Source organism: Mobula birostris, chromosome 1 (genome assembly GCF_030028105.1).
Source record: "Mobula birostris isolate sMobBir1 chromosome 1, sMobBir1.hap1, whole genome shotgun sequence".
NCBI classification, from domain to species: Eukaryota; Metazoa; Chordata; class Chondrichthyes; order Myliobatiformes; family Myliobatidae; genus Mobula; species Mobula birostris.
Genome location: NC_092370.1, coordinates 196,027,941 through 196,149,836, shown reverse-complemented (window position 1 = coordinate 196,149,836; position 121,896 = coordinate 196,027,941). Strand labels below are relative to the sequence as shown.

Sequence of the window (121,896 nt, the reverse complement as noted above, 5' to 3'; positions counted from 1 at the left end):
GCCGTATATCCATCTGATCCTGGTGACTTGCTTAATTTAAGCCTACTAATTGCAGTTTTTAGTTCAGCTTCAGTTATGTCAGCAGTCATCGTTCTATTTTGTTCTTTGCTTAAAGTGGGTAATTCTAAAGAATTCAGGAAGGTGTCAATTTGGGTTATGGTTCCCCCTGGAACATTGGAATATAGAGTTTTGTAAAACATTTCAAAAGCTGCTTGAATTTCACTTAGCTTATTTTTTATCACTTTTGTTCTTGGATTCCTAATTCTATTGTATTTTCTGCTATCTTTTTTCTTCCAGTTTCCACGCCAGGATTTTCATAGATTTAGATCCACTTTCATAGTGTCTCTGTTTCAGAAACATTAATTTTTTTTTCCAATTTCTTGCATAGCCAAACTATTAATTTCATTCCTAATTTTTTAATTTCCTCTAGGGTATCCTGTGCCAAGCTCAATTTGTCTTTTTTTTTCTAGTTCCTTCAGCTTATTTTGTAATTCCTCTAATGTTTTATTCCTTATTTTTTTCTTATATGAACATATTGCTATAATTTTCCCTCTTAAGACAGCCTTCAGAGTATCCCATAGAATGGGAGGTGAAACCTCTCCATTATCATTGAATTCTAAGTAAAGACCAATTTCTTTTTTAATTTATTCCTTAAAATAGGGATCATTGAGTAGACTTGAATTTAGTTTCCAAATAGTATTCTTTGGCTGTAGGTCAAAATCAACAGGTGCATGATCACTTACATCTATTGTCCCAATTCCACAGGTGATTATTTTGTCTCTATCTTTTGCAAATGTTATGAAGTAGTCTATTCTTGTATATACGGAATGGGGGGCAGAATAATGAGTGTAATCCCTTCTGTCGGGGAAAAGGTCCCTCCATATATCAATTAGACTAACATCCTCAAAAAGAGTGTTAACTTTCTTATGTAAGGACTTTGTTTTGTAAGTTTTTCTATTTGGAAGGGTCTAACTTTGGTTGTAATTGTAAATTTAAGTCTCCACCACATATCGAGAGACTTTCTGTTTCCGTTACCATAATATTAGTAATTTTCTGGAAGAAACTAAAATCACTTCCTGGGGGTGTGTATATATTCAATAAAGAAACTGGATTTCCATCTATATTCCCCCTTATCAGAATATATCATTGCAGACCTTCTAACCCCTTATTCTACTTTCAGGTTCCTCCGATCGGCTGACTTAGGGCTCCTGGCTGTCCCAAGATCTAAATTTAAGTTCATCTCAGGGATGACTGCTCCTTTGCTGTTGTAGCCCCTAGACTGTGGAACAGCATTCCCTCCCTATCAGATCTGCCCCCTCCACTGACCTTTCTAAGTCCAGGCTCAAAACTTACCTTTATTCACTTGCGTTTGAATCTTCCTGATGTGGCTGATTTTTGGCTTGTGCTTAGGCTCATGTGTAGTTTATTTTGTGCCCAAAACATAGAACATAGAATAGTACAGCACATTACAGGCCCTTTGGCCCACAATGTTGTGCCAACCCTCAAATCCTGCCTCCCAAATAACCCCCCATAAAAGCTGTGTGCCTTGTTGTTTATACCTGTGTTTCTTGTATTTGTGATTTTACCTACCTGTTATGGATTGTACAGCACTTTGGTCAACATGAGTTGTTCTTAAATGTGTTTTATAAATAAATTTGACTTGACTTGTAGGGAGCTTTCCCCTTTTAGAATGCTTGAGCTATTGGGAGGGTTTTAACAAATTTTGCATGAAGATGGGACACAATAAATGTACAACCAGGGTAAGAGGGAAAGTTCATTCAAATATGTAAGAAAATCAAGGTCAGTATAGTAGGTAGAGCATGCATAAGACGCAGGAGGATAGGGAGACCAAATTGCATCAGCAGGAGACAGAAACTGGTATGTAAACAAATTGCAGGGAGGTTCCAGAGAAGAGTAGTGGGGGATTTCAACTTACAACTTGCATAGTATTAACTGGAATTGTCTAATATAAAAGGATTAGACAGGGTGGAGTTTTTAAAGTGCACCCAAGAGAACTGCTTGTGCCAGCATACAGGTAGTCTAACTAGATCTTGGGTAGTGCTAGACTGAATGAAGTTGTGCACGTAGCTAAGTGTCAGTGGGTGAGTGTTTTGGGGATAGTAATCATAACCCAGGAAGTCTCAAAGTAATTCTGAAAAGATGACAGTCCAGAAATTACATGTTTTGAACTGGGAGATGATTGATCTTAATCTCAGGACCTAGCAAATGAAGACTGGGAACTGCAACTTGCCAGTAAACCTACATTCAGAAAGTGTGAGCAACACACATCAAATTTGATGTGTGATGCTTGAATTTCCAGCATCTGCAGAATTCCTCGTGTTTACGTTCAGAAAGTGTGAATCTTTTGAAAGCAAAATACTGAGAGTTCAAGGCCAATGTGTTCTTTTAAGGGTTAAGGATTACAGCATAAGACCATAAGACATAGGAGCAGAATTAGGCCATCTGGCCCATTGAGTCTGCACCGCCTTTCAATCATGGCTGATCCATTTTTACTACCACCTCCTCAACCCGTTCCCCCTGTAACCTTTGATGCCATGTTCAATCAAGAACCTATCAATCTCTGTCTTAAATACACCCGACAACCTGGCCTCCACAGCTGCATGTATCATGTCCTGGAATATTGGAGGTTTGATAAAGGGAACACGTACAGCACACTTAAAAATGAGGACGGCCCTTCAGAGAGTGTAGAGGTGCCTTTAAAGATAAATTAGAGGTTAAAGAGGGGCCACAAAATATCACTGAAAGATAGGATTAAAGAAAATCCCAAGGTATTTTGTGAATTAGTATGAATAACAGTGTGACCAGAGGAAGAGTGGGCAAGATCTGAAAGTAATACTTTTTAACTGTATTCACTAAGGAGGGAAAATATGGTACTTTGAGATTTCCATTGGGAAGGGAAGGTTTTAGAGCATGTGAAGATTAAAAATGTGACGTATTAGAAGGCATAAAGTAGATAAATTCCCAGAGCCTGATGAGATGCATCCCAGACTGCTATAGGAGGCAAGGGAAGATGTTGTTGGAGACTCGATGGAAATATTTAAATCTTCACTGACTACAAGTGAAGTTCCAGAGGACTAGCAAATAGCAAATGTGGTACTTAATTCAAATAAGCACCAGGGATAGGCCAGTCAGTAAGTCAACATGATTGGGAAATTAGTGGAAAAAAATGGAGGGACATGATTAATCTACCTCTGAAATGGCATGGATTGATCAGCAATAGTCATCACAGATTTTTTAAAGTCAGAGATTCTAAATTATTTATTAAATTCCAGGTTTTTGAAGAGGTTACTAATTATATTGAAGCGTGCAGTGTGGACGTGGTTTATAGATGTAAGGCCTTTTAGTTCCCATGCGGAAGGCTGGTCCAAAAGATGACAGCCCATGGGATGCAAAAAGACTTAGCCAATTGGATCCAAAATTGCCTTGGTAATGAGTGGCAGAGAATGGTGGTGGCGGAGGAGAGTTGATTTAATGACTAGAAACCTGTGAACAGCAAGAACCCCATGCCACTGGACCCTTACTGTTTGATGTGATTGGCAGCAGGCATTAAAATCAGTGGCTTTGATAGTGAGGAGGATAGTCTTAGGCTATGGAATGATCTTGATCAGCAGGTAAAATGGTAAGAACAACTATTTAATCTTGATGCACTTTGGAGGGTCTTGAAAGAGTAGGACATGTACCACGTTGGTAGGTCCTTGGGGTTGTTTTGGAAGACTGAAAATGGATGATTTATTGTGCTTTATGCAATTGTCAAGTTTTAAATAATTGCAAACTGATAAATTTTTGACCTCTGCAATTAATAATTTGAATGTTCTTTGGTGCTAAAAGACCAGCAATGTTTGTGGGTCACAAGGATTTCAACAGTTGCACTGTTAAAACTTTGGAATGTGGCCTTTGTGGCTATTTGTAATTCTTCTTAATAAATAAAGCTCACAAAATGAATACTATTTCAAAAATATCTACAAAGCAACCATTTTATTTCTGACTTCCATTTAAGACAATTGAAGTGGTTATATTTTAATCGTGCTCACGTGGTCACAAATAATTTAATGTAGAGTGTCTAAATAAAATATATAGACTAAAATGTATGTTTTTGTAATGACACAGTATACTGGTAATACTGCTGCTGACATTAAATATTTCTTGAATTAATCTTAATTATAGACTAGAGTATATTGATAAATACAACACTATTCAGTAGTTTGGCACCAGATGGTAAATTAAACTGCCATCTGTTTGGACAAAAACTCTTGCATCATTCCCTTAGAAACTAAAGAAAATATTAAAAATAGACAAAATACAGAATTTACAAAATAAGCTCCACAAACATTGACAAATTCTCAAAGTTACATATTATCATGCTAAACTCTGAATGGCTTCATTGCACCATTTCATCCCAAAGGACCATCAAAGAATGAAATTGATTGCAGCAATCTTTTGACATTTAAGGCTTTATAACAGACAATAAGTTCTGGACCAATAAACTGCAAAGTATTGGTATTAAAATATATTGTATATATATCATATGTTTTAATGAATTTTAATTAGAGTTATTTTAATATGTACCATAAAACAGTGAAAAACAATCAGATTCATATCCCAGTGAAATTGAGTGATTAGTTGTGATTTGGCTTTTCTATCAATTGTAAATAGGCAAACAGCAATTCATAAAGTACATGTATTTTTAATATCAATACTAGTTATTTTTATATTGAGTTTCATCTAATTTTGGCACATTATTGATGACTGTAGAGAAGAAACACTTATTAATCTTACAGAATGCTGGTATTAATTGAATACTTTTTTTTGGTGTTAACAGTTGTTCAGAAAAGCTTCATGCAATTGAGCTAAAGTCAACTTGGTCTTATGAAAAGGAAATCATGTTTGAATAATTTTGAGTTGTATATGATAAGCAGATCAAAAGGAGAAAGCTTAAAGATGGATTTGGATTTCTGGAAAGTAATTAAAAGTATCCCACATAAAAATCTGGTGTACAAGAACTGCCTTGGGTTAATATTTCAGGGCCAAAACAACAACATAGAAGAAAGGGCAGTTGAAAAAAATGGGTGTTTCTTAAACAGGAAAGATATAACTGTTGAGTGCCCAAGAAATGGTCTTTAAGCTTCAATTTGTACTCTCAACCCTCAAAACCCTATACAACTTGTATTATTGATTTTAGGAGGCACCAAAGTATTTAATTTTGAGGGGATTGAGGAGAATATTTGGATTCTATAAACAGCAGAATATTTGAATAAATGGACTAAAACTTGGCAAGTGGACTCTTATGGAGGAAAGTGAGTGTATTTTGGTTAGAACAATTCAAAAGCAGATTTCTCTAGAGTCTGCAAATGAGTGAAACGGGGAGATTTACATGTTCTTATGCATGAAAAATAATGTTAGCATGCAAGTATAGGTAATTACGAATGCAAACGATGCATTAGTCTTCATTGTTATGCAGCTGGAATTTATAGATATTCCAATTGTATAGGGTGTTGCTGAGGCTGGACCTGCAGTACTATGTACAATTTAGGTCCCCTTATTAAAGGGCTGTACCACCAATGTAGATAATCTGGAAGTAGTTCATTACGACGAATTCCTAGGATAAGAGGATATATCCAACAAAAAAAAACCTTTAAAAACATTATATATTTTGGAATTTGAAATTGTATGATCTTGTACATTTCAATAAGATCCTAACGTGGCACAGCAAAGTAGATGTTGAACTTCTAGTGGGAGACTCAAACAAGAGGGTAATCATTTAAAACAAAAATGCACAGGAATTTCTTACCACAGTGTAGTGAATTTCTGGAATTTTTTTCCAGAGATGTGGATAGAGAGGAGGTAGATGAATTTTTGAAGAAACAAGTAATTGAGGGCTGTGTGGAACAAGCATAGAGAATGATTGAGGCCTGGGGCAGATTGACCAGTCATGAATGGCAGGCTTCAAAGGGCACATGGCCTTTTCCTGTTTCGCTGTGTTCTTGCCATCCATCTAATGGGATATTAATGATTATCCACTGTGATGTTATGCTGATATTTATAGTTAAAAATTACAAATGTTATTGTGGTGGTGGTTGGGAAGAGAACCGAGAAATGATTTGCAGTATGTGATTTCTGTATCTATCAAGCCAGTTATCACCAGGGACTCCACAACCATTTCCTCCCAGTGGCTCCTTGAATTGCAGCATGGATTCTACCCTGGTCGAGATACTAGGTGTCAACTGTAAAAGAAACGCAGGCAGCAGTAGCATCAAGGACTGAAATGCAGGTACAGAAAACAATGAATAAACTTTTATTGCACGTGGATTTAGGTACAAGAGTCAAGATGACTTGCTCCAATCATTCAGCTGTGGTATCATGTACATTTTAGTTTCTGTGCCCAAGGATAGAGAGTACAGCAAAGATTCATCATATCGATTTCTAGGATGGAGTGTTTGTCATACTAGGTCTTAACTCCTGAGAAGTTAACTCCTGACCTTACTGGAAAGTGTAGAATTCATTTGGAGCTTGGCAGGCTAAATGCAGGGATGTTTTCCCTGGCTGAGGTGACTTGAGCTAGATGTCAGAAATTCTAAGGGCGTGAGATTCTGAATGCTGTGTAAAATCATCTTCACACAGATTACTCCCAAGGTGCTAAGAAGTCTTTGTTGCCAAGTATATTCAAGATACTGATTTTTAAATATTATGAGTTGAGGAATACAGGTTAAAGTGACACTGATATACAAGATTGCGTGATTTTTGTAAAGTGGCTGACTTATAGTTTTGAACACAGCCATTTTTGACCCAAATAAACTCTCCTTCTCAAACCCGACTACCTGCAGAAATTCAACTTTCTTTGGTACATGAAGATGTGCAAACTGTGAATCTAACCCATCCACACCAGACATTTCAGTGCAGATTAGCGTCAAGCAAAGCTTTTTTTTTAATCAAGATGAAATTATTTTTTTCTAGATTCATTAAAACAATGAAGAAACTCTATAGTTACAAGTGTCAGATGATTTGTACTTCACATAGGTGGAAGCACCCTCTTTAAGTTGTAATGAAGAGCCAGCCGGTGTATTCTGCTTGCAATTTTAATCAAATCAAAATTGATGTCCGTATTCTGTTTGCAAACAACTACAGCAGTTTTGATGAAGTGGTACAAAATTTCTGGAAGGGCAGGAGCTAAGCCATTGTACATCAGGATCCTTTGTTCCCAGTAACAAAAGGTACCTCAGCAGCATCATGGAGTCCTTCATCCACCAACCCTTTGTTCAATCTTACTCAATGCTGCAGCTTACAATTAATACAAATGAGAAACTGCTCAACCTACGTCACGTCCTCTCCCCTGTATGATTATTCCATCGCAAACACTGAGTTGCAATAACAATAGTCACATCCTGGAACTGAGCTCCAAGTCATCATTTCCTGAATTGTGTGAGAAAATGAGCATTGTACTCAACATCTACAAAACATAATCCTTTACCAAGCTTCTGCCGCATCACATCCTATGATTTGGGAGCCACCTCTCATTGAATAAGACTGACGAAACTTACCATTATCTTCAGTGTGTCATCAAAGCTTTTGGGTGACTGTAGAAAAAATGGCTTTTGAGGATTGACTTCCAATTCAAGCTGCTGAGCTGGGAAATCCACCCAGATATACTAGATATAACAAAGCTGTCTCCATAAAATCCTCTTAATTCCCCATAACATCAGCACCTTTTTACTGACAAATACACTGAGCATTGAGAGCCCAGTTATAGTCGGGTGTTGACAATGTAGCAGACTGGGTAGCCAGGCATAACTTAAAGCATTACTGAAAAATAGAACAAATTTTCCAGCTATGAACACTGATGAAACATAGACTAAGTTTCTATAAAATAAAATGAGATTTAAATAAGTTTGAGATATTCACAAACAAGACTAATTCAAGGACATAATTTACTTAACTGCTTTCTCCAAAGATCTTTTGTGAGATGATATAACTGTCTATTGAACTTAAGTAGCAGATGACTGATCACTGGAACAAGAATATCATGACAAGATAGGCCCAAGCCAGCATGGTTTCATGAAGTGAAGATCCTGCCTCACCAACCCATTGGAATTTTTTTTGAGGTAATCTCAAATGAGATCGATAAGGGAGAGGCTGTGGTTGTTGTGTATTTGGATTTTCAAAAGGCCTTCGATAAGGTGCTGCATAATAAGATAAGAGCCCATGGAATTACAGGAAAGATATTGGAATGGGTGGAGCATTGGCTGATGGGCAGAAAGCAAAGAGTGGGAGTAAAGGGATTCTATTCTGATTGGTTGCTGGTTACTAGTGGTGTTCTGCAGGGGTTGGTGTTGGGGCCGCTTCTTTTTACAATGTATATCGATGATTTAGATTATGGATTAAATGGTTTTGTGGCTAAATTTGCGGATGACACCAAGACAGGTGGAGGAGCAGGAAGTGTTGAAGAATTGGAAAAGTTGCAGAGAGACTTGGTCAGTTTAGGAGAGTGGGCAAAAAAATGGTAGATTAGATACAATGTTGAGAAATGTACGGTTGTACATCTTGGAAGAAGAAAGAATCAGGCAGATTATTATTTAGATGGGGAGAAAATTAAAAAATCGGAAGTGCAAAGGGACCTGGGGGTCCTCGTGCAGGATACCCTAAAGGTTAACCACCAGGCTGGATTGGCAGTAAGGAAAGCGAATGCTATGTTGGCATTCATTTCAAGAGGAATAGTGTATAAGAGTAAGGAGGTGTTGATGAGGCTCTATGGGGCATTAGTGAGACCTCATTTGGAATAGTGTGTGCAGTTTTGGGCCCCCTATCTTAAAAGGGATGTTCTGATGTTGGAGAGAATTCAGAGAAGATTTAGGAGGATGATTCCTGGAATGCAGGGGCTAACATACGAGAAGTGTTTTTCGGCTCTTGGACTGTATTCATTAGAGTACAGAAGAATGAGAGGGGGTTTCATAGAAACATTTCGAATGTTGAAAGGATTGGACAGAGTAGGTGTGGAAAGGCTGTTTCCCTTGGTGGGTGAGTCCAGGACAAGAGGCCACAGTCTTAGAATTAGAGGGTACCCATTTAAAACAGAGATGAGGAGAAATTTTTTTAGCCAGAGGATCATGGATTTATGGAATTCGTTGCCACATACAGCAGTGGAGGTCCGATCATTGAGGGTGTTTAAGGAGGAGATTGATAGGTATCTAATTAATCAGGGTATCAAGGGATACGGGGAAAAAGTGGGCAACTAGAACTAGATGGGAGAATAGTTTAGCTCATAGTGGAGTGGCAGAGCAGACTCGATGGGCTGAATGGCCTACTTCTGCTCCTTTGTCTTGTGTGATCTGTGCTTGTCAAGCTTGCATTGCTCTTCATCAAAACAAATCTTGTGAAAATTGATAAGGAATAGACCAGAAACATAAAACAATCAAAAGGGCAGCAATTACATAAATCAATTGTCATTTGGAGGGAAAGCTTGTTTGGAGGGAAAACTGAACAAAACTCATTACCTGTATAAAGAAGCAGGTCCCTTCAAGTGACCAACCAGGTGAGTTGTATTCAGAATCATTTAAAAGGATTAATGTGAATTGAAATTATTACAGTTAAGACTTAAACCATATAATTTTAACTTATAGTATTTCCATCATAAATTCAATTTGTTTCTAATTTTATTTAGTATTTATTTGGCTATAGTAAACTTTTAGAAAGATCTCTTGGTTGTGCTTCAAGTCTTCATCAACTTTGGCATGTTCAGATTGTATAGTTATAGGGGAGAACTACCAGAAACAACCTATATAGATACTCTATACCTAGCTCTAACAGCAAGGTGCATAGAGTGTATGATTCAAGGATGCTCTCAAAGCCTCCTAGAAAAAGTGCTATATTCCTACCCTTGAACTATTTAAAACAGAGGGGCATTCCAGATGGCATTGAGTCTCAAGTCCATATCTTGGAAGTGCACAGTAGTTCACTGCAAACAATGGGAAAAATACCACCACCCAAACTACTCATTCTCCCCACCCCTCCACTGCATCCGATCAGGCAGAGTTCCATAATGGCCCAATCAACCACCTCAGGAACCAAAGAACATGGTTGGAAGCAAGTTAACCTTAACCCTTGACTTGCTTAAGACATAGGATGAGTTTTTAAAGTGAACACACAAGCCTAGTAATTTAATTAGTATCTGTTTTTAATGCACTAATTGTGCAAAAAAAAAAAATTCAACTGGAGTAGATTGTGCTAGCCATCATTTTCAGATGAAATTGTGACTTGTGAAATTAGCCCAGGGAATGCTAGTCACGTTCCACCTCAGCATGCATAACCTTTAAGCAATATTTGACATAAATTAAATATCAATTTTAACATTCTTCGAACTGAAATTCTAGTTCTGACATGGCAAGAATAGTTGTGCTATGACAATTATTATTTTTAAAACACACAAACCAAGTCTCCATTCTCAATTGTTTTCATTATAACTTTCAAGACATATTTCGAAGGTTGAAACACTTTTACATTTCCTTGCTCCATCATTGATTAGAGCCTTTTTTTATCTTATGAAATTTATAGCAGCACATTGCCATGCCTGATTACCTGTAAGTGATGTGGTTCTACTTGAGAAGTAGCCCTCTGAGCAGAGCAAAGGATCGTTTGAGGGTTGGATACTCACGTTGTTCTCCCTTTTACCCCCACCTCACCTGAATTTTTCTCCACCTCCATCATAGCGAAAAGGATGCAATGAGAATGGTCCTTTTAAGATCAGAGACCCTGCCTGCACACAGCATCACAATTGTCCTCAGCAACTCCTGGAAGTGTGGATGTCCCTGTGTGCAAATTGTAGTGCTATTTCAAATGATTTGCTGGTCAATTTGATGATTTCTTGCAGTCTGATTCTGATCAAATTCAGTGTTAAACACAGCTTATTACACCAAAAAATAAACAATATCCAATTTCTTATTGATCAAGTTCATAAAGCCGGGTTTCATTTGAAAAGGGAGACCATTTTTATATTATTACACTGTTGCAACTATGCATGTTCAAGGTAATAAAAACAATGCAAAGCAACTGAAAATAATATTTGTCCCTGGTTTAGGGAATGGCTTTGTTATTTCTGTTCAATTCATGCACTCAACATTTTAGAACATTGTCAAATTTTTCTAAAGTAAGGGCTCAATATTGTATTTTACAGGGATTAAACATATCATGGTGATTTTCTCTTTGAGATGGTTCCATTCCAAATTAATTACAATTTAAGTTATAGTAGATTTATATATGCTATGCTTGATTCACAAACAAGTTTCACAGTAGAAACTATTTGCTACAATACTGCACTTTCAAGAAACAATGAAGCGTATCTCCATTAAGTGTATCTAATGGAATAGTATCAATCCTATTTAAAGGCTGGTGTCTGCAGTCTCTGATTTGGCCATGGTAGGCTCAGGCATTCTGTTGGGTGGTCCATCCCTGCAGAAAAGCACAGCTGGATTTTTACAGGCCCACATCACGACATCTCCATTTGCAGGGCTAGAAGAAGACATCCTGCTACCAGCCCCTTGCCGACTTACATAGCGGTCCCTTAACCTGTCAGCCTGACTCCTAATCTCATGGTCCTGGTTCTGCCTAGACAAGTAGGCAGCTATATTTCTAGTCCTGTAACCATCTTCCCTTTTTCTTCCCAAAAGCAGAGAGATGTTGGGGTTCCTGGTAGCATAGATTAAGGGATTGAGGGCACCATTAGCCCAGGCCAGCCAGATAGCCACAGTGTCCATGATGGGGGTGAAATGAAAGTTTCCAGTGGCTGTGATGATTCCCATGACACAATAAGGACCCCAGCAGCAGATGATAAAGACGATCATTATCAGTACTGTGGTGGCTGTCCTCATTTCACTGTAGAAGCGCAGCAGATGGGCATATGTAGTGACTGGGCGGACTCGGATCTCTGACAGCCTCACTGTCTTACAGATGTTGTAGTGACAGAAGCACATCAGTGAGAAGGGCAACAGGTAGCAGGTGACAATCAAGGCGATGCTGTACGCAGTGCCCATACGGGAAGTGCCCGAGTGGAAGATGTACATGCAGTGGTAGAAGCCCTTCTTATGAATAACCTGCTGTCCTGGGGCTTGTAACAAGAGATACCAGGGGAAAGAGAAAATGAAGGCCGTCAGCCAGACGGCGGCCAAGAGCTGCGCGGCCAGACGCCTGCCCATTTTTTCTTGCGGCTGTCTGACGATCGCGTAGTAGCGGTCGAAGGAGATGAGGGTCATGGTGAGGGTAGAGATGATCCCGAAGCACGAATTGAAGAAACCGTTGGCCACGCAGAAGCGGTCCCCAAAGATCCAGACACCGTCTTGGCTGAAGAGCATGATGAAGGAGAAGGGCACACAGAGCAGGGCAGTGAGCAGGTCGGACAATGACAGGGACATGATGAAGGCGTTAGTCACAGTCCGCAGCTGCCGGTGTTTGACGATCACCGCAATCACCGCCGCGTTGCCCAGGCTCGACAACAGAAAGATGAACAAAAGGAGCAGAGCCTTGGAAGCTACGGCCACACCGTGGAGTAGAGACCCGACGTCGGTCTGGCCGCCCGCTCGCTCCGGCAGCGCTGCTCCGCTGTAGTTGCCGAGCGCCGTGCCGTTGCTCAGCACCGCAGCCCCGGTAGGCAGATCCATGGACCCGAATGGCGCGTCCACCCAAAGCTCCGCACATCACCGGGGCCGCCACTGCGGCGAGCGGTCCCTGCGGCCGCTTGGTTGGGCCACGGACCTCTCGCCCCCGGTTCCCGCGCTGCCTTACCGACGCCCTTTCAGCTGTCCATTTTCTGTGCAACATCTCCCCGCGGCAGCGCTGTTACCTCGCTCGGAAGCCGGCGCAACCGCCTGCGGTTACAAGCGCTAGCCTTTCAGCACATATCACCACCAGCGCACTCAGTGTCATCCTCCGGCTCCCGATCCGCACGTGTCCCACTCCGCCTCACTTCCGCTCACGATCTCCAAGCACCGTGACGCGTACCGCCGTTGTCAGGGTATCAGCGGCTGCACTCAGTAACACCGACCTCTTCATTTCCATTTCCTGTAGCTGGAGCCCTTGAAGCAAACAAAACTGCAGGGGCACAAGTCTCTGTGAATTCCTTTTCACAAATGATGGCAAATCTCTGGAAGAGATGACCCTCATCTCCTTCGATCCTGTAGAAACTGCATCATTAGAGCTATTTAGAGAGAAAATATTTGACACATATAGGGGATCATATGAAAGGCATAGCAGGACTGAGGGAGGGGCCAGGGGATCTACTCCTATAATTGTTTGTGTTCCTGAGATACAACCATTTGAAGCTTGAAAGTCCACTGGCCACACCAGAAGTTAAAAGTCCACACCAGGAGTTAAAAGTAAACGGTTGCAATGCGTTGAGACAGATGGATGTTCATTGACAAGCTGTCCAAAGCTCCCAAATTCCCCGGTAAATATCACTTCAAACTATACTCAGGTCTTACATTCCTGAGGATGAAGACGCCAAGATGATATTTCTGAGATCTAAAATGAAGATAAGTCTTAAAAGTAGAAACAGACCATTCAGGATAGATTTAATAAGATTATATTACAAACACAAGATTATATACAGTATATAATTTAAAAAATGGGCAAACTGGATCTCTTTCCCTTTGCAAAAAGGGCAAGTGCAGACGAGTTTTGATGGACCGGATACAGAGACAAATTTCCATAGCATAACTTGAGACCTTCATGACATAACAAGACACCAAATATGAAATGAAGAGCTTGGTGTTACTGGGTGCAGCCGCTGATACCCTGAAATTTGAAAGAAACCTCTTTACTCAAGTGGTGGTGAAACTACAGAACTTGCTACAGGGATTGTGGTTGAAGTGAAAAAGTCAATTCATACACAAGAGCAGTAAGTGCATTGCAATGGTGTAGAGGGTAGGCAGTGGTTTAGAAGATGAAAGACAGGAAAAGATTTGAGTGGGGCATGGACTTCCTATGTAATATAAGCTATTATAAAAATGGACTATCCTGCATGTGACACTGAGCTTTCAAGGCTGAGAGCTGTTTCTGAATACACAGACAAGTATAGCCAGATAGTAAACTATCAACTTTGTAAGCCATCTTACCTGAGACAACCACGTATTTGTTTCTGCAGTTTGTGCAGGAGTTGTTATATAATCAGGACTAACAGCTATCATTTATATAACATATTATCAGACAAAAATGTTGATTGAACCAGTTAAATACTAGGCCAGTTGAAGCCTATTCGAGGAGGTAAATTTTAGAAAGTAACCTAACAGAAGAAATTGGAGGGATTAGGAAAAGAATTCCGGATTTACACTTCTGAAAGCACTTATCACAAAATAATGCAAAATATTTTCCCTTTATTACCTATGTATTTATGAAGAGCCAGCTTGAGCTGGGCAGCAAACCTGGAAACATTTTGGTTTATAGAGCTCTGAAATAGAGTCATATCTGGGAATAAATAGATACCGCTGTATTTTATTGCAAAGTCTTTGAATAATATATCGACTCATTCTAAAAATATATTTAACTTTAAAATATTTTACTTCACATATTAATTTTCAGAAAGGAGCCCAAGGCATTCTGAGCAAATAACCCAGCTATTATCCTTGTTATGCTTTACACAATCAAACCACATTACTTGTTGCAAAGCAGATATAAAGAACATGTGCTGCAACAATAATGTTTTTCTGTTATTTTAAAATTGGCCATTATCTACCCTTATCATTATCACTTAAATTGGTCAGATATATCACTACTAATTTGATTGTGCAAACAAGGTTAGTAACAAGAAAAAATGTCACTAATTTAAAATGGTGCAGTGTGATTTAAAAGAGTAGAGATCTTCAAAGCTACAACTTTTCTCTGCTTACACTGCGAGCTTACAATTAATATTATAGTGATTATTTTATTTTATTAAAAATTAAAACTATTACATACAGTGTAGATTGAAATATCAGAGTTTAGGACTTACCCACAAAGAAATGTAGAATCATAAACAACAGGAATTCTGCAGATGCTGGAAATTCAAGCAACACACATCAAAGTTGCTGGCGAACGCAGCAGGCCAGGCAGCATCTCTAGGAAGAGGTACAGTCGACGTTTCAGGCTGAGACCCTTCGTCACGAAGGGTCTCGGCCTGAAACGTCGTCGACTGTACCTCTTCCAAGAGATGCTGCCTGGCCTGCTGCATTCGCCAGCAACTTTGATATGTGTTGTAGAATCATAACACTTGTTTCTATTTCATAAATAATTAAACATGATCCATCAGTCTACTAAGCAGATATATGTTACAAACTTAATTATACATGAATAATACATAGTTCAGTGTCTTTAAAGACTGAAATTCAAATGTAGCAGTGTCTTTAAAGACTGAAATTCAAATGTAGAATTAATACATTAAAAAACTAAATTATACTTAATAAAAGTTAGGACTTTAAAATGATACCAAGATTTTAATGTTAAGTACACATGATAACTTCTGTTTTAAATTATCGAAGAAGAAACCCATCTTTGAGAACGTCATCATCTTCGGTATAGAAGTTTGCTGTTCCTGTGTAATGTGCTTGTCCTGATATTTCCACTATAACAGCTTTGAAATCGCCACATTTTGCTTCCTGAAAAAAAAATCATTTTTTAATCAGCATCCCCATCTTTTTGCTCGCATTTATTTTGGATCAAAACTTACTGCCTTGTAGGGTGCTTAAACGTAATATTTATAAGTTGTTCTTCACCTCAACAGCTTTTCCTGTGAATAATGAGCCTGTTGGACCACTTTGAAATGTCCTAGTCTGATTCAGTAGAACAAATCCTTTATGATACTGCAATGCAACACGAGCAGTCACACCTGATCCACAAGGACTTCTGTCGACCTATTCAAGATAAATTAAGCAAAAATGTCTCTGAACTTCTTAATATACTGTATATAATTCAGTCATTCAATGTGAAATCAACTCCCAGTTGAACATCAAGGATTTAGATGAACCAAACCCAGGGAAAGGCCAATGTCATTTCATTTCAACAAGTTGCTTCTGTGTAATGTTTTTAAGTTCTATCGGGAGAACTTTGCTCGTCTTTAATTATACAATTCAGTAAGAATGTGATGTACATCTTATTCAATAGTTTACATAAATGAGTACCCAATAAAAATTCTGTACAAGCAGTTCCAGTTTAGAGTTTAAATGAGAAAGGTTATTTTGTTGTTTTAATTGTACAGTTGGATTGTTGAAATGCCTGTATTGATACTTATTGCAATAAAGTTACAAATAATGGTTTAACTTGTCTACCTGAGCATCTGCAAAAACACAGATGTTTGCCGTTGGTTCTTCAGAAAATGCATCTTTGCCATCAGTTATTATAGTGCCATAGAGGAAAGCAAGATCCTCACTATCAGGGTGGTGCAGCTTGACCTGTAAAAAGAATACAAGTCAGATGTGATATTAACTAACTTGATGAGTAGCAGCAGTTACATCTTGTAAGTGTCCACAAAAAAAGTGTTTTAATTGTTATGTATCATCATTCTTTAGTGTTTTTCAGAAGCCCAGAATGTTAACTGACAACCATTGGTAGTACTTGTACTTCATAAATTATTTAGCATATGGTTACTTATTAACATTAAAACAAAAAGTAACTTTTAGTCTCCATTAATCAGTATGAATACCAACTACATCACTTAATGGGCCAGATCGCCTTGTGGCTCATACTCATTGGTATTGGTGGAACCAATCCATCAAATTTCAATCAAATCACCAGAAACAAATTAAAACAGTCCTGGAGACTGATAAGGAGGAAGGCAGCTACCACCCTTATGATCAGCTCTTGTAATGACTACCAGTCCAAACTTGTTACTGTCAAGGACTCTGCTTGCCCAATTATCCTAATCCCAAACCAGGTCACAAAATATTGAGTTTATATATTTCACCAAAGGTCTGAACAGTCACAAAAATCACCATACTTAAGTTCCACAGCCATATAATCTGGGCTGAACACGTATTGTTTGCCCTGTTTTCCTTAAAATTATTTACTTTGCCTTTCAGCTAAGACTGTTAGGTCTGCAAGGTAAAGACAAATTACTTGGAGCTTGGAGCAGAATACAAAGAAGCATAGTGTTTAATTCACTACACACAACTCTGTAGAGAGGGGATCCACCTCTAACGAAAAAGACAAAGTGGCCACCTCACAACTGAAGTCTGCATATTTTTTCCATCCTCTGAGGAAGATTCTTTATGGAGGAGGGGGTTGGATGTTTGCTACATGGAGCACATAAACACCGTCACTAATTTGCATTTAAACCGTGGCAGCTGGGAGATTTGCTTGCTGAATAAGAAAAAATACTTTATTTCTTTACGCACCTGTGCTTTCACAGCATTAGTTACAGTTACTGCTGCATCTACAAGGTCTCGTGTCCTGGAGGAACAAACATCCAAACCAAAACAATCTGCACTCACGAACGCATAAAAAGCACCTCCATATGCAACATCCACCACAACCTTGCCATGTCCTGGTAGATCAATAGGAATATCTGAAAAAGACCAGTAAGGTACGACTGTACATTGTATGCACTCATCTATGTCACAGCCCTAAATATGAATAGAGTTCTGCCCTACTTTCAAGGGACTTAAAACTGATCCAAGAGTGAATGACCTTTTCCAGTAGTATTTTTGCTTAACCAACAGAGTAAATTCATGCATTACTGTTTGGAACCTGAATCCTCTCCTTTTAACAGTTTGCTAGTGAATCTAGGCACAGACTGTCACGCATTGTAAATCAACGCCAAAAATGTTGTGCAGATATGCCTATCTCCTACAATAAGAAAGCAGTATGCCGTAAGTAGGAAAGCAGCCGACAAAGGTGGTGTAATGGTGATTTAAATATCGATTGTTCTTTTTATTATTACATTATACCATTTGGCATGATTTACTTTCTACATGGAACCCTCTTTTATTTCCACCATGGTCCTGACGAAGGGTCTCGGCCTGAAACGTCGACTGTACCTCTTCCTAGAGATGCTGCCTGGCCTGCTGCGTTCACTAGCAACTTTGATGTGTGTTGCTTGAATTTCCAGCATCTGCAGAATTCCTCGTGTTTTTATTTCACTTTCAAAGTTTTCATCAGGGCTGCTAGCAGAACTACTACCTCACAATTCCAATGACTCACATTCAATCCTGATCTCTGGTGCAGTCTGTGTGGGGTTTGCATATTCTCCCTATGGACAATGTGGGTTTCCCCCAGGTCTCCAGTAAAAACTGGCTACATGCAAAATTGCTCCATAAAAACAAATTAACAGGAAAATAGCAAGAGACTCCATTACAGAACCAGAAGAGAACAATTACTACCCCTCAACCATCATGCTTTGAACAAAAGATAACTACACTCATTTATTGAGATGTTCCCACAACCAATGATCTCACTTTAAGAACTCTTGTTATTTCCTGCTCTCCTTATTTATTGCTATTTACTGATATGCATTTCCATTTGGCCAGTTTGTTGTCTTCTATGCTTTTATTCCTTCAGTGATCCTGTTTAGTTACTGTTCTATAGATATGTTTGTAAGAAAAAGAACCTGAAGGTTGCATGTATGTATTCTGATAATAAATTTTACTTTGAATCTAGAACATTTAGTCTGCAGTCAGAGCACAGCCCAAAGGCAAGAAATATTGACAAGTACCAAGAGCAAAAATTGTCAAGCTAGAATTTATAGATTTGGAGACACAACCCACATTTTGATTAAAGACAAAAGACGTACAACTTGGAAACTTTCTATTTGCAACTGGTTCACTCTGACTGAATATATACTGTATAAGGCTATACACACTTTGTTGGTTTGCTAGGATTGAACACGCTGTTACTGAATAAATAGGAAGCCTCACCTACAAAAATCTGAGCTCAAATATTCACTAGAACTGAATGTACAGAAAACAAAGTGCAACCTCCGAGGCTGCATGATCCACTGGGATCAAATATACGGGATATATGTAAACTATACAGATGTATTGATTCACTGGGATAAAACATACAGAATACTGTATGTGCAAACTCTGTGTCTGTTTTGATTCACCGGGTCTGAATACATCAAAATAATTTAGTGCAAGCGCCGAGTAAACAGGAAACATGTAAATGACAAGATCGAAGCAGTGATGTTGTGTCCATGCAGCAGCCATTCAGCCTCTACCTGTGGCGAAGACGAAGGCCGGGACGCTGTGGAAGCGGACACGTCCGCTCTTGCCCTGGTCGTACTGAACGTAAGCTCGGACGAGGCCGCACGGACAGTGGATGTTGACTTGTGTTTCAGGGGAGTTGGGTTCGGCGATCAAGCCGTAATCCAGGGCGTAGCGGCCGAGAGCCAGGACGGCGTGCCCGCACATGGTGCTGTAGCCCTGGTTGTGCATGAAGAGGACGCCGAGGTGGGCGTCGGGCTTCTCCGAGCCAACTAGCAGCGCGCCATACATGTCGCGGTGGCCCCGGGGCTCGAAGAGCAAGAGCCGCCTCAGCCCGTCCAGCTGGTCGCGCACGTAGCGCCGCTTGCTTAGGATGTCGTGGCCGAGGACGGGCGGGAAGCCCCCGGTGACGATGCGCAGTGGCTCGCCGCCCGTGTGCATGTCCAGCACCGAGATCCCAGCACCCGCGCCCATCGGCGCCCGGTCGAGCGCCATTGATTCCCCGCACCCAAGAGACGACAGGAGACAAAGGTCAGCCGGAAATGGGAGTCTGTCTTCCGGGTCGGGACCGCGGCCCGTTTCGAGCGGCGTTTTGCTTGGGAGTCGAGTGGTTTGCTGGGCTCCACCATGGGTAAGCCCGCGATATACGGTTCGGCTCTGTTCTGTGGGACCGCCAGGCCCGATTATCCCGGCGGTGGTTGGTGCGTATGTAATGATGATTAGGCCATACTTGGAGTATTGCATTCAGTTGTGATCGCCCCCATTATAGGAACGATGTGAAGACGGGTGAGGATGCAGGTTCTCTAGACCCGCTGTTTTAAAATTTATTTCCAGTTCCCTCCGATGGAAGTGGGGTGGGCGGTTACGTTGATTGGGGCTGGAGTTAATGACTGAGCCTGCTGTTGGCAATTTTCTCAGGGAGGAAGGGAGGTAGAGATGGCAGGAAGCGACGAACGTAACGAACGAGAGGGGGTATTGGATGATGGGTCTGGAGGAAGGCGAATGGCAGGTTTCTGGGAAACGGAAAAATAAGCGGCCGATTAAGGATTGTAGTGGTTTATTGTCCAGTGGTGAAGGCAGTAGACAGGATTTAAATAAGAGAAGGAAGGTATCGTTACATTTTGAATGTAGACCTGTTTCTGATATCAATCCAAATAGACTAACTAAAGATTTGTGTATTGTATTTAATACTTCAATAATATTGTAAATATATTCTTCGATTAAGTATTCTTTGTTTACATAATACATTAAGGTTATTTGTAAGAGGTACGTTATTAGCATATGTCATTACACCACCACGTTATATATGAGCACATTACATAGAACATAGAAATCTACACATTACAGGCCCTTCGGCCCACAGTGTTGTACCTACTCTAGAAACTGCCTAGAGTTTCCCTAGCATATAGCCCTCTATTTTTCTAAGCTCCAAGTACCTATCTAAGAGGCTCTTAAAAGACCCTATTGTATCCGCTTCCACCACCACCTCCGGCAGTGCATTCCACTCACCCACCACTCTCCGTGTGAAGAACTTACCCCTGACACCCCCCCCCCGTACATATTTCCAAGCACCTTAAAACTATGCCTCCTCATGTTAGCCGATTCAGTCCTAGGATAGTGCCTCTGGTTATCCACCTGATCAATACCCCTCATCATTTTATACACCACTATCAGGTCACCTGTCATCCTCCATCTCTCCAAGGAGAAAAGGCCAAGTTCACTGAACCTATTCTCATAAGGTATGCCCTCCAATCCAGACAACAACTTTGTAAATCTCCTCTGCATTCTCTTTATAATATCCACATCCTTCCTGTAGTGAGGTGACCAGAAATGAACACAGTACTCCAAGTGGGGTCTGACCAAGATCTTATATAGCTGGTTTTATATATATAAAAGGCGGGGGGGGGGGGGGGAAGCTAAGTAGACAAATAACACACACAAAATGCTGGAGGAACTCAGCAGGCTAGGCAACATTGGGCCAAAATATCGACTGTACTTTTTTCCATAGATGCTGCCTGGTCTGCTGAGTTCCTCCAGCATTTTGTGTGTGTTGCTTGGATTTCCAGCACCTGCAGATTTTCTCTTCTAAGTGGACAAAATCCCGACTCGTGTTTTTCTTTCAATTAGTTTCTGGAGTTGCAAAACATAATAGTGGCAATGAGGAAGTTTTAAAATGAACCTGAGATGACTACCTACCCATTGAAACACAACACGTTTTTCTTCAGAAGTGGAGAGAGAGATGTAAATAAAAGGCAGAAAATGGACAAAATTAACAAGCAGAATATGGTCATGGATTCATAAACAGTGAATACCAGGTGATAAGAATGAATAAATAAAACAGAAATTGGTGGCTGTATTGGAAAGAGACACCTTTGATTGCACAACAGATAATTGGGTGATGTATACTGAACAAATCGAGCAGTATTTTGAAGATATGAAATAGCAATGAAAAACTAGTGCCAGTGTTGCAGAATGCAGTAGGTGGGAAAAGAATACTGCTAGCTTAGAAGTTTAACTGCTCCAACCAAACCGGCTGAAATGTGCTGAGCTGGCATAGTAAGCATAATGCAGGAACATTTAGAGCTTAAACCACTGTTGATTGTGGAATGCTATAGGTTTCATAAACAAAATCAATAGGAAGGGGAGTCCATTTTGGCTTTCATGGTTGAATTGAATAAATTGAGCATTATCAGTTCAATGACAGGCTTAATGAAGTACTGAGAGATTGTTTAGCTTGCGGAATCTTACGATAAAGCTTTCAAAAATGGCCCCTAAGTGAAGCACAGCTCACATTTAAAAGAGCAGTTGAAATCTTTGTATCAGTGGAACCAGGAGCTGGAGATGCAATTGAGGTGCAGTCAGGAATGAAAGTGAGCGTGAACAAAATTTCAAAGTCTATAAAGAAAGCTGCCTGGCCAAACAAATTTTATTACATAGTGGCAGGGGCTCACATACACCACACCAATACAGGTTTAAAGTCAATAGTTGTAGAAAATGCAACAAAATACAACATATACAAAGAGCACGTCAGGCAGACAAAAATAAATGGACTGCAAAGGGTAGAGAAAAAGTTTAACAGTCAAGTTGCATTTTCAGAAGAGCATTAAGCTGCAAGTTGATGAAAAATCTGATAATGATGAGAGTGTCGCAGAAATTGGTAACCTTGAGATTTACAATGTGAAAACTAACAAGAGACAAGCAATATGGCTTATATTAGAAGTGGACAGCAAATTTATTAAAATGTAATTGGACACTGATTTGGCTGATTCAGTCATTCCACAAAATGAGTTTGAATGGCATTTCAAAAGTATTGAACTGAAGCCTGCAGATATCCAACTAAGAACTTAAACTGCAGAAAAGATGACTCCTGTGGGAATGACATCTGTAACAGTGAAATAACAACAACCAACAAGCCACATTTTGCATGTAATAAAAACACGAAGGCCAGCATTGTGGGCACGTGAGTGACTGAGATAACTATAACTTGATTGGAGATCAGTCTATCATTTACATGCCACATCCTTTTCAATTTAATCAACTGAAAGCAAGTTAAGGAGGTTGCTGGATGATATCACAGCAGAGTTCAAGGATGAGGTTTGAAAACTTAAACATATTAAGGGTAAAATAGTGTTAAATGAAAATGGCCTACCCGAGTTTTACAAAGCCTATCCAGTTCCTTATACCAGCGGTCCCCAACCACCGGGCCGCAGAGCATGCGCTACCGGGCCGCGAGGAAGCGATATGATTTGGTCAGCTGCACCTTTCCTCATTCCCTGTCACGGCCACTGATCAGCCATTACGCATGCGAAGTCATGACCCGCGCGTCATCCGTGTCAGGGCGGGAAGGCGATCAACTCCTCGAGCTTGCAAATGACGACGGGCTGAAAAGTATGTTTAACATAACATCTCTGTTGGCATTTTGGATCAAAGTCAAGGCTAAGTATCCTGAGATAGCCACGAAAGCATTGAAAACGTTGCTTTCATTTCCAACATTTTTCTGCGAAGCGGGGTTTTCTGCAATAAATGCAACGAAAACTAAAATGCGGAATAGACTAGACATCAGGAACCCCCTTCGAGTATCGCTGTCTCCCCTCACCCCTCGATAGGACCGTCTTGTTGCAGGGAAACAAGCCCAGGGCTCCCACTGATTCAGCGATATTGGTGTGTTGCAATGATTTTATATATTCATACGGGGAAAATATGTGCTGGGCGTTTAATATCCAAATATTGCTTAAAATGTTATGATGCTATTGACTTATAAGTGACCTATATAACCATATAACAATTACAGCACGGAAACAGGCTATCTTGGCACTTCTAGTCCGTGCCGAACGCTACTCTCACCTAGTCCCACCGACCTACACTCAGCCCATAACCCTCCATTCCTTTCCTGTCCATATACCTATCTAATTTTTCCTTAGATCATATCAAACCTGCTTCTGCCACTTCTACTGGAAGTTCGTTCAACACTTCAAGCTCCTCTGACAATAGATTTATCATGATATCCATGCGAGGAAAATATGTGCTGTGTGTTTATATTAAATTCGTTAGATAAACCCTTTTAGAAACAAATTTGATTGTATTACCCACTTATCACCTATATTCCAGTAGTGATTAACACCCACCCCCACGAACAGAATCGCCAAAAAGGATTTGCTTGGTGCGGGGGAGTGGAATCGGCAGGTCACGACGCGCATGCGCATTGGTGCCCGCGCAAGGCTTCATGGTTATTGTAGTCTTTTGGGTAAACAATGCATTTGACTGCTACTCTTGTTCGTTGGCAACCCTACCTCCCCTCCGTTCGGCCGGTCCGCAAGAATATTGTCAATATTAAACTGGTCCGCAGTGCAAAAAAGGTTGGGGACCCCTGCCTTATATCATCCGCAAAAAAGTAGCCAGAGAGCTAGATTGCATAGAGGCTAAGTGAATTCTTTCCAACGTTGAGTGGAGCCCATGGGCGGCACCAGTGGTTCCTATAGCCAAGAGGGATGGGTCTATCAGGATTTGGTGATTTTAAGGTCACTATCAACCCAGTACTGAAAGTAGATCAGCACTGTCTGCCGAGGATAGAGGATTTCCTTGCAAACCTTTCTGGAGAGAAACACTTAGCAAAGTGGACTCAGCTGAGACCTACCTACAGATGGAGGCGGAACAAGAGTCCTAAGTGTTTCTCACCATAAACACCCACAAAGGGCTGTATTGCGATAATAGGCTTATTTTTGGATTAGCATCTGCGCCCGCACCCTGGCAGAGAGCTAAGGACCAGGTACTGCAAGGCTATCCAGACACTCAGTGTTACGTGGGTGATGTCATTGTGACTGGTAAGAATGACAACATTTCAAGAGTGCTAAAAAGAGTAGAAAATTGTGGGTTCAGAGCACAATGCAACAACTGTGAATTCTTTAAACCAATCATTACTTACGAGGATTACACAAGTGTGCTAAGAAAATTCAAGCAATGGCAGATGCTGCAAGGCCAAAGGACATGTCACATTTGTGGTCCTTTTTATGATTTATCAATTACTATAACAGGTTCCTGGAAACTTGGCTGCTGTGCTCTGCCCCTTTAACTCATTACAGATCGGTAAGAAATGGCAATGGACAAAGCAGTGTGAGGTGGCTTTCCAAAAGGCAAGGGAGATGGTGATGGCAGACACTGCACTCACACATTATGATCCACGTCCTCCTGTGAAGCTTGCTGGTAATGCCTCGCCTTGTTGTCATGTCACATGTTATGAGCCATGAAAGTGAACACTCCATAACATTTGCGTCATGTACCCATACTGCTGCAGAGAAAAATTACACATAGGTTGACAGAGAGGTCTTGAGTCTGGTTTGGGATGTAAAACCTTTCAACAAGTACCTGTGTAGTAGAGAGTTTACCCTCATTACTCATCATCAACCCCTTCCATCCATTTTCAATCCATAGAAAAGTGTTCCATCAGTGACAAGAGGACATCAAATGATGGAAATGTTGATGGATTGCCCTATTTACCCTGAATTGGAAATAGCTGAAAAATTTACAAAACACGTCACTCCTCTTGAAGTATTCTTGCTAATGCAACTGGAAAGTCTCCTCATTATGGCAGAGATGATCCAAAGGGAAACCAAAGAAGACCCCACACTGTCTCAGGTCTACAAGACAACTCAAAATAGCTGGAATATGTAGCAGAGATTCCAGTTCCCTCATTTTCACCAGCATTGGGATGAACCTGCCCTTGATGGGGGTTGCCTTATGTGGGGATTGTGAATTGTACCATCCAACCTGAGAGTTAAGGTGTTGGAGAAGCTACATGCCGGTCATCTGGGCATGGTCAAAATGAAAACATTGGCTCAAAGTTTTGTCTGGTGGCCTGGGATAGATCAGATCGAGCAGCTTGCCATGCACTGATCAGGATGCCAACACATCCAGAAGGTGCCAAGAGCGGCTCCTTTCCATCCTTTGAATACTGGCAGAGTATTCAAGCGGAATTTCCCAGACCATTCATGGACACAAATTTCGTGGTAGTAGAGGATGTAGCTACAAAGTGGCTGTAAGTGTTCCCAACAACCTCCACTACAACCTCACACACTGATGTGTTGAGAAGCCTTTTCTCAAGGACTGGTGTTCCAGAACACTTAGTCAGTGATAAGGGACCACAGTTAGTTGTGCATCAGTTTCAGTCATTCCTGAAAATTAATGGAGTAAGACATGTTACATATGCACTGTACCACCTAGCTACAAATGGTTTGCTGGAAAGGTTTGTCCAGAGTTTAAGGAACACACTGAGAGCAATGCCAGCAGAACACACTACACTGATTGAATCAGAAGCTCACAAATTTTTTCTTTGTATATCGCAATGCAGTACACTCCGCAACCAACAGCTCACCAGCTATGCTGTTCCTGGGTCATCCCTTATGCTCACGCTTGGATCTCCTCAAATCCAATCTGAGAATGAGTATTCAGGACAAATAGCTGAGACAAATTGAGGGGTCCTCAAATGAGGTTTAATGCTTTACCCCTGGTCAAGTAGTCCTGGTGAGGGACTACACAGATGATCAAAAATGGGTACTTGGAAAGGTTAAGGACAGACGTGGATCACTCTCCTGCACAGATGAGATTGTGTCTGATGTCATCTGGAGGCGACACATCGATCAGTTGGGCAGAGTCAATTGTTAGAGAAGAAAGCTGTCCAAAGCTGCAGAGCCACTTCCTGTAGTCTCAGACTCAGCTCCTACAATCACCATGAAGGAGGCCCCAGAACCTGAGATTGTTTCACAGCCACAAGTCTCTCCTACCAAGCAGAGAGACAACCACCTCCCCCCCCCCCCCACCCCCACCCCCAGTCAGGAAAGATGTTTAAAATTTCATATGCTGTGATGTGTATAAATTAGTTGTATTATATAGTATACTATGTGCTTGTGTGTGTATACTGTTGTAGGAAAAAGTTTGCGAACCCTTTTCAATTACCTGGTTTTCTTCACTAATAACTAATAAAATGTGGTGGATCTTCACCTAAGTCATAATAATAGAGAAATACAATCTGCCTAGACTAATAACACACAAACAATTGTACTTTTCATGTCTTTATTGAACACATTCTTTAATCATTCACAGTCCAGGCTGGAAAAAGTATGTGAACTCTCGTATTTAAAAACTAGTAGAACCTCCTTTGGCAGCAATAACCTCTACTAAACATTTCCTGTCGCTGCTGATCAGACATGCACAACGGCAAGGATGAATATTAGACTAATCCTCCATACAAAACTCTTTCAGGTCATCAATATTTCTGGGATACCTTGCATGAGCAGCCCTCTTCAGGTCATGCCACAGTAACTCATTTGGGTTAATGTCTGGATTTTGGCTTGACCATTCCAACGCTTGAATTTTCTTCTTTTTAAACCATACTGTTGTTGATTTACTCTTGTGTTTCGGGTCATTGTCTTGTTGCATCATCCAACTTCTATTAAGGTTCAGGTGACAGACCGCTACCCTGATAGTCTCCTATAAAATGTCTTGCTATCATTTTGAATTCATTGTTCCCTCAACGATTGCAAGTTGTCCAGGCCTTGAGGCAGCAAAGCAGCCCCAAACCATGATGCTCCTAAATTGGGATGAGGTTGTAGTGTTGGTGTGCAGTGCCCCCTTACCTCCAAACGTAACGGTGTGCATTTCTGCTAAAAAGTTCAACTTTTGTCTCATCTGTTCACAGAACATTGTCCCAGAAGGGTTGAGGAACATCCAGGTGGTCTGCTGCAAACTTGAGACGTGCAACAATTTTTTTTGGAGAGCAGTTGTTTCCTTCCATAAACAACATTCTTAAGTGTCTTTCTTATAGTGGACACATGAACAGAGACTTTAGAAAGTTCTAGAGATTTCTACAGGTCTTTTGCTATTACCCTTGGTTTTCTCACCTCCTTCAGCATTGCATGTTGTGCTCTTGGTGTGATCTTTGCAGGACATGCACTCCTCGGGAGAATAGCAACAGGACTGAATTTCCTTCATTTGTGGACAATTTCTCTTAATGTGGACTGATGAACATTCAGGTCTTTAGAAATGCTCTTATAGCCTTTTCCAGCTTCATGCATCTCTACAATTCTTCTTCTAAGATGCTCAAAGTTGTTTTGATCGAGTTATGGTGCATGTAAACAGATCTTCCTTGAGAAGAGCAGGCTGTGTAACTGGATTTTGTTTAAGAGATGGGGTAGTCTTAGTATTTTGTAAAGATATAATCAATATGAAAATAGTTTTGGAGTTAAAAGGCATGTGAGGAAGGAAAGTAATACTAAGGAATTATATTGAATAACAGTGGCTTTGGGGAGTAATCCCTGGAGTGCCTCTAGATACGAAGTTAAAAATAATTTAGTTGTGGGAAAAGTTGTAGATGCTAAATGTTTGAAAGGGTTCTGTGGTGGAGTTAGAACAGATAGCTTATCAGTTTTGATTAAATTTGATGGAAATAAGTTGCCAGATAGGGTTAATTTAGGTTATATGAATTATACGGTTTCAGTCTATGTGTCACCCCCCCCCCCCCCCCGAGATGTTTTTAATACCAGAGGGTTTGGTCATGTGTGCAAGGATAAAAAACAGGTGTGGTAGATTTGGTGGAGAACATGTGGCAATTGTGGCAGAAGCATTAGGGTAAATTGAAGCATGTGGGTTTGTTTATAAAGGGTGTCCTATATATAAGAAAGCTGTGGAGGTGCAGCATGTTCAGGTGGAAATGGGCAACCTATATCAGAAACTCTACAAAACAGTGTCTGTGGGACCTATTAATACCCAGGATACTGATAGTACTCTATGTAAAGTGCCTGATTGTAAAAGGATTTGCTGATTATTGATAAACTAAAATTTGTCAGTTTCATGGCAGATGTGGTAAATTGTACAGCACAAACTAAAAGTAGGGCAGAAAAAAATAAAATTATATTAAAAGCTGCAGAAAAACATCTAAAGCAGGATTTCCTAACCTGGGGTCCACAGAAACTCGGTTAATGGTAAGGCTCCATGGCGTAAAAAAAAGTTGGGAATCCCTGATCTAGAGATAGAAGACTTAACTCTGCAAGTTATTAATGATGCCTTATAAGGAGGATTTTATAACGTTCAGACTTCAAAGAAGGGTTCTTAATGGTTTTTTTTAATCTTACAATGGAATGCTTGAAGCCTGTAGCTAATGGTCAAGAATTTAAGAAATTTATTGATGATTTACCAAATAAACTTCATGTTATATGTGTACAGGAAACCTGGTTGAGATCTTGTCTAAGTTTTAAGATACATGGTTGTGGGTAATGGAGGAAGAGTGGCAACCTTTGTCAAAAATGGGATAGCACATAGAGTTATGGAGATTGTGGTTGTTTATGAGTCAATTGTGGTTGAAATTCGAGGAAAAATAGTAAAGAACAGATTTTTTATAAACCTTGGGAAAGGTATAACACCTGATAAATTGGAAAGAATGGGTGGAAATGGGAAAAATAAGGTTATGTGGTGTGGGGATTTTAATTCTCATAGTGCTACGTGGGGTTGTAGTGACACAAATGTGAATGGGACGGTGGTGGAAGACTTTTTGAAAGAAAAGTGATGTGCTTAAATGATGGTAGGAGTACAAGGATAAATCTATTTAAGACTTTCTGCTTTTGATCTTATACTGGTATCTGAGGATATTGCAAGTGTGCGTAACTGGGAAGTGTATACTGATACAACAGTGAGGAGTGATCATTTCCCCATTTACAATGGAAATAGATGTGTATCAGAAGAAAGGTTCTCATATCCCCAGGCAGAATTTTAAAAACAGAAATTATGATGTATTCGATAAACACTGGACAGCAATTTTTTTTTAAAAGTGTTGCTCCCTCAGAATCTTTTTGTTGTTATGATGGAACGCTTGCAGCTGAACACGAATATAATTTCAGACTACTTGTATCATGTAAAAATTTGAATAAACAAGAAATTAACTTCTTTTGAATATCATATTTTGACTTGCATCGCAGTGTTGATGCTTTGCGATAGTTCAACTAAGCGAAGCATGATTTATTGATAATTTTTGTTTGTACTCAGTGTCTGAGGTTTCTCATTGAAGTGGCCAATAATAATCAGCCAGCATTGATGGATTCCAGTTGCCCTGATACCATTTCTCTATGATCGTAATGTCCTGGTGAAACCTTTCACCGTGCTCATCACTGACAGTGCCAAGATTTAAGGGAAGAAGTCTAAATGGGAATGCAGAAAATGAGTCTTTAGGGTCATATTGCACTCCATGGTTTTGTATGCTTGAAGCATGTTGTCAATCAGCTGCACATAGTTTGGTGCTCTGTAGTTGCCAAAAAAAAATTTCAGTTATGTCCTTGAATGTTTTCCATGCGATATTCGTCAGTCCCACCAGGAGTTCTTTGAATTGCCTGTCATTGGTGACCTGTTGATTTGTGCACCAACAAAAATGCCCTCTTTAATCTTAGCATCAGTTATTCTGGGAAACATCTGTCTCAAATACCGAAATCCGTCATGAAAATGTTTGTACCTGGTGATAGCAGATTCCATCCTTGCAGTTTTGAACCTGGTAATTGTGCTTTTGCCTTTGACAAACCCGAGTCTCTGACCAGGTTATGTAAATCAGATTGAGTTATCAGATGAGGCTCAGTGGACATAAAGGGTTCAAAATCTGTATCAGTATCAGTGTTGTTTTCCATTCCTGGCTCGTGCATTGTGCCATCTTTGTCTGCCTCCTCTAGACTCCATGTCTCTGGTGTCTGCAGTACTGGAAGATTGTCATCATGCAGCACACGTCTCGTGGCTTAAGAGGCATTGGGGTATTCAATGGATTTCTTTTTTTTTTTAGCAGAGAAACCAGACACATTGGTCAGACAGAAGTAGTAGTCTGTCACATGATCCTTCTGTTCTCGCTATATCATCAGGACAGCAAATGGGATTGACTTCTAAGTCAAGCTCTAGGATCAACAGCCCATGTTGTGCAACAAATGTGAGGAGCCTAGGCTCTGTCTTGGTGGCCAATTCAAAGTAGAGCTCATAGACTTTCTTAATAAGAGGAGTCATAAGAGGAGATTTAAGTGTATACTTGCCACAAATATAACAAAAAGTATTGTGGCTGTTGCAACATTGGTGAGACATTTTGCTATCATAAAAACTCCTTAAAATATAATTTCTTCATTATAATGAGTATAATATGCTATGTGCAGAGCATGCTCTTCATCAATGTGATTGCAAACTGATATATGTCTAAACATAATGCATAGAACAGTGTGTGTGTGATGCTTTTACAGACTTTCTAAAACCTGCCCTGCCATGCAGCATCCACCCTGCTAAAGTATGTCCAAGCATGCCTGGACAAGATAGAAAACTTTGCAGCTTACGTTGTGGGCAACATTTTAATTGACTTGAATTATGAATTGAAATAACAAATGCAGATGATTTTCTTTTTTTAAAATGTTGTGTGATAGGGAAATTTCATGGTGATTTTCATGATCAGCAGCCCAAAACCCATTAAGATACACTCAAAAGTATTCAGGAAGCAAATTTTTTATTGTCCAGTGTAATTAATGTGAAAGAAGATTTCCTGATCATTTGGTTTTCGAAGATGTCAAGTTGAGTAATAATATCTTGTACTTTGTATTCAATTTGGTAGCAAAGGAATCAATCCCAGATCATTAGGGTATAATGAAAGGAAAACTGTTCCTTGGTGAATGGATGAATGTAAAAGAGCTGTGTAGGGGTGGAATAAAACTTTTAAGAAAGTTAGGCAGTGTTACTCCTATTCATCTTTCATAAAACATAAAAGAACTTGAGCTATAGATAGAAAAGTTGTGAGAAGGCTGAAAAAAATGTATAGGAGACCATACAATTCAGGTTGAGGAAGTGTGGGATGATACAGAAAATGGGGGATTTAGAAAACCTAATGCATTACTGGCTTTGTATGATGGGGAGAAGGTTGCAGTTACTAACTGAAAAAGCAGAATTATTAGTAAAACATATGTCAGGGTACATAATTTGGCCAATTTAAGTAAAGAAGAGAGATTTTATAGAGAAACAGTTTTGCAAGCAATCCTCAGACTGCTGAGAAAACAAAATGTTCCAGTTCCTGCAACACACATCAAAGTTGCTGGTGAAAGCAGCAGGCCAGGCAGCATCTCTAGGAAGAGGTACAGTCGACGTTTCAGGCCGAGACCCTTCATCAGGACTAACTGAAGGAAGAGCTAGTAAGAGATTTGAAAGTGGGAGGGGGAGATCCAAAATGATAGAAGACAGGAGGGGGAGGGATGGAGCCAAGAGCTGGACAGGTGATTAGCAAAAGGGATATGAGAGGATCGTGGGACAGGAGGCCCAGGGAGAAGGAAAAGGGGGAGGTGGGGGGAAACCCAGAGGATGGGCAAGGGGTATAGTCAGAGGGGCAGAGGGAGAAAAGGGAGAGAGAGAGAGAGAAAGAATGCGTGTATATAAATAAATAACGGATGGGGTACAAGGGGGAGGTGGGGCATTAGCGGAAGTTAGAGAAGTCAATGTTCATGCCATCAGGTTGGAGGCTACCCAGATGGAATATAAGGTGTTGTTCCTCCAACCTGAGTGTGGCTTCATCTTTACAGTAAAGGAGGCCGTGGATAGACATATCAGAATGGGAATGGGATGTGGAATTAAAATGTGTGGCCACTGGGAGATCCTGCTTTCTCTGGCAGACAGAGCATAGGTGTTCAGCAAAACGATCTCCCAGCCTGTGTCGGGTCTCGCCAATATATAGAAGGCCATGTCGGGAGCACCGGACGCAGTATATCACCCCAGCCGACTCACAGGTGAAGTGTCGCCTCACCTGGAAGGACTGTCTGGGGCCCTGAATGGTGGTAAGGGAGGAAGTGTAAGGGCATGTGTAGCACTTGTTCAGCTTACAAGGATAAGTGCCAGGAGGGAGATCCGTGGGGAGGGATGGGGGGGATGAATGGGCAGGGGAGTCGCGTAGGGAGCGATCCCTGCGGAAAGCAGACAGAGGGGAGAAGGGAAAGATGTGCTTAGTGGTGGGATCCCGTTGGAGGTGGCGGAAGTTACGGAGAATAATATGTTGGACCCGGAGGCTAGTGGGGTGGTAGGTGAGGACCAGGGGAACCCTATTCCTAGTGGGGTGACGAGAGGATGGAGTGAGAGCAGATGTGTGTGAAATGGGGGAAATGCGTTTGAGAGCAGAGTTGATAGTGGAGGAAGGGAAGCCCCTTTGTTTAAAAAAGGACGACATCTCCCTCGTCCTGGAATGAAAAGCCTCATCCTGAGAGTAGATGCGGTGAAGACGGAGACAGGTTGGAGGAACAACACCTTATATTCTGTCTAGGTAGCCTCCAACCAGATGGCATGAACATCAACTTCTCTAGCTTCTGCTAATGCCCCACCTCCCCCTAGTACCCCATCCGCTATTTATTTATATACACACATTCTTTCTCTCTCTCTCTCTCCTTTTTCTCCCTCTGTCCCTCTGACTATACCCCTTGCCCATCCTCTGGGTTTTCCCCCCCTCCCCCTTTTCCTTCTCCCTGGGCCTCCTGTCCCATGATCCTCTCATATCCCTTTTGCCAATCACCTGTCCAGCTCTTGGCTCCATCCCTCCCCCTCCTGTCTTCTCCTATCATTTTGGATCTCTCCCTCCCCCTCCCACTTTCAAATCTCTTACTAGCTCTTCCTTCAGTTAGTCCTGACGAAGGGTCTCGGCCCTAAACGTCGACTGTACCTCTTCCTAGAGATGCTGCCTGGCCTGCTGCGTTCACCAGCAACTTTGATGTGTGTTGCGTGAATTTTCAGAATTCCTCCTGTTTATGTTCCAGTTCTCACTTGGATGTCGAATTTATAACGTCTGAACTTAAAAGGGCTATTCATGGTGCTGGGTTAGACATCATCTGAGAAGGATATCTGTTGTGATATGTTTACACAGTTATCAGATTCAAACCATACTGGTTTTGAAATTCTTTAATACAATATAAGTTGAAGGGTGACTTCCTGCTTCCTTCATGTCTCGGATACATGCAGTAAATCGATTCTGCAGGGTCACGTAGTCCTAAAATGCTACAGCATAGCAACAGACCCTTTGGGCTATCTAATCTGTGCCAAACAATTATTTTGCCTAGTTCCATTGGCCTGCACCCAGACCATAGCCCTCTATGATCCTCCCATCCATGTGCCTTTTCAAATTACTCTTGTTAATGTTGAAATCAAACCCACATCCACCATTTCCGCTGGCAGCTCTTTCCACACTCTCACCACCCTCTGAGTGAAGAAGTTCCCCGTCATGTTCCGCTTAAACATTTTGTTTTTTGCATTTAACCCATGATCTCTAGCTCTTGTCTCACTCGACTTCAGTGGAAAAAGCCTACTTGCATTTACCCTATTTATACCTTTCATAATGTAATATACTTCTATCAAATATCCCCTCATTCTCCAATGCTCCAGGGAATAAAGTTCTAACCTTTCAACCGTTCCCTCTACTGCAACGAAGTGCTTTAATAAAGTCATGGCTAGATTCAATTCCTGCCAGTTCTTTGGAATCATTTCCAATTAATGACCTAGGCCTGCTGCACAACAGGTCTACAGCAGAGCAGACATGATCTGACTGGCTCTTCATATTGGCTTTGGAGCAACTAGACAATAGTAGATCATATATCAGGCTGTTGTTTATTGATTACAGCTTGGCATTCAACACTATCATTCTCCCAGTACTAATCAACAAGCTTCAAAACCTTGGCTTCTGTACCTCCATTTGCAACTGGATACTCATCTTCTTTATGGGAGGACCACACATCTCCTCACTGATATTCAACATAGGTGCACCTCAAGGATGAGTGCTTAGCCCTACTGTCTCTACAATCATAAGTGTGTGGATAAGCACAGAGACACCATTTATAAATTCACTAAAGACACCACTGTTAGCAGAATCTCAAGTAGCATCAAGGAGGACTGTAGAAGTGAGGATTTAATTGTGGACTTTAGGAAGGGGAAGTTACAAGAACACACAGCAGTTGTGTTCCTGGATGTCAACGTGTTAGAGATCTGTAAAGTTCTATTTTGAGCCTAACACATTGACACAGACACAAAGAAGGCGTGCTGGCAATCCTTTAGGAGTTGGGGAGACTTGGTATGTCACCAAAGGCTTACAAGTTTCTTTAGATGTACAATAGAGAGCAGTGTTAACTGGCTGCCCCACAGCCTGGTACAGAGGCTCCATTGCAGAGGATCACAAGAGACTGCAGAGGGTTGTAGACTCAGCCAGCTCCATCACAGGCAGAACCCACCTCGCCATCGAGAACATCTTCAGAACCCACCTCGCCATCGAGAACATCTTCAGAACCCACCTCGCCATCGAGAACATCTTCAGAACCCACCTCGACATCGAGAGCATCTTCAAAAGACAGAGCCTCAAGAAGGCAGCACCCATCATTAAGTGCCATCACCATAACTACCACATCCAATGATTCAAGAAGAGCTTCTTCCCCTCCACCAACAGATTTCTGAACAGTCCATGAACACATCATTCCTCTGTTGCACTATTTATTTATTTTGTAACTTGTCGTAGTTTTTATGTCTTCTGCTGTACTACAGCTTCAGACCAACACATTTCACAACATGTTAGTAATAAATTCTGAATGGGCATAAGTTCTGTATCACAGAGTATGAATTTATCCCACGTAACTAGGTGGAACTGGGAGAATTAAACCAGATTTTTAAGTTCACTGATGATAATTAGGAGAATGCATATAAAAATATCTTAGACCCATTAAGCCTACCCTGCCATTCAATATGATCATAGCTGATCAGCCTCAGATGACAACTTCTCTTCCCCATTACTCTCAATCCCAATCTTAAAAAAAATTATCTACACTTTTAATTTTCTAATAATCTTTCCTGTATAATCTCTGGGGTAGAGAATTCCAGAGATTTGTCACCCTCCATGAGAGGTGGGTCCATCTCGTTGTTACAAGATTTAGGCTATCTTCAACTCTCGTAACAATGTTTCCTCACTTGAGTGCTTCCCACTTTGGATATACCTTAATAGTTTTTGTATCATCTTATGATTTTATATGATTTGGTAAGATCACCTCATCATCCTTCTAAAATCCAGAGAATATAAATTTCAGTATTGGATAACCAAGAATTAATCTCATGAATCTCTTCCAATTGCTTCCATCCTGTGAATAAGGGAACCTAAGTTGGATCTTGAGTTTCAAGTCTGTAGTGCACTGCAAGTACCAACACAGGTAGATGTGGTAAAGAAGGCATATAGCATGCTTGCCTTCATAGATCAAGGCATGAAATATAAAAATCCCTACATTATATTACCGTTTAATAAAATACAGTCGGACTGTAGTTTGAATATTGTGTACAGCTCTGCTCACCTCACTACAGGAAGAATGTGATTGGGAAGAAGGGCGAGCAGAGGAGTCTCACCAGCATGTTGCCTAGATTGAAGGAATTTAGTTATGGGGAGAGATTGGAATAGACTCAGCTTTTTTCCTTGGAACCAACTAAGCTGAAGAGTGACCTGATAGAGATTTCTAAAATTCATAAAAAGCATATATAGATTTTTTTCCCCCACGGTGGGGGTATCATTAAAAAAAAGTCATGGGTTTAAGGTGGAATGGAGTATTAAAGGGGTTTTGTAATTGATATCTGGAATTCACTGCCAGAGGGGGAGGCATTGTCATATACATTTGTAACATTTAAGAGACAGTTGTACATGTAATTAAATAGGCAAGTCATAGAAGGTTTTAAATCTAATGCGGGGAAGTGGGACTAGAGTAAATGAGCAATTTGGTTGCAATGGACATGGTGGACTTAAAGGTCTGTTTCTGTATTGTATGTCTCTATGACTGTACACAGTAGTCCGGGTGCAGCCTCACCAATACGCTGTACAACTGTGAAAATTGCTTCCAATTAATAAACTACAGCCCTGTAATGGGCTAGGTTGATCAGACCCAAAAGACCCAAACCAATTCAAGTGTTCAGGAGATGTAATAAGTGTACAAGCACAACAAAGTAGCTGAAGCCTAATTTATTATCATAGAATAGAAAGTATAAATAAATCACACAAAATACTACGTTGTAAGTTACAAAGATTTCTGGGCTCACGATTCTTAGCCGCCATTTTATTGCCGCTGTTGTCGGGGAACTTCAAATTCTGACTCGTGAAATCATCCTGGGCCTGTCCTAGGCACCTGCTGATCACGATTCAGTCTGGGTGAAGTCCCAGGAACTGAGGGGAAGGTGCCTTAATAAATAGGGGTTCGATCCACAAGCATTGAGAAACATTTGGTCTTTTGTTCTCATGCCACTAAGCATGGTTTTTTTAAAGACAACTTGAGTTCATCATTAGACATCCCCTTGCCACTTGTGCCGTGAGGTCAAGGAAGGCTCCAGCAGCTATCAGCAAACATTAGGTACTAATAATGTTTAACAGTGTTTAACTTGTACAGACACCTTGACAACTTACATGCTGTGAGCTCACAGAATTAAAGTGTCACTTGGAGCTGTTCAGACTTTCATTAATATTTCACAACATTTTAATACACCACAACAAACCCTCTTGTAAGAAAGATCAATATGCTATTTACATTCTAAATTGTACTGTTTTCTAAATTAACTTGTATGGCACTTGAGTGGCCACCCAAAAGTGACAGAGAAGCAAGATTTAAATAGGTTGAAGAAACACTAACTAGTATATTACATAAAATACCCTCCCATCCATAGGAATTGGTCCAGAGTATAAAGAGTGTTGAAAATGACCACCAATGCATCCATTGTTTCTATTGCCACTTCCTTAAGTGCTCTTGGGTTGCAGAACGTTGGGTCTGGGAATTCCTTGGCCTTCAGTCAAAGTTGAGTTCATTATCATGCACAAGCACATATATACTCAGGTGTAAAGAGAAGCTTATTTGTGGCAGCATCAAAGGCTCACGGCAACCTATCAATTTCTGTAACTACTGATACTAATCATCTTCAGTTTCTTTGTCACTTAAAAAACTCTAGGTTTCCTACATTTCTGGAATGTTATTTCTGTCCTGATTTCTAATGAAGGACCCAAAGTAGTTATTGAATTGGTTTATCATTTGAAACACACAGATTGCTGAAGGAACTCAGTAAATCAGGCAGCATCTATGGAGGGGAATAAGCAGTTGACATTTCGGGTCATCAGATCTGGAGAGGATGAGGGAAGAAGCCAGAATAAGAAGGTGGCAGGTGGAAGAAGTACAAGCTGGCACATAGGTGAGACCAGCTGGACAGGAAGGTAGGTGTATGTGGGGTTGAGGGGAGTAGGTGAAGTATGAAGCTGGAAGAGTTGAAGGGCTGAAGAAGGAGGAATTTGATAGAGGACATTGGAACCATGGAAGAAAGGAGTGGAGGGACACCAGACAGAGGTGATAGGCAAGTAAGTAGAAGAGAAGGGGTGAGAAGGGAACCAGAATGAGGAATAGGAAGGGAGGAGGGAGAAATATTACTGGATATTAAATAAATCAATGTTCATGCCATTGGGTTGGAGGTTACCCAGAGAGAATATGAGGAGTTGCTCCTCCTACCTGAAAGTGGCCTCATGAGTAGAGGAGGCCACGGACCGACGTATCGGAATGAGAATGGGAAGTAAAATTGAAATGGGTGGTCACTAGAAATCCCGCCTTTTGTGGCAAAGGTGCTCGATCAGGCAGGCCCCAAATCTATAGTTGCAAGAAAAGGTTTGTGAACCCTTTGCAATTACCTGGTTTTCTGTATTAATTACACCAAGACTATTAAACATTTCTTTGTTTCTAAGGAGCCTTTAGTTATCTCTACAAATTTTGTTTGTTTACATATCTATAAAAGCTTTCATAGTCAACTTATGTTTCCTGTAAGTACACTCTCATATTCTGTTTTCTTGCTGTTAACTTGGTTCTCTTTTATTTTGCATTTTGCATTTGTTTCTGCATTTGGCATTCTAAACTAATCATGCTTCTCAGCTTCATTGCTTTTATTCATCAATTTGTCTTTTCCATGGATCTGAAACAATTTGTAATTTTCCTTGTTAGCTTGAGCTCTCCTGTTTTATTTTTGTCCCAGACTGAGAGAGAATGTAATGAAAATTTAAAAAGTTATTTAGTAGTCTTTTTAGGATACGGAGAGGAGATTTGGCCTTCAAAGCGAATTTTTAAAAAGTGATCATGCATTTAAGACAGATGAGACATTTTTTTTAATCTCTCCGAAGTACATAAGTCTTTCTCAAAGGGCACTAGAAGAGTTTTCGAAGTTCTTGAAGGCAATATGGAAATGGAAATTTTTCATTTTGTTCCTCCAACCAATCAATAAGAAAGATTGCGAATGACTGGAATCCAAGCATTGATCCCATTGGTACCTCACCGGTTGAAGTTGGTCATATTGAGAAAGATCCATTTACTCCTGCTGTTGTTTATTAACAAGTTCTTACTCAGGGCCTGTATATTGCCACAATTCTATATGCTGTATTATCACTGACTATCTCTCTGTGTGGAACCTGACAAAAGTCTTAAAAATCTAAATAAACCTCAACCTCTGTTTTCTCGAATTACTTATATCCTCAGAGGTCTCAAATAGATTTATCAAACACAATTTTCCTTTCATAAATTTATGCTGAATCCATTCTATTAATCTCCTTTGTGTTTTTTTTCATTAGATGCTTCAATGTAGATTCCAACATTTTCCCCACTACTGCTGATAGACTTAGGAATTGCTAATTTCCTCTTCTTTTTCCCCTCCCTTTTTAAATGGTCAGGTTACAGTATTGGCAGCTACTTATGTGGTCACTTGTTTGGTGAAAAATTTGGAAGCCCCAGTATGAAAATACAAATTGTTTTTAAGAACATTGTCATTGTAAAAGTAAAAATTATAATTTAACAAAAGAGCATTTTTAGAGAAGTGTAGATATTATTTACTTGGTTTTTAATTTGCACTTTTATGTGATTGTTGCAAATGCTACATGATAAAAATGTTAGTTGTGAGAGCTGGTGGAACCAAACCAGTACCATTTAGACAGGTGACGTTTTCAGATTTTCTGCTCCTTCGAATGTAATACCTCCTCAATACACTTTAATGTCACATTTTTTTCATGTTATACAGTAGAGTCTTGTGGATTGTAGTTGTAGATATAGGCCATAAAGTCAAGTTCTGTTTTAATAATCAATTTTATTTAAATGTGAATTAGAACAAATTATAATTTTATCAGAATTAACTTAATCATTAATGCAATTTGTTTTTAAATGTTACTGTATTTCAGATGTTGATTTGATATGCCCTGGATTATATTGTGGAAAGCAAATAAAAGAAATTGCAAATGATAGTCAACTGCAATATGGAGATTGTGGGGTGAGCTTTGTTCATTTTTGCATTTCTTACATTGTAAACTTGTAATGTTTCAGGTCAACTGTATTGATGAAAGAAGATTAAGAGATAGCTTTATTTGTCACGTGTACATCAAAGTATACAGTGAAATGTGTTTTTTGTGTCAATGACCAACACAGTCTGAGGATGTGCTGGGTGCAGCCTGCAAGTGTTGCCATGTTCCTGGTGCCAACGTAGCAGGCCTACAACTTACTAACTCTAATCTGTATGTCTTTGGAATGTGGAAGGGACCGGATCACCTGGAGGAAATCCATATGGTCATGGGGAGAATGTACAAACTCTTTCTAGACAGTGGTGCAATTGAATTTGGGTCGCTGGTGCTGTAATAGCTTTTCACTAACTGCTACAATACCATATTGGCAGTCATCCATCTGGAAATATTTGAATTCATTTTTTTAACCACAAATGCTGCCTGACCTCCTTAGTATTTCCAGCATTTTGCATTTGTTACAGGATTTAAACTTCTGCAGTATTTTTTTGTAGATGTAAATCATATGTTTTTTATATAGTGTACAAAATCATCACACTATTCAAAAATGTTCAGAAGATCATTCATATTCACATGGTACAAGTGACATAAAATCTAATTTAGTTGTACCTGTTTGTAAGTTATCTTTGATTGCACCTAAATTCAAGCCTAAATGCACTCAAAGTAATATTAACTGCATTTTGTAATAAAGGGAATTGTAGTTTGAATAAAGTCAATAGCAGGCTCCATTATCATCTCTAATTTAATTCCAAACAATTTTTGGCTTTTTTTAAAAACAAAATTATTGAAGGTATCTAGTAGATGTAGTCTCCTCTATCAGTCTGGCATGTGGCATATGTTTGTACTCCGGTACAGAAAGTTGAAAAGATTTTTCATTTGCCCTAAAAATTCTCAACAGGTATGCCCAAGAGGAGAAAGATCAGATGCTCTGAAAATTTGTCGTAAATGTGAAGAATCACCAGAGTTGTATGACTGGCTGTATCTTGGTTTCATGGCAGTTCTGCCTTTGGTTTTGCACTGGTTCTTTATTGAATGGTACTCGGGCAAAAAAAGGTTTGTGATATTTGAGAATTTGGAATGTGAATCAGGGTGTTATAATTGAAGAATAAGTGCCTTAATAGATTCAGCATTTTTTTTTTATCTGTAAGTCATACATTTATAAGCAGTAGGGTCCAATTTGGGTGTAAGTCTGCATCTATTAACGTAAAATGTAAATGAACAGTTTTATGTTCTGGACAAAACCGAATACTTATGTACTTGTGGGGTGCAGGTGTGTATGTATCCATATAATGTATGCATCTAAATTAAAGCACAATTGGATGCTCATAAGTATTACTTTTAGAAATTAAAATCCTTTAAATTCATAGACATGGAATTGTGACTTTGTGTCAAAGAAATGTATAATTTTACTGGAGTTGTATTTAACATTATATGATGCACCTATCAATGTGGACTATTATCTGAACTATCATAGTCCGTACCAAAGGTGACAGTTCCCAGAATCATGCTTGCTAACATAGACTGATGTACTTGTAAAATAATAGCTATACCATAGGACTGTGTTCAAGAGAAAGAGATAATAACAATGTTAAGTTTTGTCCACAAGTGGTATCCAGAACGTGGGAACAATTATTGAAAACAGCTACTTGTTGCCTTATTCTATTTCTTCATTATTTTAAATCACTCCCAAGATTATACCAGCATTCAATCATACGACTCAGATGAAATTTATTATACAGTACTGTGCAAAAGTTTTCGGGACATATATTTAGCTAGGGTGCCCAGGACCTCTGCACAGTACTTTATAATTTTATGTATTGCACTGTACTGCTGCTGCAACAAAAAACACACTTAATGACATGTAAGTGATTATAAACCTGATTCTGATATAGGTCTCTATTGTGGACAGAGTGAAAGGGGGGCAAAGAGGCCGGAATCATGGTTGGGAAACGGGAATGGGAAGCAGCAGAGAGACATTCTGTAATGATCAATCAACCAATTGTTTGGAATCAAATTACCTTGCCTGGTGTCTCAGGGATAATGTGTCTGCACCCATGCCTCTATCACTCCTGCTCTGCCACCTGCCCCACATCCAACTCGCAGTGCTCCACCCTTGCCATTCCCAACAGCCTTTGCTCATGCTAGATTTATTAACTTACTCTCCACTCTAGTTGACAAACACAGTACTGTGCAAAAATTTAGGTACCCTGATATATCTTTGTTTCTAAGACTTTAGCATAGTACTATAGAAATTTATTTAAAACCAAATTCATTCGAAATATAATTTATTGTATTTTTTGTACAGTTCCAGTGCACTTTTTCAGCATGTGACTGCATTACTAGAATGTGCTGTTGCAGCCATTATCACATTGTTAGTGAATGATCCAATAGGAGAGCTGAAAATTCGGTCCTGCCGTGTGAAGATGCTATCAGATTGGTATACAATGCTTTATAATCCCAGTCCAGATTATATTACTACACTGCATTGTACACAGGAAGCTGTATTTCCCTTGTAAGTATATGTTTTTCAATATATGCAGTGCTGACTTGTTCAATTTTTTGATATTAATTTAGTTATTGCCATCATGTAAAAACATCTGATATAATATTTTTAAATACAAGTGTAAACTAAGTAGTTCTCTGGTTCATATAAGTACAGTTTGTATTTGTTTTTTGAGTCTTTGTGTTTTTAAATTTAGAATTAAGCATTGTGCTCAGAATAATGGCTGTCAGCCTTCCGAGCAGATGTCAGAAATAGAAGAGATAATGGGAATCCTAAAAATTGGAAATCAATACTTCATAAAATGAGAATTTCAGCTTCAATAAAGTTGCCATCCTGATAGTCTGTTGTCTGTTTGTTTTCAGATACACTATTGTCTTTATATACTATGCTTTTTGTCTCGTTTTCATGATGCTGCTTCGTCCACTGCTGGTTAAAAAGATTGCATGTGGTCTTGGAAAATCAGACCGATTTAAAAGTATTTATGCAGCGCTTTACTTTTTCCCAATTCTTACAGTACTTCAGGCAGTTGGTGGAGGCCTGCTTTGTAAGTGCATTTTTATTTAGATACCATCTTTTGATTAACTACAATTTAAAATAAATTCTGACAGAATTTTTGCCATAACACGATTGACTTTAATTAACCAATAGAATCTTGATCTAGATATTGAAAAGGATATCTCTTGACCAATTTACTTTGCAATGATCTTGGGTGTTGGTTTAATTTCACATTTAGGATTCCTAGTTAAGGATCTAGAATTGCTATTAATACTTTACCTTAATATTAAAATAAATGCTAACTAAATGTATATACCAGTTCAGTTAGTAGCAATATATATATATGTACCATATTTTAATTTGATTTTCTGCATATTTTCTTAACTTCCAACCTCTTTTTTTCAGATTATGCTTTTCCATATATAATTCTAGTCTTGTCCTTGGTAACTTTGGCAGTATATATGTCTGCTTCAGAAATACAGGTAAGTTAGAACAAACAAGCTAAGGGTTTGGAGAACTATAATATTAGACTGTAAGGCATAGGAGCAGAACTAAGTCACTCAGCCTATCGAGTCTACTCTGCCATTCCATCATGGCTGATTTATTATCCCTCTCAACCCCATTCTTTTGCTTTCTCCATGCAACCTTTGATACCCTGACTAATCAAGAACCTATCAACCTCCAACTTAAATATACCCAATGACTTGGCCTGCACAGCTGTGTGTGGCAATGAATTCCAGATTCATCACCCTCAGGCTAAAAGAAATTTTTCCTCATCTCTATTTTAAGTGGACATTCCCCTATTCTGCGGCCGTGCCCTCTGGCCCTAGACTCCACCGTTATAGGATTCATATCCTCCACATACACTCTATCTAGGCATTTCAATATTCAGTAAGTTTCGATGAGATCCCTTGCCCCTCTCATTCTTATAAACTCCTGTGAGTTCAGACCAAGAGCTATCAAACACTCCTCATGTTAACCCTTTTATTCTTGGGATCATTTTTGCGAACCTCCTCTGGACCCTCTGCAATCCCCAGCATATCTTTTCTTGGATAAAGTGCTCAGAACTGCTCACAGTACTCCAAATCCGGTCTGACCAATTCCTTATAAAGCCTCAGCATTACATCCTTGTTTTTGTATTCTAGTCCTCTCAAAATGAATGCTAACATTGCATTTGCCACCTTTACCACTAACTCAACCTGCAAGTTAACCTTTAGGGAATCTTGCATGAGGACTCCCATATTAGACCCAATTGATTTAAAGTATGTGAGAATTAATACGAGAATAGGTGTGGCTTTAATTACAACCTATGTGAACACTTTAAAGGATTCACAGAAAGTGTAAGTTCATAGCATTTAGGATTTTGAATTACGAATGTTTTAATTGCTTTCAGTGCAAACTACTAAATATACAAATGTAAATAAGATTCTATGTATAATTAAAAATGTTTCTCTTTAACAGACTTACAAGGATTTGATCACCAAAAAGAAGAGAATGGTTGTTCTGTTTAGTCACTGGATACTGCATGCCTATGGAATAATCTCAATTTCCAGACTGGATAAACTGGACCAGGATCTGCCACTGTTGGCCTTAGTGCCCACTCCAGCACTTTTTTATCTGTTAACAGCTAAATATACAGAGCCTTCAAGGATACTGTCAGAAGGTGGCAATGGACATTAGAAGATAGAAAAGTAAGAACATACAGCAGATTGATCAGTGAATGGTAGAGATTATTCTAATATCCCAAGGAGAAACAGTAATGACCATTCAAACTTGTTTTCATTGCTTAAGGTTATTTATATTCTTCATATGCTTGAAAGAAATTGTTCTAAAATGTATAAATTTTAATGAAGTAAATTGCGTATGTCACACATTGGATAACTGCAACTTTGGTATTCTGTGGGGGGAAATAAATTGGGAAAGGTTAAAAAAATTTATAGTAAAGCAGCATTGTAGAGAATTTGAACTACTGCAGATTGCTAGCTGTTCAAATTCAATTAATATTTGATCTTACAGGATTGCTTTTAAGTATAATTCTGTTGTGCACATTTGCTCATAATTACACAGTTAAATCATTTTCTGAATGAAGAATGGGCAAAAGATCATTAAGACAGCATGTTGAGAATGCTAATTGGTAAAATACTGAAATACGCCTACACAACAGAGTCATTTACTTCAGTAGGCTAAACCAACTGTGCGTTGCTTTGCACAAAGCCTCAATAGTTCTCTTATTTATGGAATTCCTTTTAGGCACAATACCCAGAAAGTTAATCATATCAAAAACTGGCACCGCTGCTTCTCTCTGCTCCCGCCAATTCACTTCACTGGACAAAACCATATTTGTATTTTAGTATTTGTGGACAATGTTACGTGGTGAAAATACTTTAGTAAGCTCAGAGGTTAATTACTATTCCTGTATTCTTTGGAGACCAGAACCATAAGCTTTTCGAATCTAAAAGCACAGACTTTTAAGGGCAAACTCATGAGTATGAAAATTTTGTAGCAAGCAAATGTCAGATTGTAAATCTGAAGATTGTTTTTTCCAGCAAGCAGCATAAGCTTCTTAATGCAGAAAGAGCAATGGACATTGAAAGAGTTTTAAAACTTAACAGTTAATCCACATTTTAGTAGACAAGTTACTCAATTGTAAATGTTTCATTGTATTCTGAATCAAAATCCTACCTCCTGTATATTCACTGCTGGAGAATGGTTTGTTTTATCATACATACTTCTTTTGCTCCTATTGTGATTCAAAGAAATTAAAGTTTAAAGCATGGTTAATCCAACAAGATACAATTATTCAAAGTTTGTGTATTATAGGCTTACCAAGAGAAGGTGTACTTCCCACAAAGGATTGCAATTTACTTAAATGTTCCTTGAGTTGTTCGCCTATATTGCCAAGCTTCATCTCCCTGAGCTGTATTTTATTCATCAGTTTATCTATGTCATTCAGAACACTTTGATTACATGTTGCAAATTCCTGCAAAGTGGTACAAAGTAATATCACACCACCTTTTCTCCTACTGTACAATACACAGTAAATACGTGATGAAAAAATGTTACCATCTACCTTTTGAACATTAAAGTCTAATACCCAGTTTTTCATAAGCTTATCTTAAAAAAAAGAGAAAAAAACAGTGAATAAACAGTGGCAGATAGTACAAATTCAAATCCATTAAATAGCTGGAGGTCAATAAATGCAACTATACTAAATTGATTGTTGCTTAGTCTTGAACACTTTGCAAAAGCATTAAGGACAATATTGTGGTTGAAAAGTATTAAGAACAATATTGTGATACAAATACAGTATATCAAAGAAAATTTACACTAGTAAAAACTGGACCATGCTATGCAACATTTGAAAGTAAAACAAAATGTGGTTGGTCATGAGATAAAATGTGATTTCTATACATCATTTCTAAATTGGGTGGTACAACTACCTTGTTTTATTAAAAGGTCATTTACAAGTACATTACTTAAAGCTTAGATAACCATAGTTTGCAATATATTTGGGTCTAAAGGGTCTTATAAGTTTTATATTATAAGATGATCATTTTTGATCTTTAAGCTTAAAACTAAAACTATTATGATATTAATTTAAATCAAAATCTTTCAAACCCCATCCCATGCATGTACCATAGATGGTTAGTAGTTCATTATCCTGGATCTCCTTCTTTGCTTTCTGCTTTTCTCCTCCTCCTTCGAGTATTGCAATATCTTTGGTCAGCTGGAAATTACACTACCAGTAAAGATGAAATTTAGTTCAAATTCAGTGTTGTACTGCAACTTAAAAAAAAATCAAACCATACCCACAGAAACATTTTTTTCTCAAGGGGTCTCTCATCTGGTGATCAAGTGGAGGAACCCAAGACATTTTTTTTTTAAATCTATTCTTTTTCTACTCCAATTCCTGGCCATTATTGGAATTTTTCTCAAAGGAATATATTTCCTCATTTTATAATGTAATGCAGGAATTTTTTTTTGAGTCAATCGTGTTTGGTGTGATGCTATGTGGTAGATACTAACTCTGAACAGAAATATAGCTAGTTCCATTCCAGAAGCTCTCCTTGCTCTGCTTGTCCTGAATTTGGATAATATAACACTTACTGCTAATTGTTGAAGCTATAAGACTGGAAATAACACTCAGAATGAACATGGGATTTAGTTATTGTTGCAAAATAGTAGAGAAATTTGCATTTGAGACATTATTTGACATAAAGGAAATGACTTTAAATAACAGAAAATAGCCTATTTGAATGTTCTTTCAAAGATGACCTTGTCACAGAATAATGGCAATCTTTGCAACAACCTTCTGGCTCTGAATTACCTCGAGGACATGAAACAATGATGGACTGATTGATATTTGGAGTCTGGTATATACAGTGTTTTTGCACAATACACAGGCTTTGGGGATAAAACTTGCATAAGATGGTGGAAAAGTGATAATAGATTTCTTCTGAGATAAATAGCAGTTGTAGCCTTGTTCCCAAGATAATTAAACTTTGCAAAAATGCACGTATGTTAGCACAAATGGTCACTGGGTGTGGCTAAGAACAACAGGCTAGTACAAATGATTTCTGGAGATGGTGGTTAATATTTGAGTATTTATTCATTGATTAAATAAATAAATACCACATTATTATTCATCTTCAATTTCTCACTATTGCAGTGGGAGGTTCTCATCTGCTTCGAAAGGGCAACAATCATATGAGTGTCCAAGAGCAGGGTGAGCTGCCTCCACAACTATTGCCCAGTGGCATCCACATTTACTGTGATGAAGTACTTTGAGAAGCTGCTTATGGCTAGAATCAACTGCCTAAGCAAGGACCTGGACCCGCTTCAATTACCTATCACTCGAAATAGGTCCACAGTGGATGCGATCTCTCTGACCTTGAATCACCTGGACAATAGTAATACCTAATGGTAATACAGGCTGCTGTTTATTATAGCTCGGTGATCAACTCAATCATACCCTCAGTTATAATCAAAAAAACTCCAAAACCTGGGCCTCTATCTCCCTCTGCAACTGAATGCTTGACTTCCTCACTAGGAGACCACAGTCTGTCAGATTGGAAATAACATCCAAAATAACATCCAGTCCCTGGTGCACTTCAAGGCTGCATGTTTAGTCCACTGCTCTAATCTCTACCCCCATGATTGTATGACTAGGCACAACTCAAACACCATCCAGAATGATTGTAGGCAGAATTTCAGATGGTGATGAAGCGGTTTACAGGAGTGAGATATATCAGCTGGTTAAGTTGCTGGTGTTGCAGCAGCAAGCTTGTACTCAGCGGCAGTAAAACCAAGGAATTGGTTGTGTTGTGTTTGATATTGAGGGATCGTGGAGAACACATCAAGACGCTATCAGGTAGGATATTCAACTGAATTTTATTGACAACTCTGCTTGTACAGTATGTGAACTCATCCCATGTGGGAGTGACTAGCTGAGTGTCATAGAAATAACACTATCAATTACCACTACAGATTATGGATTTCAAGAAGGAGTCAATGGAATACAGGAGATAGATTGGATGGTTGAGTGGTGTTGCAACAACCATTTTGAACTCAACATCAATAAGACCAAGGAATTGAATATGGACTTCAGGAAGGGGAAGTCAAGAGAACACATATCAGTCCTCGTTGAAGGATTAGAAGTGGAAAGGGTGAGCAGTTTCATATTCCTGGGTGTCAACATCTGAGGATCTATTTAGGGTCCAACATATTGATGCAATTACAAAGAAGGCATGGCTATAGCTATATGTCCTTTGGAATTGGAGAAGAATTGATATGTCACCAAAGACAGATGCAAATTTCTACAGATGTAAAGTGGAGAGCACTGTAAATGGTTGCATCACCACCTGGTATGAAGGGGACACAGCACAGGGCTGGAAAAAGCTACAGAGATCCATCATCATTATTAAACACCCACACCACCCAGGGCATTCCCTCTTCTCAGTGCTACACATATAATTATACATACACATGTATATATACACACATAAACATATATGTTGTAAATTAATACTTAGTGTTATGTATTGCAACGTAATGTTGCGGCAAAACAACAAATTTTACAACATATGCCTGTGACGATAAACCTGATTCTAATTCTTCTGAACGAAATTGCTGTGATTAAATAGAAACCAGAGGAGTAGAGGGATTAGAAGATAGATGGTCAGATGATAGAAGAAGCTGTTTGTGGAACTTCTTGCTTTATACGGGTTAAGAAATACTAACTGAAGCTCTGTACGTAGGTGGAACCATTGTATTTCCAAAATACCATGCTTTGTATAATCAGAGAGAGTGTTGACAACCTATGAGAGTCCACTCTACCTCCTACTGAAGAGAGATCAAATATATATGAGACATTGGCCTCAATACCTCCCTGAGCAATTGGATCCTAGGTTTCCTTACTTGTACACTTCAGTCAGTTCAGATTGGCAACAAAATCTCCTCCATGATCTCCGTCAATACAGGTGCACCACAGGGCAATGTGCTTAACACACTGCTCTGCTTCATTTACACCTATGACTATGTGGCTAAGCATAGCTCCAAAGCCATATTCAAGTTTGCTTATGACACCTCTGTTGTGGTCCAAACAAAGGTGGTAATAGATCAGCATGCTGGTCCAAACAAAGGTGGTAATAGATCAGCTTGCAGGAGGGAGATTGAAAGTCTGGCTGAGTGGTGTCATAACACCAACCTCTCACTCAATGTCAGTAAGACCAAGGAACTGATTATAGAGCTTAGAGGAGGATCAGGGATGAAGAGGGTTAGTAACTTTTGATTCCTGGGTGTTACTACTGGCTCTTGAATAAAAGGGGATAACTACCCTCAGTTGTCCCATCATTGAAATATTCCTACAACCAATTATCTCACTTTAAGGACTCTTAATCTCATTATCTCATGTTCTCTTTACCTCTTGCTGTTTATTCATATTTGTATTTGCACAGTTTGTTGTCTTCTGCACTCTGTTAACCCTTCATTGATCCTGTTATAGTTACTATTCTATAAACTTGCTGAGTATGCCTACAGAAAAATGAATCTCAGAGTTGTATATCACAAACACAAAAAAATCTGCAGTTGCTGGAAATCCAAAGCAACACACACAAAATGCAGGAGGAACTGATCAGAACCAGGGAGCATCTTTAGAAAAGAGTAAATAGTTGACATTTTGGGCTGAGAGCCTCCATCAGGACTCGAAAGAAAGAGAAGTCGAGTAAATTTGGGGGGAGGGGACGAAGTACAACAAGGTTGTAGGTAATAGGTGAAACCGGGAGACAGGATGAAATAAAAAGCTGGGAAGTTGTTTGGTGAAAGAGATAAAGGGCCGGAGAAGGGGGACTCTGATAGGAGAGGACCATGGAAGAAAGGGGAGGAGGAGGAGCACCAGAGGTAAAGAGATAAGGTGAGAGAGCAAAACAGGAATGGGGAATGGTGAAGGAGAAGCAGGGAGGGGCAAATACCAGAGGTTTGAGAAATCGATGTTCATGCCCTCAGGTTGGAGGTTACACAGACGGAATATACTGCAAGGTGTTGCTCCTTCAAACTGAGTGTGTCTTTATCACGGCAGTAGAGGAGGGCATGAATCTGACTTATCAGTCCATGGCTGCTTCTACTGCCCACACAGGTTGGAGAAGCAACACCTTATATTCCGAGTGGGTAGCTTCCAACCTGATGTCATGGACATCGATTTCTTGAACTTCCAGTAATTCCCCCACCTCCCAAACCCCCTTTTCCTTCACCCCATTCCTGTTTCTCTTTCACCTCATCTCCTTACCTACCCATCACTTCCCTCTGGTGCTCCTCCCCCTTCCTTTTCTTCCATGGTCTTCTATTCTCTCCTATCAGATTCCCCCTTCTCCAGCCCGTAATCTCTTTCACTAATCAATTTCCCAGCTCTTTACTTAACCCATTTTACCTCTTTGGTTTCACTTATCACTACCACCTTGTACTTCCTCCCTCCCCCCCTCCATACCTTCTTAATCTGACTTCCCTTTCTTTCCAGTCTTGATGAAAAATCTCGGCCCGAAATATCGATAGTTTACTCTTTTCCATAGAGCTGCCTGGCCTGTGGAGTTTCTCCAGCATTGTGCGTATGTTGCTCAGGGTTGTATATGGTGACATATATGTATTTGATAATAAAATTTACTTCTGGCTGTATAAGCTGTACTTCTGGGGATGGACTATTATTAAACATGGATCTAAAATTGTTTCGTAGCATTACAAAAATGATAAAGTAATGATTGAATAAAATCTTATTCTTGTATTGAACAATTATCTAATAACATCAGTAAATGTTAACACAGTTACTGTTTGTTAAATGTTGCTGGATGCTTATACTGCTATAGAAGTGTTTAAAATTGGAATGTTGTATTTGCAGAATAGCATTCAGGACAAAATAGATCAGCAAAATATCTTTATACTCACCAGCCACAGTTTGCAGTTTTCTATCTCAGTAAGTTCAAGCCTCCTATCTGCTTCATAAATATCCACTCCTATCATTTTCAATTGTTCAGCAGTACTTTTAACTTGGTGGAAGGTATTGTTCCGTATTGAAGTCAACAGAGATTGTAGGTCTGGCTGATGAAAGAGATGAATAGAATGTATTTTTACATTCAATAAATTGTATTAATGGTTGAAAAATATCATAAAAATGCAATGTCTCAGTATGACTTTTTCTGGCAAGGTTGAGGCAGAGAATTTCACTGCATTTAAGTATCTAGTCGAGCACTTGAATTGACAAGACTTAGAAGGCTACAGACCAAGTACTAGTAAATAGGATTAGTATAGATGGGTACTGAATAGTCAGAATTGGCATAGTGAGTCAACGGAACTCTGCTCAATGACTCAGTAATGTATGTACATTGGCAATAATGTGGTTAAGTACGTCGATGATGTATTTCCATGTTCTGAATGCCACTTTTACTAGTTTTCTTCCAGAAGCAACTAAATAACTGAAAAGCAACAATGACGAAGAAAGCAGTAGGATGACTCAGAGTCATATTAAATACAGAAATAAATTAAGTAAAGAAAGGAAAAAAGTTCTGGGAATTTAGGTACGATTTACTAAATACAGGGGCAAAGATTTCAATTGCAGTGTTCCATTCAGGGTGTCCAAAGTTGAAAGGTAGGTGAAGTTGATAAAGCAAGATAATGAAATTAACAACCCCCAAATATCTAGTGTGAATTAATTTATAACAGCCATATTTATTCAGTAATTTATAAGCCACTGCTTGGAGTCTGACAGCAAGGTGGAAATTGTGTTGATAACAGTTATGTGAAAGTGGTGCAGAGTCCTGCAATTTGGAACAGATGATACAATTCCTTCCTTCCCATATTGTATGGTGCTAACTAGTTAAAATTCTTTTCTCATGTTGGGGGCTGCAAGCTTACCATTATTTAGTTAGCACTTTCTGGGCCATTAAAAGACAATGATATTAATATCTATAAAACTTAACTGTTAGAATACTACATCTGTATTTTAAATATTATTTATAATAATTATTTATTTTATTCTGTCATCTTATTGTATTATATAACTTCATTAGAATGCTTTAAAATTTAAAAAAGAGGAAAAGGAAAAATAAAGGCATAATACGTTTGTATATTCCAGTTTAAATGTATTAACTCACATATAAGCCATAAATGTACACTATTGACACTATTACTACATTATTTTCTTTTTTTACACTACCACTTATTAACTAAATTGCTAGAAAGAGACTTCAACCTGGTTCCTATGATTTCTTCCCACAACTTCATAAGGGGGCCTTTTCTGCTAAATTCTGGCTTTTCCAATGAATCTTACTGGAAATCTCACTGAATAAACAACCCAGCGTAAAATTCTGACCCACTATCTGTAAAGGGCCTGCATACTATCCAAAGACACTTCAGCTAAGTGGAAGCTGTATCAGCAGCAGCAGCCTTTGATAAGTGACTGTTCTCTCAGTCCTGGAGTTCATAGAGAATAACGATCACTTAATATTTTATGAGGAATATGAGAATGCAGGAAGAAGCCTTGATCAGGATGATGATTTACATGATAAAATATTTAAACATATTTATGTATCTGGGAACACTGATCTGACAACGATGGTTGTGTTTGCATAGCCAGTTGATGAATTGCGGCCATTTACTCAAGTATAATTTTACCACTGCTATGGCAGTGTTATCAGGATTACCTATATAATTTAGTGTTGCTGATACTATCTAATCCTAATAAACATCTTTTGTAGCAGTAGTCAAAAATGTTGTCCAGAAATGTATGGAAGTTTATGGTACACACTACCTAATTCCATTCATGCTAATTTGCCAGTAAATTCAAGACCTGGCTATACCAATACAGCATTCTGCCCAGGCTTCTCTGGCTCTTCACACCTCATGAGTTCCCCATGACCGCCATGGAGGGCATCGGGAGGAAAACCAACAAGCACCTGCAGAGATGGTTGGAAGCTCCCCCAAGCTTCTCTTCAGTGGGCCTCTATATTCGATCGGGGCAATTGCAGTTTCCCCTGTCATCTGTTGTGGAGGAATTCAAGGTGGCAAAATGCAGAGCCTTATTAAGCTTGAGAGATTCCAATGACATCTTGGTAAAGCAAGCAGGCATTACAACCAGATCTGGGCGGTTGGGCAGCCAACGCAGCTGTGGAGCAGGCAGTGTATTCTCTGAAGCTGCGAGGTGTCAGGTGGCAAGGCCTCGGCAGTTCACTTCCAGCAGTGGGGAAACGCAAGCATCAGGAACAGGCGAGACATGATACAGGCAGAAGTACGGATCCGTGAGGAAGAGAAGCGGATGTCAAAGGCAGTGGAACAAGGGTCCCAGGGTGCCTGGACAAAATGGGATCTGCCCAAGCGCAAGATCTCATGGGCAGTTATGGAGACTGGAGCCCTTTCGTATTTCCTTCCTCTTGCAATCCATGTATGACACCCTTCCTTCACCATTACATCTGTACACACGGGGGATGAGAGTGGACCCGTACTGTAAGCTCTGTGGTCAAAAGGGAACACTGGCTCATATACTGTCTGGGTGTAAAACAGCTCTAACTCAAGGACGGTATAGGTGGCGCCGTGATAAGGTGCTTCTGGCTCTTGCTGACACACTAGAGCGGGAGGGATGCAAGAAGAGGACGGCCGGCACAGATTTGAGGAAGGCCATCACCTTCATCAAAGAGGGAGCCAGGCCTTTCATAACCAAACAACCAAAGCCCGATCTGCTGCTAACGGCCGGGTCCTGGGAGGTGAGGGTTGATGTGGGAAGGAGGTTGCAGTTCCTGGATGTGGTGCACACAATCCTACACCCGGACACTGTACTGTGGTCAACTGAAGACAGGAAAATAATTCTCGTTGAGCTGACTGTGCCGTGGGAGGAGGGATGGGAAGAGTCCCATGACAGAAAGGCCTTGAAGTACCAGCCCTTAGTACAGGAGTGTAAAGACAAGGGATGGCAGGCATGGTTGTTCCCTGTGGAGATCGGCTGCGGAGGGTTCCCAGCCAAATCAGCATGGCGGTTATCAGCTCTGGGCCTGGATGAAAGGAGCTAAAAACAAGCAGTTTGTAGGATGGGGGAAGAGGCAGAAAGAGCCTCTTGTTGGATTTGGAGTAGGTGAGAGGAGGGAAGATGGAAGTCAGGAGTAGATGGGCAGTGATTTGGCCACCACTGCCGGCCCACCAACTGGAGAGTGTCATGGTTAAGGGTCAAAACACTCTGTGAAGGTTGGGAACCACCTGATGACATCTGCTCCTGGCTGAAGGCTACAGTTACCTTATAAGGTATCTGGAGAATGCACCCTAACAGGTGTATGTAACAAGCAAGACAAATATATTTATGTATCTGAGAACACCCATCTGGCAACAATGGTTGTGTTTGTATAGCCAGTTGATGAATTGTGGCCATTTACTTCAAGTATAATTTTACCATTGCTATGGCAATGTTATCGGGATTACCTATGTAATTCAGTGTTGCTGATACTATCTAATCCTAATAAACATCTTTTGTAGCAGCAGTCAAAAATGTTGTCCAGAAATGTATGGGAGATTATGGTACACACTACATAATTCCATTCATGTTAATTTGCAACAGAGGTGTGAGGTAGCTGCCAAATATTATCAGGTAATTGCATTTCCAGAATACTTATTGATGACAACCAACAAGTTCTCTGTACTTCCATTTCTGTCAATATCAGCTTAGCTCTTCCTTGTTACTTATCAATTTGTTAGCCTTCTTCTCTTAATTTCAATCATTTCAACACTAATATTCAAAAGTGAGAAAGTGCAGATGCTGGAAGTCAGAAATTAAAGTAAAAAATGCTGACAACACTCAGCAAGTGTGGTGAGAGAAATAAATTTAATGATCCAGATCAATTACCTGAATTGTTACCTCTGCTTCTTACTCCAAAGATACTGCTTTACCTGCTTAGCAGTCCTAGCATACTCTATTTTGTTTCTAATTTTCAAAGTACACTCAAGTAAAATATCAATATATTATATGTTTCATAATAACATTAAATTAATCCACGGAACTCTTCTTGTATTTTAACACATCCGTTTCAGCTTTTTACCAATAATCTTGTACTTCTAAGATTAAGTGTGGGTTTGACTGGAAAGGTGGCAGGAGGACAATTTCTCTCAAAACATAATCTAGAACTAGAAGGTATAGTTTCAGAATAATGAATTATTTCTAAAAATAGGGGAGGGATGTATTTCTTCAGACGGTCATGTATCTTTGTTATTCTCCAACAAAGAGACCTGTGGTGGTGAAGTCACTGAATGCTCTTGAGGCCAAAATAGACTGTTGGACCATATAAAGCCAAGACAGACCATTTGGACAATCAAGATTTATGAGAAACAAATAAGAAGGTGCAGTTGAAATCATGATCAGGTTATCCATGGTCTACTCTGGCTTCTTTTTCTTTGCTTTTACTTCATTGCCTAGACTGATACTCCATTAACTTGAAGCTGATTGGAAAAAAATGAGATCTCTACCTGAGACCTCTACCATCTACAAAGGTAACAGCAATTCAATGCATGGAAGTAAGGTGAAACTTAATTCAAGTAGAACTTCATGCCATTTTGTACTTAATTATTCTTAGAATACACTTTCCCAGGTGGTGGCAGGTGTTCATGTAGCAGAAAAATTAGCAATCTGTTATGCCTGTTTACAGGTAGCTTGACTTTCCGCATGAATAGGCATGCAGTTATTTTTCTCTGTAACATATATTTGGATTTTAATCCTGTTAATATTCAGTGATTAAAATATATTTAAAAATTGCAAGCACTTCCACCAAGGCATGCCTTACTTAGAACAAACCTGTCAACTGAAATAAACTTAGGAGATGTCTGCACTAATAATCACGTACAAATTCTGGAGATAAGACATTATCTCTCAATCAATAAAATTAAACCAACCTTGGTTTAATTCCAGTGTACTGTATTGACATAGATAAAGTAATTCTAAGTTACTTTTAAGAAGAAGGCAAAAGTCAATATAATAACTAGGTGCAAATCTTATTAATTGAGAACAGTTGATGCTACTAATCACATTTAAATTGTAAATAATGAATATTACCTTAGATGCCAGAAGGATACCAGTTTCCCTCTTTAACCTACTGATGGTGCTATCAAGCGAAGATTTCTTGCTAATAAGGTCTATAAAAAGATGAAAAATTACACCCATTTAAAATAATAACAGCAATAACTTTGTTGCAATTTAGATGGCAGATGTGTACATAAGTATAGTTACTGTAACAGTTAAGGAGAAAAAAGACTATGCAATGGCATAGACATTGAAACCCAGATAAGGTAAAGATACTCCTGTTCCAGCTGACCTTGCAAAGTACTTCTTCCATGTAGAAACTTGCATCTAAATTGAGAAACCTGTCCCAATAATTAGTCAAACAGTAGTCCAAAACAGTTGTAATCACAGTACTGTACCTTACAGACAAGAAGCCAGACGTCTTTATCACAATCCATGGGTACAACTTTTCAGCTGGAAAACAGGAGACCTCATCCTGATTTTCACCTCCTACCAGTTGATGAATCAGTGCCCTCAAGAAATGCTCCCAAAAACACGCTCAACTTCAACAATATGATACCCAGTATGAGTGCTAAAGGCAAAACTGAAACATACGAAACACATTCAAATTCCCCACTTTCACCACAGTTAGTCTTTAGGCAATTTACTTCATGCACCATCATGGAATGATTGAGAACACTGGATACAATAAAGATTATGGGTACAGAGAACATAAGCAAAGAAGTTGAAAACTTGTACTCAAGAACTAGCCAAATCTTTGTTCCAGTATAGCTCAATGCTGGCCTCTAGGTATTTAACAATGAATGTCTGCCTCCTGATTTGCCAAGGCTTTTCCACCATCTACAAAACAGAAATGTGACAGAATACACTCCACTTACCTGAGTGAACATGATTGCAATAACAGTTAAGAAGCTTGACACAATATGGGACAAAGTAGCTCCACCACTTCCACTTCTCTAAACATTCATTCCTTCCAATGCCTGTGTTGCAGTGTGTACTATCTACAAAATGCACTGTGATTACTCGCCTAGGCTAAGCCTGCAGATTCAAGAATTGAGAAGAACAATGGCAACAGATGCTTCGGAACACTATTACCTGCCTACCACCACTTTCAAGAGAAAAACTGTTCTGTGGAGAAAATATATCACTACCTCTGAGTCCTGGAACTCTTTCTTCAACCGCTTTGTGGAGTACCTTCACTGGAAGGATATACAGCAGTTTAAGAACATTAAAAGTTCTGAGAGTAACTTTCTGAAATCAAATTTCTGAAAAACTGACTACCATAAAAGGTTCTGGGCAAATTTAAAATAAAATTAGGTAATTTAAAACCAGGTTAATCGTAAATGGTGAAGTATTTTTTTCTTGACCACACGTTCAGTTACAATAGTAATAGTGAATTGACACAACTCTTTAAATATCCTAAATGAACCCGAGACATGGCAAATTTTATATTTGTCTGAAAGCAACTAAGTTTGAAAGGAAAACTACAAAAATCTTGAAGTAGTCAGCAGTTGTTTACCAATTAAACAGGAGAAAACACCATCAGAAAGAGGTTTATTATCACTGACATACAGTATGTTGTGAAATTTGTGGTTTTGCAGCAGCAACACAGTAAAATACTATAAGCTACAATAAGCAATAATAGAAAAGTAAATAGTAGTGCAAAAATAGAGCAAAATAGTGAGGGTTCATGGATAGTTCAAAGATCTGCGGTGGAGGGTTCCTAAAATGTTGAATGCGTGTCTCAGGCTCATGTATCTCCTCCGTGATGGTAGTAATGAGATGGTAAATGTCTTTAATGAAGAGTGCCACCTTCATGAGGAACCACCTTTTGAAGATATCCTCGATGGTGGGGAGGCAAGTTCCTACGATGGAGGCGGCTGAGGTTAAAGCCCTCTGCAGCTATTTCTGAACCTTTGCATTAGAGCCTCTATACCAGACAGTGATGCAACCAGTCAGAATGCTCTCTGCAGTACACTTGTAGAAATTTACTTTGGTAACATACTAAATCTCCTCACATCCCTGAAGAAGTAGAGCTGCTGGCATGCCCTCTTTGTTATATGCTAGATATGCTGGGGCCAGGGTAACATTTTAGAGATGTTGACACCCAAGAATTTGAAGATACTCACCCTTTTCACGACTGACCCCTCAATGCGGGCTGGTGAGTATTTCCCTGACTTCCTCTTCTTGATACTCTATATGCTTAAACTTTAAGACTACAAACCCAAAGCGTTATTAGGTTCAATAGTTCTTCTCAGTCAGTAAGGCCAAAATGGGCCACATGGCCTTCCTCCAAGTCAGAGACATCTATCATTTTAAGAAAAATATGCATGATGATGTGACAATTATCAAGGTGGTGCAGCAGTAGTGCAACTGACCTACAACTCCAGGGACCCTGTTTGACCCTGAATTTGGGTAGTGTATACATAGATTTAGACCATTCTCTCTCCTGGATTCCTAAGGGGTGCTCCAGTTTCCTTCCACATCCCAAAGATTAAATGATCACTAAATTACCCCTTATTATGGGTTCAAGGCGCATGTGTCAGAAAGAATTAAGCTGCAGTGGAATGAGGAAATAAGAAGGGGGGAATTAAACTTATAAATTGCTCTCCTAAGACACAGCATGGACCAGGTGGGTGATTGGCCTCCTTCTGTGTTAATATACGTATAAAATATCACAGACATATTTAAAGGTAATTCTATTGCATTCAGACTTAAGAACACTTGTTCAAATGTGCCAGTACATTTGCAAAGCTCTCTCATTTCTAGATTAAGAACTGCAAAGAAAATGGCAGAAATATAATAATCTTAGCTCTCCAGAATGTTATCAGTAGATCTACCTGATAACTTATCTACTAAACACATCAAATAATTTTTGCTTTCATGCTGCTGATTCAGTTGAAACATTGACCAATCTAGTTAGTGAGGTAGATTTATATCTCTGCACTATATGCTATTTTTACATAATAAGAAAAGTTCAAACAAATGCCATTAAAATACCAATAAGTTCTTTCTGTAATTCGTCACAAATTGCTGTTTCTTCTGCGAGTTCGGTTTCCAGCTGCTGTCTGATGGGCAATTTCACTTCCAGTTCCTTTTTCACCTGCATTACTTTTTCCATTGTTTCTTTAATTTCATCCTTTTGCACAGAAGAACAGAAAATAGAAATTCATTCCTCCACTGCTGTAAACAATTTTTACAAGTAGCAATTATGCCTCATTACATATTAGACAGAGGATGTGAATGTTTGAAGATGTTTCATCTCAAAATAAGCCAAAATTCATTATTGCTAATGTGATAATCCATCCAAAGAAATATGATGGTGGATAATGGTTGCACAAATCAATGCTTTACTTTAGGACATATTTTCCACTAAGATTACCAGTTGTCAGAAGCCTGAACCATACTATTTCAGCATAATCTTTTGCTGAGAACCCAGTTTCCAGCTCACTTGTTAAGGCCCATGCAGTGAAAAGCCTCTGCAACTCCAGTGGTGAACTGCAGTGATGTTGTAGACAGTAGTGAAGCTCAGGGGCAGGGATGAGAGGAAATCTTATAGAAACATAAAAAATTATGAAAGGTATAGATAAGATAGAGGCAGGAAAGTTGTTTCTACTGGTAGGTGAGACTAGAACTAGGGGACATAGCCTCAAGATTTGGGGAAGTAAATTTAGGATGATGAGGAGGAACTACTTTTCCCAGAGAGTGGTGAATCTGTGGAATTCTCTGCCCAATGAAGCAGTGGAGGCTACCTCAGTAAATATATTTAAGATAGTAGGGGAATTAAGGCAGGTAGGTGGAGATGAGTGTATGGTCAGATCAGCCATGACCTTATTGAATGGTGGAGCAGGCTCAAAGGGCCAGATGGCCTACTCTTGCTCCTATTTCTTATGTTCTTATTATAAGCAAATATTGTAATTTTCTGTAGCTGCTCTCTGACTTGACTGTGAATCTCAGCAGAATAAGACTTAATTGAGGTTGGTTAACATACAAGAGCTTTACACTTCAATAATTATTAATTCTGGTACCAGACGCTGAGAGTGAATGAGATGTTGATTTAAATGAACCCTGAACTAATCTAATAGAAACTCTTAGAAAATGTTTCCCTTGCACTGTAGACAGTGCACACAAAAGGTAGGCAACAATGTTAATAAATCTGTACAGTAGAACGCATGTGTACTGTATTCCAGAAGTATTCCAGATTAACCCTCAAGGTGCAGTTGCCCTCTTAATGTTATTGTATATGAGTTGCAACCTAAGTTAAGGGAATTACTGTTATTACTTGTGTGTAATGAGAAGCTTTAAAACTATTTAGAGAGTTAGAACATAAGAGTATAAGAAATAGAAGCAAGAATAGGCCATTTGACTCATTGATCCTGCTCCACCATTCAATCAGTTCATGGCTGATTTGGCTGTGGAATGAGCTACACCTACCTACCTTTTCCCCCATAACCCTGGTATGTAAAAAACTAGATAACTGTGTCTTAAATATATTTAATATAGTAGCCTCTATTGCTTACCTGGGCTGAGGATTCCATGGATTCACTACTCTCTGGGAAAAGCAGTTTCTCCTCATCTCCATCCTAAATCTATTCTCCCAGATTCTGAGGCTAGGTCCCTTATTCTAGTCTCGCTTACCAATGGAAACAACTTTTATGTCTCTATCTTATCTAATTTCATAATTTTATAATTTTATGTTTCTGTAAAATACTTTCATAATCTTATATGTTTCTATAAGATCCCCTTCACTCTTCTGAATTCCAGCGAGTATAGTTCCAGACGACTCTCATAGACTAACTCCCTCATCTCTGGAATCAACTTAGTAAACCTCTTCTGTACCACCTCTAAAGCCAGTACATCTTTTCTCAAGTAAGGACACCAGAACTGCACGCAGTACTCCAGGTGCAGCCTCTCCAGTACCGTATACAGTTGCAGCATAACCTCCCTGCTCTTGAATTCAATCCCTCTAACAATGAAAGGCAACATCACATTTGCCTACTTAATAACTTGTTCCACCTCAAACCCTTTTGCTTTTCATACACAAGCACTCCCAAGCCACTCTGCACAACAGCATGCCACAACCTTTCACCATTTAAATAATAATCTGATCTTCTAGTTTTCCTTCCAAACTGGATGACCTTGCACTTACCAACATTGTACAGTACTCCATCAGTTGGATACTTGCCCACTCACTTAACCCATCTATATCTCTCTGCAAACATTGCACAATTTTCTCTTCCATTCAACTTAGTGTCACCAGCAAACCTAGATATGTTACACTCGGTCTCCTCTTTCAAATCATTAATGTATATTGTGAACAGTTGCAGACCAACACCAACTCTTGTGGCACTCCATTTACCACTGACCGCCAACCTGTGAAACACTCATTTATCCCAACTGCCTACCTTCTATTGGTGAATCAATCCTCCATGCATGGCAATACATTACCCCAACTTCTTGCATCCTTGTCTCAAGGATAAGTCTCTTATGCAGCACCTTATCAAATACCCTCTGGAAATCCAAGTACACAATATCCACCTGTTCTCTCTATCCATTGCTTTCATTATATCCTCAACAAATTCCTGTAACCCTGTCAAACAGGACCTACCCTTTAGTAATACATTCCATGCCAGCTTGATGGAACCAGTTTTATCCAGATTTCGCACTATATCTTAATTATAGCTTCAAGCATTTTCCAAACTACAGATGTTAAGCTAGCAAACCTATAATTACCTGCCTATTGCCTACATATTTTTGGATCAATGGAGTTCCCTGAATCTTCACAAGTGGTTTGCCAATTAGAATTAAAGATCATTCAAAATATGAATATTCCTATATACAATAAGAATATAAAAAATGCTGGCTATTATTGAAACCACTCCCCATTCTAACCAATGTTTACAGGAACACCGTCAAGTGTCCTCATATTAAGATCATAAGACATAGGAGCAGAATTAGGCCACTGGTCCATTGAGTCTGCTCCTCCATTCCATCATGGCTCATTTATTATCCCTCTCAACCCTGTTCTCCTGCCTTCTCACTGTAACCCTTGACACCCTCACTAAACAAGAATCTATCAACTTCCACTTTAAATATAATCAACAATATGGATTCCACAGCTGTCCATGGCAATGAACTCCACAGATCTACCACCTTCTGGCTGAAGACATTCCTCCTCATGTCTGTTTTAAAGGGATGTCCTTCTATTCTGAGGTTGTGCCCTCTGGTCCTAGACACACCCACTATAGGAAACATCCTCTCCACGTCCACTAAATCTGGGCCTTCAAATATTCAATAAGTTTCAATGAGATCCCCCCCCTCTTTCTTCATAACTCCAGTGAGTACAGACCCAGAGACATCAAATGCTCTTCATGCATTAAACCCTTCATTCCTGGAATAATTTACGTGAACCTCCTCTGGACCCTCTTCAATACCAGCACACCTCTTCTTAGATTACTGGGCCCAAAACTGCTCATAATACTCCAAGTGCAGTCCATCCAATGCCTTCTAAAGCCTCAGCATCGCACTGTGTTCTCATATTCTAGTTCTCTCAAAATGAATGCTAACACTGCATTTGCCTTCCTTACCACTGGCTCAATCTGCAAGTTAACCTTTAGGGAATCCTGCACAAGGACTCCCAAGTCCCTTTGCACCTTAGGTTTCGTCCCCATTTAGAAAACAGTGCATACCTTTATTTCTTCTACTGAAATGCATGACCATACACTTCCCTCAACTATATTCTAACTGCCACTACTTTGCCCATTCTTCCAATCTGTCCACGTCCTGCTTCCTCAACAAAACCTGACTTTCCAACTATCTTTATATTGTCTGCAAACTAGGCCATAAAGTCAATTCCATCAACCAAAATTGTTGACATATAATGTGAAAAGAAATGGACCCAATACCAACCCTTGTGGAACACCACTAGTCACTGGCAGCCAACCAGAGAAATGCTCCCTTTATTCCCACTCTTTGCCTCCTGCCAATCCATGCTAGAATCCTTCCTGTAATACCATGGCTCTTAACTTGTTATGCAGCCTCATGTGCAGCACCCTGTCAAAGGCCTTTTTAAAATCCAAGAAAACAACATCCACTGACTCTCACTGTCTATCCCATGCCAGCTGCATCACAAGTCTAATACAGGGGCAGGACTCATGAAGAATAGTGGTAAGTGATGATTGTTTCTCTGGTTTCAGCTGGTGCTAATGTATGTAGTAGTCCATTTACTGCACTATTTTTTGTCAGTGAAGTGGGTGTAAAAGTAGTGTTTGGGGGTTCAGGGGAGGTTTACCAGGGCCTCACCAACGGGCTGAGTCATGAACGACGTCACAGAATGGGCAGAGAGGAAGGTGTGTTGCAGTGAGGAGAACCCCCACACACATCTAGTTAAGTATTATAATGCTTGCTCTGTTCTGTCCTCATAAACAAAGTTTTGAAACAGTTAAGGGGAATTTGTGTCTTTCTGCCTTATTGGCCGGATCCACAAATCTTTCGGCATAACATATTTAATAAATACATACATTGACAATACCAAACAAAAACTGCTGGCTACTATTGAAACTTTATGCATGTATTAAACCCAGACTATAATTTCTGTAAGCACACGTAGATATTGGTATCTGTAAATTATTATATGCAAATGGAGCAAAGAAATGGAAGGCATACTATACTTTTAAGTGGTTAATTTCTATTGACAGAAGCTGTTCCTTATTTCTGAATGCATCTTCTTCTGCTGTAAGTTGTTGTTTTAGTGTCTTAATTTTTTCAGCATACTCATTAATTCTCTCCTGGAGATTCATACTCTGATTTAAAACACAAAAAAAGTTAAAGTATAAAACATTTTTTATTCTTTACTAAAATGATCTTCAAAAATCAACGTATAAAGTACTTAATTGATCTACAAAATTTGTTTGCAACATACTGAAAACAGACCTTTTCTGAATCTTCTCATTTCAAATGATATATAGAAACTAAACAACAGGCTTTAAATTCTTCAAACTAAGGTAATGAGAAATTTACGTACGTGAATTATTTTTCCTGAAATGGAAGATAAAAACTGTTTCATACTTGGCCGATAAGAAATTTCAAAGAGTGAACATGAGCACGACAAACATTTGATGCAGGTCATCTAACCTGCACTATTCAATGCATGTTGCATTTTTTAATTGTACACTGGCGGAGGCAATATGAAGCTCGCTGTACAGTTACAGCATAAACACACAAGAAAGATAAATTCAGAATAGTACCTCAAATTGGACTGTAACAATTGGGTAACAAAAATGGGATTCAAAAGCTAAACACAAGGAATGGATGCAGGACATTACTGTGAAAACAATAGTTTCCATGTGATTTTTCCTCATCTCATTAATCTCTACCACTGGATGGTGGTGAAAACATTATGGTGTTTTTCTAAATGGAATAATTAAGATACAACAAATGTTTACTTCTAGAACTCCAGCGAAGCACAATATCCTTGGCTATTCTCAATTAAGTAGGTCATCAAGACTTTACATCCCTCCACCATGCTCCCCTGCTCTGTTAAATATCATAGTCCATACCTCTTCAATTAGTTTGTCACGTTCCTTCGTTAAGTCCTGTAAGCGTCTAGCCTGACTAGTTAAATACGCCCCAGTTGTTCTTTTGATGTCTAATATTTCTCTTGACATTTCTTCTCTTTTACGTATGGCAGCTTCCCTATTTGTTAAATAAAGGAAGTATTATAGCAAAATGTCAGATACAGAAATTAGGACATTGCATTTCCCTTAATTAAATAAATCATCTATAGCTAATTAAATCTACATTTTCCAATTTTGCTTAAAATTTGCTTTGTTTGAATCAACAATTAATTATTTAAACTTCAAATTTAAATCAGTGCATCTGGGGTAAGCAGAACACACAGCAGTCCTGCAACACAAAACCTGGGCCATTATATCTAAGTAGTGCAGATACAGTATGTTTCTTACTCAAAACTAACATGATATCTGGCTGAGTAGAGAGGAATTGTGCCAGAAGCTTGTTGCTACACAGGATTTGCAGTGATTTTTGTAAAGGTAAATGGGGAAATAAGGGAATGCAGGTCAACCATAGGAGGGCAAATACAGTGGAAAGAGAGTGCTAAGAAGTGAAGGCAGCTGGAGATTTTATTTTTGGGATAAAAACAAGATTGTACTTTGTCTGACCCAAATTCCATTTTCCTATGATTGAAAAAAATAAGGCTTCCTCTGACTTAATTCTTCATACATACCTCAGATACAACTAGCACCAGGATATGAATTCCTTCATTGGACCTGACGTTTTTACAGAAAGTGGTAATGAATCCAATTGTACAGAGCACTGCTTCTATAGAATGCTAAAGCAGAATTTGGTAAATAAAGAAATTCACTGCAGTGAGAAAAGAGGTATTGTTCTGGTAGTCCACAAAACAAGGAGCAATCTTAGAAACAGATCAGGAGATCTGGACACTGATGGCAAAAACATGGATTAAAATTAACAGTTTAAAAGATACCAACTAGATTCAAGAAGAGGGAATCGACTTATTTTTAAGATCACAAGTGGGCAGCTGACATCTGTTACTTGCAATTCCTGCAGTGTGGAAATTTCAGGAGCTAGATTTGGTAAATTAATTTGGTTTATTATTGTCACATGTACCAAGTTACAGTGAAAAGCTTATCTTGCATACTGTCTATATAGCTCAATTCATTACAAAGGTGCATTGAGATAGTACAAGGGAAAACAATAACAAAGTGCAGAATATATTGGTGAGACCCATCGTAAATTGAGGGACTGCTTTGTCGAGCACCTCCACTCCATCCGCCAAGAGCAGAACTCCCGGGTCAAACATTTTAATTTCGATTCCCATTGCTGTTCAGACATGACAGTCCATGGCCTTCTCTTGTGCCAAGATGAGGCCACCCTTAGGGTGGAGGAGCAACATCTGGGTAGCCTCCAACTTGATGGCATGAATATTAATTTCTCTTTCCATTAAAAAAATCCCTCTCCCTCCCCTCTTCTTCTATTTCCCACTCTGGCCTTTTACCTCTTCTCATCTGCCTAACATTTTCCCCGGGTCTCCTCCTCCATCCCTTTCTCCTATGGCTCACTCCCCTCTCCTAGCAGATTCCTTCTTCTTCAGCCCTTTATCTTTCCCACCCACCTGGCTTCACCTATCACCTTCTAGTTAGCCTCCTTCCCCTTTTTTTTTATTCTGGCAGCTTCCCTCTTCCTTTCCAATTCTGATGAAGGGTCTTAGCCTGAAACATCAACTGTTTATTCATTTTCATAGATGCTGCCTGTCCTGCTGAGTTCCTCCAGCATTTCTGTGTGTGTGTGTGTGTGTATGTGTGTGTGTGTGTGTGTGTGTTGCAAATTAGTTGTTGCATTCATTGAGATAGACAGTAAGGTGCAAGGGCAACAAGGTTGATTATTCAAGATTTTTTAATGTCATTTCCTGTACATAAGTTTGAGAATGAAATGATTGTTCTCTAGATCAAATACATGACAAACAAAAACACAGATGATACAGAACACAATAAGAATAAGAAACACAATAATATAAATACATAAAATAGCTTGCAGTATATACAGTACATTGATTGTATAAAGTGATGTTAGGCTGTACATAAGGTGACTGACAGGAAATTATAAACTCGCGGTGGGGCTAGTTGATGAAGGTGTTGATTAGTGCTCGAGGAAAGTCTAGTCTGTTTTTGAGTCTGGAGGTCCTGGAGTGGATGCCATATATCCTCCTCCCTAATAGGAGTGGAGCATACAGTCCAAGAGCAAGGTGTGTGGAATCCTTCATGATGTTACTGGTCCTTTTTCTGGCACCTTCCCTTACATATGTCCTTGACGGCATGTAGGCTGGTGCTAATGATGTGTTAAGGAGTTTTTACTACTGATTGTAGATCCCTCCTTTCTGCTGCTGTGCAACTGCAGTGATGCAGCTTGGTAATATTCTCTACTGCACATCTGTAGAATGATAAGAGTATAGATGTGCAAAGGCTGTCACCAGCCTCCTCAGAAAGCAGAAGCATTGGTATGTTTTCTTGACTGTGCAGGATGCATTCTGGGACCATGAGAGGTTGTGTATTATATGCACTCACAGGAGTTTGAAATTGCTTGAGGTTTCCACAGCTCTGCCGCCAGTGTAAAGGGGGTGTGAGTGGTACGAATTCTCCTGAAGTCAATAACCATCTCCTTTGCTTTACTGACATTGAGGAAAAGGTTATTTGCTTGGCACCAGGCCTCAAGCTCTTCCAAGCTCTGTTGGCCGTTTTATCGTTGTTGGTGATGAGCCTTACCGTTGTTGTGTCACTGGCGAATTCGATGATGTGATTGCCTGGGTGTTTGGCCATGCAATCATGTGTGAAAAGAACGTACAGTAATGGGCTCAGCACACAGCCTTGGGGGGGGGGGTGGCACCCATGTTAAAGATGATGGGGAAGGAGGAGTAGTTGTGCATCCTGACCATCTGAGGTCAGTTCATTAGGAAATCCAACACCCAGATGCAAAGTGGTGTATTTAGACTGAGGAGCAGGGATTTGTTCACCATGATCTGTGGGACAGTAGTGTTGGATGCCAAAGTGAAATCGAGAAACACATTCTGACACACGGTAAGTGTCCTTGTTTTTTTTAGGTTTATCAGGGGCAGGTGCCTGACAGATGCTATGGCATCTGTCAGAGAGAGGTTCTATCAGTAAACATGTTGGTGAATAAGGTCAAGAGTCCATCTTGTCATACTAGGAAAACAAATAATCGTCTTGTACCAGTGGGCCAGAAGCTGTCCTTGTGGCTGGTGGTATGTGCTTTCAAGCTTTAGTAAGAGAGGAGAAGAGAGAATGTCTAGAGTGGGTGAGATCTTTGATTATGCAGGCTGTTTTATTAAGCAGCAAGAAATATAGATAAAAACCATAGATGGGAGGTGAGGTTGTGATGCCCTGAGCTGTGCCCACAACGTATCGTGGTTGTTTGCATATATAAGCAGAGCAGTTGATGCACCAAGCCATGATGCATCCATATAGGATGCTCTCTATAGTGCATCAACAAAAATGGGTAAGGAGCAAAAGGAACATGCTCTTTGTAGGGACTATCATTAACTGCTGAGCTCAAGTGGAAGCTGGAATTCGCTATTTTTATTTATTCATTTTTCATGATCTGGTCATCATTTTAATCCTAACATTTTTTGCACACACATTGTGAGGGAGATGGTGAGCTACTTATTCAAAGTCCTCTAGTTTTTCTGGTGAAGGTATCCCCACCAAAGGGACCTGCAGAAGTAGACCAGGTGGCAGAGAAGGAAAAACACAATATCTCTAAGCCAGGGGTTCGCAACCCGGGGTCCACAGACACCTCAGTTAATGGTAGGGGTCTATGGCATAAAAAAAAAAGTTGGGAATCCCTGTTCTAAGTTAATGTGGTGTGGAACTTTGAAGGAAAGCTTTGAGTTATGTTCCTGAAGCCCTCAACCTTCTTGCTGGGTAAGTTCCAAGCTTGGAAGCTACTGACGGAACAGACTAAGGATCGACTGCTGTGTATTCAAGAGATGGTACACAGTGCACATTGGTGAAGGGAATGAAAGTTTAGAAGTGTGTAGGGTACCTGTCAAGCAGGCTGCTTTGTCAGATGTTGACCTTCTTTAAGGTTGTTAGAGCCACACTCATGCAAGCAAATGGAGAACTTTTCATCACTCTTCTGTGCTTTGCAAATGATTTGGGGGTGAGAAAAGGCAAGACAAGGTTTTTTTTTAATATATATATATATATATATATATATATATTGAGCTCTGCCTTGAGGCCAAGAGCAGTCACACTCAATGCACCTCTGGAAATCATCTTTTTGTTTCATGTTTGAACCAAGATTCTAATGAGCTCAGGCCCTGTCCAAAGTGGACACTGGTAAATAGGTTATTATAGAGTAACTGCTACTTGACAACACAGTTGACAACATCAGACAGGATCTGCCTTACATTTTCTAAACAGGACATCTGGTCAACTTTTCACATTGTCTTGTATATGCCAATGTGGTAATCCTTCCTAGAAAAGGTGTGGCTAGAAGTATTAATAGTTCTAAGGGCAAGTCTTCATTATTATAGAAAGTATATTGCACTATCCCAAAGCATTTGTCTATTTTGTTCTCCTCAATGAAACAAAGTTGACACTTTAACTCAATAAATATTGAAAAGTAAGCTGGGCCATAAAATTACAGATTTCAATGTAGATAATGGCTCACAGAGCACCTCATGGGTCCCAAGATTTGAAACAGATGCATCTTTCTCATTTGTGATAGGGTATAGGGCATGATCAAGGTGGTGCACAGCAATTTAATCCACTTTTTTGGACAATAGAAAGACCTGAATGATCTGGTTACCAATATATATCTTAATCAGTAAAATGTAATGATGTTGAGTTTTGCATATAAATGTCACTGATTTCTACAGCATTTCCAAAACTCAAAGAATATTCCTCCTTATTCTGGTGATTATTTGAAGCACAAAGGTATAGGCATCATGAGACCCTGGATTTGCACCTTGGAAGGTTTCCAGGGCGCAGGCCTGGGCAAGGTTGTATGGAAGACCAGCAGTTGCCCATGCTGCAAGTCTCCCCTCTCCACGACACCAATGTTGTCCAAGGGAAGGGCATTAGGACCCATACAGCTTGGCACCAGTGTCGTCGCAGAGCAATGTGTGATTAAGTGCCTTGCACAAGGACACAACACGTTGCCTCACTCAAGGACACAACACGTTGCCTCAGCTGGGGCTCGAACTTACAACCTTCAGGTCGCTAGTCCAATACCTTAACCACTTGGCCACGTGCCCACGTCACTAACTAGCTAGTTAACTAAATACATATACATATATATCAATTACTTACACATGTTCGCGACATTCTGGGAAAGCCTTTTAAAGCAGCAATGTTGGAGACTCTGAAGATTTTTTTTAAGGACATCTGGCAACAAATTATTATTGCGCACTAACATCAAGAAAGTTCGGTGGTGGTATAGGGAAGATCTGTAGGAGCTCAAAGGTGGGAAATAGTAGAAATAAAGAGAAAATATTGTGCTTAGAAACAGATGAATTTCAGATGACTGAACAAAAGGCATTGTTTGATAGAGCAGCATTGGGAGATGAGGAAAGTTCAATGAAGATTGAGGTGAAGGGCTTGGCAAGTATTGATACAGAATCAGTTGCCAATGTAGAATTGTGAATCTGAGATGTTATAAGGATGTGACCTAGCAAGGTATGAATTGCTAACAATACAAGGTAGGGCCTTCCAGATTTTAGCAGTGAGAGGGAGGGCACAGAGCTGGTTAGAGAGAATACCAAGATAATTAAAGAAGGACCTATTTGCAAATAACAGATGCCTTGGACTCTGCTACATTAGGCAAATTAAGGCCTCAAGTCTCTAGTTTACTGTATGAGGTCCAATCATCAAAATAATTTTATGAGTTGATCTTAAGATATGCACTGCATGGCAGGCAGTTATTCAGTGTAGTTTTCATGTGCAGAGCACCCCAAAATGAATTTAAGGAATTGTACCTTATGTACAAAAAGGGATATTATCATGTAATTATTTATTGATACCACTGGTTTATCAAAACTCAACCTTACAGTCAAGTAAATTACTAAAGAAACTACCTGTCTAGTACCTACAAACATTTGTAAATAATCAGGTTATGATTATGTATGGTATGGTCACTGAAAATCCTTTTCTGCATTTGATGTATGCACCAGTTGGAGCAACTCACAAGTTTCAAAATCTTACCTTAACTCTTTTTCTTTTTCTAACTTTTGTGAATACTTCTGCAACTCTTTACTCAGGAATTCCATTGTATCTCTTGAACAAAAAGAAATTTTTAAGAGCGTAGCATTAAATAGTTACTGAAATTAAAAGTAAATACATACATTCAGGAAAGTTTTGAATTAAGACTTTTTGTGTAAGGAATGTACGGTATTTTTCCCATAACTAACACAGAAATGAAGCTACATTCTATTTACATCTGAAAACAAATGCAAAAATATTGTAAGTATTACAGTAGTATTTCCCGCAGAGTAAGGTTCTTAGCCGTTTTTTAATGCCACGCACCCCTACTATTAACCAAAGGGCCGGTGACCCTCAGGTTGGGAATCCCTATGCTCGAGAGACGTATGATGAGCATATGCAGTGCTGATCTACCAGTACAGTCTTCTACAGAAAACTTTTGAGTTTGGATACTGCACCGCTTAAAAAATTCAATGGAAGATTTGTGACGTTTCTATACTTGTACCTCATTCAGCTCTAACATTCTAACAGAACCATCACTGAGAGTGGTCATTATTACTTATAAAGATGTGTTTCTGATGGCAATATGGTGACAGGAGGCATCATAACTGCTGGCCTCCTCCTGTGCTGGAAACCTGTCAGAAGTCCCTGCTCTTTGCTGAATGTGTCAAGCAATATATCACCCACAACTTGATGAAGAGGAGCTATGCACTCAAAGAAAGGAATAGGAGATTATGAGAAAGCCTACACGATCTTGGTGCCTTGTCAACACATGGAACAACCACTGTCTATCCCTAACAACTGCCTGCACTCATCGTGCCAGCCTCTGTGCAGCCCTGCACGTTGTATCTCAGGAATGAGGGCCATACCACTTGCTCTGACTCACCCCATACCATTCCTCACAGCTGGCTCATTACACTGAGCTGCAGACAATTCTTTATTTCTGAGCGTTGGGACAGGCATCAATGCCAAAGACTGAGTGCAGCAATACCCAGCATAACGGAAAATAAGATCGCACTAATTTCCTAGCAGCACAGTGAGGCACAGCCTGAGCAAAGATCTTGTTTAACATGCTGGGTATTCACCTGGATGTCCAGAAAATAGAATTTAAGTCTGATATAAGGCATCAGCTATGCAATACTGCTATGTGAGGTAAGAGAGCCTGTGGGCTCAATAGCACTATTTTAAAATGTAACTATTATGCACCTAGATTGTCGTATTTCCCTTCTGTTTTCTTTCCCTGGGTCAGTCATTTAAAGCTTTCAGCTGTACTAAATTTCAGTGAACAAAAGGGCAAGACCATTTCTTGCCTAATTTTGAGTACAAGGCTTCTGCTTAATATCAGTGGTGATTTGGTTAAGAGTAAATTGAATTGAACTGAATTGACTTTATTTCTCACATCCTTCATATACATAAGGAGTAAAAATCTTTACATTGCATTTCTGTCTGAATGTGCAATGTGCAATTTATAGTAATTTGTAATAAATAGTATGTACAACAGTCAATATGGCAGAGAAATATAATTGTATCAGCATGAATTAAACACACCCTTTCTTAGATAAAGGGCAAAAAACTGCTCACAATTATTGCTCACTATTATTAACCAGCTTGGATTAACAGAGAATAATTTTAGGAAACCTCAATCTGTTATACAAGCACTGATATCTTACAAAGACAAAGCATAATTTTACCCTTAATCAAAAACTTCACATTCATCTTTCTAGTATAAGTCATCTATAGCTGAGAGCAGGAAACATTATCTATTTCTAGCTTCTAATTTATGTGTCACTTAGTTCAATCAAAACATTTCTCCAGTACTGTTGGTGTATTTTGACAGTGAACATTATTAAAATTAATGGTAATTTCCAGCAGATCTGCTAATTCTCAAATACAATTCTAACATTATAGATCTGCATGGAACTCTATTAAAATCAGCTGGAATAAACAGATAATAATTTAAGAATACTTAATTCAACTTTAGAAGATTTTAAATGATCTTACTTGTGTTGTTCTGCAAGGTTCAGCCTCATTTCTTCAAGTTCTTGGATTTCCTTCCTCATACTTGACAAATTTTCTTCAGTCTGTTGAAGCACCTCTTTTACTGAGTCTAACCTAAAATATTAAAATATATAATTTTGCTATGTAAAAATGTCTTTGAAAATAGCAATTCAATTCAACATAGAAAAAAAATCCTTTTTATGCATTTGTTTTTTTCCTGCACAGAACTTCTCAGTGGCCACCTTATTAGCTGCAGGAGTGGAACCCTGTGTGGTCTTCTGCTGCTGCAGCCCATCCACTTTGAGGTTCTATGTTTTGTGTGTTCAGTGCTGCTCTTCAGCACAGTACTATTGTAACGCATGGTTATTTGAGTTACTGTCGCCTTCCTGTCAGCTTAAACCAGCCTGACCATTCTCCTCTGACCTCTCTCATTAATAAGGCATTTTCTCCCACAGAACTGCCGTTCATTGAATACTTTTTGCCTTTCACACCATTCTCTGTTAACTCTAGATTGTTGTGTGTGAAAATCCCAGGTGAGCAGTTTCTGAGATACTCAAACCACCCTGACTGGGACCAGCAATCATTCCACAGTCAAAGCCACTTAGATCAGGGTTTCCCAACCTGGAGTTCATGGACCCCTTGTATTGGTCCATGCCATAAAAAAGATTGGGAACCCCTGACTTAAATTACATTGCTTCTCCATTCTGAATGTTTAGTCTGAACAGCAGCTAGACCTCTTTTATGCACTTAATTGCTACCACATGATTATCTGATTAGATATTTGCATTAACGAGCAGGTATAAAAATGTACCTAATAAAGTGGCCACCGAGTGTACTTTGTAGCAGCTAGATAAAAATATCCAAAATAATAAATGAGCAAAATGATAGAGAAATTATGGAAATCTTAATATAGGTACAGGACTACATAGTTCATCTCCTCAAAAATGTTTTGTCATTCAATTAAATCAGTATGCACATTTCAGTACTCATGCTCCTTTTGACAAGAATGAGGTTACACTTCCACAGAACAATTCCAATTTCCTAACAAATGTTTTAGCAGAGATTCTTGTTGATCTTCCACTGAAGTTTCAATAGGAAAAAACCTGCAGAAATAATTCTCAATAGAAATATTTTACATTGTCAATACTGTATATCGATTTTCAATAGCAATAACATTGCACTTGACAAAATATTTAATTTGGTTTGTGATCTCAGAATTCGCACTTTTTTCATAATACCTTAAGTTGACAGGCATTTATATAAATAATGAGATTGAAAAATATAGAAAATGGATACATAATTCAAAAATTATAGATTTCAAGGTACAGATCTTAGCAATGTTTCTGGGTATGATTACAATTTACACTGGTAATCTAGACTGCAAACTTTAAACTGGATTTGCTGATGATAGCAAATGAAGACGGTGTGTAATATCTCAAAGATTATAGAAAACACAAATGTTTTGTCCAAATTTTCACTTTGAAGTTCTTTACCTTTATTACTTGCAATCAAGAGTGAGTTATATATTCTTGCCACTAACTTATGAAAGAACCTTGATAGTGATTTGTAATATTGTATGAATAGTATTGTCACTTTGTGCAGAGGTTTAGTGTACAGGAATTTATGGAACTTTTGGACATTTATGAGGACACCATTTTGAAAATAACACCAAAAAATCTATCAATTTTTCCAGATAGAATATATTAAATTTGTTTTCGCCAGTAAGGCATCATCTAATTTCCTGTGACAAATTATGTTTACAAAATGTGTATACAACAAACAGTGAAGACAAATAAACACACCGGTCTGTTAGATTTTGCAAATGTTTCCTTTTTTCAGTTTCATGTTCTTTTGCTTTCTTAGCTGCTTCACTACGGGACTCCCTTCGGACCATCAGTTCCTGATTTAAAACCTGGACATTATCAATGTCCTGCTGAGCCTACAGAAAACAATAAATTGATGGGGAATAATAACAAAGAAACATCAACAAAGTAAAAATAAAATCAATAGAGACCATGGTATAATTTAACAGCTTTAAAATACATATTTTGACTTAATATTGGGATGCTCTGTTCTAAAATTACTCTATTATTAAATCTTCTAAAATAAATTATCAGTGATATAATTTTTTCTTAATTAATAGTTAAAATACTACTTAAGCTTAAAATAAATAGGGACTAAAGGATGTTATCATTTTTTCAGCAGAAGCTCTGGGGCAGATATATTTTGTACTCACTGCAAAATTAGATCTTAATATTCTGTAATTTATGCCTGGCTCAGCAAAGCATCCAGTGAGTCGATGAGAGATACAAGTAAGAGGTCTCAAAGTCTTTTTGGATCCAAAGCAACACTAAAATTAAACTCTGTATTTCTGATTAATAGCAATGTAGGGATTAACTTGAAGAATTCTATTCCATATTGATATCCAGTTACTTTTACCTGAAACTTCATGTGTGATTATTGCCAATTGATCTCCATCACGACTAACAATTCTCCTCATAGTTTACTGCCTCACAAAATTTTCTAAAATTGTTGCCTCGTTTAGAAGAAATTCATTTATAAACATGCTGGTTTTCTGGTTATGATGGCAATAGCTTAAGTCGTTAAAACTATGGCTCCGCTCCATTTCATATACCTGCTTTCTTTTACTTTACTTCTTACTCTTCCTCCCACTATTGAATCTGCTGACTGCACAATGTGTGTACCTAAGACTACTAAAATGGCAAAAAAAGACATTCCATTGGGAGTGAAATTGTGCCGCTGTTAGAACAAACCCGACAGAATATGTTTTCCCAATTTGGTTTGTTGGAATTGAAACTGGATAAACTTAACTCTACACTGCAGAATCACGCTCAATGTTTATCACATGCTGAAGAAGTTACGGAGAAGTTAGATCATCGTTGTAAAGAGCTGGAAAAAGTTTGCTCTACCCTAAAAGAGCACAATAGCAAGTTAACTCCTAAAGTTATGGATCTTGAAAGCAGGAGTAGACGCAAAAATCTTTGAATTCTTGGTTTGCCGGAGGCTGTTGAAAGTGGATCTCCTGTCGAATTTTTCTCGAACTTTCTATGTGAGATTTTTGGAAGTGAAATACTTTCCAGTTCTCCAGAGATCGATTGAGCGCATCGTATCTTTACATCTCGCCCAGTGGACAGCCAGAGACCACATCCAGTGATAACTCATCTCCATCGTTACTAAATCAAGGATTTACTAATTAAAGAAGCTCGCCAACGTAAAACACTTCAATATAAAGGTCAAGCTATCCGTTTGGTAGAGGACTATGCACCTCAAGTTATGAGTCAACGTGCTGAATACAGTGGAGTAAAGTAAGCTTTTTTATAATCGTGGACTTCATCCTCCTCTTGCCTATCCAGCCCGGCTCCGAATCAAGCTCGAGAACGGCGATTTTAAACATTTCGATTCAGTTGCAGAGGCGCAGACCTTCATTGATAGCCTATCTGCTACTTCGAGTTCCTCAGATATGATATGATTTTTTTTCTTTTCAGCCTTTTTCGTTTTTTTTAGATAACGGTTATTTCCTTTAATTTTTTTCTAATATTCTAATCTTTATCTTTTTTATTATCCATTTAATTCAATATATTTCGACATGATGGATTTCTATTTTTCAGTACGGACATTTTCACTTTTCTTAAATAGAGCCAATTGTGAAATTATGTAATTAGACTCCTTTTAAAGGTCTTTGTAGATTTCATTTCAAAATGGAGTTGGTGTCGCATTAAGAAATTGTTATCGATTCATGAAGTGACGTCTTCTTTGAATTGTTTCCTGTTTTTTTTCCCAGACTTCAGGCTCCATTTTCTACAAATCCAGCTTTTTTAAAATTTAAAATGAAGCTGATGTCGCATTTAATTAAATAGTGGCTTAATTATGTTGCATTGTCCTATTGAAGTGTTTTTTTTATTTTCTCAATACTAGTTTCTATCTTTCATAATTTTAGTTCTTTAAAAGTTAATGAACTTTTTTTTCTCTCTGGTTAGATTATTTTAACTTTAAACCGCAGTTGATGCTGCACCTTTAAATTCAATTTTTATGATTCGGATGGATTACTTACTTGGATGTTAAAGCTTTTTTTCTGTATAATTGGGTTTACAGATTATCTTTTTTGCTTATTAATTCTAGCGGGTAGGTTGGGGTAAAGTTCTTTTTAGATAATTATCATATTTTAAAATTTATAAACTTTGTATTTTTTTTTCTTTTTAAGGTTAATTTTAGTTTGCAATTCTTAAAAGCTTTTTGGTGTTTTTTTCATTACTATATTAACTGTTGGAGTGGAGATAACTAAGATGTTACCTAACTGGAAGTTCAGTAGGGGGTTAGTTTTTCTAGAGGAGAGCTTGCTGCTTTATATTTGCAGCTTTCTTGCTGTAGGTTTAGAGCGTGTGGGTGGGAACTCCAATGCTAATATTATATATGGAATTTTGGCATATTTGCACTATACAGGACGTAATTCCGCCCTGCTTTTTTTCTTCTATACCTTTGCCCCAGAGTTGATATATAGATTTCAGATATGGTTTAATGCCTGCTATCCTTTTTTTCTAATATTCAATGGTTAGTCTGTTGAACTTTGTACGTTGGAATGTTAGGGGTTTGAACCATCCGGTTAAAAGGGGGAGGGTGTTTGCACATCTTAAACAGCTTAGAGCAGAGGTAGTTTTTTCACAAGAAACACATATTCATTACTCAGATTATTCTCGTATTATGGCACGATGGGCAGGACAACATTTTCATTCAACTTTTCAAGCCAAGATGAGGGGTGTTTCAATTCTTATAAACAAAAATGTTCCTTTTGAGCTTCATAGTAAGATCTCTGATCTTAATGGCCATTTTATTATTGTTTCAGGGAAACTTTATAATTTACAGGTAGTTTTAGCCAACCTTTATGCTCCTGACTTGGATGATGTAAGGTTTTTTGACTGTTTTTTTTCTTCATTGCCAGAACTAAGCTCAGGCTCTCTTATACTGGGTGGTGACTTCAATTGTTGATTGGATCCAGTCTTGGACAGATCTTCTTCTATCCCTAGACAATTAAGTAAATCTGCTTTATCAATTCAATCTTTTCTTTCCAATTATGGAATATCTGTTATTTGGTGTTTTTTTCATCCATATGAAAGAGATTACTCTTTTTTCTCACAAGTACACCATACATTTACTAGAATCGATTATTTTTTAATTGACAATCAGTTGATTCCATCTGTTCGTTCCTGTGACTATAAGAGTATATTGATTTCAGATCATGCCCCACTTACATTGTCTATAGTTTTTCCTGGTCTCCCTCAAGTAAATAAACACTGGCGTTTTAATCCGACCTTGTTGTCGGATAACGACTTTGTAAAATTTATGGAGGATCAGATAACTTTCTTCTTCAATACTAATACATTACCTGAAACCTCAAGTCAGGTTGTTTGGGATGCAATGAAAGCATATCTAAGAGGTCAAATAATTTCTTATACAGCAAATTTGAAAAGAAAGACTCAAAAAGAACGTTTAGAGTTGATCAATCAGATTAAAGCTATAGACCAATTATATGCCCAGGTCAAGGATCCGGAGTTGTATAAGAAGAGGATGGAACTTCAAACTAAATTTAACCTTATTTCTACTTACCCGGTTGAATGCCAACTTTTGGGCAGTAAGAGTAAGTTCTATAGTCATGGGGATAAATCTGGTAAGTCCTTAGTTAACCAACTTAGATGTTGTAAAGCAAAACAACACATCACTAAAATTCGAATGAGTAATGGGAATATTCCTATGGACCATTCTGAAATTAATGATACATTCAGGAATTTTTATTCTCAACTTTATACTTCTGAATCCTTTAATGGTAATACCACTGTTATGCAATTTTTAAATAGCTTAAATATTCCTAAACTTTCTTCTGATCTCAAACATAAATTGAATGAGCCATTAGCCTTAGAGGAAATATCCTCTATTTCTGCTTTGCAGCCTGCTAAATCTCCTGGCCCTGATGGGTTCTCTGCAGAATTTTATAAATTATTTTCCTCATTGTTCTTATCCCAACTTAGTTTAGTTTTTTCTGATTCTTTTAAACAAAATAAATTGCCTGCATCATTTGATGAGGCTTCTATTATTCTTTCAGCAACAAAAGGCAAGGATCCATTAGAATGTGCTTCATATAGGCTGATCTCCCTATTAAATGTAGATGTTAAAATTTTAACTAAAGTTTTGGCCCGTAGGCTGGAGACTATTTTACCCTTAATTATCTCTGAAGATCAATCTGGTTTTATTAAAAATCACCTTCCCTTTTTTAATATTAGGCATCTTTTTAATATTCTATATTCATCCTTATCAGGGATTCCTGAATGTGTTACTTCTCTTGATGCAGAAAAGGCATTTGACCAGGTGGAGTGGCAACTATTTATTTACTGTTTCAGAAAAATTTGATTTTGGATATAATTTTATTAAGTAGATTAAGATACTATATTCTCATTCAATTGCATCAGTTTTGACTAATTCTCAGCAATCCCAACCGTTTGACCTTAAACGTGGCACCCGACAAGGATGGCCTTTAAGTCCTCTGCTATCTGATCTGGCTATTGAGCCATTGGCAATTGCGTTTTGCAGTTGTACTGAATTGACTGGGATCTGGAGGGGTGGTCTTGAGCATAACGTCTCTCTATACGCCGATTGTTACTTTTTATATCAAACCCGACCGCCGCCTCCTTACCTTTAATGTTTTCACTTCTTAATAAATTTAGTCAGTTATCCGGATACAAACTTAATCTACATAAGAGTGAACTTTTTCCGATAAATAAGGAAACACAAGCATTAGAATTTCAAAATCTCCCTTTTAAAGTAGTAAACAATTGTTTTACTTATCTTGGTATTATAGTAACAAAGAATTATAATCGCCTTTTTGAGAATTTAAATAATCTTTTAAATTTTACAAAACAGAGTCTAGCACAGTGGTCACCTCTGTCTATGTCTTTAATTGGGTGAATTAATGTAATTAAAATGTATATTCTTCCTAAATTTTTATACTTATTTCAATCTTTACCTATATTTATTCGAAAGTTTTTTTTGATTCTTTAGATTCTATTATCTCGTCATACCTATGGAAGGGTAAACAGCCTAGACTTAATAAAGCTCATCTTCAAAAGCCTAAAAGAGAAGGTGGCTTGGCGTTGCCTAATTTTCGTTCATATTATTGGGCAGCCAATATTCACAATATTATCTTTTGGTCCTACTTTTATAATCAGTCTGTTTGTCCAACATGGGTGGCAATGGAATTGAACGCTTATAAGAAATTATCTATTCCAGCTTTACTTGGATTTATACTTCCTTGCCACTTGCCAAAATTTATTATTAATCCTGTAATCAGGCATACTCTGAGAATATGGGCTCAATTTAGAAAATATCATGGCATTTATAGTCTTTCCCTTTCTAGTCCCATTCTATACAATCATTTATTTCATCCTTCTGTGCAGGATTCCACATTCCAAGACTGGTGTAGAAGAGGTATCAGGTGTTTTGAAGATCTTCTTATAGACAATTGGTTTGCAACTTTTGAACAGTTGTCTACAAAGTTTAATTTACTGAATACTCATTTTTTTAGATATCTTCAAATTAGACATTTCATTAGCCCTTTAATACCACATTTTCCTGAACAACCTGATAAAAATGTTGTAGACTTGTTTCTTCAAACGAACCCCTTGGGTAAAGGTTTAATTTCTACTATTTGTGTCAAATGTATGAATCTCAGACGAGCCCCTTGTGATAAAATTAAAACTGCTTGGGAGCATAACTTTGGTTTTTCTTTGTCTGACGAGGTTTGAGATTCAATTCTTAAGTCAGTCAATTCAGTTTCTTTATGTGCTCGTCAATTGTCTTTTGCAGTTTAAAGTCATCCACAGGGCTCATATGTCTAAAACCAAATTGGCGAAGTTCTATCCTGATATTAGTCCCTGGTGTGACAAATGCAAAGGAGGTGAGGCTTCCCTTATTCAAATGTATTGGGCCCGTCCTACTTTGGAAACATTTTGGAAAGATGTTTTTTTAACTTTATCTTCCATATTAAATTGTCATTTGGAACCTGATCTTTTGATCGCTCTTTTCAGTATTTCTCGAGACTCTGACAAGCATTTGATCCCGGGTAAACGACGAACATTGTCTTTTGCCTCTCTTTTAGCTAGACGTGCAGTACTCCTTAAGTGGAGAGATGTAGTTCCCCCTATTCATGCTCAATGGCTTAGGGAATATTATGTCTTGTTTAGATCTTGAAAAGGTTTGCTATTCACTTTTTAACTTGGACATGAAGTTCCATAAGGTGTGAGGACCTTTTCTTGAATATTTTCATAATTCTCACCTAGATTGACAGATGTATTTTTTTTTCTTCCCTTGATAGTCAGATCCTGCATTTCCAGCTTTCTTTGATTAGGTAGCAGGCTGCCTTTTTACTATTATTATTATTCATCTCTCTTTTTACTACAATATATAGTTCTGGGGTGATAAAAGTTTATCTCAAATGTCCTTCAAATATTTATATTTATAATGGTTGGCTTGGAGTTGGATAGTGGGTGCCTTCCTTTCTAATTTTTCATTTTTAATATGGGTGACTTGCTCATTTGTTAAGATATGTATTATTGCTATTTTTGTCTGTATTGCAATGATCCTTCTATTTATACTATTGATTTTTTTCTTCTACACTGTAGTTTGTGGAAAATCATAAATAAAATATTAAAAAAAAAGAAAAAACACGCTGGACTGTTTCAATGTGTACATTGTTTCAATATAGGTGCAAGGTATGGGTTTTTGACACTGATTTGAGAAATAAAGTTGCTTTTCTGACTTCACAGAAGTGGATCACAGGGGACCTCTAAATTTATTTGGCGTATAAACTATAAACAATAGAAAAGTGCAATTTCTGATAAATCCAACTTTGCCTATCATTAGAAAACAAGTGTTTTTTTGTTGCTTATAATGTGGAAGTTATCTTTTTTGGTGCGCTAAACAGGTACTGCAAATACTTTGTGTTCAATCTGGTGACCCACAGAGAAAAAAAATAGGAGATTGGTTAAAACATAAATCATTTGGGTATAGACCATATACCATAACCTTTACTGCTGAATCATATACCATTACGTTTATTGCTTCCAAATAGCAGTTGCCTGCAGAGCTCATAGCTGACATGTGATTGGTGCACTACAATGGAAGTCAGCATTTAAAGGACATGGCAGCCATAGTACAGCAGAATGAAAGATAATTGTGGAGGCAAAGGAAAACAGAGAACACATCTATTTCCTGTGTATTTGGCATTTCTGATTGACACTCATACCCAAAGTGGCCCATGGCGTGCTACTGCGAGAACTGGCCAATCGAAGTTTGCAGTGCCTTCCACTGAGGAGCATAACAAAGAGATCCTGCAACCATTGTCAATGGTGCTTGTGGTCAAAAATGACACCTAAAAAAGCATCTGAGTGCAGGCTGTGGATAAAACATTAATGCTCCAATGGGGCTGCTTTAATTCGTGTCCCCTTGCTGAGTTGTTGCGGGCTTTGCTCTTTGCTTGACTGTTAATAGTGTAGGACAAGTTTTTAAACAGCCAATTTCTTTCAAAAAGCAAGTACAGTAAAAGGCTGCTGCTCACTGGATCATGCAATTAAATACATGTTTGACTCTGGGAAAATGGCAGGTTTGCTAAGGTGAATCATGTTCAGAAGTGTCCAATACAATTTCTTCACAGTCACTAATCAATGATCATTTAATGACATGATTTAATCAATTTCAAGCACTTTATATGAAACATATCCAATTCAAATTCAATTTCCCAATATCTGATCAATCCTATCATTCAATCCATCAATTACAGATTACATTGTCCAGCACACAATTCCCTGCAACTTCCGCCATTTCCAACAGGATCCCACCACCAAGCACATCTTTCCCTCCCCGCAAATTTCTGCTCTCCACAGGGATCACTCCCTACGGGACTCCCTTGCCAATTCGTCCCTCCCCACTGGGCAGAATAAGTCCCACACCTGTCCTTACATCTGCTCCCTTGCTACCATCAGGGCTCCAAACAGTCCTTCCAGGTGAGGCAACACTGCACCTTTGAGTCTGTTGGGGTCATCCCCTGTATTCGGTGCTCCTAGTGTGGCCTCCTGAAACCTGACAGATTGGGAGACCACTTTGGCAGAAAAAGCAGGATCTCCTGCTAGTCACCCATTTCAATTCTATTTCCCATTTCCCATGAGGGTACACTCAATTTGGAGAATCAACACCTTATATCACGTCTGGGTAGCCTCCAACCTGATGGCATGAACATTGATTTCTCAAAATTTGTGGCAACTGCCCACCCCCTTCACCATTCCCCTTTTCTCATTTCCTTCTCTCACCTTATCACCTTATCTGTCCATCAGCCCCCTCTGTTGCTCCACCCTCTTCCTTTTCTTCCATGATCTTCTACCCTCTTCTCTCAGATTCCCCGTTCTTCAGACCTTTATCACCTTCCCCAATCAGCATCCTAGCTCTTTACTTCACCCCCTTCCCTTCTCTTAGATTCACCTATCCACCACCACCTTGTACTTCTTCCTCCCCTACCCCACCTTCTTGCCCTGACTTCTCATCTTTTTTTCCAGTCCTTATGAAAGGTCTTGGCCCGAAACACTGACTGTTTACTCTTTTCCATAGCTGCTGCCTGACCTGCAGAGCTCCTCCAGCATTTTGTGTGTGTTGTGGCAATTACAGGGTCATTTACTCACAGTACTGAAAGCATAGTCCTGGTTTTGTTTCAAAATAGTAAAAAGAAACATTCAGTCTGTTTTCATATCAACTATGGCATAAGGAAATAGAAAATTTTTGAGTTTGATGAGAGTGGAAAACCTCAGTGGTAAATTTCTTTTTCTCCTGTTCTTTCTGGGTCATTTTACCTACATTAGCGTACAAATTATTTGCATTGCACCTGTCATTGACTGAATATTTAATGATTCAGGTGCAGAGTAACTATTGTTGCAAAAGTAGATCAGTGGCTGAGCATCTAGAATGCGTACCTAATATCATACTTCCCACAGGCTTTCCGCCATCTGCAAACTATTATGGAAATCATATATAGGCCTCCAAATAGTAGCTAAAATGTGGGGTTCAGATTCCAAAGGGAGCTGGAAAAGGCATGTAACAAGGATAATGACATAATTGTACTGGGGGACTTCAATATGCAAAGGGAATGGGAAGATCAAGTTGGTGTCGGATCACAAGAGAGGGAATTTCTTGAATGCCTATGAGATGGCTTTTTAGAGCAGCTTGTGATTGAGCCTTCTTGGGGAAAGGCTATCTTAGATTGGGTTTTGTGTAGTAACCCAGCTCTTATTAGGGAGCTTAACATAAAGGAACCCTTGGGAGACAGTGATCATAATATCACTGAATTCATACTGCAAATTGAAAGAGAGAAGCATAAGTCACATGTATTAGTATTGCAATGGAATAAAGGGAATTACAGAAGCATAAGAGAGGAGCTTGCCCAGGTGGATTGGAGGGCAATACTGGCAGGGATGACAGCAGAGCAAAAATGGCTGAAGTTTCTGGGAATAGTTCACAATACTGAACTTAACCTGTTCACTAACAGATTTGACATTGTGGCCCCTGCCCATCCCACACATGAGCCATTTGTTGTCGGACCCCAACCAACACATATTCCACTCTCCCCTCTTACCCCTCCTCACAGGCCCCCACCCTGCTCTCATGACTATACCCCTTCCCCACACGAAACCACCACGGTGGGCTTCACGGCTGAACAGGTGAGAAGACAGCTGAAATGTCTCAACCCAAGTAAGGCTGCAGGACCGGATGGTGTCAGTACCAGGGTGCTCAAAGCCTGTGCCCCTCAGCTATGTGGAGTACTTCGCCATGTATTCAACCTGAGCCTGAGGCTCCGGAGGGTTCCTGTACTGTGGAAGATGTCCTGCCTCGTCCCTGTGCCGAAGACGCCACGCCCCAGCGGCCTCAATGACTACAGACCGGTGGCATTGACCTCCCACATCATGAAGACCCTGGAGAGACTTGTTCTGGAGCTGCTCCGGCCTATGGTCAGGCCACACTTAGATCCCCTCCAGTTCGCCTACCAGCCCCGACTAGGAGTTGAGGATGCCATCGTCTACCTGCTGAACCGTGTCTACGCCCACCTGGACAAGCCAGCGAGCACTGTGAGGGTCATGTTTTTTGACTTCTCCAGTGCATTCAACACCATCCGCCCTGCTCTGCTGGGGGAGAAGCTGACAGCGATGCAGGTGGATGCTTCCCTGGTATCATGGATTCTTGATTACCTGACTGGCAGACCACAGTACGTGTGCTTGCAACACTGTGTGTCTGACAGAGTGATCAGCAGCACTGGGGCTCCACAGGAGACTGTCTTGTCTCCCTTTCTCTTCACCATTTACACCTCGGACTTTAACTACTGCACAGAGTCTTGTTATCTTCAGAAGTTTTCGGATGACTCTGCCATAGTTGGATGCATCAGCAAGGGAGATGAGGCTGAGTACAGGGCTATGGTAGGAAACTTTGTCACATGGTGTGAGCAGAATTATCTGCAGCTTAATGTGAAAGAGACTAAGGAGCTGGTGGTAGACCTGAGGAGAGCTAAGGTACTGGTGATCCCTGTTTCCATCCAGGGGGTCAGTGTGGAAATGGTGGAGGATTACAAATACCTGGGGATACGAATTGAAAATAAACTGGACTGGTCTAAGAACACTGAGGCTGTTTACAAGAAGGGTCAGAGCAGTCTCTATTTCCTGAGGAGACTGAAGTCCTTTAACATCTGCCAGACGATGCTGAGGATGTTCTACGAGTCTGTGGTGGCCAGTGCTATCATTTTGCTGTTGTGTGCTGGGGCAGCAGGCTGAGGGTAGCAGACACCAACAGAATCAACAAACTCATTCGTAGGGCCAGTGATGTTGTGGGGATGGAACTGGACTCTCTCACAGTGGTGTCTGAAAAGAGGATGCTGTCTAAGTTGCATGCCATCTTGGTCAATGTTTCCCATCCACTACATAATGTACTGGGTGGGCACAGGAGTACATTCAGCCAGAGACTCATCCCACCGAGATGCAGCACAGAGTGTCATAGGAAGTCATTCCTGCCTGTGGCCATCAAACTTTACAACTCCTCTCTTGGAGAGTCAGACACCTTGAGCCAATAGGCTGGTCCTGGACTTATTTCATAATTTCCTGGCATAATTTACATATTACTATTTAACCATTTATGGTTCTATTACTATTTATTATTTATGGTGCAACTGTAACGAAAACCAATTTCTCCTGGGATCAATAATGTATGACTATGACTGTGACTATGACTATGACAAGATGCAGGATAGATATGTCCCAATGAGGAAGAAGTTCTCAAATGGCAGAGGTAGGCAATCGTGACTGACAAAGGAAGTTAGGGACTGTAGAAAAGCCAAGGGAGGACATATAAGCTAGCACAAGTGAGTGGGAGGTTGAATGATTGGGAAGCGTTTACAATCCAACAAAAGGCAACTAAAAAAGCTATAAGATGAAATATGGGGGCAAACTAGCCAATAATATAAAGAAGGATGCCAAATGTTTTTTTCAGTTATATAAAGAGAAAAGGGGAAGTGAGTGTTGATATTAGACCACTGAAAAGTGATGCTGGTGAGGTAGTAATGGGGGACAAAGAAGCGGCAGATGAACCTAATGGGTACTTAGCATCAGTCCTCACTGTGGAAAACACAAGCAGAGTGCCAGAGGTCTGTGAGTGTCAGGGAGCAGGAGTGAGTGCCATTGCTATTACAAAGGAAGAAGTGCTAGGCAAACTTCAAGGTCTAAAGGTAGATAAGTCACCTGGACCAGATGGACTACATCTCACAGTCCTGACAGAGGTTGCTGAAGAGATAACGGATGAATTGGTCATGATCTTTCAAGAATCACTTGATTCTGGCATGGTCTCGAAGGACTGGAAGACTGCAAATGTCACTCCACTTTTTGAGAAGGGAGGAAGGCAAAGGAAAGGAAACTATAGGCCAGTTAGCCTAACCTCAGTGGCTGGGGAAGTGTTGGAGTCTATTATTAAGGATGAGGTTTTGGGGTACCTGGAGACAAATGATAAGTCAAAGTCAGCATGGTTTCTGTAAAAGGAAATCTTGCCTGACAAATCCGTTAAGAGTTCTTCGAGGAAGTAACATGCAGGGTGGACAAAGGAGTCCCTGTGCAAGCTCCCAGAAGGTTAATTTACAGTTTGAGTCTGTGGTAAAGATGGCAAATGCAATGTTGGCATTTATTTCAAGAGGAATAGAATATAAAAGCAAGGAGATAATGCTAAGCCTTTATAAGACACTAGTCAGTCTGCACTTGGAGTATTGTCAACAGTTTTGGGCCCCATAGCTCAGAAAGGATGTGTTGTCATTAGAAAGAGTCGAGAGGAGATTCACGACGATGATTCCAGGAATGAAAGTGTTCACATATGCGGAGCGTTTGACAGCTTTGGGCCTGTACTCACTAGAACTTAGAAGAATGCAGGGTGATCTCATTGAAACCTACCCAATGTTAAAAGCACTAGATAGGGTGGATGTGGAGGGATGTTTGCTATGGTGGGGTATCCAGAACTAGAGGGCACAGCCTCAAATTTGAGGGGCAATCTTTTAGAACAGAGGTAAGGAAGAATTTTTTTAGCCAGAGAGTAGTGAATCTGTGGAATGCTGTGCCACAGACTGTGGTGGAGGCCAAGTCTGTGGGTATATTTAAGGAGGAAGTTGATTGTTTCCCGATTGGTCAGGGCATAAAAGGATATGGTGAGAAGGCAGGTGTATGGGGTTGAGTTGGATCCAGGATCAGCCATGATGAAATGGTTGAGTAGACTCGATGGCATGAATGGCCTAATTCTGCTCCTATAACTTATGGTCCAATATACAAGTTAGCAGTCTAATAGAAAAGCCTTCACTTGACTGGATGAACTTAACTCCAACATCTAGGACAAAGCACTGTACAAGAAGCACCCTTCCACATCTTGAGCTTGCACTACTTATACCACTAGTACCCTGCGCACTACAATTCTCTAAGTATTTTCACTAGAAAGATTGCAGAGGTTCATGACAAAAACTCACCACTGTTTCCTCAAGAATGTTCAAAGAAACGCAATTCCATCTTTGCAAGTAACTCCCACATTCCATTAATGAGTTAAAATACTAAGACTTTGTGGAACTTCTTTAAAATTCTAAGCATTTTCCTTAGTCTCTAAACCACATAATATTGTTGATGCTACCAAAAGAATTATTTAAATATATTAAAAAAAATCCAACCTGTAAAGATGTTGTCCGTAACTTTTCAATTTCTGTTTTATAGTATTCAATGAGGGCACTTAATTCATCAGTAATTTTCTCCCTATTCAAACAAAGTAACTTTTATTATTTAAGCAATAGTAACACTAATCACTTCTGCACACTGTACAACTAATCAAGTTGTGTTCTGTATTTAAGAATTTAACTACATAAAACCAATAAATAAGTCAGGTTCAATTACAGGTTACATTGGATGCAGAACAAAGTCCATTTGTCTCATTACAACTGCAATAATTGCAGTCAGCCAAGATGTTTTCCTATATATATTTATTATCAAACACACACGATAGGTTAGATTTAAACAAAACACATAGATTTTGCTTTAGATTTAAGTAAGCAGCAATTTCATAGTTAACTCCATTAAAAAAATACACTGGCTCTAAATATGCTCCTGGTAACTCTAGTTGGAGACTCAGCAGAAATCTTGGGAATAACTTCAAAAAACCAAGATATTATTTGAACTTCTACTAAGTAGCATGAGGAACATTGCCTTCCTCACTCCACTATCATTTTCCCCTCCTCACTCCCTCTCTCTTAGTCAATTCATTTTGTAACCATCCCTTTTTTTCCTCTTTCAGTTTCTGCTCCCTCCATTTTATTATTTTCTATTCCATCTCTTCTTGCTTTCTTTCTGCTACCTCATTCACTCCTTACATTTCAGCTCCATCGGCCCTTCCCTTTGGATGCGTTTTCCTCACCTTCACCTCAACTGCTTCTTCCACAAGTCCACATCCTTATCCTTTCTCCTCCTCCACTTGGCATTTTTACCTCCACTGCCTCCAAAATATCAATGTTATTATTCCCTTCTCCACAACCACACTCCTTTTCCTTTCCTAAGACATATCCTCTAGCACTCTACTCTTCAACATCTTTAAAGACTGATATGGGATCAGTTTTAATTGATAGAACAAGCATACCCAGAGGTTTTACTGTTTTGCATCTATGTGTGATGCTTACAGAATAAATTCGCTTTTTTCCTGCATTGTACATGCATATCCTTAAATTTAGTTAAATATAATGGAATAAAAGTACTTTCAGCACTGGTTTATTTTGCACCAGTGTTTTCTCTATTTTATAATAAACTGTGCGATAACATTTTATGAAATAGAATTTGCTTTTACTTCTTTTTAATTAGATCTTCAATTGTTTTCAATTTTTCATTGCGTTCACGTTGAAGAGACCTTTCTTGCTCTAGTAAAACTGTATTCTCCGCTCTTAATTTTGCTGCTTTCTGCAAATATTGGAAAAAAAACAGTAATTTACAACAATACTTAAGAGCAAAAATTTTATTCTATCCGGTGTGAATAGAAATGCAAGTGCAAAACTAATTCTACCCTAATTCTACCCAATCGTGGTTCAAAATGTTTATAAATGACAAAACACAAGCTGTAGCCTCACAGTTATTGCTCTAGAGTACAATGGATTCACTCTTCTTTCAACTATTATTTCTAACACAGCCTTCTATAAAGAGTTCCTCAATTTTCTTTCACAATAAGACAACTTATTTAGTACTTCATGTGATAAAAATGCCAAGGTACTTCATTGGAGTGTTGTCAAGCAGCAATCAGTTCACCATCCTCAAGCATCAAAAGATTTGTTATCTCAGTCTGTTGTTGGCCACAGAACCTCTCCCTCATTTATATTTGATTTTTACTTTCCTTGTACGCTCGTATATAGTTCCTTCCCAGATAGGACAGAGAAATGAGAGTCATTTATTTCTCTATCCTACTCCCATTTTGACTTCTCTATTGTTGGCTTCCTGTGTAATTGAAATAAAGCTTACATTTTATTAGGCATCCACCAGAATCAATTTCATGATTTAACAGTACAAGAACAGAATCACTGCTCCTATTTTTTTCTGGACAGTAGAGAAGTACTTGATTAATTCTTTCTTCTATTCCTTTATGACAAATACCATTCCATCTGCCTTCCACCCCTGTATAAATAATTCTGTTTGGTCTTTCACCTCCAGCTTGCTCTATTTTTTGTTCAAAGTCTAGTACACCTTTAACTGCTCAGAGGGAAGGTTATCAGTCTGAAACATAACATCTGGAGAGAGAAGCAGAATTAATCTGGTCACTGGTAAATCTGGTATTTTCTGTTTTATTTCAAAACTCTATCATTTATTAAATTTTATTTTTGCATTAATGATTACCTGTTCGTCTTACTGTAATTCTTACCTCTTCGTGGAGCAACATATTCTCATTTAACTTGTCCAGTTCCATCTTTAAGTCATCAAGTTTGTTTCTCTTTTCAAAATTTATTTTGTTCTGTTCCTGAAGCAGTTGGTGTACTTCAGAAAGCTAAAAGATTTACAATACGACAGAATAGCAATTACAAAGAAACGAACAGTTGAGAATTAAGGTGACAAAGTACCCAAGTCCACAAAAACAGGGATTTAACATCAATACCTGTGCACTTAAAAAGTAGATAGAACACACCCGAATTTCTAAATAATTTAGAAATAAAGTATTTCAACTCATTTAACTATTATTCATGTATATCAACTTAAGAACATACAGCTGTGGAAACATCAATTTTCAATCTTACATTCAATCTGCATCAGAAAATTTTAAAAGACTCAGAAATATGAAACTAATTAAAAGTATCTAAAAAAATGACAAAAATCTTATTAAAATTCAAGAACTGTTACTTAGCTTCTGCTCTAAAAGTCAGACCACAATTTGAAGAGGGCCTTTAAGAAAATATAATGCAGAAAACTTGCATGTTAGACTTTATTAGCATGGGGAGAGGAACTAATAATCATATTTATATGAAAGTAATAAGTGAGTTAATTTGAGCAGGAAACATTTGTGTAAATATCTCACTAAAACATAGTTTTCCATTATCTTTTAGACAACCCACAGTACTTAATGTGTGTCTAGGATAGACTAAGGGTGTCACTAGATTCCAATCACTGAATGATAATTTCATGTTGCTTACCCTTAATAAATGGTCAGGAGAACCATTATTTGAATAATGAGAAAAAATCTATGATTAATATTTTGGTATGTAAATTAATATTGAAATATAAAATAGAATTCCATCTATCTTCTTTAAAAATGAAGAATTTACTTTTGCCATTAAAGATTCCTTCGTGGTTTTAAATTCATTTCTTTTCTCATCCATTTTCTTTTTTAAATCTGCAATATCTCTGGTTACATCCACAATTTTCTGTTTTAGATCTTGTATGTTAGCATACATTTCATTCAATGTGATTTGCTTATTGGCTCGATCTCCCATCACATTATTCATTAGGAATATGATGTCATTGTATCGTGCTCCTGCCTCTTGTTGTATAGGGCTGAGAAAAGGAAAGATAAAAAGCACACAAATTATGATTGGAAATTCAACTTATTTATATATAAACATTTTTCAGTGACTTAGAAATTAATCACCAAGTTAACTCTATGGATTTGACTATTCTGGGTACATTTCCTGGTTCGCTTCCCATCTTCAATAAATTTGACTTATGCAAAGCCCTCCATCGCATCCTCAAGCATACCAAGTCTTGTTCATCAACACTCCTCACTTATGACTTGCACTCTAGCAATGCTCAATTTTAAAGTCTCCTCAATGTTACTCCTTGTCCTTTCTAAATCTAATTACCTTCAACCATAATCTCCGTACTCATTCAATTTTGGTAATTTGCGCATTCCCGACACTAAATGTTCCACCATTGATAGCTGGAATTTCAGCTGATTAAGGTCTGTGCTCTGCAATTCCCTTTCTCAAACAATTCACTTTTCTTGTCACCCCTTTTCATTTTAAACATTCTGTAAAATATACCTATTTTACTCCCAACTTATATAGCTTTACAAATCTTTTTGATGATTTTAACCATCTTAAAAGGCTCAATATAAATTGCTGCTGACTTTGGTAAAATGCATTTTGAAAATACTCATTAAATTTAAAAATATATTTCCATCATTCAAGGAACTGCCAGCTTACAAGGAAATACCAGATGATGCTATTGTAAAGTGAGATAATTATTTTTATAATAACACATAAATTTTATAACACCATTACATTAACTGCATTACATTTATTTATAAGACCTTAAGATATAGAAGGAGCAGAAGTAGGCCATTCGGCTCATCGAGTCTGCTCCGCCCCTCAATTATGGCTGATCCAATTTTTCCAGTCATTCCCACTCCCCTGCCTTCTCCCCATACCCTTGATGCCCTGGCTAATCAAGAACCTATCTATCTCTGCCTTAAATGCACGCAATGACTTGGCCTCCATAGCCGCCCGTTGCAACAAATTCCACAGATTTACCACCCTCTGGCTAAAGTAATTTCTCCGCATCTCAGTTCTAAAAGGACGTCCTTCAATCCTAAAGTCGTGCACTCTTGTCCTAGAATCCCCTACAATGGGAAATAACTTTGCCATATCTAATCTGTTCAAGCCTTTTAACATTTGGAATGTTTCTATGAGATCCCTCCTCATTCTTCTGAACTCCAAGGAATACAGCCCAAGAGCTGCCAGACATTCCTCATACGTAACCCTTCCATTCCTAGAATCATTATTGTGAATCTTCTCTGAACCCTCTCCAATATCAGTATATCTGTTCTAAAATACGGGGCCCAAAACTGCACACAATACTCCAAGTGTCATCTCACGAGTGCCTTATAGAGCCTCAACATCACATCCCTGCCCTTGTATTCTATACCTCTAGAAATGAATGCTAACATTGCATTCACATTCTTCACCACCAACTCAACCTGGAAGTTAACCTTTATGGTATCCTGTACAAGGATTCCCAAGTCACTTTACATCTCTGCATTTTGAATTCTCTCTCCATCTAAATAATAGTCTACCCATTTATTTCTTTCACCAAAGTGCATGACCCTACACTATCCAACATTGTATTTCATTTGCCACTTCTTTGCCCAATCCGCAAAGCTATCTAAGTCTCTCTGCTTCCTGAACACTACTCGCTCCTCTGCCTATCTTTGTATCAACAGTAAATTTAGCCACAAATCCATTAATCCTATAGTCCATACTCCATTTCCACTTACTTATAGATGGAAAATAAATTAATCTCTCACCCTTTCATTCTAACTCAAGAATTTGAGACAAATGCAATAATTATAGGAAGAGAGTTTGTATGCAATTATTGAAGAAAAAGTTCAAAATTTCCCTGGAAGATCTGGTGCTGCAGGAAACGTTGTGCGATAGTGTATGACATATAACACTGAAGGGTGTGCTGATGAAATATGCTTACCACAGAGAAGCATTTTCTTGCTCCAGCCTACAGTATTCCTTTTCAAGTTCTTTAATTTGTTGAGTCATCATCTCGATTTTGGCCTTCATTTCATTCAAGTGTGTTACTTTCGACTCTCGAGCAGCAGCAACAGCAGCTTAAAATAAAAAAGCAAAAAGAACAGAATACTAAATATAAATTTGGGAACGTTGCCAAATATTGAGTATAGATTATTGGAAAATACATCCTAAGGCTCTGATACTGTCTCCCATCACAAAAATGTGCTAGATTGTAGGTTAATTGTTGTCACCGACTTCAACAAGATCTGTGTGGATGAGTGTGGGCCTTTGAGAACATACTGGATATATCCAAGCCAAAAGCCACAGATGAACCAGAAGATTCATAGTCTACAGAGAACTAGACCTCTGGCATTCAAGACCATGTTTTGGAACTATACAAGAAGTCCAGGTACGACCTACAGAAGGCTCTATTAAGGGCAAAGAAAAGAATTCCAATTGAGGTTAGAGACAGAATCGGATGCATGCCATCTTTGGCAGGGTTTGCAGGCCATTACTTCCTTCAAAGTGAAACCTAACAGCATGAATGGCTGTGATGTTTCATTCCCAAATGAGCCCAACAACTTTTATGCATGCTTTGAAATGGAAAATAAAACTGTGTGAATCCCTGCGGGATCTGGTGACCCTGTGATTTCTGTCTCGGATGTAGATGGCAAAACATCTTTCCAACAAGTGAACCCTCGCAAGGTACCAGGCCCTGACGGTTTACCTGGTAGGGCTCTGAAAAGCTGTACCAACCAACTGGTGGGAGTGTTCAAGAACATCTTCAAACTTTCACTGTTGTATGCAGAAGATCCCTGCTTTAAAAGGTTAACAATCGTACCGGTGCCCAAGAACAGCAGAGTGAGCTGCCTCATTGAATATTACCCAGTGGCCTCACATCTACCATGATAAGCATGGACCTGGACCCATTGCAAATTGCCTATCGCCACAATCAATATACAATGGATGGAATCCACCTGGCTCTCTACTTGGCCTTGGATCACCTGGACAAAAGTAATACCTATGTCAACCTGTTGTTTATTGACTACAGATCAATGTTCAACACAATCATACCCTCAGTTCTAATCAAACTCCAAAACATGGGCCTCAGTATCTCCATCTTCAACTGGATCCTTGACTTCCTCATCAGGAGATCATAGTCTGTGCGGATCGGAAATAATATCTCCTCCTCGCTTACAATTAACACTGGCGTAGCTCAAGGATGTCTGCTTAGCCCACTGTTCTAATCTCATTACACCCATGATGTATGACTAGGCACAGTTCAAACGCCTTCTATTAATTTGCTGGCGACTCAACTATTGTTAGTAAAATTTCAGATGGCGATGAAGAAGTGTACAGGAGCGAGATATATCAGCTGGTTGAGTGCCGTTGCACCAACAACTTTGCACTTAACGTCAGTAAGAACAAGGAACTGATTGTGGACTTCATGAAGGGGAAGCCGATTAGTCCTCATCGAGGAATCAGAAGTGAGAAGGGTGAGCAGCTTCAAGTTCCTGGATGTCAAAACCTCAGAAGATCTATCCCGGGACCAACATACTGATGCTATTACAAAAACGACTATATTTCATTCAAAGTTTGAGGAAAATTAGTACGTCACCAAAGACACTTGCAAATTCCTACAGGTGTACCATGGAGAGCATTCCAACTGGTTGTATCACCGTCTGGTATGGAGGAGCCACTGCACAAGATTAGAAAAAGCTGCAGAAATTTGTAAACTTAGCCAGCTCCATCTTGGGCATCAGCCTCCCTCGCATTGAGGACTCCTTCAAAAGGCAGTATCCAATATTATGGACCCCCACCACACAGGACATGCCCTCTTCTCAATGCTACCATGAAGGAGGATGAACAGGAGCCTAAAGGCATACACCCAATGCAATTCTGGAATAGCTTTTCCCCCTCTGCCATCAGATTTCTGAATGGACAATGAATCCATGACAACTACCTGAGTATTTTTCCCTCTCTTTTAGCACTATTTATTTAATTTATTTACACGTTTGTACATACAGTATATATCAACACACTCTCCTCTTGTTGTAATTTAGTTTTTTCATTATGCTTTGCAGTGTACTGCTGCTGCAAAACAACAAATTTCATGACATATGCCAATGATATCAAACCTGGTTCTGGATTGACAACCATAAATTAGACCTAGGAAAGGCAGGTGATAGGCAAATCAGAGTGGAGGTGAAGGGTATACACCTTTGCTTAAAGAACTATGAATTGTTACAATCCCTCCCCCACACCCACCCTGCCAGGTAGCTCTGAATGCTCTGCCAATCAGCATATTGAACACTAAATAGAAAATGTGGGCACATGGAGCAAAAATTGGAATAGAAGAGTGCTGATTATTGACATCAGGAGGAAGAAGCCAGAGGTCCATGAGCCTGTCCTCATTAGGGGAAAGGAGATGGAGAGGGTCAGTGCATTAAATTCCTTGGACTTAACATATCAGAGGATCTGTCCTGGGACCAGCACGTAAATGTCATCACAAAGAAGGCATAGCCATGTCTCTACTTTCTTAGAACTTTGCATAGATTTGACACATCATCAAAAATCTTCGAAAAATATCTTTAGAAGCACAGTGGAGAGCAAACCAATTGGTTGCACCACATAGATATAGTTGATTTTTGGGGTTCACTGAAGTGGTTTTAGGAATAGAGCAGAGAGTTAGGGTTCACTTCAGGCTTCACAGACAGAGATGGGGGTGGGTTAGAGGTCAGGCCGGAGCCTCGGCATTTGCTCTGTAGTTGGCTAGTGATCAGCATGAATGGATGCTAGGGTGCAAATGCTGTGATCGAAGACCCCAGCAAGCACAAGGGGTCGTGATTTCCCCAGGTCAGCAAGCCACTCAAAATTGGCAGGTCCCGATTCAGAGATCTGTGTGGTCAGGAGGCACTAGGACCAGTGACCCCATCCCCTCCCAGGTCGGTGAATCGGGAACACAAAGCCCAGAGTTCGTGGTCTTGTTAATGGTAAGTTCTAGGATCGATTCCAACTATTGAAGCTATAAAGTCAAAGTTACAAGTCTGAGTCTGAGCCAGCAAGTCCAGAGGTCTAGGCTCTATGTCTGAGTCTCTGCGTCTATGTCCACTAGGGAAGTCAGAGACCTGATAATCTATGAATCTACACTGGAGGCTGGAGGCCCAGGGGTGGCCTGTTCTAGAGGTAGAGGCTTGTCTGTGCTTGTGAGTGGGTGGGAGAGAGGAAAAGGGACTTTTTTTTTTAAACTGTTGTTTTGTTTTGTTACTGTTGTGTTGTTGTTGTTGCTTGGATTGTTCTGCTGAACATCGTGGGCATATTATGTTGGTGCCAGAATGTGTGGTGACACTTGCAGGCAGCCCTCAGTACATCCTTAGGTCATGTTGGTTGTTAACACAAACACAAGAACATAAGAACATAAGAAATAGGAGTAGGAGTAGGCCATCTGGGTTGGCTAATCTGGCCTACCTGCCTTTTCCCCATAACCTTTAATTCCCCTACTAAGCAAAAATCTATCCAACCTTGTTTTAATTATATTTACTGAGGTAGCCTCCACTGCTTCATTGGGCAGAGGATTCCACAGATTCACCACTCTCTGGGAAAAGCAGTTGGTCCTCATCTCTGTCTGATGGATCCATTTCTTTCCAGATGCCTTGCTATTTCTTCTTTAATGATAACTTCAAGCATTTTCCAAACTACGGATGTTAAACTAACTGGTCTATAGTTACCTGTCTTTTGCCTGCATTCTTTTATGAACAGTAGTGTGACATTAGCTGTCTTTTAATCCATTGGGACCAGCCCAGAGTCCAGAGAATTTTAGTAAATTATCACCAAAGCCTCCACTATAACTTCTGCCAGTACCCTGGCATGCATTTCAAGAGGACCAGGGGACTTGTCTATCTTCAGGCCCACAAGTTTGCTCAGCACTACCTCTTTAGTGATAGCTATTGTATTGAGGTCCTCACCTCCCATCGCATCCATAACATCTCTCTTTGGCATGTTAGACGTGTCCTCCACCATGAAAACAGACACAAAAGAGTCATTCAAAGCCTCTGCCTTTTCCTCATTATCCAATATCAATTCCCCTTTCTCATCCTCAAAGGGACTTACATTCACTTTAGCCACCCTTTTCTGATTTATAGAACTATAAAAACTTTTACTATCCATTTATATATTTTATGCTAGTTTATTTTCAGAATCTAGCTTCCCTTTCAATATTGCTCACCTAGTGGTACTTCGTTGCTTTTTAAAGTTTTCCCAGTCTTCCAGCTTCCCAGTACTCTTGGCGACTTTGTATACACGGGTTTTTAGTTTGATGCCTTCTTTTATTTCATTAGTTATCCATGGCTAGCTCTCCCCACCCTTACTGTCCTTGCTTTTAACTGGAATATACTTTTGTTGAGCACCGTGAAAAATCTCTTTGGAAGTCTCCCACTGTTCCTCAACCATCCCACCATATAACCTGTGTTCCCAGTCTACACTAGCCAAATCCTCCTTTATCCCATTGTAGACTCCATTGTTTAGGCATAATACACTGGTTTTAGATCGAATTATTGCACCTTCCATTTGTACAAGAAACTCAATCATACTGTGATCACTCTTTCCAAGAGGATTCCTAACTACAAGATCACTAATTTAACCTGTCTCATTGCACAGGTCCAGATCGAAGCTAGCAGGTTCGGTAACATGCTTTTCAAGAAAGCCATCATGGATGTATTCTATGAAGTCCTCCTCAAGACTGTCTCAACTAACTTGATTCACCCAATCTATGTGAAAGTTAAAGTCCCCCATGTTAACTGCCTTTCTATTCTTACATGCCTCAGATATTTCTCCGTTTATTATCTGTGCCACTGTATTGTTATTATTCGGTGGAATTTGGAAGAATGTGGTGGGGGGGGCCTGATCTTATTGAAAACTATCGAATGTTGAAAGGCCTAGATAGAGTGGATGTGGAGAGGATGTTTTCTATAGAGGGGAATTCTTGCGCCAGAAGGCACAACTTCAGAGTAGAGGGAGGTCCATTTACAATAGAGATGAGAAGGAATTTCTTCAGCCAGAGGGTGATGAATCTGTGGAATTTGTTGACACAGGCAGCTGTGGAAGCCAGGCCATTGGATTTATTTTAGGTGGAGGTTGATAAGTTCTTGATTCGTCAGGGTGTGAAAGGTTATGGGGAAAAGGAATAGGAATGGTGTTGAGAGGGAAAAAGATCAGGGATGATGAAATAATGGAGCAGACTTGATAGGCCGAAGGGCCTAATTCTGCCCCTATATCTTATGGACTTAAGGTTTTTCATTGATTCTATTGTATTTTTTGTATTTACTGTGCTTGCCTACAAGAAAAGAGGTCTCAGGGTTGTATATGATGGCATACAGTATATGTACTTTGATAAGAAATTTACTTTGCACTTCGAAGTAGCAGGGGTCTGTGGGGCTCAGAGTGTTTCCTGATTTTAATTCTCCAACTTTACTCTTTTCTCAAGAGCTCTGTCTTCATTTTAGTGAACTAATCATTAATATAAGAGTATAAACTTACTCTTATAACTGCCTCAATTACACCTTCCCAAACCATTTCCTACTGGAACTTTACTCTATTCTTCCAACTTATTTGGCTTTTCTGCAAGTCTCCTGACAACACTACCATCCAACAAGTACTTCTGATGAGTCTTGAGTCTCCTTGATTGATGATTGTTCTCCACCATGGAAGACAAGCCAAAGCTGTTTATTTCCTCTGCAGTTAACTCTCACCTCTTCCCCTTCTTCTCAGAATCCTGTCTGCTTGGTCTCTATTTTCCTTTCTTCAGTTATGCATCTGATAGATTCCTCTTCCAGCATCTACATTATCAGGACCAAACATATTATCCTCACAACACCAGTTCCTTCAGAATTCGGAAGGGATGATTCTCTCCAGAATATCCTAAACTACCATCTCATCTACCAACACAAGTGGAGGGGCTGCAACATCCAGCCTTTTGTATCCTCCTTCCCTTTGTCAAAGAAGCAAACTCTCAGCAAAGTATGTATCTCTTACAATTTAGTGATGTTTTTGCCAATCACAATGAGCTCTCCTCTACCTCTAGCAGACTAGATATAACATGCATTAAAATATATATTTGGGTAGAGTTCAATAATTTCTATTCATTTTACCTGTTTTTTTTCCAGGCATCTAAAGATTTTGCTGCTCAAATTAGTCATGCAAGAAAGGAAGTTGCATTGCATTTTCTTACCTGCTATTTGTTGTTTTAGTTTATTGGGAAGTATAGAAAGTGTGTACCGTAGTTTACTGGCTTCAATAGTTTCCACTTCAAGTATTTCATGGATGGTCTTCCTGGCTTTTTCCTGGACAGTACAACAACTTTTATTTATAAAACATATTTCCCAAGGTCCTCCACAGGTACATTATCAAAACAAAGGTTAACATTAAAATATAGTGGAAGAAATTAAGGCAGTCTCCAAAGAAGGTAGCTTTAACAAGTAATTTAAAGAAGGACAGAGGAGTAGAAGAATAGAAAAATGTAGGGAGTAAATTCAAGAGCTCAGAGTAAGGGCAGCTGAAGGTACAACCACCAACAGTAGAGCTAATATACTCAGGGATGAGCAAGAGGTCAACATTGGAGGAGTGTAGACATTTCAGAAGTTTACTCAGCAGGTGGAGAAAATTAAAACTAACTAAACGGCAATATTTTAAAATAATTTTGTAAACTCAAGGCATTGCTTAATTTGGACACAGTGTAGGTCACCAAGCACAGAATGGATGAATGTGACCTGGTGTAACACAGCAACACACACAAAATGCTGGACGAACTCAGAAGATCAGGCAGCATCTACAGAGGGAAATGAATAGTTGATGCTTTGGCCCAAACTGAAAGTGGTGTAACATAGGCTATAGACACTACACATTACACATATCTGTCAACTAATGGCATGGACTTTTACACTTTAGAATACATACTGTACATGGCATTTCAGGAGTGGAAGTCAGACCCATTCACAGGTCCTGAAATGAAACATGTAACTCCAAAATGAACTTTAGTTAACATAGGACCCATACCCTAATATATAAAGAACCTATCAGCTATATAGTCCTTATAGTCCCTTGCAGTCATGCTGAAGATCTAACAAGTGAACCAGGGCTTACTACATTACTAAGTAACACCCTTCTGGTAATATGTGTAGAGTCACCATTCTCTTTGCTAGATTAGTTGGAGTTGCAGCAATAATTTTACAATTTTAATAATTAGCTTTGAACATCACCATGTCAGGAACGTTGACCAATTTCTGTACATTACTTATCTGGGATGCACCTGATGCTGACAAGGCCATCATTTATTGGCCATTCCCAAATATCCCTGAGAAAGCACTAGTGACTCTTCATCAGAACAGAAAGGCCACGCACCTGAAATGTTGCACACACAAAATACTGGAGGAACTCACCAAGTCAGGCAGCATCTATGGGTTGGTGGGGGGGGGGGGATAAGCAGTTGATGTATTGAGCTGAGACCCTTCATTTGAAATCCTTCAGCATTTTGTGTATGTTCAAGATTTACAGCATCTGCAGAATCTCTTGTGTTTATGACCTTAAATGCTAACTTTGTTTCACTTTCAGATTTCTGTTATAGAATATAGCACAGGAACAGGCCTTTTGGCTCACAGTGTTGTGCTGAACTAACTAAATTGGTAATCAAATGCCTGCTGAAATAATCCCTTCTACATACACAATATTCATGTTCTTCTAGTTCATGCGCCTGTCTAAGATCTTCTTGAATGGCCCTATCATGTTTGACTTCACAACCACCCCAGGCAGTGCTTTGCAGGCACCTACCATATAGTGTAAAAACTTGCTCTACACATCTCCTTTCAACTTACTTCCTCTCACCATAAATTCATGCCCTCTAGTGTGAGACATTTTAACCATGGGGAAAAGATACTGGCTGTCTACTCTTTCTAGGCCTCTAACAATCTTATTCAACCTCTATCAGATCTCTCCTCAGTCTCTACTATGCCAGAAAAAAACAACACAAATTTTTCAAACCTCTACATATAGCATACGCCCTCTAATCCAGGCAACATCCTGGTAAACCTCTCTGTACCCTCTCCAAAGTCTCCACATCATTTCTACTATAGGGCAAACAGAACTAACGCAATACTCCAGATGTGTTCTAACTAGAATTTTATAATATTGAAACATAGAGGCTGCAATGTTACTTCTTGACTTTCAATCTTAATTCCTTTATTCTTGAGTGGCCCTACTAACTCTCTTGTTATTCTCTTACTCCTGATATACATATAGAATGTTTGGGAATTCTTTTTAATCCTACTTGTCAATGATTTTTTGTTGAACTGTGATGTACATGGCAATAAACAAATCTGAATCTGAGAAGTATGTTATCTGTTACTGATATCAGGGCTGTAGAATATGCCCATCAGACTAAGCTATACCAATGGAGAGAGGAAACATTCAAATTAAACATGAGGGGTTGGTCCTCAAGCTTGCATTTGATTGTAGAGAATAAGTCAGATTGGAAGCAGCATGGAAAATTAAAGTGGCAGGCAACACTTCTTCAGACAGGTACTCCACAAAGTGATTATTCAACCTACATTTGGTTTCTCCAATGTAGAGGAGGCCGCCTTGAGAACACCAAATGCGTTACATTAGCTTGGAAGAAGTGTAAGTGAACCATCGCTTCATTAACTATGGAGTCTGTTGGGGTGGAAGGTAAGGACTAGGAGAAGAGTGAAAGCAAGGATGCAGAAAATGGATGAGATGCAGTTAAGGTCTCTGCTCACTTTAGAAGAGGGGAAGCCATTTTAAAAGAAGGAAGACATTTCAGAGATTTTGCCTAAAGTCTCATCACAGTAACAAATGCTGCTAACCAGAATATATTCATTCTCCACATTTTTCCCAGATGACCAAATACTTTATAAAGAAGCAGACTGTCACATAACATTCTGCTGCATAAGTTATTAATCCTATTATCATATTTTAAGACCACACATTCTTCCATTTGTACCAGCAAATCCGTAATTGATCACTCAAATAGAACTTGCAAAAGACAAACTTTAGTATGGGGCCCATTGAAATATTAATTATCACCATGCTATACAAAATCCACTTATTATCTATCTATCTTATCTATCTATTGCTCACCAGCTCATGAACTCCTTCTACAATTTTTGCAAAATGTCGAACAGTACCATTTTCAAAACAAATTCCTTTGTCTTTCAGTTGTTTTTCTGGAAAGAATATACAATTTTAAAACATCATAACATTCAGATTCATTATCAATATTTCATTTAAATAAAATGGTGAGTTTCACATAAAACATACATTTTAAACTTTACCTCAGAGTATTGAATAAAACTATTCATTCTCCCTATACTGTATTTTCCTGTTGACATGATGCTAAAAACATATACTGTATCTTAATGGGTCCATGAGTACAAAGAAAACTATAATGGTGTGATTTGTGGAATCATCTGAATCGTATTTTTCCTGGTGTTACAGACAAGCTTAATACCTAAATTAACCTTAGTGAAACAGATAATTCAGTCAATGTGCAAGACTGTACTGTGTACATATTGGCCGAGCATCATTTTCCAACATTTCAAAAACAGCTTTGTTTCAAAAGAATCTAAATATCTGAAAAAATCTTCTCTTCTTAAATGTATTTCCCCTAGTTTTCGAATTCTCTGTTGTGGGAATATAACTGACTCAAGTCAAATGAAATAAAAATACATAATAAACATCATGAAAGTAAGGACAGTCTTACAACCATATACAGGTACTCCTGTTGAATAATCAATCCACTACATACAATTTTTTTCAAGACACATCATTGAAAGGAGGGTTCATAAAAACAGGGATCTTCTGTGAGGTGTACATCATTGTCCATAAATGTGGAAAGTGTGATTTAGAAGATGAGAAGCAGAGAGACAGGTGGTCATGAAGAAAGAGAGTGAGAAGGATAAGAGAAAAGGGCCACAAGAGGGAGAAGAAAAAATGAAATCTAATGTGTTAGGGAGTAAATGTGGGTAATCAGAAGGTAAGGGAAAGAGGTGGCTGAGCAAACTATGGACTGGGAAGATGGAGGAAGAACATGATTGAGAAACAGATGTGGGGGAAGTCAGGGCAGATAAGAGGGAGGGGAAAATGGGTATAACATTGGTAGATGGAGATGGAGAAGCAAGGTGGAGGTCAGGCTGAAGGGTGGGGGAGTACGGAAAGAAAGGAGAGAGAGTGAAGTGGGTATTGGAGGAGGCAAGGATGAAAGATGAAACAAGGGATGTTGGAAGAAGAATTGGAGGGAATTAGGAGCTGACAAAAGGGGATGAGAAGTTTGCGTATGCAAGAATGAAGAAGTATTGAGAAGGAGGAAATGTGAACTGAATGTTACAATAGTAAAGAAAGGAGTAGGGAAAAAAGAAGTGGGATAGCAGGCTTGATGTCTTGTTATGTCAAAGTTGCTGGTACTGTTGCTTGAGTTTCCAGCATCTGCAGAGTTCCCTGTGTTTGTCTCGTTATGTATTAAGATACTATGGGTGAGTGTAATCTATTTGGTATGGTCTGTCGGAATGGGCAAATGGGGAAGATCAGAAAAATCACAGGATGTGGGAAGTCAGCAAAGGGGCTGTTCAGGAGCCAGTTGAGGTTGGAATGTAATAGTTATGGGGGTGGGGACCTTTTTAAGTTTGTAAAGTAGACAGACAAGTGGGCAGGTACATGAAGAATCGACAAGAGGAGTGAGAGGAGAGGTTGGGCAGAGTTCCATCTGTAAGGAAGGGAAAGAGTGAGTAATTGAGGAAATAAGGAATGAGTTGAAAGGGAAGGGGAAAAGTTGACACTGGTCAGGGGTAGAGTGGGCATTTGGAAGCGAAAGTGGGCAGATATGGATGAGAGAGTAGCACAGCTAGCAGAACGGATGCCTCCCAACTCAAATGACTTTGGTTTATTCCTGACCGCCAGTGCTGCCTGTGTGGAGTTTTCATGTTCTCCCTGTGGCTGAGTGGGATTCCCCCCCCCCATGTATTCTGGTTTCCTCCCACATGACAAAGACATGCGGGCAGTTTTCTTTTTGAATTGGCCAACATCCCATATTGTGTTAGTCAGCTAGTAAAATCTAGTGAGGGTTGATTATAATTGAAGGTGTGGGCTAATAATAGAGCAGGCAGGCCTGGGGTGGGGGGGGGGGCGTGAGTTGGAGCAATGGGGTGCAGATAAGTGGGAGTTTGTGGGTGGGGCAGGAGGACTAGTTGTGGAGTGAAGGGCGTGGAAGAACAGAGAGAAGTGTGAAGTGCTGAGGAGTGATGGAGCGCATGCTAGTGGTATGAGGGTAATGGGAGCATGCTGGCGGGACGGCTGTGGTCTGACAGTACCGGGAGCGTGGGGATTGGGGCAGAGAGTGAGGGTGGGACTGTGGTAATGCGGATTCATGCTGGTGGGAGAAGTGTGAGGTTTCTCTATGTGAAGCGGGGATAGGAGGAGGAGGAGGAGGGGGAGGGGGAGGGGGAGGGGGAGGGGGAGGGGGAGGGGGAGGGGGAGGGGGAGGGGGAGGGGGAGGGGGAGGGGGAGGGGGAGGGGGAGGGGGAGGGGGAGGGGGAGGGGGAGGGGGACTGAGAATGGGCCCTCCACTCGTCAGTTTCTTGGAGCACGACCCGGCAACAAGCTCCCCCCTCCCTTACCCAGCTCCTGCAGCCGCTCTAGCGCGAGTTTCACGGTGCGTGGTTGCACACTCCGCTCCATGGCGGCCCAGCACTCGCTCCCCGCTCAGTCCACACGCCGGGTAAACACAGCGTCTCCCTGACAACAAAGCACGCCAAGGCAACTTCCGGCAGAGAGGACCCGAGGGAAACTTTGCTGCTGCAGTTTATTCCAGCATTTACCTTAACAGAACTTTGGGATAATAAATCTTTTGTACACTACTCTTCACAACTATTTGAATGTACTTGAACTTAATTTCTGAACAGCAATTATTGCTGTTAAATGCTGTAAATGCAGAATTTATTTGGGTTAAGGCAAAAGAGGGAAATTAAGACCACCTGGACGGTCTCTGAAAATATATATATTTCTTAAAAATGTTTGAGGCATCGCTTTTTGAAGATGTCCTTGAAGCTGGCTATGTGCCCATGATGGAGCTGGCTGAGACTGGAAACCATTGCAGCTTTTTCCGATCACTCCATACCAGAAGGTGATGCTCTCCACGATACATCTATGGAAATTGACCATAGTGGTCCATTGAGGCTGTGAAAAGCTGCGCAACAGAAGAGCTCTCTATGATCTGTTCCCAGGTTTATGCATTAAGACTGAACACTACAGATTAGTACATTGCTAGGTACAGTGTTATTTTAAGGAAAACACAGTGCTGAGGTTGGGAAGGTTGTATGGCAAGAGGAACTGTTACACAATGTGGTTCTGGTACTACTATAAAATATCCCTGATCTTATTGTTCATAAAATGTATGTGATGTAATCAAATAATGTAATTTTTGTACTGTGATTGGTGATGTATGCTTAATGAGCTGAATTGAAAATTTTATGAATGAAGTATACTTTGGGGGAAATGTGGAGGAACGTACTCCTAATGTTAAGGGGGGGAAAAAAGCCTGCACAGAAAGAAAAAGGCATTGAGGGAGTGATGATCATCTCTAATTAACAGCACACAAATACAATGTTGCAAATTTCAAATTTCAGTTCCCTGACAAAGCAGGAACAATGGCAGCTGCATGTCAAGATTGATTAGATTCAGAGTTCAAAAATAAATACCTACAGCATGTGATGTGATTGAACAGCTAGGTGTCACAGTAATACAATTAATATAGGTTGATGTTCTATTATCTCAATCACTTTTAATTATCTACCCTCATATGCATCCACATGTGCATGCTGTAAAAATTATCTATCAATTTAAATTTACAGTACATCTTTTAATATTCCCTTGGAGTGCTTCTAAACTAAAAATATTTGCTCAATGACTACTGGCTGAGGGAGAAGTAATAGGAAGGTTAATGAGTAAGAGATTCAGATTTCTCCAGAAAGCATTTCAGAGAACTTGCAAATTGTTTGATAAATTACCCTCTAAGGTTTAAGATATTAATGAACCCGATATGTTTCCATTAGAGCAGAATTAGGTAATTCGGCCCATCAAATCTGCTCTACCATTCCATCATTGCTGATTTATTATCCCTCTCAACCCCATTCTCCTGCCTTCTCCACATAACCTTTGACATCCTGAATAATCAAGAACTTCTGTTGTGACTGTGAATTATGCCACTGGAGAGACACTGAAGCCGGTGATATTGAAGTCTTTATTCTGGACAACAAGCAGGCATCATTCTCAGTAGAGGCTCAAGCTCCAAAGTTTCATCACATGTTTTATACCCTTAACGTCAAAGGTAACAGTAGCTGATACAATGTACGAGGGGTGATTGATAAGTTCATGGACTAAGGTAGAAGGAGTCAATTTTAGAAAACTAATGCATTTATTTTTCAACATAGTCCCCTCCTACATGTACACACTTAGTCCAGCAGTCGTGGAGCATACAGATCCCCTCTTTGTAGAAGTGCCCCACAGCAGGGCTGATTGATAAGTTCGCGGCGTAAGGTAGAAGGAGATGAGTTATTAATTTCAAACTTTCTGCATTATCACTCAGGGTTGAACTGCACACACATGTAACGAGGGCATCCTGGACCTCCAGGTGGTCCACAACAGGGGTGATTGGTAAGTTTGTGGCTTTAGGTAGAAGGAGATGAGTTATACAGCTCTTGTTACATACACGTGCAGTTCAACTCTGAGTGAAAATGCAGAAAGCTTGAAGTTAATAACTCATCTCCTTCTACCTTAGGCCATGAACTTATCAATCACCCCTGTTGTGGACCACTTCTAGAGGCCCAAGATGCCGTCTTCTACAAAGAAGGGATCCATATGCTCCACGACCGCTGGACTAAGTGTGTAAATATAGGAAAAATAAATGTGTTAGGTTTTCTAAAATTGACTCCTTCTACCTTAGGCCATGAACATATCAATCAACCCTCGTAATTTCATTAGTAATGATGACATTGTTTCCTTCAATATTTTGGGTTGGCAGTGCTTCTGAATTACATATCTACAGTGACAGGTGCCTCTATACAAATTAATTCATACAAATAGTCTAAAAGCTTCTTGAGGTTGAAATTCCAGACACCCAAAATTAATGTTTGTCTCTGAGTACACAAATATCATAAGTACACAAAAATAATTGATTGCCCATACCTGTGACTGTAGTGCATTCAATATGGTGGAGGGGCTGATAGTGCGGAGGAAACAGTCTGCAGAGAGACTTGGATGGATTGGAAGGATGGGCAAAGAAGTGACAAATGAAATATAATGTTGGAAAGTGTATGGTTATGCACTTTGGCAGAAGAAATAAATGGGCAGACTATTATTTAAATGTGGAGACAATTCAAAGTTCTGAGATGCAACGGGACTTGGGAGTCCTCATGCAGGATACCCTTAAGGTTAACCTCCAGGTTGAGTCGGTGGTGAAGACGGTGAATGCAATGTTGGCATTCATTTCTAGAGGAATAGAGTATAGGAGCAGGGATGTCATGTTGAGGCTCTATAAGGCACTGGTGAGACCTCACTTGGAGTACTGTGGGCAGTTTTGGGCTCCTTATTTAAGAAAGGATGTGCTGACATTAGAAAGGGTACAGAGAAGATTCACTAGAATGATTCCGGGAATGAGAGGGTTAACATATGAGGAACGTTTGTCCACTCTTGGACTATATTCCTTGGAGTTTAGAAGAATGAGGGGGGACCTCATAGAAACATTTCGAATGTTGAAAGGCATGGACAGAGTGGATGTGGCAAAGTTGTTTCCCATGATGGGGAAGTCTAGTACGAGAGGGCATGAATTAAGGATTGAAGGGCGCCCATTCAGAACAGAAATGCGAAGAAATTTTTTTAGTCAGAGGGCGGTGAATCTATGGAATTTGTTGCCACGTGTGGCAGTGGAGGCCAAGTCACTGGGTGTATTTAAGGCAGAGATTGATAGGTATCTGAGTAGCCAGGGCATCAAAGGTTATGGTGAGAAGGTGGGGGAGTGGGACTAAATGGGAGAATGGATCTGCTCATGATAAAATAGCAGAGCAGACTCAATTGGCGAAATGGCTGACTTCTGCTCCTTTGTCTTATGGTCTAATACTTCAGTAACATTTGAGGAGTTCTTTCCAACACTGAGAGAAGCCCATGGGCAATGCCAGTGGTCCCAGTAGCCAAGAAGAATGGGTCTGTCAGGATCTGTGGTGATTTTAAGGTCACCATAAAACCAGTACTGAAAGTAATCAATACCCTTTGCCCAGGATAGAGGATATTTTTGCAAACCTTTCCGGAGGAAAATGTTTCAGCAAAGTGTACTTAGCTTGATGCCTACCCACAAGTGGAGATGGAAGAGTCCAAAGTGTTTCTCACCATAAACACTCACAAAAGGCTTTAATGCTATAATAGGCTTATTTTTACAGTAGCATCTGCATCTGCACTCTGGTAGGAAACTACAGGCCAGGCGCTGCAAGGCTGCCCAGGCACTTAGTGTTACCTGGATGTCATCACTGTTACTGGTGAGAATGTCAAGGAACATCTCCAATATCTCAAGACAGTGTTAAAAAGATTAGATTATGGCCTCAGAGCACAATGCCACAAGTGTGAATTCTTTAAACCAAGCATTACTTAGTGGTCATACCATTGATATACAAGGATTTCAAAAGTGTGCTGAGAAATTTAAGCAGTGGTGGATGTCCAAAGCCAAAGGACTTGTCAGAGGTGGTCCTTTTTAGGATTTGCCACTAACAGCAGTGCACGAATGCAGAGATCAGCTCTGTTTCTTGGAGGACACAATTACAAGACTGAATTCAAGAGGATGACTAATTATGGAAATGCTGATGGATTGTCCCTTTACACTTGAAGAACGAAATACCTGAACATTTTACAAAGAGGACATGCATCCTCTTGACCTAGTCTCCCTAATGCAAATCAAAAGTCTCCTTATTATGGCAGAGATGATCCAAAGGGAAACCAGAAAAGACCCAACACTCTCCAGCTCTACGTGGCCAAGCAAATTGGCTAGAATACCAGCAGAAACTTCAGTTCCCCTACTTTTACTTGCGTCAGGATGAATTTGCTCTCGACAGGGGTTGCCTTATGTGGGGATTAAGTGTTGTTGTATCCTCCAAACTGAGAACTAAAGTGTTGGAGGAGCTATATGTCAGTCATCGAGGTGTGGTCAAAATGAAAGAGTTGGCTTGAAGCTTTGTCTGGTGCCCTGTGACAAAGTAGCAACACACAAAAAATGCTGGAGGAACTCGGCGGGCCAGGCAGCATCTACAGAAAAAAGCACAGTTGACATTTCAGGCTGAAACCCTTTGGCTGGGATACAGTAGATCAGCAAACCAAGCAGCTTGCCATGCACTGTTCAGATGCCAGCACATCCAGAAGATGCCAAGAGCAGCACCTCTCCATCCCTGGGAATGGCCTGCGTTGCCCTGACAGAGGATACATGGTGGATTTTGCTGGGCCATTCATTGGCACAAATTTATTGGTAGTAGTGAATATAGCTACTAAATGGCCAGAATTGTTCCCAATAGCCTCCACTACAGCCTTGCACAGTGTTGATGTGTTCAGAAGTCTATTCTGGTGTTCCAGAACACAGTCAGTGACAATGGACCACAGTTTGTTGTGGAATAGTTTCAGCCATTCCTGAAAATGAGTGGAACAAACAAATTACATCTGCACCCGACCACCCAGCTACAAATGGCTTGAGGCAAAGGTTTGTACAGAGTCTAAAAAACACACTACGAGCAATGTTAGCAGAACACACTACACTGACACTGAGTCAGAAGCTCTCCAATTTCTTCCTACATATCGTAATGCAGTACACTCCACAACCAACAACTCACCAGCTATGCTGTTCCTGGGTCATCCCTTGCATTCACGCTTGGATCTTCTCAAACCCAATCTCAGAGGAAGTATGTAGGACAAACATCTGAGACCAATTGAAAGCTTTGATGTTTCACTCCTGGACAACCAGTTCTGGTGAGGAACAGCGCAAATGATCATAAGTGGGTACTTGGAAAGTTTAGGGACAGAACTGGACACTCCTACACAGTGGAGGTAGTGTCTGATGTCATCTGGAGATGAGACGTCAATCAGTTGAGGAAAGCAGAGTCAATTATTAGAGAAGAAAGGTATCCAGAGGTGTCAGAACCATTTCCTGCCGTACCAGAGTCAACTCCTACAACCATCATGGAGGAGGCCCCAGAACCTGATGTTGATTCAGAGACACAAGCCTCACCTGTCATGCAGAGTGACCCCATCCATTGGGAACGACTTTATCCAGCAGAAGTAAGAAATCTTCCACAGCGATTAAACCTTTGGTCTGAATGGGGGACACACACACGATATAGTTAAGCAGGGAGGAATGTAGTGTATTCAATATTTTAGTAATATTTCAGTAAATATTGTGAATGTATTGTTTGATGAAGCATTCTTTGTTTACCCAATTCATTATAGGTTGCATGTAAGAAGTACGCAAATGGCATATGTCATTATGCCACCACATCAATTATGCAAGCACCTCACTAAAGAAAAAGTAAGAGGACAAAAATTATCCCAGCTCCCATGTTTTTCTTTCAATTAGTTTCTGGAGATATAAAATATAACAGTGACTATGTTTGAGAACATCTGTCTGGTGTGCCTGTTGGCACTCCAGTCACAATGATGCAAATAGTTTGGCCATGTTGTTTGGTTTGATACAAGTCAATTAACACAATTTCATTATTTTAATGTTTGGCTCTTGCATATGCAAACTCTTAGTCTGTGGAGTGGCCTGTGCTTTTAACTTCAATTTACTGCTTGCAATTTACTCTAAAAAACTAAGGCCAATTGCGAACTTACTTTTTTTTTGGTAATTTATTTTTTTTTTATTGAATTTCATCATCAAACAAACTTTCCATAAGATGTATTTCAGATACTGAACATATATATCATATAATCATATTTGTCACAAATCTCCACATAATATTTATCTGAGGTATACACTTATAGAAAGGAGAGGAAAGAAAGAACAATCAAAAGAAGAAAACTATGTACAGAGTAGGGAGTGATTTTTTTTTACAACATATTCATTGACTTGTGAGAATAAAATCAGGCCTATGAGGTGTTATGTAGTTAAACCATTTTTTCCAGCATGAATAAAATTGTTCCAACTTATGATTAACAGATGCTGATATCTTCTGCATTTTGTAAATGTCCATTGTAATTTCCATCCATACATTAAAAGTTGAGCTGTCCTGAGATAACCATTTCCTGGTAAGGGTCTTTTTACCAGCCACCAGCAGTATATTCATTGAATATTTATCTCTTTTCAACCATTCTTGAGGTATAAACCCAAAATATATGGTCTTACTGTCTAAGGGTATTTCACATTTAAAGATGTCTTGTAGGGCATTATGTATCTCACTCCAATAGACTTTGATAATGGGGCATTCCCAGAAAATATGATAATGGATTGCATTTTAATTTCCACAATTTCTCCAGCAAGCAGGGAAGTTACTATTATACTGTAATGGGATTTCTGAGAGGGTGTAATAAAATACCTTATCAAGTTTTTCCACCTGAACTCCCTCCATTTCTGTGAACTGGTACACTTCCATTGATACTGCCATATTATTGTCCCGTCTTCCTCAGATATTATTATCCCTCCTTCCTTCTCCCATTTTCTTTTAATGTATGAAGTCGAATGTGTTTTAAGATTTGACAAACCCTTATAAATGCTTGAAATTATTCTACTACCATTGTCTGAATTATATGCTTTTCTAAGTAGCTCTATCAGACATGTACTTGCCTTGGTTACATTTTTAACCGTCCTATTAGCATACTGTCGCATCTGTAAATACCGGTAAAAGTGTTGTTTTTCTGATAAGTGTTTCTCTTTGAGCATTTCAAAACTGAACAGTGTTCCTTCTTTCATTACATTGCAAATAGCTGTTATTCCTTTTGCTGTCCAGTCCTTAAATCTAGCATCCAGTTTATTCGTCGTAAAATCCCTGTCATATGCACACCATTTAAGAATTACAATGTCTCTCTCTAGTTTATATTCTTTTATAATGGTTTTCCATATTTTAAGAGTCCATTTCACCCACAGGTTGTCAATATTATTTATGTAACTTTGTAGGTTACCAGCCAAAATTGCCTGTATGGGGATGGAAAGTATCCTCTCCTCAATGTTTTTCCATTGAGCATCATATGATGGGTTGCACCATCACATTATTGCCTCTCAACTGTGCTGCAAAATAATAATTTCTAAGAGAAGGTATGCCCCATCCCCCCCTTTTCCTTGGCTAATTGCAAAGTTTTGAGATGATCCCTAGGCCTTTTATCTTGCCATATATATCTTGATAGCATCTTGTTCCATTCATTGAATTGATTTTGGTTAATCTCTATTGGTAGGGCCTGAAAGAGATATCATAGTCTGGGCAGTATATTCATTTTAATAAATTCAATCCTTGAACTGAGATCAAGAAAAGGAATTAGGTTCCATCTTGTTATCAATTGCGAACTTCCTAATGCCTACAATAAGATCTGAACCCTGGTTTGAATTAATATCCGCTATATTCACATAACTCCAGAATACTCCTCAATACTATCAACCTGTTTTAATTATACCATATGAATTGGCCTGCATGGCCATTTGTGACAATTAATTCCACAGATAAACCACCCTCTGGCTAAAGAAAGCCCTCCTCATCCCTGTTCTAAATGTGTATCCCTCTATTCTGAGGCTCTTGCCACTGCTCCTAGACTCCTCCATGGGAAAGATCTTCTCCACATCTACTCCATCTTTCATGAGCAGCTCTGTTGCTGTATCAGATAATTTGGGAATCTTGGATAAAGCCATGTTTGTAGCTGCTTTAGAAAACCATTAACTATCTTCAAAAAATAATGCTGCTTTAAGTGAGCATCTTGTGATACCTGAAGGAAAGGCGTTATCGAAATTATCTTGCTTAGTTTTCCAGCTGGCAGTATACCCAACTACACTTTCAATAAGATAGCATGAGTAGAGCTCCCTCTCCCTCATAATAGTGGAATGTCTTCACAGTTTAGTATGCAGGCCCGCCCTGCTGAGGACATGCTTTGAGAAATAGCCCATTGTGCATCAACCTGACAACTCAGCAGCACTCACCCAAATTATCATGTGGATTAGGATTTATCTACACATAGATCCCAGGCCTAATAATCAGGACAACAGGGATACTGGGCCAGAACTTGCAGCAACAATGGCTAACTAGTATAGCTTACAGTAACTTCAGGATTTGCATTAATATACACGCAATGCAAAATTTATAACCGTATAACAGACTTTAGTCTAAAACGTGCATAAAGAGAGAACTTGCACTAATTACCCTGCACCTATATTTTGCATTCTTCTCCAGGTTTGAGGAGACACAAGAAGTTTTGTCCCTTCAAATTAAGTGATAAGAAACAGCTGTTAATGTTAAAGTTACCTTTGATTAAATGACTATTTTTAAAAGTTTCAAAGCATATCAAAGTCAATAATTAGCTTACCTTATTTTTGAGAAATTTGAAATTAATACGATGTATTCCAAGGTGCTTCAAGCTTTTGTTAAACTCCTCAAGCCTCCCTAAATCACATATTGTAATTAAAAGGTCAAAGAGTTTGATAGTTCAGGTTATTTAAAGAGGAGACCTTTCTCGCCCTCTTACCGTGCAATATCCCTTATGATATGGAAGAACTTTTTAAATACTCACAGCTTTTCTGCCAAGAGTCCTCTTAACATTTTACAAAGTCCCCATTGAGACAAGCTTGCACATTTTTTAAAACTGATATTTGTAGCAACAGTGCCAGCTGCTGGTTGCAAAATCTCCTCTTTGAAGTTTGAAGCTACAGGGAGTGTAATTAAATTGATGGACTGAATAGCTTGAGGCTCTTTTCTGTAGAAAAGGCTGAGGGTGTTCTATTAGCTTTAACATTATGAAGGGATTTAAAAAGAAATAGTAGGAATGGGCCATCTGGTTCTCCAAGCCCACTTCAACATTCACCGTTGCTGATCTAATAAAGAGCCATTTTTTGGCAGAGTCGCTGTATCCCTCTATTCCCTTAATTCCAGAAATCAATCAACAATCGAGCCTCTACTTCTCTCTGGTACAGTGAATATCAAAGGTTACTCATTACTATTCATTATTCTCAAGCAGTGTCTCTTGATCCTAGTTTCCTCAGTCAGGGAAAACAGCCTCAGACATCTAGCTTGTCAAGCTCTTTAAATTTATACAGTCTTGATAAGATCTCCTCTGGTTCTTCTAATCTCTAGAAAATACAGAATGTGGGCCTTCAATAACATGAACAAACACACCCAGGCCCCTTTGAACATTAACACCACCCATTTTTTCACCTTTGATAAACACACTGCTTCTCTATTATCTTCCCCATAATTGATAACCCCACTATTATCTATACTACATTCCATCTGCCATGTTCTTACCCACTCACTGAATAAGACCATAAAACCATAAGAAAAGGAGTAGAAGTTGGCCATTGGGCCCATCGAGTCTGCTCCGCCACTTTATCATGAGCTGATCCATTCTCCCATTTGCCTTCTCACCATAACCTTTGATGCCCTGACTACCCAGATACCTATCAATCTCTGCCTTAAATACACCCAATGACTTGGCCTCCACTGCTGCCCCTCTGGCTAAAAAAATTTCTTCGCATCTCTGTTCTGAATGATAGATAGATAGATAGATATACTTTATTGATCCCGAGGGAAATTGGGTTTCGTTACAGCCACACCAACTAAGAATAGAGCATAAATATAGCAATACAAAAACCACAAACAATCAAACAACAAAATGCAAACTATGCCAGATGGAAAAAAAGTCCAGGACCAGTCTATTGGCTCAGGGTGTCTGACCCTCTACGGGAGGAGCTGCAAGTTTGATGGCCACAGGCAGGAACGACCTCCCGTGCCACCCAATGTTGAATCTCGGTGGAGAATTCGAAATGTTTCTATGAGGTCCCCCCTCATTCTTCTAAACTCCAAGGAATACACTCCAAGAGCGGACAAACGTTCCTCATATGTTAACCCTCTCATTCCCGGAATCATTCTAGTGAATCTTCTCTGTACCCTTTCCAACATCAGCACATCCTTTCTTAAATAAGACCAAAACTGCCCACAGTACTCTAAGTGAGGTCTTACCAGCACCTTATAGAGCCTCAACATCACATCCCTGCTCCTATACTCTATTCCTCTAGAAATGAATGCCAACATTGCATTCACCGTCTTCACCACCGACTCAACCTGGAGGTTAACCTTAAGGGTATCCTGCATGAGGACTCCCAAGTCCCGTTGTATCTCAGAACTTTGAATTCTCTCCTCACTTAAATAATAGTCTGCCCGTTTATTTCTTCTGCCAAAGTGCATAACCATACACTTTCCAACATTGTACTTCATTTGCCACTTCTTTGCCCATTCTTCCAATCTATCCAAGTCTCTCTGCAGACTCTCTGTTTCCTCAGCACTACTGGCCCCTCCACCTATCTTTGTATCATCAGCAAACTTAGCCACAAAGCCATCTATTCCATAATCCAAATCATTGATGTACAACGTAAAAAGCAGCCCCAACACAGACCCCTGTGGAACACAACTGGTAACCGGCAGCCAACCAGAATAGAATCCTTTTATTCCCACTCTTTGTTTCCTGCCAATCAGCCAACACCCCATCAACGTATGTAACTTTCCCGTAATTTCATGGGCTCTTATCTTGTTAAGCAGCCTCATGTGTGGGACCTTGTCAAAGGCCTTCTGAAAAAGTCTTCCCTCTTCTGGATGAGCTACCATCCGTGGTAATTGAGTTCCATCTGCCCGGAGCAACTGGCTTTAAGGCAACAGTGGCCCACCTTTGCCCCTTCTCCTGTCAGTGAGAACAGCCCTGCCGGGCATAAGAACTATCCCACACGTGAAGGCCAGGAGTTGGACTTGGTCGTCAGAGGCTGTTTGAGACGCACGCCATGAAGAGTATTTGTTTATTTGTAATTGCCAATCAGAGGAACACTCATTTATCACAACTCTCTGCCTTCTACTGGTTAACCAATCCTCTGTACATTATGCCCAACTCCGTACCTCATTACCTTATGGATAAGTCTTTCATGTGGCACCTGGAAATCCAAGTATAGAACATCCACCTGTTTCCCTCTATCCACTGCACTTATATCTTCAAAAACCTTCAGTACATTTGTCAAACAGAACCTGTCCTTCATGAATCATGCTGTGTCTGCCTAATGGAACTACTTCTATCCAGAAGTCAACCTATTTTTTCCTTTAATGATATCTACAATCATTTTTGTTTAGCAGTGGGAGCTCTTCCCCACTACCACCCTTTGGCTATGACTACCTTTGGAGCCTTTGGGGTATGAGTGGAGAGTTAATAACATAGAAACTAATGTTTTCCACATGATCTCCTGCCCTCATCTGCAAAACCACAATCTGTTGCTGAATCTGACTGGTACCTAGCGGGCAGCCGCCCAAGACCGTTGTGGGCAAGTACTAACTGAGCTCTCGCAGCAGTATGTTGACTGATGGGCACGTCCTCTATCCAGAAAATTACCCACTGTCCCCAAGTCCACAAAAGCCTTCACCTGCCTCAGGTTCTTACCCCACGTAAACTCTGCCTTCAGCACGAAACCAGAATCCGCGGGGTTGGGCGTAGCGGCTGCTACCGACGCAGTCCTCCTGACATTGGACAGGATCAGCAGGTCCCCAGGAGGACGCAGCTTCGGATATTTGGCCCACAGGTGATCTGCTTCCCCACAGTAAAAACTGCAACCTTGACTCCAATGCTGGGGCCTCTCATCGGTGGAGAGTCCAGTGCAGGGGTTCAACTAGACCTTCAGCAGGCGATGGGCTGGTCATGGTCCGAGGTTGGGGAGTGGAACAACGATGTGCTGAGTTTGGGTTCAGGCTCGCCCTCCTCGACCTTGACCACCTACGCTCCATCAGACAGTTATCGAGACAGATGGGCTGGTCAACGAGAACCTTTAAGTTCTCTGCTGGCCCTCCCAGGGCGAGGGCATCCTTCAGTTTATCTCAGAGTCTGTGGCAGTATAGTGTGCCCAAGGCCTCCCCATTCCAACCACTCTCCTAGGTCAAGGTCTGAAATTCAATCACATAGCAGCTGCTGACTGTCCGCCCCCCACCCCTGTCAAACCTTCATCAGGTAGTCTGAGGCTTGGCTAGCTCTGGTGGGGTTATGATTCACCTCACTCATGGCAGCCATGAATTCCTCTGAATTTGAGCAAATTGCCATCCTGTGTTTCCAATGCACAGTGCCCCAGGCCAGGGCGCTCTCAACCAGACACACACACACACCAAAGGGAACTGGGATAGCTGGCACTCAAACACTAATGAGCACTGGATGAGGAAGCCGTGGAAAGAACCCAGGTCCTCATCAAATCTCTGTGGGATTGGAAGCAGGACTGACTGGTTCTCCCCAGCGACTCTGGTCTCCTCCTTGCAAAAGATGACCAAGGGCTACCTGGAGGTCAGGTTTCTCCATGCTCTGTTGGGAATTATCTTCACTATGGCTGGTCACAGCAAACAAAATACTCTGATACCCCACTGGGTCCATACTAGCTCAATTGTACCATGATGAGAATGGCTTCAATCCAAATGTTGCAGTATCCAAGGTTAGGATCAAGACACAGCTTCAAACTGAATTGAGAATCTCAGCACAAACAAACACTTGATGAAATCACAAGTAGACATACAACTGAGCACCAAACTCCAGTTTAGGTGCTCCTTAAATGCTCAACCCTTTGCACCCAAAACATGATTGCCAATTAGCAGGACTGTCCTGAATCTTTAAAGGGGCCACGTCAGCCATCCATTCATACTCTGAGGAGTTAGAGCATCTAAACCTTGGAAGCTGGTGCATATGGGTGCATATCATAACACCCTAATTATACTAAGCTTTTATAAGCACATAGTGGAGTGTATCCCAACTAGTTGCATCATGGTCTGGTATGGAAATACCAATGCCCCAGAACAGAAAAGCCTATAAAAACTGATGGATACGGCAGAGTTTATCACAGGAATAGCTCTCCCCATCGTTGAGCATGTCTACAAGGAGTGCTGCCACAAGAAAGCAACCTCCATTAATAAGGGTACTCACCATCCAGGCCATGCTCTCTTCTCGCTGCTGCCATCAGGAAGTGGGTACGGGAGCCTCAGGTCCCAGGCCACCAGGTTCAGGAACGGTTATTACCCTTCAACCATCAGGTTCCTGAGCCAGAGCAGATAAATCCATTCAACTCTAGATCACTGAACACAACCTACGGACTCACTTTCAATGACTGTACAGCTTATGTTCTCTTTATTTTTAATTTTTTTTTGTATTTTCAGTTTATCTTCTTTTGCACATTGGTTTCTTGACAGTCTTTTTGTGTATGGTTCCTCATTGATTCTGTTGTATTTCTTTGTTCAACTGTGAATGCCTGCAAGAAAATGAATCTCAGGGTAGGATACAGTGACAAATACGTACTTCATTAATAAATTAACTTTGAACTTTGTTAAAGGTATCATGCCATGCCATTTGCAAGTCTGACATCAGACTACCAAAACCGCCTCTCTATTCCCAGCTCCATCATAGTAAAAGTTAACCAAGCAGATGGAAAAAAAATTCAAGATGTGCTCAAAGCCTCTGCAAAAAGATGTAACACCTCTGGTCCATGACTGATCAAAGTGGAGGAGGAACATGCTGATATTGAGGACCTCAATTCCACGGCAAACTACCCCTCCACTCACCCCAGCAGACAACTCTTGCCCCATCCACAGAAGAGTCAGTGGTTCCCACAGTGGCCTCATTAGCCATCCCAGAACCTATAAAACAGAAAAAGCACCAGTCCACCCTCAATCCTAAAGGATTGCCTGAGTAGTTAAGACCGTTTGCCCAGTGCAACATCTAATTATTTCTCGAATGAGCCCCAGCTAAGCACATTCACTATTTTATCTGCTAATTTATCCCAAGTGTTAGTTACTTTCTGCATGACAACTTTCTTGACCACATATGTAAAATCACCTTAATTTGTTTGAACCTGTGACTATTTGTTTATTCACTATTCTCACTATTTTGTTCAAGGTAGTATTGTTGATCAATACTTCCCATTCTTTAATTATTTTATATATTTTGTTTCCATGCTGAGAGAACAGTCTTTCATCATGAATCAATTCTGTCACAAAGGATCAGCCTCTTGATATCTCTGTATTTGTTGAATATTTACTCTAGTAAATAGTAGACTGTGATATCTGACAATAACATTATTGTTACATTATGACATGCAGGATGTTAACTTTAATATTAATCTGGGACAGGATTGATAGGCAAACTTCCCAATCTAATGGCTGAGATATCTGCAGAAACTTGCACTACCCTGCTGGGCCATTAGATGTTGAACTATGAAGTACAATTTTCCAATTGCATTTATAGGCTTTGTGGAGTTCTTCCTTTGCTTGGTGCTCCTGCGGTTACACAGTAGATACAAACAATACATGAGGAGCAGTTCAATCCAGTTGACTGGGAGATTGGTTTTGCTGAATGCTGATCCAAATTGAGTGTATATGTGGTGTCTGTACAACTACATATCAAATAAATAAAAGCACTCATGTGAGAGATGAACTGGTGTATTCACATTGCAGAGAGAGAGAGAGAGAGAGAAGATCAATGTGTATGCACAGACAACAGATCAATGCACACAGGTAAGTTATCAGTCCATTAGGAGTCATTGCTCTAAAATAAGTAGATCCATACATTACACTCCCCCCCTTAAGATTGATGTAACATAAAACTGTATATTTAACAAAACATTCAACTTAACTTAAACAAACCATATTCAAATAAACATGCTTTCCATGTAACAGTCCATAACTAATTTCACTATACTAAAGATTGAGTCTTTTGCCAAGTACTCTGTTTCTTTCGGGATAGCGTCTTTGGACCTGTGGAGTGGCATCAGGTTTGACTGGTGTCTTGTCAAAGATAACTTTCTCTGTTGCAGGAGTCATGTTGCAGTCAATGACATGATTATCACTGAGAGGTAAGTCTGGTGGCTGCATTGTGCCAGTCTTGTTGGATGCAGTCGACTCAGGTGTGTTCTTCAGTTGAGCATTCAGTATCTGGTTCACATGCCATCTCTATGTCTGATCTCCAACATCTACTGTGTACATCAGTGGTCCGTTTCTCGTAGCTATCCTACTGGTTGTCCAATTGTCTTCTTGGTAATCATGTGCTAGGACATCCTGTCCAACATCAAAGCTCCTTGTTGATTCACTTGGCAACCGGTTGAACTGTTTATTCTTCACTTCCCTCCATAGATCTGGTTTCAGGAGGTCTATGTGAGATCTCAGATTCCTGCTCATGAACAGCTTTGCAGGTGTTTGATTTGTCATCGCATTAACAGAGTTCGGATACACAAAAAGCAGGTTGTCCATCTTGTGCTGTAGAGAAATGCCCTCCTTGTCTATTGCTTTAATGGACTTTTTGAAGGTTTGGATAAATCTTTCAGCGAGCCCATTTGTTGATGGGTGGTGAGGAGCTGACTTGAAATATCTGATGCCATTTTTCTTCTTGAATAGTCTGAACTCTTCTGACGTGTGTTGTGGTCCGTTGTCACTCTCAATTTGTTCAGGTAAACCGTTTCTGGTGAAGGTAGTCTCAGAGCAGAAACAGTCTTTTCTGATGTAGTTGAATTCATTGGTATGACCTCAGGCCACTTTGAATGAGCATCCACGGCAATCAGAAACATGGAGTCCATGAATGGCCCAGCATTGTCAATATGCACTCTTTGCCATGGCGAAGGTGGCCACTCCTGTGGGTGTAACGGTGTCTGTGGGGGTGTATCTTAGACAGCTTTTGGTCAAGCCTTCAATCTGTCTATCTATTCCTAGCCACCACACATAGCTCTGGGCGAGACTCT

General features: G+C 39.6%; 4 protein-coding genes across 8 annotated transcripts; 1 reads left to right on the top strand and 3 right to left on the bottom strand.

Moving 5' to 3' along the window:
- Positions 1–5,644: 5,644 nt before the first annotated feature.
- gpr135 (G protein-coupled receptor 135) lies at positions 5,645–12,934 on the bottom strand. The gene is made up of 2 exons (XM_072267940.1): positions 10,692–12,934; positions 5,645–6,242 (listed from the first exon to the last, which is right to left on the bottom strand). The coding sequence occupies exon 1, from the start codon at positions 12,660–12,662 to the stop codon at positions 11,388–11,390; it is 1,275 nt and encodes a 424-aa protein (XP_072124041.1). The 5' UTR covers positions 12,663–12,934; the 3' UTR covers positions 5,645–6,242; positions 10,692–11,387.
- A 2,244-nt stretch (positions 12,935–15,178) lies between these two features.
- Positions 15,179–19,805, bottom strand: LOC140202713 (trans-L-3-hydroxyproline dehydratase). Its single transcript, XM_072267925.1, has 5 exons — positions 19,184–19,805; positions 17,364–17,533; positions 16,299–16,421; positions 15,747–15,884; positions 15,179–15,629 (listed from the first exon to the last, which is right to left on the bottom strand). The coding sequence occupies exons 1-5, from the start codon at positions 19,662–19,664 to the stop codon at positions 15,504–15,506; spliced, it is 1,038 nt and encodes a 345-aa protein (XP_072124026.1). The 5' UTR covers positions 19,665–19,805; the 3' UTR covers positions 15,179–15,503.
- jkamp (jnk1/mapk8 associated membrane protein) lies at positions 19,719–46,382 on the top strand. Of its 3 annotated transcripts, XM_072267901.1 has the most exons (8): positions 19,742–19,800; positions 37,740–37,883; positions 39,898–39,986; positions 40,910–41,064; positions 42,317–42,523; positions 42,877–43,058; positions 43,415–43,491; positions 44,471–46,382. In XM_072267901.1, the coding sequence occupies exons 2-8, from the start codon at positions 37,775–37,777 to the stop codon at positions 44,687–44,689; spliced, it is 1,038 nt and encodes a 345-aa protein (XP_072124002.1). In that variant the 5' UTR covers positions 19,742–19,800; positions 37,740–37,774; the 3' UTR covers positions 44,690–46,382. The 3 variants fall into 3 exon arrangements, with proteins under 3 accessions (XP_072124012.1, XP_072124002.1, XP_072123994.1); XM_072267911.1 differs by lacking the exon at positions 37,740–37,883 and having other exon boundaries at positions 19,719–19,800; XM_072267893.1 differs by lacking the exons at positions 19,742–19,800; positions 37,740–37,883 and adding an exon at positions 24,720–24,869.
- On the bottom strand, positions 45,638–105,659 carry ccdc175 (coiled-coil domain containing 175). Of its 3 annotated transcripts, XM_072267870.1 has the most exons (20): positions 105,566–105,659; positions 103,035–103,120; positions 100,114–100,225; positions 93,850–93,985; positions 91,698–91,926; positions 90,803–90,925; positions 89,744–89,853; positions 88,584–88,665; positions 75,103–75,239; positions 73,304–73,414; positions 71,306–71,377; positions 65,105–65,240; positions 64,217–64,348; positions 59,547–59,685; positions 56,580–56,659; positions 51,443–51,595; positions 46,646–46,748; positions 46,080–46,123; positions 45,836–45,989; positions 45,638–45,749 (listed from the first exon to the last, which is right to left on the bottom strand). In XM_072267870.1, the coding sequence occupies exons 1-20, from the start codon at positions 105,624–105,626 to the stop codon at positions 45,703–45,705; spliced, it is 2,247 nt and encodes a 748-aa protein (XP_072123971.1). In that variant the 5' UTR covers positions 105,627–105,659; the 3' UTR covers positions 45,638–45,702. The 3 variants fall into 3 exon arrangements, with proteins under 3 accessions (XP_072123971.1, XP_072123963.1, XP_072123981.1); XM_072267862.1 differs by having other exon boundaries at positions 45,836–46,123; XM_072267880.1 differs by lacking the exon at positions 105,566–105,659 and having other exon boundaries at positions 45,836–46,123; positions 100,161–100,225; positions 103,035–103,119.
- Between the last annotated feature and the right edge of the window lie 16,237 nt (positions 105,660–121,896).

What these genes read in the sequence shown, in the direction of transcription:
- gpr135 (XM_072267940.1), bottom strand. Translation starts at nt 12,662, where the DNA reads ATGGATCTGCCTACCGGGGCTGCGGTGCTGAGCAACGGCACGGCGCTC.
- LOC140202713 (XM_072267925.1), bottom strand. Translation starts at nt 19,664, where the DNA reads ATGGCGCTCGACCGGGCGCCGATGGGCGCGGGTGCTGGGATCTCGGTG. An exon ending in GTGTTTTTGCAGATGCTCAG is followed by an intron (nt 15,885 to 16,298) that starts GTAGACAAGTTA and finishes TATCTTGAATAG; the next exon opens with GTCGACAGAAGTCCTTGTGG. An exon ending in TCACAGGAAAAGCTGTTGAG is followed by an intron (nt 15,630 to 15,746) that starts GTGAAGAACAAC and finishes TTTTTTTTTCAG; the next exon opens with GAAGCAAAATGTGGCGATTT.
- jkamp (XM_072267901.1), top strand. Translation starts at nt 37,775, where the DNA reads ATGGAGGGGAATAAGCAGTTGACATTTCGGGTCATCAGATCTGGAGAG. An exon ending in CAGGAAGCTGTATTTCCCTT is followed by an intron (nt 42,524 to 42,876) that starts GTAAGTATATGT and finishes GTTTGTTTTCAG; the next exon opens with ATACACTATTGTCTTTATAT. An exon ending in AGTTGGTGGAGGCCTGCTTT is followed by an intron (nt 43,059 to 43,414) that starts GTAAGTGCATTT and finishes TCTTTTTTTCAG; the next exon opens with ATTATGCTTTTCCATATATA.
- ccdc175 (XM_072267862.1), bottom strand. Translation starts at nt 105,626, where the DNA reads ATGGAGCGGAGTGTGCAACCACGCACCGTGAAACTCGCGCTAGAGCGG. An exon ending in TAGAAGGAGTTCATGAGCTG is followed by an intron (nt 100,226 to 103,034) that starts GTGAGCAATAGA and finishes TGTACTGTCCAG; the next exon opens with GAAAAAGCCAGGAAGACCAT. An exon ending in CAAGAAAATGCTTCTCTGTG is followed by an intron (nt 91,927 to 93,849) that starts GTAAGCATATTT and finishes TCCTTTTCTCAG; the next exon opens with CCCTATACAACAAGAGGCAG.